The sequence below is a fragment of the Periophthalmus magnuspinnatus genome, chromosome 14, assembly GCF_009829125.3.
Source record: "Periophthalmus magnuspinnatus isolate fPerMag1 chromosome 14, fPerMag1.2.pri, whole genome shotgun sequence".
NCBI lineage: Eukaryota > Metazoa > Chordata > Actinopteri > Gobiiformes > Gobiidae > Periophthalmus > Periophthalmus magnuspinnatus.
This window is the reverse complement of record NC_047139.1, coordinates 996,064-1,140,242: the sequence shown is the minus strand read 5'-3', so window position 1 is coordinate 1,140,242 and position 144,179 is coordinate 996,064. Positions and strand designations below refer to the sequence as shown.

Genomic DNA, 144,179 nt, shown 5'->3' with positions numbered 1-144,179 from the left:
CTCAACAAACAGGTTCTTGAAAGGCAGCACTGGAAAATGACAGCAACGACCTCTGGCGCAACGTCACCCGGGTTCACTGTTGTGGTCTTGGGTGAACAGATGAATAAGATCAACATTTTTGGTCCAAAGCAGTTCCAGTTTGCCATGTGAAAGGAACTTTTAGTATTAAGGCTGGTTTGGAAATGAGTTAAATTGTTGTTGGAGAAGCTGGGCCTAGGCCAGGGGTGGGCAAACATTTTGACACACGGCCCACATTAGGTTCTTTGACAGAGGGGTGGGGCCAAGGGTGGTCTCACATTCCCTCTTTTTCCATGCTCGGATCCTCTACCAGAGGCCTGGGAGCTTGAGCGTTCTGCGTAGTATCTTTGCTGTTCCTGTACTGCACATTTCTAGACTGAGATGTCTGATGTTTTTCCTGGGATCTGCTGTAGCCACTCCTCCAGTTTAGGGGTCACTGCCATGACACATCTGGTGTGGCAGATCTGGGCCTCTATCGCTCTGGTGCTCAAGGCCTGTTCCTGTGCAGCCAGGATGAGTGCCTCTGTGCTGTCCTTCAGTCCAGCTTTCTCAAGCCATTGGTAGTGTGGCAAATGGTCACCCGTCGAGGGGATGTTTTTGGGGGAGGGGTTTAAGGCCCAAAGGTCACAATCAAATTTACAGTGTAAAAGACACACAGGTAAGATCCTGAATTAAAAGATGAGAGAGACGTGAAGAATGATTAAAATTATTTTATCAGAATCAGAAGACTTTTATTGCCATTGTTTGTGAGCACAGTTCACAAACTAGGAACTTACTTTGGTGATAAAGTGCAACATAAAACACACTGAATAAATACAAATACAAATAAGGCCATGCATGAAGTTAAAAAAAGATATGCTTAAAAAAACAAAAAACTTATAGGTAGAAAATATATACAAAAGCAGCATCAGAACAACAGACATGACTTATTAAAGTGACCGGTGTTATAAAGTGTCCAGTTTGTGCAAATATTATAAAGTGTCATGAGACAAACTGCAGAGGGGAACAAACTGTTCTTATGATGAGAAGTTCTGGTCCCAATGGACCGTAGCCTCCTGCCAGAGGGAAGTGGCTCAAATAGTCCATGTCCAGGGTGAGAAGTGTCAGCTGCTCTACGGCCTGCTCCCCCCGAGTCCTGGAGACAGGTCCTGTAGAGATGGAAGGAGCAGCCAATCACCTTCTCAGCAGAGGCACAATGTGCTGCAGTCTCTGTCTATCCCTGACAGTGGCCCCAGCAAACTACACCGTGATGAAGGAGGTGAGGATGGACTCAATGATGACCATGTAAAACTGCACCATCATCTGGACCGGCAGCTTGCGTTTCCTTAGCTGTCACAGGTAAAACATCCTGTGCTGGGCTTTCTTGATGAGGGAGCTGATGGTCGGCTCCCACTTGAGATCCTGGGTGATGCAGGTGCCCAGGAAGCGGAAAGAGTCCACAGTGGTGATGGGGAAGTCCGTCAGGGTGAGGGGAGGCAGGGGGGCTGTGACTTTCCTGAAGTCCACGATCATCTCCACTGTCTTCTGGGCGTTAGGCTCCAGGTTGTTGCTGCTGCACCAGGACACCAGCCGGTCCACCTCCCTCCTGTAGGCAGACTCATCACCGTCCGAGATGAGCCCGATGAGGGTGGTGTCATCCGCAAACATAACCAGTTTGACGAAGTCGTGGCTGGAGGTGCAGCAGTTGGTGTACAGGGAGAAGAGCAGGGGAGAAAGTACACAGCCCTGTGGAGCCCCTGTGCTGATAGTTCGAGTGTCCGAGACATTCTTCCCCAGCCGTACGCGCTGTCTCCTGTCCGTCAGGAAGTCAGTGATCCACCTGCAGGTGGAGTCAGGCACGTTGAGCTGAGCGAGCTTGTCCTGGAGCAGAGCAGGGAGGATGGTGTTGAATGCAGAGCTGAAGTCCACAAACAGGATCCTGGCGTAGGTTCCCAGGGAGTCCAGATGCTGGAGGATGAAGTGAAGGGCCAGGTTAATGGCGTCATCCACAGACCGATTGGCTCTCTGCAGAGGATCCAGGAGGGGGGAGGTGAAGGACTTGAGGTGGTGCAGGACCAGGCGCTCAAATGACTTCATGACTATGGACGTCAGCGCCACAGGTCTGTAGTCATTAAGTCCAGTGATCCTAGGTTTCTTGGGGACGGGCACGATGGTGGACAGCTTGAAGCAGTCTGGGACGTGACATTACTCCAGGGAGGTGTTAAAGATGTCCATGAAGACAGGAGCCAATTCCTCAGCACAGTGTCTGAGGGTGGAAGGAGAGACACCGTCTGGGCCCGCGGCCTTATGGGGATTCTGCTTCCTGAAAAGCTTAGTCACGTCCTGCTCCAAAACTGTGAGGGCAGTGGGGGAGGAGGGGGGTCTGAGGTGGGTTTGGAGGTAATGTCCATGGTAGTGAGGGAGGAGGGGAAGGGGTGTGAGACCTCAAACCTCGTATAAAAGCTATTTAACTTTTCTGCTAGTTGTTTGTTGTCCACGGCGGGAGGGGCTTTGGGCCTGTAGTTGGTGATTTGCCTAAGCCCTCTCCAGACAGAAGCAGAGTCGTTGGTGGAGAAATACTGCTCCAGACGTGTATTGTACTTTGCTTTAGCCTTTTGGTTGGGTTTGTTGGTGCACTGCATTTAAAAGGTTGGTCTGGAGCCCACATTTGTTACTTTTAGTTGACATTAGATGTGACAGGATGAGTAACTCTGCTCTGTTGAACTGGAGTTTGAGTGTTCAGTGAATCTGGATCTAGAAAGTTTAAACTCCCAAAGTTCAAGTTTTAGTGCAAAACAATGATGAAACTCTGAGGGCTGCAGGTCCCTGAAGGCATCATTTAGACTCATGTTGTTATTTACATCAGACACAAAATGGCGGTGAGCAGTGACGTCATTTGTGGCAAAGAGTTTTAAAGCAGTGCATTGTGGGAGCTCAGACGGCCCTACACTGACTCCAGTCTGAGAGATCTGCTGCAGGACTCATGGTAATATAACACTGTGTGTGCTTCTGTGGGAGAGTGAGAGGCTGAGTGTGGCTTTAGAGCTTTACAAATATCACTGTTTTTAATGACGTTTACCATCATTTCAGAGCAGTTTTCTGTATCCAGTGCTTCTCTGTGGGAAATGGCATAGTTCATTGTACTTCAGTGCTGTTGTAGTTGGAGCCTAAACCTAAATTTAAATATGTTGAAATAAGAATAATAATCTTGATTTGATTGTTTATACAAATGTTTTACTTATATGGCCTAAGATTTGTGAGAGAAGTAGCACAATGACTTTAATCACAAATAACTAACACTCAGAAAACTGCTCAGGAAAAAAACATTACAAAAACAACAAAACTTAAAACCACTGATTTACTCCTGGTGATTCTCTAGAATTTGGAAACATCCGTCAACATCAAAACTTCTGTAGCAAAATATAACAATATATATATATATAAAAAAAAGGTTCAACAAGAGGAAATAAGCCTTTAACGAGTATTACAAAAATTAGTAATCCTTATTATTTTTAAGTAATTTATTATGTCACGCCATGTCACTGTTGAAAAAAACAAAACAAAACAACTATAATAAATTATTCAGTTTAGACTTTTTTTTTTTTTCTTATGCTCAAAGTTTTTCAGAAAAGTCACATTTCACAAAAATAAGAATGTGATAATTATTTTGACCTGTAGCTCAAACCCTTAACCACAGACCTCCTCCTGGTGCATTCATGAAATATCAGCTCCTTCTGGTGTCGATGTAACTGTTAAAATATGTGATTATTTTGTGTCACCTCAGGACACCCTTTGGTTTACAGCATAAAACCCATGTTATTTTTCATTGTACATTTAGAGAGGAGGTAAAGGTGTAGTTTTAGTAAAAGAAACGTACTTGACTTTATGCCAACACATTTATTAACTGTCTCTGACACAAGTTTCTTATTCTAAAAATGTGAAAAGTTTTAGTCAGACCACAGGACACTTTTGTGTCTTTTACTCAAATTACAAAATGAAAAACAACTTCAATTTTAAACTGTGTGCGATTTATAGAAAACATTCTATGAACTGTTGAGTTGAACTTTGGAGGAAGAAACATTTTATTTATTTCAACTGAGAATCAAAAACATAACAAACTCATTCAAATAGTTAATGTACTTCATGATTTTACAGACACATATTGTGATTCATGTGGAGGGACCAAACACTTTTAAAATCATTGTCTAACTCAGTGGTGGTACACAGACTGTTTGTAGTTATCCTCTGCAGTTCTGGTATTAATTCAATTTAGGGACACATTTATTCAGGTTAGGTTACATCAGGTCAGTCATGGTTTAGAGCTAGATTATTTATGGTTTTGTTCATGTTTTAGACATGCTTTGGCCCAGTTCAGTCCTGATGTAGACTTAGCCTTTAGTTAAAAAAATAAATACATTTTTGGCCCTTACCACTGATGAAGTGATGGCGAGGGGCATTGTTCTTCCTCGGTTTCTTTTTCTTCTTCTTTTTCTTATTTTTCTTCCAAAACAATCGCAGTTTTCACCTCCTGAACGTCGACGAAAAGTCCCCAATCTGCATACAAAATCGACCGGCTCGGTAAAAAATTTGAGAAAATATGCATCTCAACAATGTCCGACGGACACCGGCTCGACAGCGCCACCTAGAATTTTTGACATTTTCAAATTACTAGGAAGGCCAGACTCAGATTTTGACGAAATTCGCACCAGTGATAGAGCTCATGAAGGGAAGCAAAAAACATAATTATAGAGCTGCCGTATGATGGACAGGAAGTCGGCCATATTGGATCAAAAATTCTCCACTTCATTCGCAGCGTGTTTTCAATACGTATCTAGTCCCAGGTTTTTGGTCCAAATGAGCTCAGATTTCAAATGCCACATTCAGACACATGGGTTTTCATAAAATATCCACATTTTCCATGAATTCCACACGGTTTGCCACCGAACAAATGCCTTTGTTTCCTTTTTTTCGATGTCCTCTCATGACCATGGACATTGCCCTACAGAGCTCACATTCACATCACATATGTGTGATTGGGGCATGAATGGAATACAATACTAAATTTAATCAAAATGAACACTATAGCGCCCCCTGTCATAGATGCGAAACGTCAACATTATCGGATTCAGACAAAATTTGGGGAATAAATTGGGTTGAAAAAGAATATTATGGGCATAGGTCATTTTTCATGCTTGGCCACCAGAAGATTGAAGATTAAAAAAAAAAAAAAAAAATTAAAAAAATTTCTTACATGCACAGCCGTTGGTCTACAAAGCTGAAATTCACATCACACATGTGACATCAGGGCATTAATAGAATGAAATATTAATTCAAATCATAATGAACACTATAGCGCCCCCTACTATAAAGGTGAAACACCAACATTATTCGAAATTTGGGGAATCAGTTAGTGGCATGAGAAGAATCAAAAAACTACATTATGGCCATGGGTCATTTTCCACGGTTGGCCACCGGAGGAGCAAAGACTCCAAAAAAAACCCCATTGAAAAATACGTTACTTGCACAGGCATTGGTCTATCACTGATGTGTGATCTGGGCCTGAATGTAATGGACTAAAAAGTCTGGGTAAAATAAACACTATAGCGCCCCCTGCCATACACATGAAATGTCAAAATTATTGTATCCTCATGAAATTTGGGAAATAAATTGGTATTATGACAGGAAGCAAAAAATGTTATTATAGCCATGGGTCATTTTTCACGGTTTGCCATTGAAAAGAAATTCCCATGGCACTTTTACTTGCATGTCTATGAAACGTATCTAGTCTTAGGTTTTTCATCCGAATGAGCTCAAACTCCACATGTCACATCTATAGAGGCTGTTCATCAATGATTGTCCACATTTTGAGGATATTCTTTATGGGTTATGTGTAGCACACCATCAAAATATGACTTCATTTCCTGTTTCTTTGATTCCCCCTCACGGACACATGGACCAGCCTAAAAAGCTCAGCCATCATCGCCGCTTGCAGCTTTGATTTATTATTATTTTTTACTCAAATGTTGGATCTTGCTCTTATTCTGCCTTTTCTATTTCAGTTGATCCCTGAGGTCTATGTTTGATGGAGTTTCCAAGCTTCTATCAAAACCTCACAGAACAGGCCAGGACAACAATTATCAGCTTTAGGATTATGTTTGTCATGTTGACCAATCTTGCCAGCTTCATGTTCCTGGTCATAAACGGCATCATCATCCACACCCTGTGCAGTCGGCCTGTGTTCAGGGAGACGTCGCGGTACATGCTCCTGCTGAACCTGGTGGTGGGGGACTCCATCGTGCTCTTTATGGGGCAGTTGATGTACTTGCAAAGTATCGCTAACGTGAACCTGTCCTACCCTCTGTGTGGATTCTATGTCATGATCTCTTACCTGACCTCGCAGATCGCTCCTCTCACACTGTCCGTCATGTCCACAGAGCGTTACATCGCTGTTTGTTTCCCGTTTCATTACCCCACCATAGTCACCATGAGGAACACGGCCTTTGCCATCCTCTGTGTTTGGGGGATGGGCTGTGTGGACGTTTTGATTCGGGTTTTGCTCCTTGTTGAATTCCCCTTCCACCTGCTCCCCAGCCTTCAGATGAATTCCTACTGTTTTTCTGTCACTTTGTTGCTCGGACCTCGATCTAAGGTCTACCAGACGATATCCACCATTGTGCTGTTTCTGTTCTCAGGTTTAGTAATCATGTCGTCCTTCATTGGTGTGATGGTGGTTGCGCTCTCTGCCTCCACAGAAAAGGAGTCTGCAAACAAAGCTCGGAACATGCTGCTCATGCACATGTTTCAGTTGAGTCTGACCCTGATGTCCACCATGGGGCCTGTCTTCAGCAGTGTGGCTGCTCTGGCGGACCCAGTTTTGGCTGGGCGGTTCTTTGTGATGGTTTATGTGTTTTTGGTGATGATGCCGCGGTGTCTGACGACTCTGACCTATGGACTCAAGAACTCGAGCCTCAGACCAGTCCTGGTGTCTCGCCTCTGCTGCCACCTGCAGGTCTCTCCAAACTCTGTCACTGCTCACAGACATGATCTGCAGAAAAAGATGTGGCCTCCTCCAACCTCCAGGTGTGCCCAGAACCCCTGTTCATAAACAGGGATGTAGTTTCTATTCTAAACAAAATGAAATACAGGCAAAAAATAAACTACTAATTCATGGATGATAAACGGAAAAAATAAATAAATAAAACTTTAAAATCATAAGCTGGTTTTTTCAAAAAATGTATGTACAAGAGTGACTGATCTGTTCAACAAAATATATATATATATATTTTGTAAAATATAATAAAACATTTTAATAAAATTATCTGTATGTTTACTTTTCTTCTGATTCTTATTACAAAGATTTAGATTTCATCCTGAAATCAGACCATTTTAGGAGAGATGAATGCAAAGATGTGAAGATTGCAGGATCAGATCTTTGTTTTGCCTCAAGCTCTTGAAGGGACAAAGATGAAATGACGGGCAGCTCATGTTGACGCTCACTGATGTAATTGTAAGGCAGGACATTGGCTGGCCTGCTTAAGGACTCAACAAACAGGTTCTTGAAAGGCAGCACTGGAAAAGGACAGCAACGACCTCCGGCGCAACGTCACCCGGGTTCACTGTTGTGGTCTTGGGTGAACAGATGAATAAGATCAACATTTTGGTCCAAAGCAGTTCCAGTTTGCCATGTGAAAGGAACTTTTAGCATTAAGACTGGTTTGGAAATAAGTTGCCATTTGACTTATTTCTCTGCAAACTGTTTCTTCTTTACAACAACCAGTGCAGAGTTCAGGGGGTTATCTACTGACTGACTGTTCATGGACCATGCTTCACGCAGGTCTGGTGCAGGTGGCAGTTGGACAAGTGGCAATCCCCTGGAAACAACAGGCACAGAACAGGCACATATACATATATATAAAATTACATTAAAGATTTGGCCTGTAACTGTTGAAACCAGCAAGACGGAGGGACCAAAAGTGTGCGACTCACGAAGGGTTAAACAATGTCTTTATTCACAGAAGTGTGCACATAGTAATCACAGTTCAATAATCCACAAGGCCGGGGAACGAGGGTGCTTCACAGCGTAGTTCACTGACAGATACAGTTTGTAAATTCGTGGGAGCGTGGGTGCGGATCCATGAGCAGGGGAAAACACAAGTGCACGACGTGGGTAACGTGAGACCATACCAAGGTAGACGTGCAGGTGCAGGGAGGTCCGGAGCTGGGTCTCGGGCAGAGGTCTGTAGAAAAGCCAAAAATTCCAATCAGACATGGGTTTTACAAAAATACCAAGATACAAAGCCGAGCAGAGATATTCACGTGTGACACGCGGACGTTCCGGCGCCGAGTGTCTGGTCCTCACTCCTCTTATCCACAGCAGGTGGTGTTGATCGCGTAGATGGGCTGCAGGTGCGCGCAGGAGGAGCAGGACTCTGCCCAGCTCCAGAGACAGGCAGGTGAGGGAGGGGGAAACACAGCAGAAGGACAGGAAAAACAGACATCATGACAGTAACATATAGCAATGCATGCATAGGATTATTTACCAATTGTTTTCCAAATGCATTTTAAAAACTCGCCTTCAGAGAAAGGCTGGCTAGCTTTTGCTAATTTCAATGCCAGCAATAACTTGCCTTGGTACTTTGAAGGGACTTTCGTGAAAAAATATTTTCTTGTCCACTTGGTATTAAACACTCAGCGCTCACCATCCACATTTCTTTTCTTTGATAAACTCATTTTTGCAGAAGAACAGCTAAAAAAATAAGAGATTAACACACTCAAACAAGGCTGATGCAGCTGAATTTCGCCATCTTTTGGGAAAAAGTTGGCATTACAGTGGAAAATGTCATGAGGCACGTATTATCTGCCTCCCTTGTGTTCCTGCTCTCGCTCATCCCTGCTCCTGCTTCCGCGCTCCAGCCCCGGTACAGTCCTCCTCACTGCCTTCCTCCTGTCCCGTCCTGGTCTCCGGCTTGCTTCCCGTCTCCGGCCCTGTCTCCCGCTCTCTGGACTATCCTGCTGGGTCTTCCCTGGCCCTGTTCCTGGTCCCGTCGTGCTCCGGCCCTGGCTGTCTTCGTGCCCGCCCTGGACATCTCTGCCTGGCATGCTCTGGTCTCACCCTGAACCCGTCCTCGTCTCGGTCCTGGTTTCCCGTCCCTGCTCAACACCACTCCCGTCTGGTTCACCTCCTGCTCCCTGTGTGTGTGTTACATGAACTATTAAGACTGAACCTTTCTGTCATGATGCCCGTTTGTCCCTGTCCTCCCGTGCTCTCTACCCCTCCCCGACCTGTCTGCCCGGAGCTGGGCGGAGTTCGAGACTTCTCCGCACGCACCTGGAGCGCATCAGTGTAATCACCGCCCCCTGCTGCTGAGTACTTGAGGGCTCGGCAGAGTACACTCGGCGCCAGACCGTCCGCGTGTAAACGTGAATGTTCCAGCATAGTTTTGTATTTTGTTACCTGCCTGCTCAGCTCTCACTCTGGATTTTTGCCTCCCTTTCCAGACTCCTGCCTTCGCCCGCTTCTGCACCTGCCTCTACGCTCCGACTCCAGCCTCCGTCCGCTCCTGCACCCGCCTCTACTCTCCGGTACCGTCAACTCCCTCTGCTCTGCCTGTCCTGGTCTCTGGCGTCCCGCCTGCCTCTGACTCTGGGTCCCGCTTCCTGGACTACGCCGGTCCCGCTTGTCCTGGTCTCGTCTCCGTCTCCCTCGTCACTCCGGCCCCGGCTTCCCGCTCCCGACCCGCTCTCCGTCCGTCTCGTCTGCCTCCTGCTTCCCGGATCCTTGTACTTGTTATTAGACTGTTTAAGACTGCTTTTCTAAAGACTTGTATAATAAACACTGTAACCTTGCCCCAAGTCTGCACCTCTTGGTCATTCCCGCACCCGTTACGACACTTTCACTAACTGTAAATAAAACACTGTAAACCTGTCCCGAGTCCTGCACGTCCGCTACACCCACCGTTACGACAAAAAGTAAATTGAAGAAGGTTTACCCTTACCTATTTTAATATAATTTGTTCAGTTTTGGCGGGCCGGATTAATAAACCCAAAGGGCCATATGTGACCCCCGGGCTGTAGTTCGCCCACCCCTGGCCTAGAGTGAGCAAGTAGAAACATCACGTCTTCAAGGACTTCAGCTTAGTCCTTCCTAACTCAAGTTAATTTAAATTGGACCATAAAATTGTAAAGAATATTGCAAAAAGTTATCAATGGGCAACGCTAACTAGACAATATCAAAATGGTGGGAGTGGCTAAGCTAAGTAACTGAAACAAATAGGAGATGCTAAAATACTAAAGCTTACTTATTCCATATATTCATCTGACACATGGCTCGGCCTTTCAGCAGGGATAGTTGGCTCCTGTGTCAGTCAATGCATTTAAATGGGCAACTTGTGATAGTCCATCTCTTGTGTCTGCCGGTTCTTGCAGAGTTGCAATATCAAAGCTAGGTAATTGGCCGTTCAACGTCACGTGACCAAATTGAAGAGCAGTGGGATAAGAGAAAATATTTACAGTTGCACAAAAACTTTTCTCTTACTCATGGTTAGTGTTTTGGTAAAGACATTTATTATCAAACAACTGTGTTTACTTTTTTTTAAATGACAATGACTGGCTCTGAGGACATGGAATGTTACCTCGCTGTGGGGGAAGTAGCCGGAGCTTGTGCGGGAGGTTGAGCGTTACCGGCTAGATATAGTCGGCCTCACCTCCACGCACAGCTTGGGCTCTGGAACCCAACTTCTTGAGAGGGGCTGGACTCTCCATTTCTCTGGCATTGCCTGTGGGGAGCAGTGGCGAGCTGGTGTGGGCTCATTGCCCCACAGCTCAGCCGCTTTGTGTTGGGGTTCACCTCGGTGAACAAGAGGGTCGCGTCCCTGCGCCTTCGGGTTGGGAACAGGTCTAGACAGTGCACTGACCGGGGACTCTGTTGTTCTCCTGGAGGACTTCCACGCCCATGTGGGTAATAATAGTGACAGCTGGAGGGGTGTGATTGGAAAGAACAGCCTCCCTGATCTGAACCCGAGTGGCGTTCTGTTATTGGACTTCTGTGCTAGTCACAGTTTGTCCATAACAAACACCATGTTCGAGCACAAGGGTGTACATCAGTGCACGTGGTACCAGGACACCCTAAGTGGGAGGTCGATGATTGACATTGTCGTCGTGTCATCTGAGCCCTGGCCAAGTGTCTTGGACACTTAGGTGAAGAAAGGGGCTGAGCTGTCAACCAATCACCACCTGGTCGTGAGTTGGATCCGCTGGTGGAAGAGGAAGCCAGACAGACCTGGCAGGCCCAAGCGCATCGTAAGGGTCTGTTGGGAATGCCTTCTGTCAGGAGGGTCTTCAACTCACACCTCCGGGAGAACTTCTCCCTGATCCCGGGGGAGGCTGGAGACATGGACTCCGAGTGGGCCATGTTCTGCCACCTCTATTGTCGATACGGCCGCTCGTAGCTGTGGTCATAAGGTCTGCGGTGCTTGTCGCCATGGCAATCCCCGAACCCAGTGGTGGACACCGGAAGTAAGGGATGCCGTCAAGCTGAAGAAGGAGTCCTATGGAGCCTTGTTGGCTCGTGGGACTCCTGAGGCAGCCAATGAGTACAGGGTCCAGTTCGGGGGCCGGAGAGGAGTCTGGTTCGGGAACCACAGGATCTCATCTCTGCTCTGCTGTTCGTGGATGATGTTGTCCTGATAGCTTCTTCGAGTCAGGACCTGCAGCACTGGGGCGATTTGAGCCGAGTGTGAAGTGGTTGGGATGAGAATCAGCTCCTCCAAATCTGAGGCCATGGTTCTCGACCAGAAAAAGGTGACTTGCCCTCTCCAGGTGGATGGAGAATCTCTGCCTCAAGTGGAGGAGTTCAAGTATCTCGGGGTCTTGTTCACGAGTGAGGGAAGGATGGAGCGTGAGATTGACAGGCGGCTCGGTGCAGGGTCTGCAGTGATGCGGTCGCTGTATCGGTCCATTGTGGTGAACAAGGAGCTGAGCCGGAAGGCGAAGCTCTCACTTTACCCATCAATCTATGTTCCTACCCTCACCTATGGTCATGAGCTCTGGGTAATGACCGAAAGGACAAGGTCGCGGATACAAGCGGCCGAAATGGGTTTCCTCCGCAGGGTGGCTGGGCGCACCCTTAGAGATAGGGTAAGGAGCTCGGTCACATGGGAGGAGCTCAGAATAGAGCCACTGCTCCTACACGTTGAGAGGAGCAGCTGAGGCGTCTGCTTAGGATGCCTCCTGGACGCCTCCCTAGGGAGGTGTTCTGGGCATGTCCCACTGGGAGGAGGCCTCGGGAAAGACCCAGGACACGTTGGAGGGACTAAGTCTCTCGGCTGGCCTGGGAACGCCTTGGGATCCCACCGGAGGAGCTGGAGGATGTGTCTGGGGTGAGGGAAGTCTGGGAGTCCCTGCTTAGACTGCTGCCCCCGCGACCCGGCCCCGGATAAGAGGAAGAAAATGGATCGATGGATGGATGGATGGTCTGGAGCCCACATTTGTTACTTTTAGTTGACATTAGATGTGACAGGATGAGTAACTCTGCTCTGTTGAACTGGAGTTTGGGTGTTCAGTGAATCTGGACGTAGAAAGTTTGAACTCCCAAAGTCAAAGTGTTGGTCAAAAACAATGATGAAACTCTGAGGGCTGCAGGTCCCTGAAGGCATCATTTAGACTCATGTTGTTATTGACATCAGACACAAAATGGCGGCGAGCAGTGAGGTCATTTGTGGCAAAGAGTTTTAAAGCAGTGCATTGTGGGAGCTCAGACGGCCCTACACTGACTCCAGTCTGAGAGATCTGCTGCAGGACTCATGGTAATATAACACTGTGTGTGCTTCTGTGGGAGAGTGAGAGGCTGAGTGTGGCTTTAGAGCTTTACAAATATCACTGTTTTTAATGACGTTTACCATCATTTCAGAGCAGTTTTCTGTATCCAGTGCTTCTCTGTGGGAAATGGCATAGTTCATTGTACTTCAGTGCTGTTGTAGTTGAGCCTAAACCTAAAGTAAAACATTTTGAATAAGAATAATAATCTTGATCTGTTTGTGTATAGAAATGTTTTTACTTATTTGGCCTAAGATTTCTGAGAGAAGTATTGAACAATATAAAATAGATAGTATGTCTATATTACACTTTTAAAAAATACTTTTTTGCTTTTAATATTCAGACATTTATTTTTCTTATGCTCAAAGTTTTTCACCAAAATAAGAATGTGATAATTATTTTGACCTGTAGCTCAAACCCTTAACCACAGACCTCCTCCTGGTGCATTCATGAAATATCAGCTCCTTCTGGTGTCGATGTAACTGTTAAAATATGTGATTATTTTGTGTCACCTCAGGACAACCTTTGGTTTACAGCATAAAACCCATGTTATTTTTCATTGTACATTTAGAGAGGAGGTAAAGGTGTAGTTTTAGTAAAAGAAATGTACTTGACTTTATGCCAACACATTTATTAACTGTCTCTGACACAAGTTTCTTATTCTAAAAATGTTTCAAGAAAAGTATTAGTCAGACCACAGGACACTTTTGTGTCTTTTGCTCAAATTACAAAATGAAAAACAACTTCAATCCAAAACTGTCTGCAATTTACAGAACACATCACTGTGCACTGCTGAGTTGAAGTTTGGTGGAAGAAACACATTATTTAGTTTGTTATTTCAAGTGATAACCACAACAAATTCATTAAAATAGTTCATTAACTTCAAACACTTAGAGTCACATTGTGATTCATGGATGTGGAGGGACAATAAGCTTGTAAATGGTCTAACTCAGTGGTGGTGCACAGACTGTTTGTAGTTATCCTCCAATCCACTTTATTCATAAAGCACATTTCACAAACAAATGCAGTGTCCAAAGTGCTGCACAAATAAATAAAAAAACTGCTCAAGTAAGCAAAATTAAAATAATAAATAAATAAATATGTATATAAAAGCAATAAAACAATTACCAATAAAACAATAAAATCAAATAAAACAAGCAAATAAAAGCAATAGGAACAAATCAATTAAAGACAGAGGACCATGCAACTCACGCAGAGTTAAAAACCAGAGAGTAAAAGTGGGTCTTAAGACGAGACTTAAAACCCTCCACAGTGGAGCTGTTCTGACGTGAGGAGGCAGAACATTCCAGAGCTTTGGAGCAGCCACAGAAAAGGCTCCGTCTCCTCTGGTTTTAAGTCTCGTCTTAGGCACCATGAGCTGGAGCTGGCCCTCGGACCTCAGTGTGCATCGGAGTATACATTTGGATGAGGTCCGAGATGTAATCTGGGGCCAGTCCATTCAAAGCTTTAAAAACAAAGAATAAAATCTTAAAATCAATTCTAAAATGAACAGGGAGCCAGTGCAAAGACGCAAGAATTGGAGCGATGTGTTCACGTTTTTTATTTCCTGTTAAAAGTCGGGCAGCAGCATTTTGGACTAACTGCAAGTTCTGGTATTAATTCATTTTAAGGACACATTTATTTAGGTTAGGTTACTTCAGTCTAGTCATGGTTTAGAACTAGATTATTTATGGTTTCGTTCATCTTTTAGACATGCCCAGTTCAGTCCTGATGTAGACATGTTTTTTTTATGAAAAAAGACAGATTATCTTTAATATGTTATGAAAATTATGCTTGTCTCTCTAGTACATCGCCAACAGCAACAAATGATGTTCTACAAGTTGATTCTTTTTTAGGCCTATTTGGATGAGGCTGGTGTTGCTTGCCATGGGTATTAGGTCACCTTATCTCTCAGAAAAAAAAGCACGACTGACACGACAAACATTCTCAGAGATGACTAGTTATGTTTAGCAAAACAGTAAAGCTTTTTCTTAAGTTCAAAACAGAACTAGACTCTTTTTGTTACTTGCATTAGATATTTTTTGAATTAATATATGGGACACATCTGTAAGTTTAATAGTTCTGCCTCCTCTGTTTCAGCTGATCCCTGAGGTCTATGTGCGATGGAGTTGCAGAGCTTATCTCAGAACCTCACAGAACAGGCCTGGACAAGGATGATCACCTTTAAGTTTGCTTTTGTTGCTCTGACCAACCTTGCCGGCCTCATATTCCTGGTCATAAACGGCATCATCATCCACACCCTGTGCAGTCGGCCTGTGTTCAGGGAGACGTCGCGGTACATGCTCCTGCTGAACCTGGTGGTGGGGGACTCCATCGTGCTCTTCATGGGGCAGTTGTTGTACATGCACAGTACTGCTAACCTGAACCTGTCCTACCCTCTGTGTGGATTTTACATCATGATTTCTTACCTGAGTGTCAAGATCGCTCCTCTTACGCTCACAGTCATGTCCACGGAGCGTTACATCGCTGTTTGTTTCCCGTTTCATTACCCCACCATAGTCACCATGAGGAACACGGCCTTTGCCATCCTCTGTGTTTGGGGGATGGGCTGTGTGGACATTTTGATTTGGGTTTTGCTCCTTGTTGAATTCCCCTTCCACCTGCTCCCCAGTCTTCAGATGAATTCCTACTGCTCCTCCGTCGCCTTGTTGCTCGGACCTCGATCTAAGATCTACCAGACGATATCCACCATTGTGCTGTTTCTGTTCTCAGGTTTAGTAATCATGTCGTCCTTCATTGGTGTGATGGTGGTTGCGCTCTCTGCCTCCACAGAAAAGGAGTCTGCAAACAAAGCTCGGAACATGCTGCTCATGCACATGTTTCAGTTGAGTCTGACCCTGATGTCCACCATGGGGCCTGTCTTCAGCAGTGTGGCTGCTCTGGCGAACCCAGTTTTGGCTGGGCAGCTTTTTGTGGTCATTCACGTGTTTTTGGTGATGATGCCGCGGTGTCTGACGACTCTGACCTATGGACTCAAGGACTCGAGCCTCAGACCAGTCCTGGTGTCTCGCCTCTGCTGCCACCTGCAGGTCTCTCCAAACACTGTCACTGCTCACAGACATGATCTGCAGAAAAAGATGAGGCCTCCTCAAACCTCCGGGTGTGCCCAGACCTCCAGTCCATGAACAGGGATGTGGTTACCATTCTACATAAAATTAAATATAAGGAAAATAATCCACAGATAAAAAAAATGCAAAAACATTTTACAACCATAAGCTGCCTGTTTCAAAAATGTATCGACAATAATGACTGATGTGTTTAACAAAAATATTTTTTTTGAGAATATAATAAAACATTTTAATAAAATTATTTGCATGTCTATTTTTCTTCTTAATTTAGTTTCAAAAATTTAGATTCAATCCAGAAATCAACCTATTTTAGTAGAGGTGAATGCAAAGATGTTGAGATAGATTCAGGGCCGGCCCTACCTTTCAGGGGGCCCGAAGCAGAAATTGTCTCTGGGCCCCTTGGCAGTGGATGTACCTGGGCTCAGCTATTGGTGACTCTTATTTGACAATATTATGACCCTGCTCTCATCTCCTTGCCCAATTGTCTTTCTATTTATATGACCAAAAGACTGAAATGATTTCATCTAACTTGTAAAAAAGCATTTCAAAAGTACCTCGGCTGCCTCAGCGCATATCAGAAAGGTAAACATGTAGCTGCCCAAACTCATGAATGGTTAAAATAATAATGATATTTTGCTACTATATATAAGAAATAAATGTAATCTTTATAGAGGGATAGAGTGGGACAAAAAAGTATTTAGTCATCAACAATTGTGCAAGTTCTCCCACTTAAAAAGATGAGAGAGGCCTGTAATTTTCATCGTAGTTTCAATTCAACTATGAGAGAGAAGAAAAATCCAGAAAACACACTGTCTGATTTTTAAAGAACTAATTAACAAATTATGGTGGTGTCGTAACAGCTAGTGCAGGTGCGGACCAAGGAGGGCAGACTCAGGGCAAGTTGACAGTGTTTATTTACAAAGTGGAGAATTTCAATTTTTAATAGTTCATTTAACACACATGGGGAGCCAGGGAGCGGGAGGCAGACCAGACGGGCGTGGTGCAGAGCGGAGACGGGAAAGCCAGGACCAGAGCGAAGACAGGATCGGGACGAGACCGGGGCAGGCCGGTCCGGCGTAGTCCAGAGAGCAGGAGCCAGGGCAGGAGGCGAGAAGCAGTTCGCTGGTCCGGACCGGTTTGATCTGGGAGACGTGGAAAGTTGGATGGATCCGGAGAGACGGGGGCAACTGGAGTTGTACAGCGGACGGATTTATGATTCTGATAATCTTAAATGTCCGTCCGTCTTCAGCGGGATGGTTTTGGACGAGAGCCAAACCATTTGGCCAGGTTGGTATGCGGGCACCGGGACGCGGTGGTGATCCGCCGCTGCCTTGGTGCACGCCCCGGCTCGAAGGAGGGCCGCCCTGGTCTTGCTCCAAACTCGGCGGCAGTGCTGGAGGTGATGCTGGATGGACGGGACCGCAAGGTCTTTCTCCTTTGTGGGGACTGGTAACCCAGGGACGATTGGAAAGGGGACATACCAGTGGCTGAGCTCACAAGGGAATTATGAACGTATTCAATCCAGGGCCGGTGAGAACTCCAGGTTGCGGGGTTTGCAGAGACCGTACATCGTAGGGCTGATTCTAGATCCTGGTTGGCCCGCTCCATCTTCCCATTTGACTGCGGGTGGAAGCCGGACGTGAGACTGACCGTAGCCCCTAAACCATCGCAGAAGGCGTGCCACACCTGGGACGTGAACTGTGTTCCTCTATCGGAAACGATGTCCACCGGGATGCCGTGTAGGCGGAAGACACGGCGAGTGAGTGGGTCAGTGGTCTTCTTGGCCGTTGGGAGCTTAGGCAGGGCTCTGAAGTGGGCGGCCTTGAAGAGGCGGTCCACCACGGTGAGAATTACTGTGTTCCCCTGGGAGGGAGGTAGTCCCGTAACAAAGTCTACCATGATATGAGACCAAGGCCGCCGGGGAACTGTGAGGGGGCACAAGAGACCAGAGGGGGTGAATGGGAGGCCTTGGCCCGAGCACATACCTGGCAGGCCGATACATAAGCCCGGGTGTCCGTGTCCATAGTGGGCCACCAGAAGTGTCTCTTGAGCAGGGAGAGAGAGCGACTCACACCGACATGAGGGGCAAACCTGGAGGCGTGGACCCACTGGAGCACCTGGGAACGAACAGAATCGGGGACAAACAGTTTACCAGGTGGGCCGTTACCTGGGTCAGGATCGTTGATCTGGGCCTCTAGGATAGTGTCCTCAATTTCCCAATGAACCGCTGCGACAACGCAAGAGGGGGGAATGATGGTCTCCGCGGAACCCCGGCTGTCGTCCAGGGTGAATTGGCAGACAAAGGGCATCCGGTTTGACATTCTGAGATCCGGGACTGGTAGGTCAGGATAAAGTTGAAGCGACTAAAGAACAGGGACCAATGAGCCTGAAGGGAGTTGAGTCGTTTGGCGGACTGAATGTACTCCAAGTTCTTGTGGTCAGTCCAAACCACGAACGGCTGCTCCGCTCCCTCTAGCCAATGACGCCCCTCCTCCAAGGCGAATTTGACTGGCTAGGAGTTCCCGGTCCCCCACGTCGTAGTTGGCCTCGGCCGAGGACAACCAACGGGAGAAGAAGGCACAGGGGCAGAGGCGATTATGGGGTTCGAATCTCTGAGATAGCACAGCCCCCACTCCAGAGTAGGAGGCGTCCACTTCCACAATGATTAGCGCAGGGGATCTGGCTGGTGCAGGAATGGGATCGGAAGTAAACAGCTTCTTGAGTTTATTGAAGGCCGACTGCGCCTCGGGGGACCAGGTGAACTGCAACGAGGGAGAGGTAAGTTTAGTAAGGGGCGAGATAACCCTACTAAAATCCTCTATAAACCGTCTGTAAAAGTTAGCCAAGCCGATAAATCTCTGGAGCTGTTTGCGATTGGCCGGGACGGGTCAATCCATGACGGCCTGGATCTTCTCCAGGTCGGCTTTCACTTGGCCCCGCCCCACTATGAAGCCCAAAAAACTGACCTCCTCTGCGTGGAACTTGCTTTTTTCAGCTTACACAAACAGTTTGTTCTCTAGGAGGCGCTGTAGGACCTGGCGCACATGACGGCGATGCTCCTGAGGGGACTAAGAAAAAATCTAAATGTCATCCAGGTACACAAAGACAAAGCGGTTCAAAAAGTCACGAAGCACGTCATTAATAAGGGCCTGGAACACAGCGAGGGCGTTAGTAAGACCAAAGGGCATAACCAAGTACTCGAAGTGGCCAAGGGGGGTCTTAAAGGCCATCTTCCTCTCGTCCCCCTCCCTTATGCGCACCAGGTGGTATGCGTTCCGTAGATCCAGTTTCGAAAATATGGTGGTTCCATGGAGGGGCGAGAAGGCGGAGTCCAGTAGGGGAGCGGGTATTTATTCTTGACCGTGATGTTATTCAAGCCCCGGTAATCAATGCAAGGCCGCAGAGACTTGTCCTTCTTGGACAAAGAAGAACCCCGCCCCCACCGGGGAAGACGATGGACAGATGATTCCGGCAGCCAGGGACCCATGGATATACTCCCCCATGGACTCTCGTTCGGGCCTCGACAGGTTATACAGCCGACTAGAGGGTAGTAGAGCACCCGGCAGACGGTCAATTGCGCAGTCATACGGGCGGTGCGGGGGTAAGGAAAGCACTTTACTTTTGCTAAACACCTCCCCCAGGTCGTGATACTCCACCAGAACTGAAGACAGGTTGGGGGTATCTGGGGACTGGACCAGGAGGTGTAGGCAGACCTCCCGGCGGGAGGTAGGGCTGGGCCTGGAGACACTTGGCGTGGCACTCGGGACTCCTCCCCGAAACTCTACCCCTGGCCCAATCAAAAATGGGGTTGAGTTTCTTAACCAGGGGTGGCCTAAAACTAGCGGGGAGGCGGAGGAGGACAGAACATAGAACCGCCGGGTCTCACGGTGGTTGCCGGACAAAACCACGGTGATGGGTTCTGTGATGTGCGTCACGCGGGCCAGAAAACGTCCATTGAGCGCCTGGATGTTTAGGGGGCGTTCGAGGGGCTCCAGTCTGACGCCGAGCTGTTCCGTGACTTGGGCGTCGGTAAAGTCTTCCTCAGCCCCGGAATCGACTAGAGCTAAAACAGGTAAAGTCTCTGAGCGTACACACAGGTTGGCACTGAGCCGCAGTCTATTGTTCCTATCCGGGATGCGAGACTCGCCCACCAGTACTCCCAGCACTACTGGTGGGCGCCCCCTTTTGGCCAAGCCGGACAGGTGGCCACAAAATACCCGCGCTCGCCGCAGTAGAGGCAGGCTCCGGCCAGGTGACTTCTCCGCCGACACTCCTCGACCGAAACGAGCGTCCTGTCGACCTGCATGGGCTCCTCCGGAGGCGTCGGGGCAGCGCGTTGCTCCAGTGGAACCGGTGATCGCCGTCTCTCTCTCCAGCGCGCCCGCAGCCGGTTTTCTATCCGGTTGGTGAGGGTGATGAATGCGCATAGATCCGAGGGTTCGTCGCGGGACACCAGCTCGTCCTTCAGATGCTCGTTCAGGCCCCGTATGAAGGCGGTCCGCAGCGTGCTGTCCGTCTAGTCCACCTCAGCGGCGTGTGTCCAGAACTTGATAGTATAGTCCGCTACCATCCTGGAGCCCTGATCAAGCGTCAGTAGGCGGGCAGCCGCGTTGTCCTGATAGTGCGGGTTATCGAAAGCAAGTTTGAAGGCGGAGATGAAGTCGTTAAAATCCAAATTGTCAACTACAATATCTAGTTAAGTGGACAGGACAAACATACAATAATAACACATGGATTTCTTTGGAACAGTCATATTTCAAAAATCTTTCTTTGGCAGACATACCCTCAATGAATACTACTCTCAAAAAACATAACTGCTTCAAGAACACAGTCATTTCAACAACTCTGACAGCCTGGTGGAAAGCCTTAAAATTAACTAATTCTTCCACGGCACCTTGTAAATACACCCCCATCTGTCACAACCCTGACTTTCACATGAATAATACCCCACTTCACTATCGCACATGGGAACAAAAAGGCATCACTCACCTTCACCACTTATTCCACAACAATAAATTCATAACATTTAGACAACTTATGGAACAGTTTGAAATCAACAACAATAATCGCTTTCAATACTTACAAATCAAATCCATTATCCAAAGCAAGATTAATATAACTAATAATACCCTGGATCCCCCTCAACTATTAGAAAACATAAAGAATATCAAGAAACCAAAGAAACTCATTTCCAAACTATACAAACTTATCCATTCAGACAATATAATACATGCACCACAACTCAAATGGAACACAGATATAGATACACCACCTACATACGAACTCTGGACAGAAATTTGCAAAAATACATTCTCAATGACATCCAACACTAATCTACAACTTATCCAATACAAAGTTATCCACAGGACACACATCACCCAATACAAGAAATTCAAAATGGGACTAACAGACACAGACACCTGTTCACAATGCACCATGGGAGTCACAGACACTTATTTACATGCACTCTGGGAATGTTCACCAGTTCAGGGTTTTTGGAACACAGTCACACACAAACTCACAGACATCCTGAGCTGCAGAATTCCTCCCTCCCCATCCCTATGTTTACTTGGCATTATTACAACTTTCACCATACCACCTAAATATAAAAACAGTTTGTTGACATCTCTAACTATCGCCAAGAAAATAATTCTACAAAACTGGAAATCAAAACAGTCAATAAACATCAAACACTGGTCTAACTCGCTCATCCATCACATTTCAACCTCTCAAATGACAGAACACTTTGAGGATGACATACCGTCTTTCATGGAAACCTGGACACCATTCATAAACCACTTCAATATTGTTTTCAATCAGTCATCAATATCAACAACATAAACTCCACCAATAGACTATTATAACACCATTAACATAGTAATTATGAGAATGCCACGCACACTCCTATACACACTCCCATTCCTACAAAGACACACACACACACGACATTATGTAAACTTTATTACAATAATTGCAATCATACCACCACTATTGCTGTATATCACTGTTATTGTTGTGTTATTGTTTTCATTGTATGTACACGTTTCTATTGTTGCTGTCACTACTATTATTGTCATTATTATTGCCTTATTCATTAACTAATTTATTTATTGAATTAATTTGTGGTTCTGATGGAGATAAATAAATGGATGAATATAAACACACATATTAAATATTAAAATAAAGAACATGAATTATTAAATAATAATTTAAATATACACACATATATAATATATATATATATATAAATACACAATAATAACAATTATTAATCATAATAAATTAATTATTAATCAATAATAATAATAATTGACAACAAATACATAAAAAGATTAGGGTTAGCAAGGAATGGGCGCGTTGCTAGGGGGTACTGCCCCTTGAGTGAGTCTCACCAAAACCTTGCCTCTTTTAATGCATTGTACAGGACACACACACACACACACATTTTACATTTAAATCTAAATAACCAATACCACCATTAGGACCACAAAACTAACATAGAGCAATATTGACCAACACTGAGTATGACAGCAATAATAAAACCTGTTATCGTTATCTTTATTTTTATTATTAATATTATTAGTATTACTTCTTTATCTCCGCACACACACTCATACACTCACACACCCCCCCCCCCCCACACACACGCATATTTACAAAGAAAACCAACCAAGACAGAATAATGCAGGTACCGTACTGTACTCCCCCCCCCCCCCCAACACTTTTACACATCAACACAACTTTCTCTGTAAATAGTAAGCTGTAAATATTGTATGTGTTTCTATGTCACTGGGTGTTCTTCAAAATAAAATAAAAAATAAAAAAAAATAAAAAAAAATCCAAATTGTCCACAGGTGTGTTCGTCAATCGTGCCTCAGCCCACTGGAGAGCCTTTCCCTGAAGTAATCCACACACATAACGAATCTTAGCGGCTCCAGAATTAAAGCGAGTAGGGCACTGCTGAAAAAGGAACCTGCACTGGAACAGGAATCCCCGACAGAGGTGAGGCTGACCTGAATAGGGCTCCGGATCCATGCTCCAGAGAATGTGGCGGTGCCCCAGACGCCGCAGGCGGGGCCGCGAGAAGCATGGGCACTTGATTGGTGAGCTGCGCAACTTATTGAGTCAATGTCTGGTTAAAATCCAACAGTGTCTGAATAGATTGTTCGTGTTGTCCTATAATCACCCCATGGTGGGAGCACGCTTGTCGGAGCGACTGGTCCGGGCCCGAGTCCGCTTGGTCCATGCTGGCCAGACCGTTCTGTCGTAATGGCTAGTGCAGGTGCGGACCAAGGAGTGCAGACTCAGGGCAAGTTGACACTGTTTATTTACAAAGTGGAGAATTTCAGTTTTTAATAGTTCATTTAACACACACGGGGAGCCAGGGAGCGGGAGGCAGACCAGACGGGCGTGGTGCAGAGCGGAGACGGGAAAGCCAGGACCAGAGCGAAGACAGGATCGGGACGAGACCGGGGCAGGCCGGGCCGGTGTAGTCCAGAGAGCGGGAGCCAGGGCAGGAGGCGAGAAGCAGCCGGAGACCGAGACGGAACAGGAGGCAAGACAGAGGGGTTACTGTACCGGAGCTGAAGCGCAGAGGCAGGAGCAGGAACGAGCAAGAGCAGGGATCTGGAAGGTGGCAAAAAGGTCCAATGAGTAACAGGCAGACAGGCAACAAAATACAAAAACTAAGCTGGAACATTCATGTTAACATGCGGACGGTCTAGTTCCGAGTGTCTTCTGCTGAGCCCTCATATACTCGGCAGCAGGTGAAGGTAATTGCGCTGATGCGCTCCAGGTGTGTGCGGGAGGAGTCAGGAACTCCGCCCATCTCCGGGCAGACAGGTAGGGGAGGGGGAGAGAACACAGGAGAACAGGAATTGCAGGCATAGTGACAGGTGGAAATAAGTATTTGGTCAATAACAAAATTCATCTCAATACTTTGTTATCTCCCCTTTTTTGGCAATGACAGAGGTCAGATGTTTTCTGTAAGTCTCCAGGTGTTTTCACTGTTGCTGTGGTTTGGTCCATTCCTCCTGCAGATCTCCTCTAGAGCACTGATGTTTTGAGGCAACACAGAATTTCAACTCCCTCCAAATATTTTCTATGGGGTTGAGATGTGGAGACTGGCTAGGCCACCCCAGGACCTTGAACTGCTTCTTACAAAGCCAGCCCTTCGCTGCTGGGTGGTGTGTTTGGGATCATTGTCACGCTAGAAGACCCAGCCCCGTTTCATCTTCAGTGCCTTTGCTGATGGCCCCATTCATTCTCCCAATCCTCTTCTGGATCATCCAACTGCTTCTATCAAACTTCAGATGGGCCTGGACATGTCCTGTCTTAAGCAGGGGACATGTCTCACACTGCAGGATTTGAGTCCCTGGTGGCGTAGTGTGTTACTGATGGTCCCTTTGTTACTTTGGTCTAGGTCGCCCCGTGTGGTTCTGGAGTTTTGCTCATTGTTCTTGTGTCATTTTGACCCCACGGAGTGAGATCTTGTGTGGAGCCCCAGATTGAGGGAAATTATCAGTGGTCTTGTATATTTTCCATTTTCTAATAATTGCTGCCACAGTTGATTTCTTCACACAAGCTGCTTAGCTGTTGTAGACTGAGTGTTCAGGGCCTGGTGCAGATCTACAGTTTTGTTTGTGGTTCCTTTGCTCTTTGGTCTTGTCCATAGTGGATTTTGGAGTCTGACTGTTTGAGGTTGTGGACATGTGTCTTTTATACTGATAATGAGTTCAAACAGGGGCCATTAATACAGGGAACGAGTGGAGGACAGAGGAGCCTCTGAAAGAAGAAGTTACAGGTCTGTGAGAGACACAAATCTTGCTTGTTTGTAGGTGACCAAATACTTATTTTACAGAGGAAATTTACAAATGAATTCATCAAAAATCCTACAATGTGATTTCCTGGATTCTTTCCCCCGTTCTGTCTTTCATAGTTGAAGTGAAACTATGATGAGAATTACAGGCCTCTCTCATCTTTTTAAGTTGGAGAACTTGCACTCATTACTTTTTTACCCCACTGTATTTAGGCCCCTGTAAACACCCAAGCACTGTTTCCTGTATAACTTGGGACCTTGGCTGGCCTGCGTAAGGAGTCAACAAGCAAATTCTTGCAAGGCAGCAATGGCAAATGGCAAGAACCTCTGGCACCACCTCACCCGGGTTCACTGCTGTGGTCTTGGCTGAACAGACTAATGAGATCAGCGTCAGCGGTGTCAACATTTTTGGTCCAAAGCAGTTCCAGTTTGTCTTGTGACAGGATCTTTTAGTTTAAAGGCTGGTTTGGAAATGAGTTTAATCTTTGCCATTTAACTTATTACTCTGCAAACTGTTTCTGCTTTGCAGCTGCCAGGGGAGAGCTCAGGGAGTTATCCACTGACAGACTGGACAGGAGGCCATTCTTCAGGTGGGTATGGGGCAGGTGGTAGTAGGACAGGTGGCACTCCCCTGGAGAAAACAGGCACAGACATCTCATTCATAGTGTCATCAGGGGGCTCTTTGACTGGAGCAAAAGCTGCACCTAGAGTGACCAAGTGGAGTCATTACTTGTGATAATTTATATTTTGATTTGTTCTATTGTGATTTTAGTGTCGTTCTTATTCTGTAAATCCCTTTGAACTACCTTGTGTACGAATTGTGCTTTACAAATAAACTTGCCTTGTCTAAAGACGTCACATCTTTAAGGACTTCAGCCTGGTCCTTCCCAACTCAACTCACCTCAATTCTATTTAGACCATACAGTTGTAAAGAATATTCCAGAAAGTTGGCCCAGGGCAACACTAACCAGGCCAACTTACTAATTCCATATATTCATCTAACAAACAGCTCGTCTGAAGCACTTGAACGGGGATAGTCGGCTCCTGTGGGTGATTATTATTCAATACACAAAACCGAATACAAGAGCAATGGAATAAGAGAAAATATAAAGCTAAAGGCAGTTTTGTCACCCGTGTTACATTAGCACTCCTCTGTCATGGTCAGTCTTTTTGGTTGTGTTTGTTGGTGCACTGCATTTAAAAGTTTGGTCTGGGGCCCACATTTGTTACTTTTAGTTGACATTAGATGTGACAGGATGAGTAACTCTGCTCTGTTGAACTGGAGTTTGGGTGTTCAGTGAATCTGGACGTAGAAAGTTTGAACTCCCAAAGTCAAAGTGTTGCTTCAAAACAATGATGAAACTCTGAGGGCTGCAGGTCCCTGAAGGCATCATTTAGACTCATGTTGTTATTTACATCAGACACAAAATGGCGGTGAGCAGTGAGGTCATTTGTGGCAAAGAGTTTTAAAGCAGTGCATTGTGGGAGCTCAGACGGCCCTACACTGACTCCAGTCTGAGAGATCTGCTGCAGGACTCATGGTAATATAACACTGTGTGTGCTTCTGTGGGAGAGTGAGAGGCTGAGTGTGGCTTTTTTAACTGTCTCTGACACAAGTTTCTCATTCTAAAAATGTGAAAAGTTTCAGTCAGACCACAGGACACTTTTGTGTCTTTTACTCAAATTACAAAATGAAAAACAACTTCAATTTTAAACTATGTGTGATTTATAGAAAACATTCTATGAACTGTTGAGTTGAACTTTGGAAGAAAAAACACATTATTTAGTTTGTCATTTCAACTGAGAACCAAAAATTGGGCATTACATAACAAACTCATTCAAATAGTTAATGAATTTCATGATTTTACAGACACATATTGTGATACATGTGGAGGGACCAAACACTTTTAAAATCATTGTCTAACTCAGTGGTGGTACACAGACTGTTTGTAGTTATCCTCTGCAGTTCTGGTATTAATTCAATTTGCTTCCATGGATTAAAAGTAGATAATTTAGGGTTTAGTCCAGGTTTTAGACATGCTTTGGCCTAGTTCAGTCCTGATGCAGACTTAGTCTTTGTTTACAAAAGAATAGTGAATGTTGATTATGTTAAATATGTGATTAAAATTGTGCTTGTCTCTCTGGAACATTGTGAACAGTAACTCATGATGTTCTACTAGTTGATTCTTTTTTGGGCCTATTTGGATGAGGCTGGGGTCTCTGCAGTTACGACCTAGACTGTAGTTGTTCATTGCATTTAGGTTATCTTTTTAAATGTTCTGTCTTCTCTGTTCCAGCTGATTCCTGAGGTCTATGTTTGATGGAGTTGCAGAGTTTCTATCAGAACCTCACAGAACAGGCCTGGACAACAATTATCGGCTTTAGGATTGTGTTTGTCACGTTGACCAATCTTGCCGCCCTCATATTCCTGGTCATAAATGGCATCATCATCCACACCCTGTGCAGTCGGCCTGTGTTCAGGGAGACGTCGCGGTACATGCTCCTGCTGAACCTGGTGGTGGGGGACTCCATCGTGCTCTTCATGGGGCAGTTGTTGTACATCCATGGTATCGCTAACCTGAACCTGTCCTACCCTCTGTGTGGATTTTACATCATGATCTCTAATCTGAGTGTCAAGATCGCTCCTCTCACACTGTCCGTCATGTCCACAGAGCGTTACATCGCTGTTTGTTTCCCGTTTCATTACCCCACCATAGTCACCATGAGGAACACAGCCTTTGCCATCCTCTGTGTTTGGGGGATGGGCTGTGTGGACATTTTGATTCAGGTTCTGCTCCTTGTTGAATTCCCCTTCCACCTGCTCCCCAGTCTTCAGATGAATTCGTACTGCTCCTTCGTGACCTTGTTGCTCGGACCTCGATCTAAGGTCTACCAGACGATATCCACCATTGTGCTGTTTCTGTTCTCAGGTTTAGTAATCATGTCGTCCTTCATTGGTGTGATGGTGGTTGCGCTCTCTGCCTCCACAGAAAAGGAGTCTGCAAACAAAGCTCGGAACATGCTGCTCGTGCACATGTTTCAGTTGAGTCTAACCCTGATGTCCACCATGGGACCTGTCTTCAACAGGGTGGCGGCTCTGGCGAACCCAGTTTTGGCTGGGCGGCTTCTTGTGATGGTTTATGTGTTTTTGGCAATGATGCCGCGGTGTCTGACGACTCTGACCTATGGACTCAAGGACTCGAGCCTCAGACCAGTCCTGGTGTCTCGCCTCTGCTGCCACCTGCAGGTCTCTCCAAACACTGTCACTGCTCACAGACATGATCTGCAGAAAAAGATGAGGCCTCCTCAAACCTCCGGGTGTGTCCAGACCTCCAGTCCATGAACAGGGATGTGGTTACCATTCTACATAAAATGAAATATAAGCAAAATAATCCACAGATTAAAAAATGCAAAAACATTTTACAATCATAAGCTGCCTGTTTCAAAAATGTATCGACAATAATGACTGATGTGTTTAACAAAAATAATTTTTTGGAGAATATAATAAAACATTTTAATAAAATTATCTGCATGTCTATTTTTCTTCTTAATTTAGTTTCAAAAATTTAGATTCAATCCAGAAATCAACCTATTTTAGTAGAGGTGAATGCAAAGATGTTGAGATAGATTCAGGGCCGGCCCTACCTTTCAGGGGGCCCGAAGCAGAATTTGTCTCTGGGCCCCTTGGCAGTGGATGTACCTGGGCTCAGCTATTGGTGACTCTTATTTGACAATATTATGACCCTGCTCTCATCTCCTTGCCCAATTGTCTTTCTATTTATATGACCAAAAGACTGAAATGATTTCATCTAACTTGTAAAAAAGCATTTCAAAAGTACCTCGGCTGCCTCAGCGCATATCGGAAAGGTAAACATGTAGCTGCCCAAACTCATGAATGGTTAAAATAATAATTATATTTTGCTACTATATATAAGAAATAAATGTAATCTTTATAGAGGGATAGAGTGGGACAAAAAAGTATTTAGTCATCAACAATTGTGCAAGTTCTCCCACTTAAAAAGATGAGAGAGGCCTGTAATTTTCATCGTAGTTTCAATTCAACTATGAGAGAGAAGAAAAATCCAGAAAACACACTGTCTGATTTTTAAAGAACTAATTAACAAATTATGGTGGTGTCGTAACAGCTAGTGCAGGTGCGGACCAAGGAGTGCAGACTCAGGGCAAGTTGACAGTGTTTATTTACAAAGTGGAGAATTTCAATTTTTAATAGTTCATTTAACACACATGGGGAGCCAGGGAGCGGGAGGCAGACCAGACGGGCGTGGTGCAGAGCGGAGACGGGAAAGCCAGGACCAGAGCGAAGACAGGATCGGGACGAGACCGGGGCAGGCCGGTCCGGCGTAGTCCAGAGAGCGGGAGCCAGGGCAGGAGGCGAGAAGCAGTTCGCTGGTCCGGACCAGTTTGATCTGGGAGACGTGGAAAGTTGGATGGATCCGGAGAGACGGGGGCAACTGGAGTTGTACAGCGGACGGATTTATGATTCTGATAATCTTAAATGGCCGTCCGTCTTCAGCGGGATGGTTTTGGACGAGAGCCAAACCATTTGGCCAGGTTGGTAAGCGGGCACCGTGACACGGTGGCGATCCGCCGCTGCCTTGGTGCACGCCCCGGCTCGAAGGAGGGCTGCCCTGGTCTTGCTCCAAACTCGGCGGCAGTGCTGGAGGTGATGCGGGACGGACGGGACCGCGAGGTCTCTCTCCTTTGTGGGGACTGGTAACCCAGGGACGATTGGAAAGGGGACATACCAGTGGCTGAGCTCACAAGGGAATTATGAGCGTATTCAATCCAGGGCCGGTGAGAACTCCAGGTTGCGGGATTTGCGGAGACCGTACATCGTAGGGCTGATTCTAGATCCTGGTTGGCCCGCTCCATCTTCCCATTTGACTGCGGGTGGAAGCCGGACGTGAGACTGACCGTAGCCCCTAAACCATCGCAGAAGGCCCGCCACACCTGGGACGTGAACTGTGTTCCTCTATCGGAAACGATGTCCACCGGGATGCCGTGTAGGCGGAAGACACGGCGAGTGACCTGGTCAGTGGTCTTCTTGGCCGTTGGGAGCTTAGGCAGGGCTCTGAAGTGGGCGGCCTTGAAGAGGCGGTCCACCACGGTGAGAATTACTGTGTTCCCCTGGGAGGGAGGTAGTCCCGTAACAAAGTCTACCATGATATGAGACCAAGGCCGCCGGGGAACTGTGAGGGGGCACAAGAGACCAGAGGGGGTGAATGGGAGGCCTTGGCCCGAGCACATACCTGGCAGGCCGATACATAAGCCCGGGTGTCCGTGTCCATAGTGGGCCACCAGAAGTGTCTCTTGAGCAGGGAGAGAGAGCGACTCACACCGGCATGAGGGGCAAACCTGGAGGCGTGGACCCACTGGAGCACCTGGGAACGAACAGAATCGGGGACAAACAGTTTACCAGGTGGGCCGTTACCTGGGTCAGGATCGTTGATCTGGGCCTCTAGGATAGTGTCCTCAATTTCCCAATGAACCGCTGCGACAACGCAAGAGGGGGGAATGATGGTCTCCGCGAAACCCCGGCTGTCGTCCAGGGTGAATTGGCGACAAAGGGCATCCGGTTTGACATTCTGACATCCGGGATGGTAGGTCAGGATAAAGTTGAAGCGACTAAAGAACAGGGACCAATGAGCCTGAAGGGAGTTGAGTCGTTTGGCGGACTGAATGTACTCCAAGTTCTTGTGGTCAGTCCAAACCACGAACGGCTGCTCCGCTCCCTCTAGCCAATGACGCCCCTCCTCCAAGGCGAATTTGACGGCTAGGAGTTCCCGGTCCCCCACGTCGTAGTTGGCCTCGGCCGAGGACAACCAACGGGAGAAGAAGGCACAGGGGCAGAGGCGATTATGGGGTTCGAATCTCTGAGATAGCACAGCCCCCACTCCAGAGTCGGAGGCGTCCACTTCCACAATGAATTAGCGCAGGGGATCTGGCTGGTGCAGAATGGGATCGGAAGTAAACAGCTTCTTGAGTTTATTGAAGGCCGACTGCGCCTCGGGGGACCAGGTGAACTGCAACGAGGGAGAAGTAAGTTTAGTAAGGGGCGAGATAACCCTACTAAAATCCTGTGTAAACCGTCTGTAAAAGTTAGCAAAGCTGATAAATCTCTGGAGCTGTTTGCGATTGGCCGGGACGGGCCAATCCATGACGGCCTGGATCTTCTCCGGGTCGGCTTTCACTTGGCCCCGCCCCACTATGAAGCCCAAAAAACTGACCTCCTCTGCGTGGAACTTGCATTTTTCAGCTTACACAAACAGTTTGTTCTCTAGGAGGCGCTGTAGGACCTGGCGCACATGACGGCGATGCTCCTGAGGGGACTGAGAAAAATTTAAATGTCATCCAGGTACACAAAGACAAAGCGGTTCAAAAAGTCACGAAGCACGTCATTAATAAGGGTCTGGAACACAGCGAGGGCGTTAGTAATTCAATTCAATTCAGTTTATTGTAGTCATTGTCACAAAAAGAACAACGAAATTGTGTTTGGAGCATCCCATAAAGTGCAATCCATAAGAAAAATAAAATAAATACCCTTAAACCCCAGTGTAACATTGACCCAGTGTGGCTTCAGTACAACATGAGACAGTACAACATGAGTCTTGTAGCGGCATGATGGTGTCAATAAGGTGCATAGAAACAGGGACATACAGACAGGGACTTGAGAATAATGACAAAATGCAACAATGCAACCAGTTCAGTGTTATTGACAGTTGAATGTGGTTTTTGTCCACGACAGGGGGGCAGAGAGGGGCCGAGAGGGGAGAGGGGCAGAGTTCAGGAGCCTCACAGCCTGTGGATACAGACTGTTGGCCAGTCTGGATGTTCTGGCCCGTATGGACCTGTACCTTCTCCCTGAGGGCAGCAGGTGAAAAAGATGGTGCGCAGGGTGATGTTGATCCCGTAGGATGTTGTGCACCCTTCTCAGACAGCGAGTGGAGTAGATGGTGCTGATTTCTGGAAGGGTGGTTCCAATGATTCTGCCGGCTGCTTTCACCACCTGCTGGAGTGCCTGCTGGTCAGCCTTAGTGCAGCTGGAGAACCACACTAAAAATCCATATGTCAGAACACTACTGATGGCACAGTTATAAAAGTTCAACATCAGAGGTCTGGGAATGTGGGCACTCCTCAGTTTCTTCCTTCTAGTAAGACCAAAGGACATAACCAAGTACTCGAAATGGCCAAGGGGGGTCTTAAAGGCCGTCTTCCACTCATCCCCCTCCCTTATGCGCACCAGGTGGTATGCGTTCCGTAGATCCAGTTTCGAAAATATGGTGGCTCCATGGAGGGGCGAGAAGGCGGAGTCCAGTAGGAGGAGCGGGTATTTATTCTTGACCGTGATGTTATTCAAGCCCCGGTAATCAATGCAAGGCCGCAGAGACTTGTCCTTCTTGGACAAAGAAGAACCCCGCCCCCACCGGGGAAGACGATGGACGGATGATTCCGGCAGCCAGGGACCCATGGATATACTCCCCCATGGACTCTCGTTTGGGCCTCGACAGGTTATACAGCCAACTAGAGGGTAGTAGAGCACCCGTCAATTGCGCAGTCATACGGGCGGTGCGGGGGTAAGGAAAGCACTTTACTTTTGCTAAACACCTCCCCCAGGTCGTCATACTCCGCCAGAACTGAAGACAGGTTGGGGGTATCTGGGGATGGACCGGAGGTGTAGGCAGACCTCCCGGCGGGAGGTAGGGTGGACTGGAGACACTTGGCGTGGCACTCGGGACTCCTCCCCGAAACTCTACCCCGGGCCCAATCAAAAATGGGGTTGAGTTTCTTAACCAGGGGTGGCCTAAAACTAGCGGGGAGGCGGAGGAGGACAGAACATAGAACCGCCGGGTCTCACGGTGGTTGCCGGACAAAACCACAGTGATGGGTTCTGTGATGTGCGTCACGCGGGCCAGAAAACGTCCATTGAGCGCCTGGATGTTTAGGGGGCGTTCGAGGGGCTCCAGTCTGACGCCGAGCTGTTCCGTGACTTGGGCGTCGGTAAAGTCTTCCTCAGCCCCGGAATCGACTAGAGCTAAAACAGGTAAAGTCTCTGAGCGTACAGACAGGTTGGCACTGAGCCGCAGTCTATTGTTCATATCCGGGATGCGAGACTCACCCACCAGTACTCCCAGCGCTACTGGTGGGCGCCCCCTTTTAGCTGAGCCGGACAGGTGGCCACAAAATGCCTGAGCTCGCCGCAGTAGAGGCAGGCTCCGGCCAGGCGACGTCTCCGCCGATGCCCCTCGGCCGAAACGAGCATCCTGTTGACCTGCATGGGCTCCTCCGGAGGCGGCGGGGCAGCGCATTGCTCCAGTGGAACCGGAGCAACGTCTCTCTCTCCAGCGCGCCTGCAGCCGGTTGTCTATCCGGTTGGTGAGGGTGATGAGTGCATGTAGATCCGAGGGTTCGTCACGGGACACCAGCTCATCCTTCAGATGCTCGTTCAGACCCCGTATGAAGGCGGCCCGCAGCGCGCTGTCCGTCCAGTCCACCTCAGCGGCGTGGGTCCAGAACTCGATAGTATAGTCCGCTACCGTCCTGGAGCCCTGGTCAAGCGTCAGTAGGCGGACAGCCGCGTTATCCTGATAGTGCAGGTGATCGAACACAAGTTTGAAGGTGGAGATGAAGTCGTTAAAATCCAAATTGTCCACAGGTGTGTTCGTCAATTGTGCCTCAGCCCACTGGAGAGCCTTTCCCTGAAGTAATCCACACACATAATGAATCTTAGCGGCTCCAGAATTAAAGCGAGTAGGGCACTGCTGAAAAAGGAACATGCACTGGAACAGGAATCCCCGACAGAGGTGAGGCTGACCTGAATACGGCTCCGGATCCGTGCCTCTCGGCTCCGGAGGACGTGGTGGCACCCCAAACGCCGCAGGCGGGGCCGCGAGAAGCACAGGCACTTGATTGGTGAGCTGCGCCACTTATTGAGTCAACGTCTGGTTAAAATCCAACAATGTCTGAATAGATTGTTCGCGTTGTCCTATAATCACCCCATGGTGGGACCACGCTTGTTGGAGCGACTGGTCCGGGCCCGAGTCCGCTTGGTCCATGCTGGCCTGACCGTTCTGTCATAATGGCTAGTGCAGGTGCGGACCAAGGAGTGCAGACTCAGGGCAAGTTGACAGTGTTTATTTACAAAGTGGAGAATTTCAGTTTTTAATAGTTCATTTAACACACACGGGGAGCCAGGGAGCGGGAGGCAGACCAGACGGGCGTGGTGCAGAGCGGAGACGGGAAAGCCAGGACCAGAGCGAAGACAGGATCGGGACGAGACCGGGGCAGGCCGGTCCGGCGTAGTCCAGAGAGTGGGAGCCAGGGCAGGAGGCGAGAAGCAGCCGGAGACCGAGACGAAACAGGAGGCAAGACAGAGGGGTGACTGTACCGGAGCTGGAGTGCAGAGACAGGAGCAGAAACGAGGGAGAGCAGGGATCTGGAAGGTGGCAAAAAGGTCCAATGAGTAACAGGCAGACAGGCAACAACACATTCAACATTCACGTTAACACGTGGACGGTCTGGCTCCGAGTGTCTTCTGCCGAGCCCTCATGTACTCGGCAGCAGGTGAAGGTAATTGCGCTGATGAACTCCAGGTGTGTGCGGGAGGAGTCAGGAACTCCGCCCAGCTCTGGGCAGACAGGTAGGGGAGGGGGAGAGAACACAGGAGGAGAGGAATTGCAGGCATCATGACAGGTGGAAAATAAGTATTTGGTGAATAACAAAATTCATCTCAATACTTTGTTATCTCCCCTTTTTTGGCAATGACAGAGGTCAGATGTTTTCTGTAAGTCTCCAGGTGTTTTCACTGTTGCTGTGGTTTGGTCCATGCCTCCTGCAGAACTCCTCTAGAGCACTGATGTTTTGGGGCAACACAGACTTTCAACTCCCTCCAAATATTTTCTATGGGGTTGAGATCTGGAGACTGGCTAGGCCACCCCAGGACCTTGAAATGCTTCTTACGAAGCCACTCCTTCGCTGCTGGGTGGTGTGTTTGGGATCATTGTCACGCTGAAAGACCCAGCCCCATTTCATCTTCAGTGCCTTTGCTGATGGCCCCATTTATTCACCCAATCCTCTTCTGGATCATCCAAATGCTTCTATCAAACTTCAGACGGGCCTGGACATGTCCTGTCTTAAGCAGGGGACACGTCTGGCACTGCAGGATTTGAGTCCCTGGTGGTGTAGTGTGTTACTGATGGGCCCTTTGTTACTTTGGTCTAGGTCGCCCCGTGTGGTTCTGGAGTTTTGCTCATTGTTCTTGTGTCATTTTGACCCCACGGGGTGAGATCTTGTGTGAAGCCCCAGATCGAGGGAAATTATCAGTGGTCTTGTATGTTTTCCATTTTCTAATAATTGCTGCCACAGTTGATTTCTTCACACAAGCTGCTTAGCTGTTGTAGACTGAGTGTTCGGGGCCTGGTTCAGATCTACAGCTTTGTTTGTGGTTCCTTTGCTCTTTGGTCTTGTCCATAGTGGATTTTGGAGTCTGACTGTTTGAGGTTGTGGACATGTTGCTTTTATACTGATAACGAGTTCAAACAGGGGCCATTAATACAGGGGACGAGTGGAGGACAGAGGAGCCTCTTAAAGAAGAAGTTACAGGTCTGTGAGAGACACAAATCTTGCTTGTGTGTAGGTGACCAAATACTTATTTTACAGAGAGAATTTACAAATGAATTCATCAAAAATCCTACAATGTGATTTCCTGGATTATTTCCCCCGTTCTGTCTTTCATAGTTGAAGTGAAACTATGATGAGAATTACAGGCCTCTCTCATCTTTTTAAGTTGGAGAACTTGCACTCATTACTTTTTTGCCCCACTGTATTTAGGCCCCTGTAAACACCCAAGCACTGTTTCCTGTTGAACAGGGGACCTTGGCTGGCCTGCGCAAGGAGTCAACAAGCAAGTTCTTGCAAGGCAGCAATGGCAAATGGCAAGAACCTCTGGCACAACCTCACCCGGGTTCACTGCTGTGGTCTTGGCTGAACAGACTAATGAGATCAGCGTCAGCGGTGTCAACATTTTTGGTCCAAAGCAGTTCCAGTTTGTCTTGTGACAGGATCTTTTAGTTTAAAGGCTGGTTTGGAAATGAGTTTAATCTTTGCCATTTAACTTATTACTCTGCAAACTGTTTCTGCTTTGCAGCTGCCAGGGGAGAGCTCAGGGAGTTATCCACTGACAGACTGGACAGGAGGCCATTCTTCAGGTGGGTATGGGGCAGGTGGTAGTAGGACAGGTGGCACTCCCCTGGAGAAAACAGGCACAGACATCTCATTCATAGTGTCATCAGGGGGCTCTTTGACTGGAGCAAAAGCTGCACCTAGAGTGACCAAGTGGAGTCATTACTTGTGATAATTTATATTTTGATTTGTTCTATTGTGATTTTAGTGTCGTTCTTATTCTGTAAATCCCTTTGAACTACCTTGTGTACGAATTGTGCTTTACAAATAAACTTGCCTTGTCTAAAGACGTCACATCTTTAAGGACTTCAGCCTGGTCCTTCCCAACTCAACTCACCTCAATTCTATTTAGACCATACAGTTGTAAAGAATATTCCAGAAAGTTGGCCCAGGGCAACACTAACCAGGCCAACTTACTAATTCCATATATTCATCTAACAAACAGCTCGTCTGAAGCACTTGAACGGGGATAGTCGGCTCCTGTAGGTGATTATTATTCAATACATTTACTTGGGCCATTTATGAGAGTCCATCTCTTGTGTCTGCTGGTGGTTCCAGGGTCACGATATCAAAGCTACGTAAATGGCCATTCAAAGTCACGAAACCGAATACAATAGCAATGGAATAAGAGAAAATATAAAGCTAAAGGCAGTTTTGTCACCCGTGTTACATTAGCACTCCTCTGTCATGGTCAGTCTTTTTGGTTGGGTTTGTTGGTGCACTGCATTTAAAAGTTTGGTCTGGGGCCCACATTTGTTACTTTTAGTTGACATTAGATGTGACAGGATGAGTAACTCTGCTCTGTTGAACTGGAGTTTGGGTGTTCAGTGAATCTGGACGTAGAAAGTTTGAACTCCCAAAGTCAAAGTGTTGCTTCAAAACAATGATGAAACTCTGAGGGCTGCAGGTCCCTGAAGGCATCATTTAGACTCATGTTGTTATTTACATCAGACACAAAATGGCGGTGAGCAGTGACGTCATTTGTGGCAAAGAGTTTTAAAGCAGTGCATTGTGGGAGCTCAGACGGCCCTACACTGACTCCAGTCTGAGAGATCTGCTGCAGGACTCATGGTAATATAACACTGTGTGTGCTTCTGTGGGAGAGTGAGAGGCTGAGTGTGGCTTTAGAGCTTTACAAATATCACTGTTTTTAATGACGTTTACCATCATTTCAGAGCAGTTTTCTGTATCCAGTGCTTCTCTGTGGGAAATGGCATAGTTCATTGTACTTCAGTGCTGTTGTAGTTGAGCCTAAACCTAAAGTAAAACATTTTGAATAAGAATAATAATCTTGATCTGATTGTTCAAGTGTGTTTACATATTTGGAGTAAGATTTCTGACAGATGTAGTCAAAAAAGATAACTATCAGATGGATAAATGCTGGGGGAATAAAAACTAAAAGCACCTTAAAACCACTGTACTGATTTAGTCCTGGTGATTCTCTGGAATCTTAATTTAACATCTTTCGATATCAAAACCTCAAAAATATTTCTAGAAAGAAAGAGGTTCCATTTTACCAAAATAAGAATGTGATAATTATTTTGACCTGTAGCTCAAACCCTTAACCACAGACCTCCTCCTGGTGCATTCATGAAATATCAGCTCCTTCTGGTGTCGATGTAACTGTTAAAATATGTGATTATTTTGTGTCACCTCAGGACACCCTTTGGTTTACAGCATAAAACCCATGTTATTTTTCATTATACATTTAGAGAGGAGGTAAAGGTGTAGTTTTAGTAAAAGAAACGTTCTTGACTTTATGCCAACACACTTATTAACTGTCTCTGACACAAGTTTCTTATTCTAAAAATGTGAAAAGTTTTAGTCAGACCACAGGACACTTTTGTGTCTTTTACTCAAATTACAAAATGAAAAACAACTTTAATTTTAAACTGTGTGCAATTTATAGAAAACATTACTATGAATTGTTGAGTTGAACTTTGGAGGAAAAAACACATTATTTAGTTTGTCATTTCAACTGAGAACCAAAAATTGGGCATTACATAACAAACTCATTCAAATAGTTAATGAATTTCATGATTTTACAGACACATATTGTGATTGATGTGGAGGGACCAAACACTTTTAAAATCATTGTCTAACTCAGTGGTGGTACACAGACTGTTTGTAGTTATCCTCTGCAGTTATGGTATTAATTCAATTTGCTTCCATGGTTTAAAAGTAGATCATTTAGGGTTTAGTCCAGGTTTTAGACATGCTTTGGCCTAGTTCAGTCCTGATGCAGACTTGGTCTTTGTTTACAAAAGAATAGTGAATGTTGATTATGTTAAATATGTGATTAAAATTGTGCTTCTCTCTCTGGAACGTTGTGAACAGTGACACATGATGTTCTACTAGTTGATTGTTTTTTGGGCCTATTTGGATGAGGCTGGGGTCTCTGCAGTTACGACCTAGACTGTAGTTGTTCATTGCATTTAGGTTATCTTTTTAAATGTTCTGTCTTCTCTGTTCCAGCTGATTCCTGAGGTCTATGTTTGATGGAGTTGCAGAGTTTCTATCAGAACCTCACAGAACAGGCCAGGACAACAATTATCGGCTTTAGGATTGTGTTTGTCACGTTGACCAATCTTGCCGCCCTCATATTCCTGGTCATAAATGGCATCATCATCCACACCCTGTGCAGTCGGCCTGTGTTCAGGGAGACGTCGCGGTACATGCTCCTGCTGAACCTGGTGGTGGGGGACTCCATCGTGCTCTTCATGGGGCAGTTGTTGTACATGCACAGTGTCGCTAATGTGAACCTGTCCTACCCTCTGTGTGGTTTCTATATCATGATTTCTTACCTGAGTGTCAAGATCGCTCCTCTCACATTGTCCATCATGTCCATCGAGCGTTACATCGCTGTTTGTTTCCCGTTTCATTACCCCACCATAGTCACCATGAGGAACACGGCCTTTGCCATCCTCAGTGTTTGGGGGATGGGCTGTGTGGACATTTTGATTCAGGTTCTGCTCCTTGTTGAATTCCCCTTCCACCTGCTCCCCAGTCTTCAGATGAATTCCTACTGCTCCTTCGTCACCTTGATGCTCGGACCTCGATCTAAGGTCTACCAGACGATATCCACCATTGTGCTGTTTCTGTTGTCAGGTTTAGTAATCATGTCGTCCTTCATTGGTGTGATGGTGGTTGCGCTCTCTGCCTCCACAGAAAAGGAGTCTGCAAACAAAGCTCGGAACATGCTGCTCATGCACATGTTTCAGTTGAGTCTGACCCTGATGTCCACCATGGTGCCTGTCTTCAACAGGGTGGCTGCTCTGGCAAACCCAGTTTTGGCTGGGCGGCTTCTTGTGATGGTTCACGTGTTTTTGGCAATGATGCCGCGGTGTCTGACGACTTTGACCTATGGACTCAAGGACTCAAGTCTCAGACCAATCCTAGTATCTCACCTCTGCTGCCACCTGCAGGTCTCTCCAAACACTGTCACTGCTCACAGACATGATCTGCAGAAAAAGATGAGGCCTCCTCCAACCTCCGGGTGTGCCCAGAACCCCTGTCCATAAACAGGGATGTGGTTACCATTCTACATAAAATTAAATATAAGCAAAATAATCCACAGATAAAAAAAATGCAAAAACATTTTACAATCATAAGCTGCCTGTTTCAAAAATGTATCGACAATAATGACTGATGTGTTTAACAAAAATATTTTTTTGAAGAATATAATAAAACATTTTAATAAAATTATCTGCATGTCTATTTTTCTTCTTTAATTTAGTTTCAAAGATTTAGATTCAATCCAGAAATCAACCTATTTTAGTAGAGGTGAATGCAAAGATGTTGAGATAGATTCAGGGCCGGCCCTACCTTTCAGGGGGCCCGAAGCAGAAATTGTCTCTGGGCCCCTTGGCAGTGGATGTACCTGGGCTCAGCTATTGGTGACTCTTATTTGACAATATTATGACCCTGCTCTCATCTCCTTGCCCAATTGTCTTTCTATTTATATGACCAAAAGACTGAAATGATTTCATCTAACTTGTAAAAAAGCATTTCAAAAGTACCTCGGCTGCCTCAGCGCATATCGGAAAGGTAAACATGTAGCTGCCCAAACTCATGAATGGTTAAAATAATAATGATATTTTGCTACTATATATAAGAAATAAATGTAACTTTTATAGAGGGATAGAGTGGGACAAAAAAGTATTTAGTCATCACCAATTGTGCAAGTTCTCCCACTTAAAAAGATGAGAGAGGCCTGTAATTTTCATCATAGTTTCAATTCAACTATGAGAGAGAAGAAAAATCCAGAAAACACACTCTGATTTTTAAAGAACTAATTAACAAATTATGGTGGTGTCGTAACAGCTAGTGCAGGTGCGGACCAAGGAGGGCAGACTCAGGGCAAGTTGACAGTGTTTATTTACAAAGTGGAGAATTTCAATTTTTAATAGTTCATTTAACACACATGGGGAGCCAGGGAGCGGGAGGCAGACCAGACGGGCGTGGTGCAGAGCGGAGACGGGAAAGCCAGGACCAGAGCGAAGACAGGATCGGGACGAGACCGGGGCAGGCCGGTCCGGCGTAGTCCAGAGAGCGGGAGCCAGGGCAGGAGGCGAGAAGCAGTTCGCTGTTCCGGACCGGTTTGATCTGGGAGACGTGGAAAGTTGGATGGATCCGGAGAGACGGGGGCAACTGGAGTTGTGCAGCGGACGGATTTATGATTCTGATAATCTTAAATGGCCGTCCGTCTTCAGCGGGATGGTTTTGGACAAGAGCCAAACCATTTGGCCAGGTTGGTATGCGGGCACCGGGACGCGGTGGTGATCCGCCGCTGCCTTGGTGCACGCCCCGTCTCGAAGGAGGACTGCCCTGGTCTTGCTCCAAACTCGGCGGCAGTGCTGGAGGTGATGCTGGACGGACGGGACCGCAAGGTCTCTCTCCTTTGTGGGGACTGGTAACCCAGGGACGATTGGAAAGGGGACATACCAGTGGCTGAGCTCACAAGGGAATTATGAGCGTATTCAATCCAGGGCCGGTGAGAACTCCAGGTTGCGGGATTTGCGGAGACCGTACATCGTAGGGCTGATTCTAGATCCTGGTTGGCCCGCTCCATCTTCCCATTTGACTGCGGGTGGAAGCCGGACGTGAGACTGACCGTAGCCCCTAAACCATCGCAGAAGGCCTGCCACACCTGGGACGTGAACTGTGTTCCTCTATCGGAAACGATGTCCACCGGGATGCCGTGTAGGCGGAAGACACGGCGAGTGAGCTGGTCAGTGGTCTTCTTGGCCGTTGGGAGCTTAGGCAGGGCTCTGAAGTGGGCGGCCTTGAAGAGGCGGTCCACCACGGTGAGAATTACTGTGTTCCCCTGGGAGGGAGGTAGTCCCGTAACAAAGTCTACCATGATATGAGACCAAGGCCGCCGGGGAACTGTGAGGGGGCACAAGAGACCAGAGGGGGTGAATGGGAGGCCTTGGCCCGAGCACATACCTGGCAGGCCGATACATAAGCCCGGGTGTCCGTGTCCATAGTGGGCCACCAGAAGTGTCTCTTGAGCAGGGAGAGAGAGCGACTCACACCGGCATGACAGGCAAACCTGGAGGCGTGGACCCACTGGAGCACCTGGGAACGAACAGAATCGGGGACAAACAGTTTACCAGGTGGGCCGTTACCTGGGTCAGGATCGTTGATCTGGGCCTCTAGGATAGTGTCCTCAATTTCCCAATGAACCGCTGCGACAACGCAAGAGGGGGGAATGATGGTCTCCGCGGAACCCCGGCTGTCGTCCAGGGTGAATTGGCAAGAAAGGGCATCCGGTTTGACATTCCGAGATCCGGGACGGTAGGTCAGGATAAAGTTGAAGCGGCTAAAGAACAGGGACCAATGAGCCTGAAGGGAGTTGAGTCGTTTGGAGACTGAATGTACTCCAAGTTCTTGTGGTCAGTCCAAACCACGAACGGCTGCTCCGCTCCCTCTAGCCAATGACGCCACTCCTCCAATGCGAATTTGATGGCTAGGAGTTCCCGGTCCCCCACGTCGTAGCTGGCCTCGGCCGAGGACAAACAACGGGAGAAGAAGGTGCAGGGGCAGAGGCGATTATGGGGTTCAAATCTCTGAGATAGCACAGCCCCCACTCCCGAGTAGGAGGCGTCCAGTTCCACAATGATTTGGCGCAGGGGATCTGGCTGGTGCAGGATGGGAGTGGAAGTAAACAGCTTCTTGAGTTTATTGAAGGCCGACTGCGCCTCGGGGGACCAGGTGAACTGCAACGAGGGAGAGGTAAGTTTAGTAAGGGGCGAGATAACCCTACTAAAATCCTCTATAAACCGTCTGTAAAAGTTAGCCAAGCCGATAAATCTCTGGAGCTGTTTGCGATTGGCCGGGACGGGTCAATCCATGACGGCCTGGATCTTCTCCGGGTCGGCTTTCACTTGGCCCCGCCCCACTATGAAGCCCAAAAAACTGATCTCCTCTGCGTGGAACTTGATTTTTTCAGCTTACACAAACAGTTTGTTCTCTAGGAGGCGCTGTAGGACCTGGCGCACATGACGGCGATGCTCCTGAGGGGACTAAGAAAAAATCTAAATGTCATCCAGGTACACAAAGACAAAGCGGTTCAAAAAGTCACGAAGCACGTCATTAATAAGGGCCTGGAACACAGCGAGGGCGTTAGTAAGACCAAAGGGCATAACCAAGTACTCGAAGTGGCCAAGGGGGGTCTTAAAGGGCCATCTTCCACTCGTCCCCCTCCCTTATGCGCACCAGGTGGTATGCGTTCCGTAGATCCAGTTTCGAAAATATGGTGGTTCCATGGAGGGGCGAGAAGGCGGAGTCCAGTAGGGGGAGCGGGTATTTATTCTTGACCGTGATGTTATTCAAGCCCCGGTAATCAATGCAAGGCTGCAGAGACTTGTCCTTCTTGGCCACAAAGAAGAACCCCGCCCCCACCGGGGAAGACGATGGACAGATGATTCCGGCAGCCAGGGACCCATGGATATACTCCCCCATGGACTCTCGTTCGGGCCTCGACAGGTTATACAGCCGACTAGAGGGTAGTAGAGCACCCGGCAGACGGTCAATTGCGCAGTCATACGGGCGGTGCGGGGGTAAGGAAAGCACTTTACTTTTGCTAAACACCTCCCCCAGGTCGTGATACTCCACCAGAACTGAAGACAGGTTGGGGGTATCTGGGGATGGACCGGAGGTGTAGGCAGACCTCCCGGCGGGAGGTAGGGCGGACTGGAGACACTTAGCGTGGCACTCGGGACTCCACCCCGAAACTCTACCCTGGGCCCAATCAAAAATGGGGTTATGGAGGAGGACAGAACATAGAACCGCCGGGTCTCACGGTGGTTGCCGGACAAAACCACGGTGATGGGTTCCGTGACGTGCATCACGCAGGCCAGAAAAAATCCATTGAGCGCCTGGGCGTTTAGGGGGCGTTCGAGGGGCTCCAGTCTGACGCCGAGCTGCTCCATGACTGGGGCGTCGATAAAGTCTTCCTCAGCCCCGGAATCGACTAGAGCTAAAACAGGTAAAGTCTCTGAGCGTACACACAGGTTGGCACTGAGCCGCAGTCTATTGTTCCTATCCGGGATGCGAGACTCGCCGACCAGTACTCCCAGCACTACTGGTGGGCGCCCCCTTTTGGCCAAGCCGGACAGGTGGCCACAAAATACCCGCGCTCGCCGCAGTAGAGGCAGGCTCCGGCCAGGTGACTTCTCCGCCGACACTCCTCGACCGAAACGAGCGTCCTGTCGACCTGCATGGGCTCCTCCGGAGGCGTCGGGGCAGCGCGTTGCTCCAGTGGAACCGGTGATCGCCGTCTCTCTCTCCAGCGTGCCCGCAGCCGGTTTTCTATCCGGTTGGTGAGGGTGATGAATGCGCGTAGATCCGAGGGTTCGTCGCGGGACACCAGCTCGTCCTTCAGATGCTCGTTCAGGCCCCGTATGAAGGCGGTCCGCAGCGTGCTGTCCGTCCAGTCCACCTCAGCGGCATGTGTCCAGAACTCGATAGTATAGTCCGCTACCATCCTGGAGCCCTGATCAAGCGTCAGTAGGCGGGCAGCTGCGTTGTCCTGATAGTGCGGGTTATCGAAAGCAAGTTTGAAGGCGGAGATGAAGTCGTTAAAATCCAAATTGTCAACTACAATATCTAGTTAAGTGGACAGGACAAACATACAATAATAACACATGGATTTCTTTGGAACAGTCATATTTCAAAAATCTTTCTTTGGCAGACATACCCTCAATGAATACTACTCTCAAAAAACATAACTGCTTCAAGAACACAGTCATTTCAACAACTCTGACAGCCTGGTGGAAAGCCTTAAAATTAACTAATTCTTCCACGGCACCTTGTAAATACACCCCCATCTGGCACAACCCTGACTTTCACATGAATAATACCCCACTTCACTATCGCACATGGGAACAAAAAGGCATCACTCACCTTCACCACTTATTCCACAACAATAAATTCATAACATTTAGACAACTTATGGAACAGTTCGAAATCAACAACAATAATCGCTTTCAATACTTACAAATCAAATCCATTATCCAAAGCAAGATTAATATAACTAATAATACCCTGGATCCTCCTCAACTATTAGAAAACATAAAGAGTATCAAGAAACCAAAGAAACTCATTTCCAAACTATACAAACTTATCCATTCAGACAATATAATACATGCACCACAACTCAAATGGAACACAGATATAGATACACCACCTACATACGAACTCTGGACAGAAATTTGCAAAAATACATTCTCAATGACATCCAACACTAATCTACAACTTATCCAATACAAAGTTATCCACAGGACACACATCACCCAATACAAGAAATTCAAAATGGGACTAACAGACACAGACACCTGTTCACAATGCACCATGGGGGTCACAGACACTTATTTACATGCACTCTGGGAATGTTCACCAGTTCAGGGTTTTTGGAACACAGTTACACACAAACTCACAGACATCCTGAGCTGCAGAATTCCTCCCTCCCCATCCCTATGTTTACTTGGCATTATTACAACTTTCACCATACCACCTAAATATAAAAACAGTTTGTTGACATCTCTAACTATCGCCAAGAAAATAATTCTACAAAACTGGAAATCAAAACAGTCAATAAACATCAAACACTTGTCTAACTCGCTCATCCATCACATTTCAACCTCTCAAATGACAGAACACTTTGAGGATGACATACCGTCTTTCATGGAAACCTGGACACCATTCATAAACCACTTCAATATTGTTTTCAATCAGTCATCAATATCAACAACATAAACTCCACCAATAGACTATTATAACACCATTAACATAGTAATTATGAGAACGCCACGCACACTCCTATACACACTCCCATTCCTACAAAGACACACACACACACGACATTATGTAAACTTTATTACAATAATTGCAATCATACCACCACTATTGCTGTATATCACTGTTATTGTTGTGTTATTGTTTTCATTGTATGTACACGTTTCTATTGTTGCTGTCACTACTATTATTGTCATTATTATTGCCTTATTCATTAACTAATTTATTTATTGAATTAATTTGTGGTTCTGATGGAGATAAATAAATGGATGAATATAAACACACATATTAAATATTAAAATAAAGGACATGAATTATTAAATAATAATTTAAATATACACACATATATAATATATATATATATATATATATATATATATATATATATATATATATATATATAAATACACAATAATAACAATTATTAATCATAATAAATTAATTATTAATAATAATAATAATTGACAACAAATACATAAAAAGATTAGGGTTAGCAAGGAATGGGCGCGTTGCTAGGGGCGTTGCTAGGGGGTACTGCCCCTTGAGTGAGTCTCACCAAAACCTCGCCTCTTTAATGCATTGTACAGGACACACACACACACACACACATTTTACATTTAAATCTAAATAACCAATACCACCATTAGGACCACAAAACTAACATAGAGCAATATTGACCCACACTGAGTATGACAGCAATAATAAAACCTGTTATCGTTATCTTTATTTTTATTATTAATATTATTAGTATTACTTCTTTATCTCCGCACACACACTCATACACTCACCCCCCCCCCCCCCCCACACACGCATATTTACAAAGAAAACCAACCAAGACAGAATAATGCAGGTACCGTACTGTACTCCCCCCCCTAACACTTTTACACATCAACACAACTTTCTCTGTAAATAGTAAGCTGTAAATATTGTATGTGTTTCTATGTCACTGGGTGTTCTTCAAAATAAAATAAAAAAAAAAAAAAAAAAAAAAAAATCCAAATTGTCCACAGGTGTGTTCGTCAATCGTGCCTCAGCCCACTGGAGAGCCTTTCCCTGAAGTAATCCACACACATAACGAATCTTAGCGGCTCCAGAATTAAAGCGAGTAGGGCATTGCTGAAAAAGGAACCTGCACTGGAACAGGAATCCCCGACAGAGGTGAGGCTGACCTGAATAGGGCTCCGGATCCATGCTCCAGAGAATGTGGCGGTGCCCCAGACGCCGCAGGCGGGGCCGCGAGAAGCATGGGCACTTGATTGGTGAACTGCGCAACTTATTGAGTCAATGTCTGGTTAAAATCCAACAGTGTCTGAATAGATTGTTCGTGTTGTCCTATAATCACCCCATGGTGGGAGCACGCTTGTTGGAGCGACTGGTCCGGGCCCGAGTCCGCTTGGTCCATGCTGGCCAGACCGTTCTGTCATAATGGCTAGTGCAGGTGCGGACCAAGGAGTGCAGACTCAGGGCAAGTTGACACTGTTTATTTACAAAGTGGAGAATTTCAGTTTTTAATAGTTCATTTAACACACACGGGGAGCCAGGGAGCGGGAGGCAGACCAGACGGGCGTGGTGCAGAGCGGAGACGGGAAAGCCAGGACCAGAGCGAAGACAGGATCGGGACGAGACCGGGGCAGGCCGGGCCGGTGTAGTCCAGAGAGCGGGAGCCAGGGCAGGAGGCGAGAAGCAGCCGGAGACCGAGACGGAACAGGAGGCAAGACAGAGGGGTGACTGTACCGGAGCTGGAGTGCAGAGACAGGAGCAGGAACGAGGGAGAGCAGGGATCTGGAAGGTGGCAAAAAGGTCCAATGAGTAACAGGCAGACAGGCAACAAAATACAAAAACTAAGCTGGAACATTCACGTTAACACGTGGACGGTCTGGCTCCGAGTGTCTTCTGCCGAGCCCTCATATACTCGGCAGCAGGTGAAGGTAATCGCGCTGATGAACTCCAGGTGTGTGCGGGAGGAGTCAGGAACTCCGCCCAGCTCTGGGCAGACAGGTAGGGGAGGGGGAGAGAACACAGGAGAACAGGAATTGCAGGCATCATGACAGGTGGAAAATAAGTATTTGGTGAATAACAAAATTCATCTCAATACTTTGTTATCTCCCCTTTTTTGGCATTGACAGAGGTCAGATGTTTTCTGTAAGTCTCCAGGTCTTTTCACTGTTGCTGTGGTTTGGTCCATGCCTCCTGCAGATCTCCTCTAGAGCAGTGATGTTTTAGGGCAACACAGACTTTCAACTCCCTCCAAATATTTTCTATGGGGTTGAGATCTGGAGACTGGCTAGGCCACCCCAGGACCTTGAAATGCTTCTTACAAAGCCACTCCTTCGCTGCTGGGTGGTGTGTTTGGGATCATTGTCACGCTGAAAGACCCAGCCCCATTTCATCTTCAGTGCCTTTGCTGATGGCCCCATTTATTCACCCAATCCTCTTCTGGATCATCCAAATGCTTCTATCAAACTTCAGACGGGCCTGGACATGTCCTGTCTTAAGCAGGGGACACGTCTGGCACTGCAGGATTTGAGTCCCTGGTGGCGTAGTGTGTTACTGATGGTCCCTTTGTTACTTTGGTCTAGGTCGCCCCGTGTGGTTCTGGAGTTTTGCTCATTATTCTTGTGTCATTTTGACCCCACGGGGTGAGATCTTGTGTGAAGCCCCAAATCGAGGGAAATTATCAGTGGTCTTGTATGTTTTCCATTTTCTAATAATTGCTGCCACAGTTGATTTCTTCACACAAGCTGCTTAGCTGTTGTAGACTGAGTGTTCGGGGCCTGGTTCAGATCTACAGCTTTGTTTGTGGTTCCTTTGCTCTTTGGTCTTATCCATAGTGGAGTTTGGAGTTTTTGGATGTTTGAGGTTGTGGACATGTGTCTTTTATACTGATAACGAGTTCAAACAGGGGCCATTAATACAGAGAACGAGTGGAGGACAGAGGAGCCTCTTAAAGAAGAAGTTACAGGTCTGTGAGAGACACAAATCTTGCTTGTGTGTAGGTGACCAAATACTTATTTTACAGAGGAAATTTACAAATGAATTCATCAAAAATCCTACAATGTGATTTCCTGGATTATTTCCCCCGTTCTGTCTTTCATAGTTGAAGTGAAACTATGATGAGAATTACAGGCCTCTCTCATCTTTTTAAGTTGGAGAACTTGCACTCATTACTTTTTTACCCCACTGTATTTAGGCCCCTGTAAACACCCAAGCACTGTTTCCTGTATAACTTGGGACCTTGGCTGGCCTGCGTAAGGAGTCAACAAGCAAATTCTTGCAAGGCAGCAATGGCAAATGGCAAGAACCTCTGGCACAACCTCACCCGGGTTCACTGCTGTGGTCTTGGCTGAACAGATGAATGAGATCAGCGTCAGCGGTGTCAACATTTTTGGTCCAAAGCAGTTCCAGTTTGTCTTGTGACAGGATCTTTTAGTTTAAAGGCTGGTTTGGAAATGAGTTTAATCTTTGCCATTTAACTTATTACTCTGCAAACTGTTTCTGCTTTGCAGCTGCCAGGGGAGAGCTCAGGGAGTTATCCACTGACAGACTGGACAGGAGGCCATTCTTCAGGTGGGTATGGGGCAGGTGGTAGTAGGACAGGTGGCACTCCCCTGGAGAAAACAGGCACAGACATCTCATTCATAGTGTCATCAGGGGGCTCTTTGACTGGAGCAAAAGCTGCACCTAGAGTGACCAAGTGGAGTCATTACTTGTGATAATTTATATTTTGATTTGTTCTATTGTGATTTTAGTGTCGTTCTTATTCTGTAAATCCCTTTGAACTACCTTGTGTACGAATTGTGCTATACAAATAAACTTGCCTTGTCTAAAGACGTCACATCTTTAAGGACTTCAGCCTGGTCCTTCCCAACTCAACTCACCTCAATTCTATTTAGACCATACAGTTGTAAAGAATATTCCAGAAAGTTGGCCCAGGGCAACACTAACCAGGCCAACTTACTAATTCCATATATTCATCTAACAAACAGCTCGTCTGAAGCACTTGAACGGGGATAGTCGGCTCCTGTGGGTGATTATTATTCAATACATTTACTTGGGCCATTTATGAGAGTCCATCTCTTGTGTCTGCTGGTGGTTCCAGAGTCACGATATCAAAGCTACGTAAATGGCCATTCAAAGTCACGAAACCGAATACAATAGCAATGGAATAAGAGAAAATACAAAGCTAAAGGCAGTTTTATCACCCGTGTTACATTAGCACTCCTCTGTCATGGTCAGTCTTTTTGGTTGTGTTTGTTGGTGCACTGCATTTAAAAGTTTGGTCTGGAGCCCACATTTGTTACTTTTAGTTGACATTAGATGTGACAGGATGAGTAACTCTGCTCTGTTGAACTGGAGTTTGAGTGTTCAGTGAATTTGCACGTAGAAAGTTTGAACTCCCAAAGTTCAAGTTTTAGTGCAAAACAATGATGAAACTCTGAGGGCTGCAGGTCCCTGAAGGCATCATTTAGACTCATGTTGTTATTTACATCAGACACAAAATGGCGGCGAGCAGTGAGGTCATTTGTGGCAAAGAGTTTTAAAGCAGTGCATTGTGGGAGCTCAGACGGCCCTACACTGACTCCAGTCTGAGAGATCTGCTGCAGGACTCATGGTAATATAACACTGTGTGTGCTTCTGTGGGAGAGTGAGAGGCTGAGTGTGGCTTTAGAGCTTTACAAATATCACTGTTTTTAATGACCTTTACCATCATTTCAGAGCAGTTTTCTGTATCCAGTGCTTCTCTGTGGGAAATGGCATAGTTCATTGTACTTCAGTGCTGTTGTAGTTGAGCCTAAACCTAAAGTAAAACATTTTGAATAAGAATAATAATCTTGATCTGATTGTTCAAGTGTGTTTACATATTTGGAGTAAGATTTCTGACAGATGTAGTCAAAAAAGATAACTATCAGATGGATAAATGCTGGGGGAATAAAAACTAAAAGCACCTTAAAACCACTGTACTGATTTAGTCCTCGTGATTCTCTGGAATCTTAATTTAACATATTTCAATATCAAAACCTCTATAGCAAAATACAAAAATATTTCTAGAAAGAAAAAGGTTCCATTTTACGTAAAGAAACGTACTTGACTTTATGCCAACACATTTATTATTATTTTATTTGAATTATTAGTCAGACCACAGGACACTTTTGTGTCTTATTTAAATTACAAAATGAAAAACAACTTCAATCAAAAACTCATTGTGATTTAATAGAAACCTGTGAACTGTTGAGTTGAACTTTGGAGGAAGAAACATTTTATTTATTTCAACTGAGAATCAAAAACATAACAAACTCATTCAAGTAGTTAATGTACTTCATGAACATACAGACACATATTGTGATTCATGTGGAGGGACCAAACACTTTTAAAATCATTGTCTAACTCAGTGGTGGTACACAGACTGTTTGTAGTTATCCTCTGCAGTTCTGGTATTAATTCAATTTAGGGACACATTTATTCAGGTTAGGTTACATCAGGTCAGTCATGGTTTAGAGCTAGATTATTTATGGTTTTGTTCATGTTTTAGACATGCTTTGGCCCAGTTCAGTCCTGATGTAGATTTAGTCTTTTGAAAAAAAGATTATCTTACATTTGTAATTAAAATAGTGCTTGTCTCTCTAGCACTTTGCCAACAGTAACACATAATGTTCTATTAGTTGATTCTCTTTAGGACGTTTTTGGATGGGGCTGGGGTCACTTGCTGCAGATAAGAAAATAATGCACCACAGGCTCTGGGAGAACCTAGACTGTTGTTGTTAATTGCATTTATATATTTATTATTATTTTTTACTCAAATGTTGGCTCTTGCATCTGAAAGTTTAATTGTTCAGCCTTCTTTGTTTCAGTTGATCCCTGAATGAGTGATGGAGTTTCCAAGCTTCTATCAAAACCTCACAGAACAGGCCAGGACAACAATTATCAGCTTTAGGATTGTGTTTGTCACGTTGACCAACCTTGCCGGCCTCATATTCCTGGTCATAAACGGCATCATCATCCACACCCTGTGCAGTCGGCCTGTGTTCAGGGAGACGTCGCGGTACATGCTCCTGCTGAACCTGGTGGTGGGGGACTCCATCGTGCTCTTCATGGGGCAGTTGTTGTACATGCAAAGTATCGCTAACCTGAACCTGTCCTACCCTCTGTGTGGATTTTACATCATGATTTCTTACCTGAGTGTCAAGATTGCTCCTCTTACGCTCACAGTCATGTCCACTGAGCGTTACATCGCTGTTTGTTTCCCGTTTCATTACCCCACCATAGTCACCATGAGGAACACGGCCTTTGCCATCCTCAGTGTTTGGGGGATGGGCTGTGTGGACGTTTTGATTCAGGTTCTGCTCCTTGTTGAATTCCCCTTCCACCTGCTCCCCAGTCTTCAGATGAATTCGTACTGCTCCCCCGTGGCCTTGTTGCTCGGACCTCGATCTAAGGTCTACCAGACGATATCCACCATTGTGCTGTTTCTGTTCGCAGGTTTAGTAATCATGTTGTCGTTCATTGGTGTGATGGTGGTTGCGCTCTCTGCCTCCACAGAAAAGGAGTCTGCAAACAAAGCTCGGAACATGCTGCTCATGCACATGTTTCAGTTGAGTCTGACCCTGATGTCCACCATGGGGCCTGTTTTAAGAGCTGAGGTCGCTATGGTGGACCCAGTTTTGGCTGGGCGGCTTTCTGTGGTGGTTCACGTGTTTTTATTGATGATGCCGCGGTGTCTGACGACTCTGACCTATGGACTCAAGGACTCGAGCCTCAGACCAGTCCTGGTTTCTCGCCTCTGCTGCCACCTGCAGGTCTCTCCAAACACTGTCACTGCTCACAGACATGATCTGCAGAAAAAGATGTGGCCTCCTCTAAACTCTGGATGTACATAACGAAAAAACAGGAACAGACATTGCGACCCTAGCAGAGTGCTACATGCAGCAAACTGGAAAACAATAGATACTTCCTTTCTATACAAGTTAAATGTAGGTAAAATACAAATATAAATATGATGTGCATGTGTTTAAAAAGAATTCTATGGACAATAGCGACTGTTTTCCAAAAAAACAAAAAAACAAACATTTTTTGTAAAAGATAAGAAAAAAAGATATTTGAATAAAATGATCTGTATGTTTACTTTTCTTCATCCCCTCATTCTTGTCACATCTCAAAATCAAACCATTTTAGGAGAGATGAAGGCAAAGATGTTGAGATTTAGATGGTTTGGGCTACAGAGGATACAGAGGAGAGCGTCAGAGGAGCAGAGGATGCAAAGGAGAGGGTCAGAGGAAGCAAAGGAGAGGGTCAGAGGAAGCAAAGGAGAGGGTCAGAGGAGCAGAGGATGCAAAGGAGATGTGCTGATGTCGTAACAGCTAGTGCGGTTGCGGACCAAGGAGTGCAGACTCAGGGCAAGTTGACAGTGTTTATTTACAAACTGGAGAATTTCAGTTTTTAATAGTTCATTTAACACACACGGGGAGCCAGGGAGCGGGAGGCAGACCAGACGGGCATAGTGCAGAGCGGAGACGGGAAAGCCAGGACCAGAGCGAAGACAGGATCGGGACGAGACCGGGGCAGGCCGGGCCGGTGTAGTCCAGAGAGCGGGAGCCAGGGCAGGAGGCGAGAAGCAGCCGGAGACCGAGACAGAACAGGAGGCAAGACAGAGGGGTGACTGTACCGGAGCTGGAGTGCAGAGACAGGAGCAGGAACGAGGGAGAGCAGGGATCTGGAAGGTGGCAAAAAGGTCCAATGAGTAACAGGCAGACAGGCAACAAAATACAAAAACTAAGCTGGAACATTCACGTTAACACTCGGACGGTCTGGCTCCGAGTGTCTTCCGCCGAGCCCTCATATACTTGGCAGCAGGTGAAGGTAATTGCGCTGATGAACTCCAGGTGCGTGCGGGAGGAGTCAGGAACTCCGCCCAGCTCCAGGCAGACAGGTAGGGGAGGGGGAGAGAACACAGGAGGACAGGAATTGCAGGCATCATGACAGGTGATTGTTTGAGGCTGTGGACATGTGTCTTTTATACTGAGAACCAGTTCAAACAGGTGCCATTAATACAGGGAACGAGTGGAGGACAGAGGAGCCTCTTAAAGAAGAAGATACAGGTCTGTGAGAGACACAAATCATCAAAAATCATCAATTCATCAAAAATCCTACAATGTGATTTCCTGGATTATTTCCCCCGTTCTGTCTTTCATAGTTGAAGTGAAACTATGATGAGAATTACAGGCCTCTCTCATCTTTTTAAGTTGGAGAACTTGCACTCATTACTTTTTTGCCCCACTGTATTTAGGCCCCTGTAAACACCCAAGCACTGTTTCCTGTATAACTTGGGACCTTGGCTGGCCTGCGCAAGGAGTCAACAAGCAAGTTCTTGCAAGGCAGCAATGGCAAATGGCAAGAACCTCTGGCACAACCTCACCCGGGTTCACTGCTGTGGTCTTGGCTGAACAGACGAATGAGATCAGCGTCAGCGGTGTCAACATTTTTGGTCCAAAGCAGTTCCAGTTTGTCTTGCGACAGGATCTTTTAGTTTAAAGGCTGGTTTGGAAATGAGTTTAATCTTTGCCATTTAACTTATTACTCTGCAAACTGTTTCTGCTTTGCAGCCGCCAGGGGAGAGCTCAGGGAGTTATTCACTGACAGACTGGACAGGAGGCCATGCTTCAGGTGGGTATGGGGCAGGTGGTAGTAGGACAGGTGGCACTCCCCTGGAGAAAACAGGCACAGACATCTCATTCATAGTGTCATCAGGGGGCTCTTTGACTGGAGCAAAAGCTGCACCTAGAGTGACCAAGTGGAGTCATTACTTGTGATAATTTATATTTTGATTTGTTCTATTGTGATTTTAGTGTTGTTCTTATTCTGTAAATCCCTTTGAATTACCTTATTGATTATTGGAGCGGCGAGGGGCATTGTTCTTCCTGGGTTTCTTATTATTATTATTTCTCTGCTGGAACAATCGCATTTTTCACCCCTTTAACATACACGAAAAATTTCATAAAATTGGTATTGCAACAATGTCCGACGTACACCAGCTCAACGGCGCCATCTAGAAATTCACCCCTATTGGAGAGGAGGTTGGTAAATTTTGGAATACATGCGCAAAAATTGGAACAGTGATCGAGCACAGTGAGTCAAGCATAAAAATGAATTGAAGCACTGCCCTATGACGGACAGGAAGTCGGCCATATTGGATTGAATATTCGCCACTTTTTTCGCTGCGTGTTTTCAAAACGTATCTAGTCCCTGGTTTTTGGTCCAAATGAGCTCAAATTTCAAATGCCACATTCAGACACATGGGTTTTCATAAAACGGCGTTGGCCCGTACGCATGAATGGAATGCACTATTTAAATCAAAATAAATACTATAGCGCCCCCTACCCTAGAGGTGAAACGCCAACATTATCAGATTCCTACGAAGTTTGGGGAATAAAATAAGTGCATGACGTGGACCAAAAAATTACATTACAGACATGAGTCATTTCTCACAGTTGGCGCCACAGGTGCAAAAACAAACAAAAAAAATCATTATAAAATGTTTGACATGCACATACATTGGTCTAGACCCGTTCTTCTCATTTATTTTATATCATGCCCCCCCCGCCGAAACTATAATAGTACAATTTAACAAAACAAAAATAAGAAAGCAATATAGATCAACTTACAACAAAAAATACTTTAATAACTTTTTTTTGTAAAATGTATACATTTCCCTGAAATTCACATATATATATATATATATATATATATATATCCTCATTTGAACTATACACATTTTTTGAACTGAACCATTTGATACTGAAAAATTTAATAAAATAAAATTTAATTAAATATCAAATAAAAAATATATAATTAAATAAACATAAAATGAATAAATAAAAATTTAATAAATATCAAAATAATACATTAAAATTAAATAAAATCAATAAATAATAATAAATTAATTGATCAGCAACATTAACAAGACAAAAATGAATAAAACAATTTGTCCTTTTTTTATCAAAATGAAGAAGTCAGGATTAATGGTGCAATGAGCTCGTTTTGCAGGGCACAGCTTTTCGACCCGGGGTTTGAAGCCTGATACTGTAACTCTCAGCTCTCAGTGTTTAGCTGGACTTTACTTTTCAGGAGACTTTGTGCGTCTCATTACCTCCATCTATCTCCGCCTTTCTTTTCATCCCTGTTTAAACTTTTTTCTATAGTGTCTCTTTAGCAAAAGTGTCTCTTGTTCACTGTCCTGTGTCACAATCTGTTCGCTCTCTTCTGCTCTTTGCTGCGTACGCGGTGGCTGTGTCTCAATTCACCAAAATGGCCTTAGAATCACCATTGGAAGTATGCGTCCAAGGGCAGAACGTAATTTCCAGCGTGACAAGGGCTGTCCCATTTCAATGCACCCGACGAACGAGCAAAACAAAATGTGCCCTGCATTTCCAGCGTTTCCGCGGAGATCGGACGTAACCGAAGCATGCATCCATGCACGCTTCACGCACTGCTATATCCCATCATGCACCGCGCCTACACAAAAAGATACGAAATGGAGAGCGCGTAGGAATACACGCTTAAATGTAAGTACTGGTTCACGTGGATTCAACTGGTTCAACAGTGTGACATGAAACTGTTGCTACATGAAACTGTTAGAATTAAATTCAGATATGTATGAGGTGACTCAACTTAGTGAAGTCCCGTTAAATAGAGTTTACAGTAATCGCTGTGTAACTGACCAAAGAAGGCGCAAATTATCGCTTACACTTCTATATTTGTGTATTAATCGTTATGTTTAATATTGTTTTTGATTTAAGAATATTCTTTTGTCTTTAGGGACCAAGAAGCAGACAGAGGAGTTCATCCGCCTGAGGGGGGAGAATGCGCACCTGTTTACAGGTGCCAAATTCTCCGCTCAGGCGGCTTGGAAGTAAGGGCAAAAACACTGCAATATACTCCCAGATTATCTAAGAAGAACTCTATAAATACATAACAGTTGCCCTTACTGCGAATTTCATACATTTACATTTGTACATATGTGGATAGTAATGACTTAAGCTGCATTTCCCGATTTCATTTGCGTTTTATCCACAACCTATACTTCTGTGAGCAGAAGTACAGAAGAGGCTCACTGATGGATCTGAAGATGCTTATCTGAGTGGAGAACTAAACGTACTTGTTTTTAAGTACACTGTTGATCAGAAAAACGTGGGAATTATACATTTGATCATCAGCACATGTACCTTCTTTACCTAAGAAGACTCTAAAATATATGAAAAAACACATAATGACATACATAAATGGAATGATAGAATGTGCTGCATAGTAATCCAACAAATCCTTCCAATAACTCTAGGACATCTGTAACAGTGTTGTAGAACATTCTGATTGTGTATTAAACGCTGCTGTATTTATAATTGTACTGCAGAAGATGGGCCTGGAGGGGAAGGTCACCCCCCTTCAGGCCAAAAGAAAGTGGAAGAACTTGCAAAAGAAATATAAAGTATGTACATGATCTGAATGTGTACTGTTTCTCATTTGTACTTATAAACCATTGTGTTAATCCTGTTTTCACATGTCTTCTATTAACATTTGTTCTGTCAAAGGACTGCAAGTATCCACAAAGTGGCAAAGGGGTGTCGGGCAAGGCCACAGCTGAAACTTGGCCCTGGTTTGTCCCCATGGATGAGGTGTTGGGGCAGAGGGCCTCCATGAACCCCCCTGTCCTCATTGCCTCTATCCCTGAGGACACACCAGGGCCAAGTAGTGCCTGGCAGCAGCCGCTGGAGGAGGTGGAGGAGGTGCGGCGGCAGCAGCAGGAGCAGCAGCAGGAGCAGCAGCAAGAGGACGAGGAGGAGGAGCAGGAGCAGCAGCAGCAGTAGGCCAAAAAGCGCCCGTCAAAGCGCAAACAAAGACAATCAGAATATAGTGAAATGGTGGAGCTCTACCGTGAGGACCTCAGAATGCAGAGAGAGCGTGACCAAAAGGAAGTGGAGGAGAGGAATTTAATTTACATTAATCATTGTCATGTGAAAGGAAAAAAATATATATTTACAATATATTAACGTAAGAAGTTTAAACACTAAAGTAACAGTCAAAGTGCAAATCAATAAACCTGAGTGTGTCAGTGCCAGGTTTTAATCATGAAGACACACTTCCAGGGACCTTGGCAGTGCTAATCAACCTTCTCTGCCTGGACTGACTCCAGAGTGCTGAGACTGAGGTCTTCCATGTTCTGGCTGGTATGTGGGGCCCTCACACTGGGTGCTAATCCACTGTCAACTGCATCGTTCATGGGCTGGGTTTGCAGGGCTGGCTGGGGCAATAGGTGACTGGCATGTCACTTTAGAGAAATCGGAAAGAATATTGATAGTACTGCTCATGTTACATCATATCTATTTACAGTTGCAGTGATTACAGGTAATCACCATGAAACACTTTCTATAACAATTGCAAACTTGCTATTATGTAAATACCTAGATATAATCATGATCCATGGGCACCTCCTCCAGGGCAAAGACCTCAGCAGACAGCTGGTCCACTGTGCTCCAGCGACGGCCTCGACTTCATTGTCGTCCTCCACTATATTCTCCTGTGGCTCGTCCTCCAGGGCCACAGTGTCTCCTGCCCCAAGGCAGATGTTATGGAGGACGGCACAGGCAGTGATGACCTATGACAAGAAAATATGATTTAGTCTTTCACAATCACATATTTCATAATATTTCACATTTCACTTACATGTGGTGCAAAAGTGTGGTGGACCTCCAGCGCATGAAAAAAGATGGCCCTGAATCTTATTTTCATCATTCCAAAGGCACGCTCAATAATTGAACATGCCTTGGAATGATGAAGTGCTGGGCACACACTCCCACACTTGAAGTGCTGGGCACACACTCCCACACTTTGCACTTAGCACCACACTCCAGCGTCCACTGGGAGTGGACGCTGGAGACAGGGGTACCCTCCATCTCCGAGGATGAAGTGCCCTGGAGGAGGATACAGTCCTCTCTGGTACAGAGGACTGTATCGAAGGACTCTTGCATCATGGACAGAACCAGGCCACCCCACGTAGGTGTCTATGAAGCGGCCCTGACGGTCACAGACAGCCTGAAGGATAATGCTGGGAAACAGTTTCCTGTTTCTGTAGCTCTGACCATCAGGGCCGCTGGGTGGCCTGATTCTTACATGGCAGCCATCTATTGCCCCAGCTGCTGTCCTAAAGTCCCTGTGCCTCGCCAGCCGTGCAAACCCAAGGGTCACTGCCTCAAAGTCATCATTGGTAGGGAGGTGGATGACTTTGTGGCGCAGGGCCACCACCTCCCCAGTGACCCTGTGGACGATGCGGTGGACAGTGGAACGTGGTATCCCAAACACTCAGGAGACCACCCGGTATGACGTTCCACTTGCCAGCCAGAAGAGGAAGACCAACACCTCAAGCTCAGCACCCCATCCATGCCGTCGGTCCAGCTCCAGAAGGCGCATTAGCACTGCCGAGCATTCCCTGCTCAGCCGAAAGTCAGGCCGTGTGTCTTCATGATTAAATAACCTTTCCAGCGCTGGCACACTCAGGTTAATTTTGCAGTATATTCTTCGGGGCTGGTTTGGGGAAACAAACAGTTACATTCAATAAAGGTATGTGCAGTTATTCCCTGACAAAAATCAGAAAAATCATACAGTATTATCATTATAACTTATTATTGCAGTAATAACAACAATAAGATGACATTAACTGGCGCGGCACAGAAGGTAAACAGCGCCCTCTACTGGTATTAAGGTGATTTAGCCATGGATCAAATCAAACCTGCCCCAAATACCGGGGCATCATCAATCTACACAACATCCCACTTTGTACAACTAATAAGTGTTGGTTTATAAACTATGAATGTAAAAATTATATTGGTTACCTCTGTCTCTGTTACAACATTTTAACAAGGTATATTTGGTTGAAGTTATGAAGTAGCTACAATTGGGAAAACAATCACGTGGAACCTTACATTTACCTATTGATATTCCACAGAATACATGATTTACTTCATTCAATCTAAAAAGAACTGAATGCCTGTGACGCCGCCGCCTTAACTCTTCTTCTATTAAATTATGAACAATGAAAAGTAAGAATATCGTTAATTTAGCGTCCATTTTACACCTTTAATCACACATCAACAGCGTATAGCTAATTCATCACCAGCCGTCACCTTTTGTAGGCATTACGTAAGCTACGTATCGTACGCTCAAAGACAGCGTGGAAGTGCGGTCCGTGGTGTGGGCCTGTGCCATTTCAGCAAGATGGCGGCTACACTGCTATGCTGATGCTGATGGCGGCTTTCACTGCTATGCTGATGACACTCAGCTGTACTTATCAATGAAACCAAATCAGACTGATCAAATAGATAAACTCAGTGCCTGTGTGAAGGACATCAAAACCTGGATGACCTTGAATTACCTGCTCTTAAATCCTGAAAAAACAGAGGTCATTGTCGTTGGTCCCAAAGGTCAAAGAGATTCTCTGTCAGACCAGATAATCTCACTCGACAATGTGAGTATAGCTTCTAGCCCTACTGTAAAAAATCTTGGAGTCCTATTTGATCAAAATCTCTCATTCACAGCCCATATAAACCTAGCTTGTAAAACCACATACTTTCACCTGCGAAATATAACTAAAATTAGAAATATTTTACCTAAAAACGATGCTGAAAAACTCATCCATGCATTTGTTACTTCCAGACTTGATTACTGTAATTCCCTGCTTGCCGCCTGCCCCAAAAGTACTATAAAGTACTATAAAGTACTATAAAGTACTATAAGGAGCCTCCAGTTGGTCCAAAATGCAGCGGCCAGAGTCCTAACAGGAACTAAAAGAAGAGACCACATCAGTCCTGTACTAAAATATCTGCACTGGCTTCCTGTCGAGCTTAGAATCAAATTCAAAGTCGTCCTCCTGACATACAAAGCCCTAAACGGTATGGCCCCATCCTATCTGCAAGATGCTATTGCCCCGTACCAGCCAAACAGAGCACTCCGCTCTCAGAATGCAGGACTATTAGTGGTTCCTAGAGTGTCCAAAAGTACAGTGGGAGGGAGAGCATTCAGTTACCAAGCTCCTGTGCTATGGAATCAACTCCCTGCTGATGTTAAACAGGCCCCCACAGTCTCTGTATTTAAGACCAGGCTTAAAACCTTCCTCTTCGGTATAGCGTATGACCAGGTTACATAGTGAGGGAGTTAGGGTTATTAAAACCCGGGATAAGATAAGCTGCAGTAGGAGTAACTAGCTGGGGGAAGTATGGCAACCTGAGCACTATCCTCTACTTTGCCCTATTTTCTCATCAGCAATGCTATTCACATGTTGTCCCCTGTCCCACTCCCCCTGTGGAGTGTATCTCTTTCAGATGCCCCGATGACAGCTGGACCTCCTCCTTGCCTGGCTCTCCTCCTCCTCGCCCGGCTCTCCTCCTCCTCGTCTGGTCTTCCTCCCCCTCGCCTTTTCCTGTTGTGTCTGATTTTTCCTGTTGTGTCTGATTTTTCCTGTTGTGTCTGATTTTCCTGTTGTGTCTGATTCTTCCTGTTGTTTTGTTTTTTGTGTCTTGGCGGCACGGTGACTGAGTGCCATCACTCATGTCTCACAGCAAGAAGGTTGGTTCGATCCCCGGGTCACCAGGCCTTTCTGTGTGGAGTTTTTCATGTTTCTCCCCGTGTCTGGATGGGTTTCCTCCGGGTACTCCGGTTTCCCCCATCAACCAAAACATGAACGCCCTTCGAGACAACTGTTGTTGTGATTTTGGGCGTTACAAAAATAAATGAATTGAATTGAATTGAATTGAATTACACTGAGGATTACCCATTCTCGCCCGGAAGCTTCAAACTACACTTTGAGGAGTACTTCGAAGGGGCCCTTCAAAAGGTGCATTTGGCGAATTGAGACACGGCTGGTGTAGTATTAGCGTTATGGCGTAGGGCCTACGCACACTCTGACAACGAGAGCACAACTGCCCCCTACAGTACTGAACGTGCAATTACACTTTATTCTAGTATGGCAAAAGAAAAGCACGTTCCTGGAGTCATGCGCGCCCCCCTGACACGCCCCACTATTTGAGAACCACTGGTCTAGACAGTTCGAATTCACATCACACATGTGACATCAGGGCATTAATAGAATGAAATATTAATTCAAATCATAATGAACACTATAGCGCCCCCTACCATAGAGGCAAAACCCCAACATTATCCAATTCCTTCAGAATTTGGGGAATCAATTGATGGCATGAGAAAAACAAAAAAATGAATTATGGCCATGGGTCATTTTCCACGGTTGGCCACCAGGGGTGCAAAGACTCCAAAAAAAACCCCAAAAACATTGAAAAATACGTTACACTCATGGGCATTGGTCCACACAGCTCAAATGTACATCACTGATGTGTGATCTGAGCCTGAATGTAATGGGCTGAAAAGTCTGGGTAAAATGAACACTATTGCGCCCCCTACCATACACATGAAATGTCAAACTGATCATATTCTCATTAAATTTGGGAAATAAATTGGATGCATGGCAGGAAGAAAAAAAATATTTTATGGCTATGGGTCATTTTTCAGGGGCGGGTGCAGAGAGATCCGGGTGGCAGTCGAAGGCGGGGACCTCGACGACCGGATCTCCGGACATGGAGACTAGCTCTGGGGACGTGGAATGTCACCTCGCTGGGGGGGAAGGAGCCTGAGCTTGTGCGGGAGGTTGAGCGTTACCGGCTAGATATGGTCGGCCTCACCTCCACGCACAGCTTGGGCTCTGGAACCTAACTCCTTGAGAGGGGCTGGACTCTCCATTTCTCTGGCATTGCCCGCGGGGAGCGGCAGCGAGCTGGTGTGGGCTTGCTCATTGCCCCACAGCTCAGCCGCTGCGTGTCACTTGGAGGGGCGTGATTGGGAGGAACAGCCTCCCCGATCTGAACCCGAGCAGTGTTTTGTTATTGGACTTCTGTACTAGTCACAGTTTGTCCATAACAAACACCATGTTCGAGCACAAGGGTGTCCATCGGTGCACGTGGCACCAGGACACTCTAGGTCGGAGGTCGATGATCGACTTTGTTGTCGTGTCATCTGACCTCCAACCGCGTGTCTTGGACACTCGGGTGAAGAGAGGGGCTGAGCTGTCAACCGATCACCACCTGGTGGTGAGTTGGATCCGCTGGCGGAGGAGGAAGCCGGACAGACCTGGCAGGCCCAAGTGCATTGTGAGGGTCTGCTGGGAACGTCTGGCGGAGCCCTCTGTCAGGGGGGTCTTCAACTCCCACCTCCAGGAGAGCTTCTCACAGATCCTGGGGGAGGTTGAAGACATGGACTCCGAGTGGGCCATGTTCTCCACCTCTATTGTCGATGCGGCTGCTCGTAGTTGTGGTCGTAAGGTCTGTGGTGCTTGTCGCGGCGGCAATCCCCGAACCCGGTGGTGGACACTGGAAGTAAGGGATGCCGTCAAGCTGAAGAAGGAGTCCTATCGAGCCTTGTTGGCTCGTGGGACTCCTGAGGCAGCTGATGAGTACCGGCGGGCCAAGCGTGCCGCGGCTCGGGCAGTCACAGAGGCAAAAACTCGGGGTTGGGAGGAGTTCGGGGAGGCCATGGAGGAGGACTATCGGACGGCCTCAAAGAGATTCTGGCAAACCGTCCGACGCCTCAGGAGGGGGAAGCAGTGCTTCACCAACACTGTTTACAGTGCGGGTGGAGAGCTGCTGACCTCGACTGGGGATGTTGTCGGGCGGTGGAAGGAATACTTTGAGGATCTCCTCAATCCCACTGTCACGTCTTCCGAGGAGGAAGCAGAAACTGGGGACCCAGAGGCGGACTCGTCCATCACCCTGGCTGAAGTCACTGAGGTGGTTGGCAAGCTCCTCGGTGGCAAGGCTCTGGGGGTGGATGAGATCCGTCCTGAGTACCTCAAGTCTCTGGATGTTGTGGGGCTGTCTTGGCTGACACGTCTCTGCAACATCGCGTGGCAGGGGGACCGGAGGGTGTGTTCCAATTACAGGGGAATCACACTCCTCAGCCTTCCCGATAAGGTCTATTCCAGGTGTACTGGAGAGGAGAATCCGACCGATAGTCGAACCTCGGATTCAGGAGGAGCAGTGTGATTTTCGTCCTGGTCGTGGAACACTGGACCAGCTCTATACTCTCCATCGGGTCATCGAGGGTTCATAGGAGTTTGCCCAACCAGTCCACATGTGTTTTGTGGATCTGGAGAAGGCATTCGACCGTGTCCCTCGTGGTGTCCTTTGGGGGGTGCTTTGGGAGTATGGGGTCCGGGGCTCTTTGCTAAGGGCTGTCCGGTCCCTGTATGACCGGAGCAGGAGCTGTGCTCGCATTGCCGGCAGTAAGTCAGACCTGTTCCCGGTGCATGTTGGACTCTGCCAGGGCTGCCCTTTGTCACCGGTTCTGTTCATTATATTTATGGACAGAATTTCTAGGCGCAGCCAGGGGCCGGAGGGGGTCTGGTTTGGGAACCACAGGATTTCATCTCTGCTGTTTGCAGATGATGTTGTCCTGATGGCTTCTTCGAGCCAGGACCTGCAGCAGGCACTGGGGCGGTTTGCAGCCGAGTGTGAAGTGGCTGGGATGAGAATCAGCTCCTCCAAATCCGAGGCCATGGTTCTCAACCGGAAAAAGGTGGTTTGCTCTCTCCGGGTGGGTGGTGAGTCTCTGCCCCAAGTGGAGGAGTTCAAGTATCTCGGGGTCTTGTTCACGAGTGAGGGAAGGATGGAGCGTGAGATTGACAGGCGGATCGGTGCAGCGTCTGCAGTGATGCAGTCGCTGTATCGGTCCGTTGTGGTGAAGAAGGAGCTGAGCCGGAAGGCGAAGCTCTCGATTTACCAGTCAATCTATGTTCCTACCCTCACCTATGGTCATGAGCTCTGGGTAATGACCGAAAGGACAAGATCGCGGATACAAGCGGCTGAAATGGGCTTCCTCTGCAGAGTGGCCGGGCGCACCTTTAGGGATAGGGTGAGGAGCTCGGTCACACGGGAGGAGAGCCGCTGCTCCTACACGTTGAGAGGAACCAGCTGAGATGGCTCGGGCATCTGCTCAGGATGCCTCCTGGACGCCTCCCTAGGGAGGTGTTCTGGGCATGTCCCACTGGGAGGAGGCCCTGGGGAAGACCCAGGACACGCTGGAGGGAGTATGTCTCTCGGCTGGCCTGGGAACGCCTTGGGGTCCCACCGGAGGAGCTGGAGGACGTGTCCGGGTTGAGGGAAGTCTGGGAGTCCCTGCTTAGACTGCTGCCCCCGCGACCCGGCCCCGGATAAGCGGAAGAAAATGGATGGATGGATGGATGTCGCACTGTTGTAGATGAGGTAAACCAGTACGAACATTTGAATGTGTATTGCGCTGACTCCATTTTCTTCTCTTTCTTGCGTAGTCGTGGTGCATGATGGGATATAGCGGTGCTTGAAGTGTGCGTGGATGCACGCTTCGGTTATGTCCGATCTCCATGGAAACGCTGGAAAGGGCAGGGCACGTTTGTCGGGCGCATTCAGTCGGGTGCATTGAACTGGGACAGCTCTTGTCGCGCCGGAAATTCTGTAACTGCCCTTCGACGCATTCTTTCAGTGGTGAATCTAAGGCCATTTTGGTAAATTGTGACATGGCCATGGCAGTGAGGAGTACACATTTTCTTCCGGGTACGTCTGTTTATGGAAAACCATGGCATGTGATACATCATCCTGTTCCGCTACTCATTGGCTGTAAGGGGAAAATGTCACTAAATGCGTGTGATGTAATTGGATGATTCTACAAGGGGAAGAGTGGGGCGTAAACTTTCAGTCATCTGTAGCACTGATTCACTGTCTGCGGCCTCAGTAACCCACAACCCCCACCTTATTGGCCAACACTGGTGTCAATCACAAGCTAACACGTGTGTTTAGCACTGAACAAAGTTGGCACAGTCAGAAGTTTATTATGCCTGAAATCGACAAAAGAAATGCAAAGAAGTGACTGAGCAGATTTGACTTTCCTGCAGCAGATTGGACATGGGGGATCTTATTTTGTGGACATAACTTCTTGACTGGATTATTTTCTCTGGACCTTTACGGAACAAAATATGTTGATGTTTGACAGAACCAGAGCATGAAGTCTAGATTCACACTTTGTGACTTTTCTATAAAAACCTCTTTCCTGTCAACACTGTGGTGATTACAGGTGAAAATGGTTTGCATATCCAAAAAGACGAGCGCCGCAGCTTTAATTTGATGTGTAGATTGTTTGTGCGGGTGACGCAGAAGTGTGTGTACATTGCTGTAAAGTTGTAAATAATAATATTATTGAGATATCGTTAATCACGATTATTTTGGCCACAATAATTGTGAGTCTAAAATTTTTTATCGTCCCATCCCTAGTTTGTTGGTGCACTGCACTTAAAAGTTTGGTCTGGGGCCCACATTTGTTACTTTTAGTTGACATTAGATGTGACAGGATGAGTAACTCTGCTCTGTTGAACTGGAGTTTGAGTGTTCAGTGAATCTGGACGTAGAAAGTTTGAACTCCCAAAGTCAAAGTGTTGGTCAAAAACAATGATGAAACTCTGAGGGCTGCAGGTCCCTGAAGGCATCATTTAGACTCATGTTGTTATTGACATCAGACGCAAAATGGCGGCGAGCAGTGAGGTCATTTGTGGCAAAGAGTTTTAAAGCAGTGCATTGTGGGAGCTCAGACGGCCCTACACTGACTCCAGTCTGAGAGATCTGCTGCAGGACTCATGGTAATATAACACTGTGTGTGCTTCTGTGGGAGAGTGAGAGGCTGAGTGTGGCTTTAGAGCTTTACAAATATCACTGTTTTTAATGACGTTTACCATCATTTCAGAGCAGTTTTCTGTATCCAGTGCTTCTCTGTGGGAAATGGCATAGTTCATTGTACTTCAGTGCTGTTGTAGTTGGAGCCTAAACCTAAAATAAAACATTTTGAATAAGAATAATAATCTTGATCTGATTGTTTATAGAAATGTTTTTACTTATTTGGAGTGAGATTTCTGAGAGAAGTAGTGAACAACATAAAATAGATAGTATGTCTATATTACACTTTAAAAAATTCTTTTTTGCTTTTAATATTCAGATGTTTATTTTTCCAAAATGAATGTGATAATTATTTTGACCTGTAGCTCAAACCCTTAACCACAGACCTCCTTCTAGTGCATTCATGAAATATCAGCTCCTTCTGGTGTCGATGTAAATGTTGAAATATGTGATTATTATTTTCTTTGTTATTTTCAACTTCATGAACTTACAGACACATATTGTGATTCATATGGAGGGACCAAACACTTTTAAAATCATTGTCTAACTCAGTGGTGGTACACAGACTGTTTGTAGTTATCCTCTGCAGTTCTGGTATTAATTCAATTTAGGGACACATTTATTTAGGTTAGGTTACATCAGGTCAGTCATGGTTTAGAACTAGATTATTTATGGTTTAGTTCATGTTATAGACATGCTTTGGTCCAGTTCAGTCTTGATGTAGACCTTAAAAAAAACAAAAAAACAAAACTGTTGATTGTTAAATATGTGATTAAAATTATGCTTGTCTCTGTGGAACGTTGTGAACAGTAACTCATGATGTTCTACTCGTTGATTCTTTTTTGGGCCTATTTGGATGAGGCTGGGGTCGCTGCAGGTAAGAAAATAAAGCACCACTGACTTGTAATACAGACATTCTCAGAGATGACTAGTTATGTTTAGGAAAACAGTACATCTGTTTCTGAAGTTCAGCCTCTAGGGAGAACCTAGACTGTAGTTGTTCATTGCATTTGGGTTATTTTTTTAAACTGTTCTGCCTTCTCTGTTCCAGCTGATTCCTGAGGTCTATGTTTGATGGAGTTGCAGAGTTTCTATCAGAACCTCACAGGACAGGACTGGACAAAGATGATCAGCTTCAGGTTTGCCTTTGCCGTGCTGACCAACCTTGCCGCCCTCATATTCCTGGTCATAAACGGCATCATCATCCACACCCTGTGCAGTCGGCCTGTGTTCAGGGAGACGTCGCGGTACATGCTCCTGCTGAACCTGGTGGTGGGGGACTCCATCGTGCTCTTCATGGGGCAGTTGTTGTACATGCACAGCACTGCTAACGTGAACCTGTCCTACCCTCTGTGTGGATTTTACGTCATGATCACTTACCTGTGTGTCAAGATCGCTCCTCTTACGCTCACAGTCATGTCCACAGAGCGTTACATCTCTGTTTGTTTCCCGTTTCATTACCCCACCATAGTCACCATGAGGAACACGGCCTTTGCCATCCTCTGTGTTTGGGGGATGGGCTGTGTGGACATTTTGATTCAGGTTTTGCTCCTTGTTGAATTCCCCTTCCACCTGCTCCCCAGCCTTCAGATGAATTCCTACTGCTCCTCCGTCGCCTTGTTGCTCGGACCTCGATCTAAGGTCTACCAGACGATATCCACCATTGTGCTGTTTCTGTTGTCAGGTTTAGTAATCATGTCGTCCTTCATTGGTGTGATGGTGGTTGCGCTCTCTGCCTCCACAGAAAAGGAGTCTGCAAACAAAGCTCAGAACATGCTGCTCGTGCACATGTTTCAGTTGAGTTTGAACCTTATGTCCATCACGGAGCAGCCTATCTTCAGAGTTGTGGCTGCTCTGGCGAACCCAGGGCGTCTCTTTGTGATGGTCCACGTGTTTTTGGTGATGATGCCGCGGTGTCTGACGACTCTGACCTATGGACTCAAGGACTCGAGCCTCAGACCAGTCCTGGTGTCTCACCTCTGCTGCCACCTGCAGGTCTCTCCAAACACTGTCACTGCTCACAGACATGATCTGCAGAAAAAGATGAGGCCTCCTCCAACCTCCAGGTGTGCCCAGAACCCCTGTCCATAAACAGGGATGTAGTTTCTATTCTAAACAAAATGATATCACGGCAAAAAGTAATCCACAGATAAAAAAGTAAATAATAATAATAATAATAATAATAATAAAATTAAATTATATGCTACTTGTTTCCAAAAGTGTATGGACAATAGTGACTGAGGTTTTTTTTGTAAAATTTAATAAAACATTTTAATAAAATGATGTGTCTCTATGTTTATTTTTCTTCTCATTCTTCTTACAAATATTTAGATTTGATGCAGAAATCAGACGATCTTAGAAGAAATGAATGCAAAGCTTTTGAGATTGATACAGGGCTGGCTTTAGCTTTCAGGCCGGTCCTTAAAAGAATTTTGTCTCTGGGCCCCTTGGCAGTGGATGGACCTGGGCTCAGCTATTGATGACTTGCATTTGACAATATGATCATGCTCTAATCACCTTGTCCAATTATGTTTTTTTTTAAATTATGATCAAAAGACTGAAATTATTTCATCTAACTTGTAAAACAACCATTCAAAAGTACTTTGGCTGCCTCAGCGCACCTCAGAGATGTAAACACAGAGCTGCCCACACTTATGCCTGGTTCAAAAACAAATGTATGCAGCAGATATTTTGCTACAATAGAAAAAAAAAACAAAAATGTAATCTTTATAGAAAGATATTTAGAAGTGTATGGGCTCTTGGGGGCCCTCTAGCGGCCTGAACAGCTGCTTAGTGTGTTTATAGGCTCGGCCAGCCCAGGATAGATTGCAGGATCAGATCTTTGTTTTGCCTCAAGCTCTTGAAGTGACAAAGATGGAATGGCTTTTAGCCCATGTTCATGCTCATTGTAACTGTGTTGGACGACCTTGGCTGGCCTACTTAAGGAGTCAACAAGCAGGAAAGGCAAAACTGGAAAATGGCAGCAACGACCTCTGGCGCAAACTCACCCGGGTTCACCGCTGTGATCTTGGGTGAACAGATGAATGAGATTAGTGTCAGCACTGTCAACATTTTTGGTCCAAAGCAGTTCCAGTTTGCCATGTGAAAGGAACTTTTAGTTTAATGGTTGGTTTGGAAATGAGTTTATTCTTTGCCATTTGACTTGTTTCTCTGCAAATGGTTTCTTCTTTGCTTGGTTTGTTAACTGACTTACTGTTCCTGAGGCCACGCTTCACGCAGGTCTGGAGCAGGTGGCAGCAGGACAGGTGCCACTCTCCTGTAGACAACAGGCACAGACAACGTCCATGTCCTTATTCGTCAAATGCATCATTCGTAGCACATTTCAAACGGTGCATTTAAGGGCTAACTTCCGGCATGACAAGTGCTGTCCCATTTCAATGCACCTGACAAATGTGGTCGAAAATGTGCCGTTTCCCTTGAAATCGACTGTAGCCGAAGCGTGCATCTGAGCAGACTTCGCACACTGTTATATCCCATCATGCACCGCACCTATGCAAAAAGAGAAGAAAATCGAGTACACTATGCAATACACGTTCAAATATTCGTACTGGTTTACGTCACCTACAACAGTGCGACATGAAACTGTTGCTACATGAAACCGTTAAATCTGATTAAAGATATGTACGGGCCGGGTGTTTGATGATTAAAAAACCTGTGCAGCACTGGCACACTCAGTTTTATTTTGCAAGTACATTCTTACAGCTTATTCTTACAGTGGTTTAGCCACAGATCAAGTTAAACCTAGTCCAAATGCCGAATCGTTAAACTGCAATATGCCACATTATGCACAACTAATAAGTGCTCTCTGGTTCATGGACTATGAATGTAAATATGGCATTAGTCACCTGTGTCTGTGTTATAACGGATTAACAAGGTATATTTTGTTAAAATAATGTAGTAGCTACAATTGGGGAAAAAAATCTCCTGAAAACTTATATTTGTTTGATATTCTAAGCGAAAACATTAATTCCTCACTTCATTCAATCTAAACAGCTGTGACGACAACACCTTGACTCTTCTTCTATTGAATAATAAATCATGAAAAATAAAACTAATTATTTCAGCAATGTAATGTAAACTACCTTACGTAACTGCACAGAAACATCCAATTTCAGCACAAAGCTGGCTACACAGGCACATCAAATGGCATTTTGAGCGGCACTTTGAATGACACTTGGAACAATGCATACTTTGAAAGGTACTTCGAAGGGCACTTTGAAGTGTACATTGAACTGTGCATGTGGCGAATTGAGATGCGGCCATCATATTCATAGTATCTTCATGAGGCTCTTTGACTGGCGTAGAAGCTGGGCCTAGAGTGACCGAGTAGAGACATCATGTGTTTAGGGACTTCAGCGTCCCTTCTGCAGTACTTCCTAACTCAACTCAATTTCATTTGGACCATGAAATTGTAAAGAATATTGCAAAAAGTTGGCAATGGGCAATGCTAACCAGACCAATAGCAGGTCCAGGGGGGCGGGTCCAGGGGGACAGGTCACACTAAGAGCAGTTCAGAGGCCCTTTATATAGAGTGAACAATCAAGGCTAGGTAGGTCGCCCGGACTGGCGTTACCGGGGCCCCACCCTGGAACCAGGCCTTGGGTAGGTGCTCGGCAGCAAGCGCCTGGTGGCCAGGCATTTTCCCATGGGGTTCAGCCCAAGAAGCGACGTGAGGCCGTCCTCACACGGACCGACCACCTGCGGCAGGACCTATAAGGGGCCGGTGCAGAGAAATCTGGGCGGCAGTCGAATGCGGGGGCCTCGACGACCGGATCTCCAGACATAGAGACTGACTCTGGGGACATGGAATGTCACCTTGCTGTGGGGATAAGGAGCCAGGGCTTGTGCAGGAGGTTGAGAGTTATCGACTAGATATAGTCGGTCTCACCTCCACGCATAGCTTGGGCTTAGGACCCAACTCCATGAGAGGGGCTGGACTCTCCATTTCTCTGGTGTTGCCCGCAGGGAGCGGAAGTGAGCTGGTGTGGACTTGCTCATTGCCCCACAGCTCAGCCACCTCGTGTTGGAGTTCACCCCTGTGAACTCCAAAACCAACTCCCCGGGGGGGCTGTTAACCAATCACCACCTGGTCGTGAGCTGGATCTGCTGGCGGAGCAGGAAGCCGGACAGACCCGGCAGACCCGAGCATAAGGGTCTATTTGGAATGCCTGGCGAAGCCCTCTTTCTTCATCTCACACCTTTGGAAGAGCTTCTCCCTGATTCTGAGGGAGGCTGGGGACATGTACTCCAAGTGGACCATGTTCTCCACCTCTATTGTCGATGTGGACACTAGTAGGTGTGGTCGTAAGGCCTGCGGTGCTTGTCGCAGTGGAAATCCCTGAACCGGTGGTGGACACCGGAAGTAAGGGATGCCGTCAGGCTGAAGAAGGAGTACTATCGAGCATAGTTGGCTTGTGGGACTCCTGAGGCAGCTGACGAGTACCGGTGAACCAAGTGTACCCTGTGGTCGCAGTGGCAAAAACTCGGGGTTGGAAAAAGTTTGGGAAGGCCATGGAGAGAATGCTGATCTCGACTGGGGATGTTGTCAGGCAGTGGAAGGAATACTTCTCCTCAAACCCACTGTCATGTCTTCTGAGGAGGAAGCAGAGACTGGGGACCCAGAGGCGGACTCGTCCATCACCCTGGCTGAAGTCACCGACGTGGTTGGCAAACTCCTTGGTGGCAAGGCTCTGGGGATGGATGAGATTCAACCTGAGTACCTCAAGTTTCTGGATGTTGTGGGGCTGTCTTTGCTGACACGTCTCTGCAACATTGCATGGCATTCGGGGATAGTGCCACTGGATTGGCAGACTGGGGTGGAGGGCCCTCTTTTTAAGAAGGAGGAACAGAGGATGTGTTCCAATTACAGGGAAATCACACTCCTCAGCCTTCTCCGTAAGGTCTATTCCAGGGTACTGGAGAGGAGAATCCGACCGATAGTCGAACCTCAGATCCAGGAGCAGTGTGGTTTTCTTCCCATTGTGGAACACCGGACCAGCTCGATACTTTCCAGTGGGTCCTCGAGGGCTCATGGGAGTTCACCAAACCATGTGCTTTTTGGATCTGAAGAAGGCATTTTACCCTGTCCCTTGTGGTGTCCTCTGGGGGGTGCTCTGGGAGTATGGGGTCCAGGGCTCTTTGCTAAGGGCTCTCCAGTCCCTGTATGACTGGAGCAGGAGCTGTATTCATTGCTGGCAGTAAGTCAGACCTGTTCCCGGTGCATGTTGGACTCTGCCAGGGCTGCACTTTGTCATCGGTTCTACTCATTATATTTATGGACAGAATTTCTAGGCACAGCCAAGGACCTGATGGGGTGCGGTTCGGGAACCAGAGGATATCATCTCTGCTTTTTACAGATAATGTTATCCTGATGGCTTCATCGAACCAGGACGTGCAGCACTGGGGCAGTTTGCAGCCGAGTTAGTGGCTGGGATGAGAATCAGTTCCTCCAAACCTGAGGTCACGCTGGAGGGACTATGTCTCTCAGCTGGTCTTGGAATGCCTTGGGGTCCCACTGGAGGAGCTGGAGGACGTGTCCGGGGTGAGGAAAGTCTGGGAGTCCCTGCTTAGACTGCTGCCCCCGCGACCTGGCCCCGGATAAGCGAAAGAAAATGGATGGATGGAAAATGTTAATCACAACAAAAACTACCCAAACGATTCTGGTCAAAATCCCCATACCTTTGTGATGTTACATTAGCACTTCCCTGTTAAGGACAGTCTCCTTTTTGGTTTGTTTATTGGTGCACTGCATTAAAAAAGGTTGGTCTGGAGCCCACACTAGTTGCTTCTGGTTGACAATAGACGAGATGGGATGAGTAACTCTGCTCTGTCAAACTGAAGTTTGGGTGTTTAGTGAATCTGGATGTAGAAAGTTTGAACTCCCAAAGTCAAAGTGTTGCTTCAAAACAATGATGAAACTCTGAGGGCTGCAGGTCCCTGAAGGCATCATTTAGACTCATGTTGTTATTGACATCAGACAAAAAATGGCGGCGAGCAGTGAGGTCATTTTGTGGTGAAATATTTTAAAGCAGGGGTCACCAACACTGTGCCCGCGGGCGCCATGTCGCCCCAAGCCCCAGATGAGTCGCCCGCAGACCGGTTCTAAAAATAGCACAACTCACTAATGAGCTGCATCTAAAATTTAATTTTATTCTGTTGCTATTTTTTTTTATCACCCTTGCATTTATATAGATTTAAAAATGACAATATCTTAAATATATGTTCATTATACATGAAGTTTAGATAAGTTAAGGTGAACTTTGACCTACTCAATTCAAAGGTCAGTATTGTGCGTGTGACAAAACCAGTGCTCCGCTCTGCGCTGTGAGGATGCGCTGAAAGCAGTTTCTTACTCCAAAACATGGTAGAAAATAAAGAGATCACTTTCACAATGATTTAAGACTAAAAGAAACCTGCGCGTCTCTCATCTGCGGAGCGACTGTGGTGACGGCAAAGCGGCACAATGTGGACGGACATTTCACTACGTCTCACAAAACTCCACACTAACTACCCACGGGGACGCGCACTATGGGCAGAACAAGCCCAGAGCTAAACGCAGCTTTGGGTAAACAACAGGCTTTTTTCAAGACACCGGTGAAAAAGTCACACAACGCAACCGAGATTTATTTAAAAATATGTGAGATTATTTTTCTCTAACATTACATAATTGATAACTTTATGAAACATGGGGCAATGTATATTATTTATGTTTTGTTAAAAAGGTTTGTCAATGGATAGTGAAAATGGGACACTATGAGATGTAGTGATGTAACTAAGACTACTAAGATCAGTAAAGTTAAAGTGAAGAATACTGATCTGTTTCCCTTGTTGCTCATTGTTGATAATTATTTTGAGAAATCATTAATGTGATCAGTGTCTTGCAACATGATCAGTGTGTTCACATAGATGATCATCATTTATCATTATTAATAATGTATAACTAAAGGCAAACTGAGAAAATGTGTTATTTCAGAAGAGCGTCTCAAACTGGTCGCCCTTCGTATGACTCAGTGGCAAGGCAAGGCAATTCGTACACAAGGTAATTCAAAGTGCTTTACAGAATAAGAAAGACATTAAAATCACAAATCAAAACATAAATAATCACAAATAATCATCATAAAATTAACATTAAAAGAATAAAAACCTTTCAGTCGTATGCACAGCTAAACAGAACCGTTTTGAGCCTGGATTTGAACATTGTCAAAGTAGAGGCCTGTCTCACATCTTCAGGAAGACTGTTCCAAGTTTTAGCTGCATAAAATTTAAACGCTGATTCCCCATGTTTAGTCCTGACTCTGGGCACCAGCAGGAGGCCGATCCCTGAAGTCCTCAGAGTGTGAGATGGTTCATATGGCACTAACATGTCGGAGATGTACTTTGGACCTCGGCCATGGAGAGACTTATACACAAGCAGAGCTGATTTAAAGTCTATTCTTTGAGCTACAGGAAGCCAGTGCAGAGACCTGAGCACAGGACTTATGTGCTCGTACTTCCTGGTTCTAGTCAGGACCCGAGCGGCAGCGTTCTGGATGTACTGCAGCTGTCTTAAGGCTCGTTTGGAGAGGCCAGTGAGCAGGACGTTACAGTCGTCTAATCTACTGGAGACAAATGCATGGATAAGTGTGTGCCTGGGGTAAGGCCTCCCACTTGGCACCGTCCGGTCTGCTGCATCCGCTCCCTAAGTGTCCTTGGTCCCATGTGGCGGTGGACTTTGTTACAGGCCTCCCGCCATCCCAAGGTAACACGGTCATCCTCACCATTGTCGACCGCTTCTCCAAGGCCGTCCACTTCATCGCCCTGCCAAAACTTCCCACTGCCAAGGAAACCACCGACCAGATCACGAACCACGTGTTCCGGCTGCATGGAATCCCTCTGGACATTGTGTCTGACCGGGGCACTCAATTCACCTCCCAGGTGTGGCGCGCTTTCTGCGAGGGGTTGGGCGCGTCGGTCAGGCTCACATCACATCATTCACGTATTTTGCACCTTTGTAAATAAACACTGTAAACTTTCCCCCAAGTCCTGTATCTTTGGTCCCCCCTTGTGCCGAGCGTTACAACACAGCTCGTCTGAAGCACTTGAACGGGGATAGTCGGCTCCTGTGGGTGATTATTATTCAATACATTTACTTGGGCCACTTATGAGAGTCCATCTCTTGTGTCTGCTGGTGGTTCCAGAGTCACAATATCAAAGCTACGTAAATGGACATTCAAAGTCACGTAACTGAATACAAGAGCAATGGAATAAGAGAAAATATAAAGCTAAAGGCAGTTTTGTCACCCGTGTTACATTAGCACTCCTCTGTCATGGTCAGTCTTTTTGGTTGTGTTTGTTGGTGCACTGCATTTAAAAGTTTGGTCTGGAGCCCACATTTGTTACTTTTAGTTGACATTAGATGTGACAGGATGAGTAACTCTGCTCTGTTGAACTGGAGTTTGAGTGTTCAGTGAATCTGGACGTAGAAAGTTTGAACTCCCAAAGTCAAAGTGTTGGTCAAAAACAATGATGAAACTCTGAGGGCTGCAGGTCCCTGAAGGCATCATTTAGACTCATGTTGTTATTGACATCAGACGCAAAATGGCGGCGAGCAGTGAGGTCATTTGTGGCAAAGAGTTTTAAAGCAGTGCATTGTGGGAGCTCAGACGGCCCTACACTGACTCCAGTCTGAGAGATCTGCTGCAGGACTCATGGTAATATAACACTGTGTGTGCTTCTGTGGGAGAGTGAGAGGCTGAGTGTGGCTTTAGAGCTTTACAAATATCACTGTTTTTAATGACGTTTACCATCATTTCAGAGCAGTTTTCTGTATCCAGTGCTTCTCTGTGGGAAATGGCATAGTTCATTGTACTTCAGTGCTGTTGTAGTTGGAGCCTAAACCTAAAGTAAAACATTTTGAATAAGAATAATAATCTTGATCTGATTGTTCAAGTGTGTTTACATATTTGGAGTAAGATTTCTGACAGATGTAGTCAAAAAAGATAACTAACAGATGGATAACTGCTTGGGGGGAAAATAAAACAAAGCACCTTAAAACCACTGTACTGATTTAGTCCTGGTGATTCTCTGGAATCTTAATTTAACATATTTCAATATCAAAACCTCTATAGCAAAATACAAAAATATTTCTAGAAAGAAACAGGTTCCATTTTACGTAAAGAAACGTACTTGACTTTATGCCAACACATTTATTATTATTTTATTTGAATTATTAGTCAGACCACAGGACACTTTTGTGTCTTATTTAAATTACAAAATGAAAAACAACTTCAATCAAAAACTCATTGTGATTTAATAGAAACCTGTGAACTGTTGAATTGAACTTTGGCGGAAGAAACATTTTATTTATTTCAACTGAGAATCAAAAACATAAACTCATTCAAATAGTTAATGTACTTCATGAACTCACAGACACATATTGTGATTCATGTGGAGGGACCAAACACTTTTAAAATCATTGTCTAACTCAGTGGTGGTACACAGACTGTTTGTAGTTATCCTCTGCAGTTCTGGTATTAATTCAATTTAGGGACACATTTATTTAGGTTAGGTTACATCAGGTCAGTCATGGTTTAGAGCTAGATTATTTATGGTTTTGTTCGTGTTTTAGACATGCTTTGGCCCAGTTCAGTCCTGATGTAGACTTAGTCTTTAGTTAAAAAAAGGTTGATTATATTACATATGTTATTAAAATTGTGCTTGTCTCTAGCAAATCGCTAACAGTAACATATAATGTTCTATTAGTTGATTTTCTTTAGGACCTATTTGGATCAGAATCAGAATCAAGACTTTTATTGCCATCGTTTGTGAACACAGTTCACAAACTAGGAACTTACTTTGGTGATTAAGTGCAACATAAAACAAACTGAATAAATACAAATTCAATTAGAATGATGCTGTCCTCACAGAACTGAATGTATGACGTCACAGTGTCTGTGTCCTCATCCAAACTGTCTGTGGCCTTGAACACATCCCAGTCTGTAGTGTCCAAACACGTGTGAAGCTCCTCCACAGCCTCACTGCTCCACGTCTTAGAAGTCCTCACAGCAGGTTTGAAGAGTTTCAGCCGTTGTTTGTGAGCAGGGATGAGGTGAACCATGACGTGATCAGAGAATCCTAGAGCAGCGCGGGGCACGGCTCTGTAGGCTCTGTAGGCTCTGTAGGCTCTACTGACTGTTGTGTAACAGTGATCCAGCGTCTTCTGCTCTCTCGTCAGGCAATTAATAAACTGTTTGTACTTGGGCAGTTCCTGGCTCAGATTTCCCTTATTAAAATCCCCCAGGATGATCAGTAAAGAGTCCGGGAAGGTTCTCTCCACATTCAAAATCTGCTCCGTGAGCCGCGCACGGAGGGATGTAAACAGCGGCCAGAATGAATGAAGCGATCGCACGTGGAGAATAGAAAGGCCTACAGTTAATGAACAGATATTCCACGGCGGGAGAGCAGTGTTGGGAGATCAGTCACATCCGTACACCAGGCATTGTTGATGTAGAAACAGACACCTCCACCTTTCGTCTTTCCCCCGGAGAGTCCCCGTTGTCTGTCCGCGCGGAAGAGCTGGAATCCCTCCAGGTGAAGCGCACAGTCCGGGATACGCTCGTTGAGCCATGTCTCTGTGAAGCACAAGACGCAAGAGGAAGAAAAGTCCTTGTTTCTCCTCATCAGCAGCGCCAGTTCGTCCGTCTTGTTGCTGAGTGAACGAACGTTAGAGAAGAAAATCCCAGGTAAGGGCATGCGAGCGCCGCGTCTCCAAAGATCCACCAAGGTCCCTGCCTGCTTTCCTCGTCTTTGGCGTCTCACTCTTTTGGTCAAAGAGTGAACAAAATCTAATGCAGGCACTAAAAAAACAAAACTGGCAGTAGATTACTAGGAATCGTTGTTCTAATGGATAAGAGCTCTTCACGAGTGTAAGAGCATGCTGACACAGGACAAACGCACAAAAACAAAAACACATAGCGCACCAATTCACCAGGGCGACCGTACGTGGCGCCATCTTGGCTTGAGGCTGGGGTCACTTGCTGCAGGTAAAAAAAAAAATAATGCACGGGCTCTCTGAGCACCTAGACTGTTGTTGTTCATTGCATTTATTTATTAATTGATATTTTTACTCAAATGTTGGATCTTGCACCTGAAAGTTTAATTGTTCAGCCTTCTTTGTTTCAGTTGATCCCTGAATGAGTGATGGAGTTTCCAAGCTTCTATCAAAACCTCACAGAACAGGCCAGGACAACAATTATCAGCTTTAGGATTGTGTTTGTCACGTTGACCAACCTTGCCGCCCTCATATTCCTGGTCATAAACGGCATCATCATCCACACCCTGTGCAGTCGGCCTGTGTTCAGGGAGACGTCACGGTACATGCTCCTGCTGAACCTGGTGGTGGGGGACTCCATCGTGCTCTTCATGGGGCAGGTGATGTACATGCAAAGTATCGCTAACGTGAACCTGTCCTACCCTCTGTGTGGATTTTACACCATGATCTCTTACCTCTGCGTCAAGATCTCTCCTCTCACACTGTCTGTCATGTCCACAGAGCGTTACATCGCTGTTTGTTTCCCGTTTCATTACCCCACCATAGTCACCATGAGGAACACGGCCTTTGCCATCGTCTGTGTTTGGGGGATGGGCTGTGTGGACGTTTTGATTCGTGTTTTGCTCCTTGTTGAATTCCCCTTCCACCTGCTCCCCAGCCTTCAGATGAATTCTTACTGCTCCTCCGTCGCCCTGTTGCTCGGACCTCGATCTAAGGTCTACCAGACGATATCCACCATTGTGCTGTTTCTGTTCACAGGTTTAGTAATCATGTCATCCTTCATTGGTGTGATGGTGGTTGCGCTCTCTGCCTCCACAGAAAAGGAGTCTGCAAACAAAGCTCGGAACATGCTGCTCATGCACATGTTTCAGTTGAGTCTGACCCTCATGTCCACCATGGGGCCTTTTTTAAGAGCTGAGGTCGCTATGGTAGACCCAGTTTTGGCTGGGCGGCTTTCTGTGGTGGTTAACGTGTTTTTATTGATGATGCCGCGGTGTCTGACAACTCTGACCTATGGACTCAAGGACTCAAGCCTCAGAATGGTCCTGGTGTCTCGCCTCTGCTGCCACCTGCAGGTCTCTCCAAACACTGTCACTGCTCACAGACATGATCTGCAGAAAAAGATGTGGCCTCCTCTAAACTGGATGTACATAACGAAAAAACAGGAACAGACATTGCGACCCTAGCAGAGTGCTACATGCAGCAAACCGGAAAACAATAGATGCTTCCTTTCTACACAAGTTAAATGTAGGTAAAATACAAATATAAATATGATGTGCATGTGTTTAAAAAGAAATCTATGGACAATAGTGACTGATGTTTTCCAAAAAAAAAAAAAAAAAAAAATCAAAACATTTTTTGTAAAAGATAAGAAAAAAAGATTTGAATAAAATGATCTGTATGTTTACTTTTCTTCATCCACTCATTCTTGTCACATCTCGAAATCAAACCATTTTAGGAGAGATGAAGGCAAAGATGTTGAGATTTAGATGGTTTGGGCTACAGAGGATACAGAGGAGAGCGTCAGAGGAGCAGAGGATGCAAAGGAGATGTGCTGATTGGTTCAAACACTTTCTTTCAACCAGAACCCAGGCAGTAGCCACTGGGTTTAAATCTAAATCTCTATCATTAAGTAAAGGAGCACCCCAAGGCTAAATTTTGAGCCTGCTACTTTTTACTATATTAGAATCAGAATCCTTTTATTGCCATCGTTTGTGAACACAGTTCACAAACTAGGAACTTATTTTGGTGAAAAAGTGCAACATAAAACACACTGAATAAATACAAATACAAATAAGGGCATGTGCAGCAGGTGGTGTACAGGGAGAAGAGCAGGGGAGAAAGTACACAGCCCTGTGGAGCCCCTGTGCTGATAGTCCCAGTGTCAGAGACATTATTCCCCAGCCATACGCGCCGTCTCCTGTCTGTAAGGAAGTCAATGATCCACCTGCAGGTGGAGTCAGGCACATTGAGCTGAGCGAGCTTGTCCTGGAGCAGAGCAGGGAGGATGGTGTTGAATGCAGAGCTGAAGTCCACAAACAGGATCCTGGCGTAGGTTCCCGGGGAGTCCAGATGCTGGAGGATGAAGTGAAGGGCCAGGTTAATGGCGTCATCTACAGACCGTTTTGCTCTGTGAGCAAACTGCAGAGGGTCCAGGACTTGAGGTGGTGCAGGACCAGGTGCTCAAATAACTTCATGACTACAGACGTCAGCACCACAGGTCTGTAGTCATTAAGTCCAGTGATCCTGGGCTTCTTGGGGACGGGCACGATGGTGGACAGCTTGAAGCAGGTTGGGACGTGACATGACTCCAGGGAGGTGTTAAAAATGTCCATGAAGACAGGAGCCAGTTCCTCAGCACAGTGTCTAAGGAGAGACACCATCTGGGCCCGCGGCCTTACGGGGATTCTGCTTCCTGAAAAGCTTAGTCACGTCCTGCTCCAAAACTGTGAGGGCAGTGGGGGAGGAGGGGGGTCCGAGGTGGGTTTGGAGGTAATGTCCATGATGGTGGGGGAGGAGGGGGAGGGGTGTGAGACCTCAAACCTCGTATAAAAGCCGTTTAACTTTTCTGCTAGTTGTTTGTTGTCCACGGCGGGAGGGGCTTTGGGCCTGTAGTTGGTGATTTGCCTAAGCCCTCTCCAGACAGAAGCAGAGTCGTTGGTGGGGAAATGCTGCTCCAGAAGTGTATTGTACTTCGCTTTAGCCTTTTCCACCTCTTTGCTAAAAGCATACTTGCTACGCCTGTAGCCTTCACGAAAGCCGTCTCCTTTTCCCTCCTCAGATGTCTCAGTGTGGGTGTGAACCAGGGTTTGTCGTTGTTAAAAGTCACCCTGGTGCATGATGGAATGATGCTGTCCTCACAGAACTGAATGTATGACGTCACAGTGTCTGTGTCCTCATCCAAACTGTCTGTGGCCTTGAACACATCCCAGTCTGTAGTGTCCAAACACGTGTGAAGCTCCTCCACAGCCTCACTGGTCCACTTCTTAGAAGTCCTCACAGCAGGTTTGGAGAGTCTCAGCCGTTGTTTGTAAGCAGGGATGAGGTGAACCATGACGTGATCAGAGAATCCTAGAGCAGCGCGGGGCACGGCTCTGTAGGCTCCACTGACCGTTGTGTAACAGTGATCTAGGGTCTTCTACTCTCTCGGGCATTTCTTAACTCATTCCATTGGTTGCTGTTTTGAATGCAAGCTCCCTTTGCTGGTCAGGTATTTTAAAAACTGCAGCAAGATTTTAATGATGTTCAAAATCCCCTCATAAATCTTACATTGTCCCTGAATGGAAATAACTTTAAATATGATTTTTTTCTCAAAATGATTTAAGTGATGTACAAGATACAAATCTTTATATGCTAAATTGATTGAAAGAGTCAGCACTTACAATGGGGCAAGAAAGTATGTAGTCCGCCACCAATTGTGCAAGTTCTCCCACTTAAAAAGATGAGAGAGGCCATAGTTTCACTTCAACTATGAGACAGAATGAGAGAAAAAAATCCAGAAAACACACATTGTCTGATTTTTAAACAATTAATTTGCAAATTATGGTAGAAAATAAGTATTTGGCCAATAACTATACGCTATAGTTATTGGCTATACTTTTTTATATAGCCTTTCTTGGCAATGACAGAGGTCAAATGTTTTCTGTGAGTCTCCAGAGGTTTTCCCTGTTGCTGTAGTTTGGTCCATTCCTCCTGCAGATCTCCTCTAGAGCAGTGATGTTTTGGGGCAACACAGACTTTCAACTCCCTCCAAAGATTTACTATGGGGTTGAGATCTGGAGACTGGGCCACTCCAGGACCTTGAAATGCTTCTTACAAAGCCACTCCATCGCCCGGAGGGCGTGTTTGGGATCATTGTCACGCTGAAAGACCCAGCCCCGTTTCACCTTCAGTGCCTTTGCTGATGGCCCCATTCATTCTTTCCTTTACACGGATCAATCGTCCTGGTCCCTTTGCAGAAAAACAGCCCCAAAGCATGATGTTTCCACCCTCATGATTCACAGTAGGTCTGGTGTTCTTTGGATCCAACTCAGCATTCTCTCTCCTCCAAACACGACAAGTTGAGTTTTTACCAAAAAGTTGTATTTTGGTTTGATCTGACCATATGACATTCTCCCAATCCTCCTCTGGATCATCCAAATGCTTCTATCGAACTTCAGACGGGCCTGGACATGTCCTGTTTTAAGCAGAGGACACGTCTGACACTGCAGGATTTGAGTCCCTGGTGGTGTAGTGTGTTACTGATGGTCCCTTTTGTAGCATGTATTTGCGTGCTAACTTATATTTATTAATAAAAGGGAAAGTTACTGTGTGAATTGGGCTGAGTTTGACTGAGATCAGAAGATTGGGATTCGACTGCTGGAGCTGGTGTAGTAAGTAAGAAATGCAGCAGGAGGCAAGAATTATGTTGGGTACTGGCACCGTATATTGAAGTGAATAGTACAACATAATATTTACAGAAACAAAAATAGCAAAACACAAAATAGTAATATAATAATAATGAAAACAATAATGAAACCCCCAAATATTTACAGTCTGCAGATTCGATAGGTAAGTGCACTTTAAGTTCTAGTTGGTCGAGATGAGTTAGAAGCAACAAAAGGAAGAAAATGAAAGGAAGTTAATCCGTACGGGTGGCGTCCACTTATTACTTACTTTTCAATAGTGCTCCCTAAAAACTGTCCTGCGGAACTTCTTCCAATACGTGACGTGTCCAACTAGACGCAATAAATCATTGGACTTGTGTTACGGCTCAATCGAGGGAGCGTACAAGTCTTACCCTCTTCCACCATTGGGGAGCGCCGACCACAACTGTGTGCAGTTGATCCCAACATATCGCACTGTCCTGAGGCGAGGAAGCGTCCAGACCAGACAGTCCAAACAGTGGACTGAGGACGCAGTGACGTGCCTACAAGGCTGTTTCGAATGTACGGACTGGGATACGTTTTATGAGTCTTCTTCTGGCATTGATGAGTTGACTGATGTTGTCAGTAGTTACGTTCTCTTTTGTGAGGATCACGTGATCCCCCAAAAGACCGTTAAATTATACCCAAATAATAAACCATGGGTTACGAAAACCTTGAAGATCTTACTGGGTAAAAAGAGAAGGGCTTTTCGCGAGGGTAACCTGTTAGAACTAAAGCAAGTAACAAGAGAGATCAAATGTGAAATTAGGAGAGCTAAAATAAATTATAAATCAAGGCTTGAGAATCAGTTGGGACAAAATAGAATGGGCTCGGCCTGCGATGGCCTAAACACTATTCTAGGTTCCACCAGGCAGAAACAGTCTAAGATTAACTTGAATGATATTAAATCTGATAAACAATTAGCTCAAGTTTTTAATTCCTTTTACCTTAGATTTGAAACAATGGATTTTACTAATGAAATTCTTAAACGGAAAAATGATTTGCTTTGCCCTGGCTCACCGCCTTTCAATGAACGGTTAGTGGGCTCTTGCTTTAGACAAACTAATGCGAAGAAAAGTCCAGGCCCAGATAATATTTGTGGCCGCCTGTTGTCCTCCTGTGCGGAACAATTAGGTCCAGTTTTCTTTTATATATTTCAGATGTCGATCCACCAGCAGAGGGTGCCAAAGACATGGAAACAAAGCACAATAATTCCTGTGGCCAAAACAAAACACCCCAAGGTTTTAAATGATTTTAGACCAGTGGCTTTGACCTCACTAGTTATGAAATCCTTCGAGAGGCTTATGAAAAATGAACTTGTTCCTTTAGTGGAGCACTTGCTTGACCCCCTGCAATTCGCACACAGGGCGGGCCGGGGGGTGGAGGATGCCACAGCAACTCTTTTAAATATGGTCCTTAAACACCTAGAGAGCTCGAAAACTCATGCAAGGCTCCTATTCTTGGACTTCTCAGCTTTTAATACCATCCAGCCACACCTTTTAATTGATAAACTTGTTTCAAATTTTAATTTGGATTTTAACATGGTGGGCTGGATTTTGGACTTCTTCATTGGGAGATCACAGAGGGTAAAGGTGAATGGGTGCCTCTCTGATGTCTTAAATTCTTCTACAGGATCTCCTCAGGGTTGTGTGCTCTCACCACTTTTATATATTTTGTATACAAATGACTGTCGCAGTAATTATGTAAATCGACATATATTGAAATTTGCAGACGACTGTCATCATCAGTCTTTTACATGGCGATGAAAAGGACCATGGCCCAGTTGTTGAGGACATGGTACAGTGGTGTGACAACTCTTTTTTAAAACTAAATGTCAGTAAGACTAAAGATATGTCTATTGACTTTAGCAGACAGGTCACAACTCCCAGAGCGACTGTTATCAAAGGTCAAGAGGTAGAGCTAGGGGAAAATTGATTGACCTTGATTGACCACAAACTGAACTTTAATGATAACACAGACATGCTGTGCACGAGAGGTCAGAGCATCTGTTCTGCCTCAGAAAACTGTCGTACTTCCAGGTGGACAGGACTTTGATGACTTTGTTCTATAAATCTTGCGTTGAGTCTGTTTTAACTTTTTCTATGTTGTGTTGGTATGGGAATCTGAATATCAAAGCTAAAAAATCTCTCAGTAGAATTGTACATTTGAGTGAGAAAATCTTGGGGGTCCAGCAGACTTCTCTGTCTGAGCTGTTCTCCAGACAGGTGAGAAGGAAGGAGCATCTTGTCTGATGATGCTCATCCTCTTCATGATGAGTTTAGTTTTCTTCCTTCTGGCTCTAGGCTCAGGTTTCCTTCAGTGAGAAGTAATAGGTACAAGAACTCTTTTATTCCTGCGGCCATTTTGCTTTTAAATGCTGTTCAGGGTAGAAACCCATTTTAATCTTACTTACCGCTGGGTATTTTTCCTGTTCTGTAGATAGACAAATATGTACTGGTTTTTCTTGTGTCCTTTCAATGTTTTTATATGTGTTTGTCTTTTTTGTTTTTCTCTCCATTGTAAAACTAATTGCCCCATGGGGGACACAAATAAAGTGAAGTTGATATTTGAGAGTGTGAGTTCTTTGCGTAGTATCCGTTTGTATTGTTCATTGGAATAGTGTCCGTTGGCTTTGATTACAGTTACAAAAGTCAGCAAAAGATTGAAAGAGTGGAGCTGTGTCAGCCTCCTACCAGACCCGTAGGGTGAGATGATGAAGATGTAGGCTCCGGTCTTAGCTCGCCATCCTAATCAAGAACACCTGGCCTGCATTTGAATAAACAGGATTACTTTAGTGACTTGAATAAAAATCAAATGTCTAAAGTAATTAACCTGAACTAAGTTACATTGCTCAGTTCCATTGTGTACACGAATTAATTTACCATTCAAAATACAATTGTTCAATTGCAATTAAATAATCTCTGAACAAGGTGCAGTGTTAACCTCGCAGGTTTTCACATGAATACATTTAAAACAATCATTTAGCAATAATTGGGTCTTAAATTACAGCATAAACATTGAATAATCAATTCACAACAAAGTGCTAAATGCTCCAAAAAGGCATTACATAAGTTTTACAATAAGCACAAACAAGAAACCAACGTTAGCCCGAGCATGCTAATGCTAAGCTAGTTAGCTTAGCGTCGGATGCTAACAGCGCGTTACATTCATTCAAAACTCACCAATTCCTCAGTTTAACATCGCGTGATGACGTCACGGACTCCCCACGGACCGGAGGTTTAGCTCTTTTCACAGCTGCCTCGGGAGCTTCCCCCACAGATCTGACTGGGAAGCTGCCGTCACAGATTGAAAAGGTGCTCTGTGTGCTGTGATTGGCGGACGCGGGTCACGTGATTAGGGGTGCGGTTACGTAAGGCACGTATGAGACACGGAGGACAGGAATAAATATATAAATGTTGCTTTTATATAAACAAGATTTAACGGCAGGTCAAAGCAGGAGTTTAATCAAACATTGTTTTAATATGACAGAATTTCAACCTGGGTTACACTTTGTTACTTTGGCCCCAGCTCTCTGCAGGTCATTCACTCGGTCGCCCCGTGTGGTTCTGGGGGTTTTGCTCATTGTTCTTGTGTCATTTTGACCCCACGGGGTGAGATCTTTGTGGACCCCAGATCGAGGGACATTATCAGTGTCTTGTCTTTCATTTTCTAATAGTTGCTCCACAGTTGATTTCCTTCTTCCCTGTTGCAGACTGAGTGTTCGGGGCCTGGTGTCTACAGTTTTGTTTGTGGTTCCTTTGCTCTTTGGTCTTGTCCATAGTGGAGTTTGAGTCTGACTGTTTGAGGTTGTGGACATGTGTCTTTTATACTGAGAACGAGTTCAAACAGGGGCCATTAATACAGGGAACGAGTGGAGGACAGAGGAGCCTCTGAAAGAAGAAGGTACAGGTCTCCACATGTTTCAGTCCTCCACATGTCTCCCGTCTTGCCATGAGTGGGTCCCTCTGTCCCTCTGTTTGCAAATGAGTGTCCTGGACACATCTACAGCCTGACCGTCCTGGTTTAGTCCTGGTTTAGTCCTGGTTTAGTCCTGGTTTAGTCCTGGTTTAGTCCTGGTTTAGTCCTGGTTTAGTCCTGGTTTAGACTAAACCAGGTTTAAGTCAGAACTAAACCATGTCTTAATACTTCTTATAAATGCTTATACCAGGTCTAAATTAGGACTAAACCAGGTGTATCTTAAGTTAGGAAAGGGGTTAAGGTTAACGTTAAGGGTTAAAGGTTAAGGGTTAAAGGTTAGGGGTTAAAGGTTAGGGGTTAAAGGTTAGAACAATGTTTTAGGGCAGTGAACATTTTAGCAGAAGTGACTTTAATATCTACAGTTGTGAACAAGGTAAAAAGTTTTGTCTGCATTTGTGTGTGTGTGTTTTGTGTGTGTGTCTGTGTATGTTGGGGTGTGTTTGTGTGTCTCTGTGTGTGTATGTGTGTGTGTATGTCTGTGGGGGTGTGTCGGGGTGTGTATGTCTGTGTGTGTATGTCTGTGTGTGTATGTCTGTGTGTTTGTGTGTCTCTGTGTGTCTGTTTGTGTGTCTGTTTGTGTGTGTATGTGTCTGTTTGTGTGTGTGTATGTGTCTGTTTGTGTGTCTGTTTGTGTGTGTGTATGTGTCTGTTTGTGTGTGTATGTGTCTGTGTGTGTTTGTGTGTTTGTGTGTCTCTGTGTGTCTGTTTGTGTGTGTATGTGTCTGTTTGTGTGTCTGTTTGTGTGTGTGTATGTGTCTGTTTGTGTGTGTGTATGTGTCTGTGTGTGTTTGTGTGTTTGTGCTCAGGTGTAAAGTGAGTGCAGAGCTCAGCCTGTCCTCTGGCGCCCCCTGTGTGGCTCAGTGTGAGAAGTGCAGCTGTGACATCAGGGCGACCTTCACCCCGTCCCTCCTCCACCCGTACAGCACCGTCCTGGGACACCTCCAGCTCCACAACACCACCGCCCTCGACCTCCTGCTCAACCGCTGCCTCTTCACTGTCGGCTGTTTGACCTGCTCCCACGACTCAGCTGCAGAGGTCAGACGCGAGGGGTCAGAACACGAGGGGTCAGTAAACCCCTCAGGGTCGTTACATTGACTTTCATTTCATAGAGACTGATCCTAAACATTAAAAGTCTCATATTCCTCTTTTCTCTGTTTTAATGTCGTTTCCTCGTCACACACAGACCTGGAGTTGTGTTTTGTTTCGTTCACATGTTTAACACACAGACCTGCAGATTTAGGCTGAAAACACTCTGTTCCACCTTGTGATGTCATCGTGTGGTGATACAGGAAGTGCTCCACTGTGTTTTTAAACTCCACACACCTTCATTTATAGAATCATTTGGATCATTTCAGTCCTGGAGTTGTCTCTTATCTCGACTGAACTAAAGGTAAAAGGAGGAAGAACTTGGAAACTTCCACTTGATGACATCACAAGGTGGAACGTCGCATTTTGAGCTTTGGAGATGTTACAGACTAATAATAAAGTGTGACTCAAACATGTGAGAATGAAACAAAACACAAGTCCAGGTCTGTTTCAATGAGGACACAGTGTGGACATGGATTAAACCTCATATGGGTCAGTTTTGCTGTAGTTTAAACCATATTTACTTTTGTCAGAACCTTAATATTAATCCAAACTTATTTTAATCTTTGCTGTAGCTCTAATAATCGCCTCCTCGAGGCAGGTCCTCACGTTTGTGTGTTTATATTTACAGATTTTATTCCCTCAGACTGTGACCCATTTGCCCCAAACATCTTAAACATCCACACAAATATAAACATGTGTTTCCCTCAGAATCTGTCCTACGGCCAAACCAAAGAGTTAAACTGTGAGCACTGCCACGACAAACTCAGCCTCCAGGTCCAAAGTGCACGATTCCTGCTGATTCAGCCCCGCAGCAGCAAAACAGGTGAGCGCCCCCTACATGTGAATCCTGGGACCGCAGCCTCACAGCCTCTTCTGTGTCTGCAGGTCCGAGCGACAGCACCGTCCACCTGAGAGCACCCCGAGACCCCCCGTGCAGAAGGGCAAGCCCCTCCCCCAGAAAGGAGCCTGTAAACACTACAGACAGAGCCACCGCTGGCTCAGGTACTCACTCCAATGGGGTACTCTCTCCACTCTAACGGGGTACTCTCTCCACTCTAACGGGGTACTCTCTCCACTCTAACGGGGTACTCTCTCCACTCTAACGGGGTACTCTCTCCACTCTAACGGGGTACTCTCTCCACTCTAACAGGGTACTCTCTAAGGGCCTCTGCAGTGTATTCCAGTGGTTCTTAACGTGGTTCGATCGAACCCTCGGGGTTCAGACTCATATGACTCGTGGACTGTGAGCGTCTCCAGACTCGGGCCGTGTCCTGATTCGACAAATGCACCTTTCCTGTGCCGAACACTGCTCCCTCCAAGCTGCGCGCGTGCGCACTGCTGACACGGTCTCCGCGCACAGAAAATCTGTGCTGCGCACAAAAAAAATCAAACCGGAGTTGAAAATAAAATAAACACACAACAATTCATTCTGCGCTATTTTTCAGTGTGAGTCAGTGAGTGTGACCGGGACGAGCTGCTCCAGACAATTATGTGATTCACAGACGGATTTGCGCAGATTATCGACGCCATTGACAGGCTCCTCATGTCCCGCTCCCAGAGTTTTAGCCGATGTGGCCGATGTGGAGTGAAAACTCACTAATGATTCTAAGTGTTTAACTCCTTAATGTTCCCACGGCCCGCCCTCGGGCAAAGATCCGCGCGTAAAATTACGCGCGCGTAATTGCGTAACTTTACGCACTGTTTTGCAACAGTTTTGCGTTTTAAACATGACGAAACGGATAAAACAAAGGACGACTTTGTGGATCAAATGTGTATTATGTGTAATACACATAATACACACAGACTTTGCTGTGAAAATGACTTTGCTGTGAAAATGACATTAGAGTGGCCAAGGGGAAGCCCTGCATTTCTGACCTGGTCTCTCAAAGGAAACAGCAGAAGTCACTGATCTGCAGTAAATATTCATTATTATTGTGGCCTGATGGAAATGAGGTGATGTGTGTGTGTTAAAATGTTAAAAATAATAAATAGCATAAATAAAGTATGTTCATTATTGGAATACATAATACAATAGAAAATTAAAATAATTTCAGTGTGGTAGTGTTAAAAAAGGTCATGTCTTTGTTAAAATGTGTGTGTGTAATGTGTTGTGAGTTCATACATTGTGTTGGTTTTATTCTTTGAACACAGTGATGTTAATACACGGTTTATTTTGTGCACAAGTAAAAACAAACATATGTCTTGAATTTGAAAAAAATTATATTTTATTTTTCAATAAAGAAGGGTTGAATGTGCATATGGAACCGGTGGGGTTCAGTACCTCCAACAAGGTTAAGAACCACTGCTGTATTCATACTTTGAGGTGACATCATGCTGGGGGGGGTTCTACGTGTATATCTATGGTGTAATGTTCAGCAGTTACTGTGGAGACACAATGCACACGTTGGCAAACACTGTCAAAAAAGTTGTAAGTATGAAAACTCGAGAAAAAATACAAAATGGATTTAAAGAGTACAAATAGGTGAGAGCGACTTAGTGAAAAACTGTTGGCTAATGCTAATGCTAATGCTAATGCTAATGCTAGCTTGTGACTGTCATTTTATGTGTTAAAGTCCAACGACTCGCACGAACCGGCCCCAGTTTGTGAGAGCCAACAACTGCGTGTCTGACCTCATGACCTGCAGTGTGGGGGCGCCCCAGTGTGGGGGCGCCCCAGTGTGGGGGCGCCCCAGGACACTGTCCTCGTGTCCTTTCTTTTCACCCTTTACACTGCAGACTTCAGACACAACACGGACACGTCCTGCAGAAGTCTCTGATGACTCTGTGGAGCACAGATTAACACAGGACTTTGTGGACTGGTGTCAGCAGAACCACCTCATCATCAATGCAGAGAAGACCAAGGAGATGGTGGTGGACGTCCACAGACGCGACTCTACTGCCCCCTCAGTGAACATCCAGAGAAGGGACATTGAGAGAGTGGACTCATACAAGTACCTGGGTGTTCATCTGAACAACAAACTGGACTGGACTCACAGGACACACTGTACAGGAAGGACCAGAGCAGGATCCATCTCCTGAGGACACTCAGGTCTTTGGAGTGAGAGGGACACTCCTGAAGACCTGAATGACTCTGTGGTGACATCAGCCTGTACGGTGTGGTCTGCAGGAGCATCACAGAGAGGGAGAGGAAGAAGCTGGACAAGGTCATCAAGAAGTCCAGCTCCGTCCTGGGCTGTCCTCTGGACTCAGTGCAGGAGGTGGGGGACAGGAGGGTCCTGGGCTGTCCTCTGGACTCAGTGCAGGAGGTGGGGGACAGGAGGGTCCTGGGCTGTCCTCTGGACTCAGTGCAGGAGGTGGGGGACAGGAGGGTCCTGGGCTGTCCTCTGGACTCAGTGCAGGAGGTGGGGGACAGGAGGGTCCTGGGCTGTCCTCTGGACTCAGTGCAGGAGGTGGGGGACAGGAGGGTCCTGGCTAAGGTCATTTCTATGCTGGTCCATGAGTCTCGCCCCCTGCAGGACGCTCTGTCCTGGAGAGCAGCTTCAGTGTCAGACTGAACAATGAACACAGTGAACACTGAACATGTGTCATTCACACGTACAAGTCACTTTACAGAGATGTTACATTAGAGTCTATTTTTAGTTTATTTTTAAACTATTTATCTATTATCTTGTTTTATTGAATGTTCCATTTTCCTTCTGTTCTTTAACTGTGCGGTGCAACACTGGAATTTCCCCCCTGTGGGACTAATAAAGACAGATCTGAGTCACAGAGCTTCAGACAGAGCAGTGCATACAGTTAGCATCACAGACGTTGATGACATCAGCTGCAAAGTATGAGCGCTGTATTACACTGTTAGACTCTGCTGGACCGTGCTGGACCGTGCTGGACCGTGCTGGACTCTGCTGGACGTTGCTGACGTGTGTTTTTCTGCTCTCAGGTTCCCCTGCTGTGGTCGGGCTTATCCCTGTGATGTTTGTCATGACGAGGACCAGGACCATCCGATGGAACTGGCCACGAGAATGATCTGTGGGTTCTGCGCCAAAGAACAGGTCAGAACTGAACGCCGTTCTCCACGAAGAACAGGTCAGAACTGAACGCCGTTCTCCACGAAGAACAGGTCAGAACTGAACGCCGTTCTCCACGAAGAACAGGTCAGAACTGAACGCCGTTCTCCACAAAGAACAGGTCAGAACTGAACGCCGTTCTCCACGAAGAACAGGTCAGAACAGAACGCCGTTCTCCACGAAGAACAGGTCAGAACTGAACGCCGTTCTCCACGTCACTGGAAACGTGAAGTGCATTTGACAGGTTCTTTTTTTATCATCAATTTGACAATAAACAGACAAATGCTCAGGTTAAGTTTTTCTTTTTTTTAAGTAAGCTCCCACCATCCTCACCTCTTCCCCTCCTCCCTCGCTTCTCTCCGCCCGCCTGAAGTTTTACCTTAAAGTAGAATTACACCTGATCTGAACAGAACACTTTTAATATCGTCTGCGTTGAGTTTTGTCGACTGCAGCTCAAGTTCAACATGTGAAATAAAAAGCACCGAGCCCATGACACAGGGAGGCGTCCAGCTATTTTTGTTTTTTTAAAACACATTTTTAAGCCTCGCTATCCACGTTTTTCCAATAACAGGTTTTCAGATTTGTACTAATTATTATTTAATTTGATGGGAAAGTAAATGTGGAAATATCAGTTTTACTCGAGTCCAGTTTGTTTATTTTGATAAATATAGATGGATTATTAAAGCCACAGACTCAGACACATGTCCAGTGCACATTATCACAACATTCAACAAAACAGGACAGTGTGTGAGTGTGTGTGTGTGAGTGTGTGTGTGTGTGTGTGTCTCATATTTGTGTGTTTTTCAGAGTTTTTGTAATGCAAAGCCGTGTGTGAGCTGTGGGAGCCTGATGACCAGAGACTCTTACAGTCGTCACTGGGAGGGAGGTCAGGGCTGTCACACCTCACAACGCACTCACACAACACTTAAACATGTAAAACGTCCTGACAAGAATTATTTCTGTTTTTAGAAATGATCGTCAAAAATACACCAATAGTAACAAGACGATCTCACGGAAAGAAGCGAGTGAGAAGAAATAATGAGTCACACGTCACACGTCATTCAATCAAACACAAGTGACCAGTGTTTACATGATTATTCTCAAATACTTAAACCAAACCAACTTTATCACACTTGGGTCATGGGACTTTATCAATTCAGATTCACATGAACCTGATTCAGATGTGGAGTTTTATTTGGAACAGAGACATTTAAATCTGATGAAGCTTCTTAAAATCTCAGTTTTTATCATGAATTTGAAGAATCCTGTTTTCTGACGTCTCCAAAATGATCAAAAGTCATAGATATTTCATTAAAATGAGTCTTTGACATGAAGCATTTTCTGATCATCATCATCCGCTTTTTATGAAAAATAAAAGTTTCAAAATTTTCCCCTGAGGTTTTTGTTTCTGTGGTGTCACTTTTACTCAGCTCTTTGTAGTTTCACTTAATCTACTTTAAGAATCAGCCACAAAACACTGAACATGAGCTCAGCACAGGCCAGACTCTGTGAGGCAGCAGCCCGTGTCCAGACTGTGTCCAGCCTGTGTCCAGCCTGTGTCCAGCCCGTGTCCAGACTGTGTCCAGACTGTGTCCAGTGTCCAGACTGTGTCCAGACTGTCCAGTGTCCAGTGTCCAGCCAGTGTCCAGACTGTGTCCAGACTGTCCAGTGTCCAGCCCGTGTCCAGACTGTGTCCAGTGTCCAGCCCGTGTCCAGTGTCCAGCCCGTGTCCAGACTGTGTCCAGTGTCCAGACTGTGTCCAGACTGTGTCCAGACTGTGTCCAGACTGTGTCCAGTGTCCAGCCCATGTCCAGACTGTGTCCAGCCCGTGTCCAGTCTGTGTCCAGTGTCCAGACTGTGTCCAGTGTCCAGACTGTGTCCAGTGTCCAGACTGTGTCCAGACTGTGTCCAGACTGTGTCTAGTGTCCAGCCCGTGTCCAGACTGTGTCCAGCCCGTGTCCAGACTGTGTCCAGACTGTGTCCAGTGTCCAGCCCGTGTCCAGCTTGTCTCCTGTGTCCAGCCCATGTCCAGTGTCCAGCCTGTGTCCAGTGTCCAGCCCGTGTCCAGCCTGTGTCCAGTGTCCAGTCCGTGTCCAGACTGTCTCCAGTGTCCAGCCTGTGTCCAGCCTGTCTCCAGTGTCCAGCCCGTGTCCAGTGTCCAGTCCGTGTCCAGACTGTCTCCAGTGTCCAGCCTGTGTCCAGCCTGTGTCCAGTGTCCAGTCCGTGTCCAGACTGTCTCCAGTGTCCAGCCTGTGTCCAGCCTGTCTCCAGTGTCCAGCCCGTGTCCAGTGTCCAGCCCGTGTCCAGCCTGTGTCCAGCCCGTGTCCAGCCCGTGTCCAGCCCGTGTCCAGTGTCCAGCCTGTGTCCAGCCTGTGTCCAGTGTCCAGCCCGTGTCCAGCCTGTGTCCAGCCCGTGTCCAGTGTCCAGCCTGTCTCCAGTGTCCAGCCCGTGTCCAGCATGTTAAACAGCAGCAGCCCGTGGTGCGGTCAGTCCTCACAGACCCCGCTCCAGCAGCTCTGGGACCACCTCCTGCTCCACCACCGGCCGCTCGTCTCTTCTCCGTTCTTCCCTCTGCTCTTGGCGTTCTCCAGTTACGTTTTCTTCAGCGTTCCGTTTGCGGTGATGGACGTCGTGGGGGACAGGCTGCCTTATTTCTACCAGTTCAAGATCCAGCCGAGCAGAAAGCCCACGTTAAAGATGATGTGTAAGAGCTTCATGACGGCGCTGTTTAACCATGTGTTTTTTGTTTTGCCGGCCGTGGTCGTCGGAGCTTTCGTCCTCCCGTCGCCCGTGCTGCCTCAGGACGCCCCGACGCTCTATGACGTGTGCGTGGACGGACTCGCCTCTCTCCTCCTCTTTGACACGCAGTATTATCTTTGGCATTTCATACGCCACAAGAACCCACAGCTGTACAAATGGATCCACGCCGTTCACCACGAGTACATGTCTCCTTTCTCCTGGTCAACAGAACAGCTCAGCGTCCCCGAGCTCATGACCGTAGGATTCTGGAGTAACCTGGACCCGATAGTGCTGCGCTGCCACCCGCTGACCACATGGGCCGTGACCGTGGTCAGTATCTGGATGAGCGTGGAGGATCACATCGGCTACGACCTGCACCACCAAAAACCAAACAGGAACTACGCCCCGTTCTTCAGCCACTGGGACAGACTGTTTGGGACCGAGGAGAAGCTCACGAGGAAAGAGTGAGAGGGAGGACGAGTGAGACAGGGGACGAGTGAGAGGGAGGACGAGTGAGAGGGGGGGCGAGTGAGAGGGAGAACGAGTGAGAGGGGGGACGAGTGAGAGGGGGGACGAGTGAGAGGGGGGACGAGTGAGAGGGAGGACGAGTGAGAGGGGGGACGAGTGAGAGTGGGGACGAGTGAGAGGGGGGACGAGTGAGAGGGGGGATGAGTGAGAGTGGGGACGAGTGAGAGGGAGGACGAGTGAGAGGGGGGACGAGTGAGAGGGAGGACGAGTGAGGAGGGGGACGAAAACGCCGGCGCTAAGGCCTCGAATCTGAGCTACTAGAAGTTGTGGTGAGTTGTCTTGTTTCAAGGGGGCTGTCTCGCTTGGGGGAAAAGAAAAAAAAAAAAAAAAAAAAAGGGGAAACTAAGATACTGAAACACTAATACTAACACTTTAAATTGAAAACCTTGCCATTACTTGCTGTGCCCTGGTGTGACCTCCACTCTGGTATGTAGCTGTTATTGTGAGCGCTGGCTGGGATTGAAGGCTCACCGTTTGGTTCAATTCTGTCATTCTGAAGGTAGAAGACGTCGGACGACATTTATTCTAATAAATTTAGTCCTTGATGCGCCTCGCATGAATGAGGACTTGTCAATAGGAGGGTTGAGCAAAGCCTACTGTATTCCTAAATTGTGTGTTCTGGGCTGAAATTGTCGCAGTAACGTGGGTTTTTATGAATACAGAGAGGAGACGAAAATAACGTCTAGTAAAAAATTCACCCTACGGACGCGTAGAGGTTGGTATTCAGCGCGCTGACCATTTTAGAGAAAATGGGAAAGAACCAATCCAGGAGCGAGGCTCAGCGGACCCCAGAGTCTGCAGTCACTGCAGCCATGCGCAGCAAGTATGGTCAAGGTTGTCTTCATTATTTGCATATTTGGTCAAAAGAACATGGGTTTCCTGAGAGTGGGTCTTTTAGCTTGAACCAACTGAACAAACTTAAAGCAAGTCTTGAAAAGGAAAGAGAGAAACTAATGCAGGCTAAGAGGGTTCCTACTGCAAAATTACGAATGATAAATGATCAGGAGAAATGTCTGAGTGTGTGGATGAGGCAGAAAGGCGTGATCGTAAGAAAATGTGCAAACAGGCAGCACATGCCAACGCTGAGATAAAGAATGAATGTGAGAAAGGGAGTAAATGGGAAGGTCCCAAGTGGGAAAACAAGAATATGTGTGAGAGTAAGACGGGGCCGGATGGTCCGTCAATTTATTCACCCAGAAATCCTTTTACTCAAACATATACACCTGCAAACAACACTGGATCCAGCACACTCACACAAGTACACAATGTTAAAGAACGAGTTACTGCTGTTGGTTCTCGTCTCTATCCAGATCTGAGCGCCCTTTCTGCTGTGCACATCGACCCTGACCTCGACCTCTGCCCGCCTGTCAGCCGAGCCCAGCAGCCTAAATCAGAAGATGACGAGGAAGACGCACCACCACCACCACCTAAAGCTAAACCCAGACTGACCAGGACGACACCAGTGGCTCTGCGCAGCACCGCAAAAACAGCCGGCACATCCAGCACATTTCCTATGGTGGAGGCTGTCGGTCCGGATGGTCCTGTGTTTGTGTATCGACCTTGGGGCACGGACGAGGTGGAAAATAACGCACGTACCCTGCCCGATCCTGCAATGAGTGGAACCAGATTTGCAACTGAGTTTCGTGCCTTTTATGAGGAGTTCCGTCCATCTGGACGAAAATGCAGAAAGATATAAAAATCAACAGAGAAGTTGTCTTGAATCAAAGGTCTGATTTATTGAATCAATTGTGCACAATTGTCAAAGATCTGTGTCCCTAACGGTGTCGTCTCACCCTCAGCTGACAAATGTAAATAATACAGAGTATTTATACCACCAAAACAATCTTGCCAGTTTGGTCTAATCGAAGCGGCTTTGACGCCAGACACAAAAGACATAACAACATAACAGATAGTATTATGAAGGTTAGGTCAGAATGATCCATAATAATACAAATAAAGATTTATGCTAAAGAAAGACATAACAGTGTTTAATACAAATATGTGACCAGAGCGACAGACGACACGAAGATAAACACTGACATTATGTGAAGAATCGTTAGAACGAAACAGCGAAAACAAACGGAACAACATCATTATATGTAAAAGTACACAAAGTACACACACGGGAGCAAAAAATACTCAAGTATCACATGAAAAAATCTACTAAAAGTGCCTGTTTTAAAGAGTAAAAAGTAAAAGTATTTCTCACAGATTTTGAGTCTTATAAAACTTCAAATGTGGTGATTTTGATAAAGATTTGAGCTGAATTTTGTTCAACAGAAACAAATGAATCAGTCGTTTTTTTCTGTTTTTATTCGTTTATTTTTGTTTTGTTTAAATTCTACGTGTTAAAAATAAACCCTCAGCAGGTCTCACACAATAAGAAAAATACTTTTACTTTTCAGTCCTGTTCAAAAATGTAGTGGAAGTACAGATACTGCTCTCAGATGTACTCAAGTAAAAGTAAAAGTACACACTGTAAACTATACTCGAGTATAAATTTGAGGTGTGTGTACTTTACTGCTTTGTTCGTGTATAAACAGATGATTGGCTGATTCTCTGTTTATTTGACGTTTGTGAATTATAAAATATAGAACATTTTCACAAGAATTTTCTCTGAAAAGTCACAAACGCTGAATGAGTCACAGTCTCATCTCATTGAATTTATTTATTTATTCATTTATTTTGAGCTCATGTATCAGGTTCACTTAAACACATTTAAGCTGAAAAAGGAGCAGGAAGAAGAAAACGTATTAAATCCCAGCCCTGTCTTCCATTAGGACATTAAATGTTTAGTTTAAGTGGACGAGGCTCCAGAGACGGCACCTGCTCAAGAACATTTCTCTAAAAATTAAATAAATAAAAGTCTGAAAGCTCAGGTTTAATCAGCTCTGTGGATCTAACGACCACAAAACCAAAACTTTAATTTAAAATCTATTTCTGAAACTTTATAACCTGCTAAATTATTAAAACATTTAGCAGAATCTTGTGTTTTAAATGTTTTTTTGGACTGAAAACCACCATGTTATAAACATGAGTTCGCACGGAGCCGTTTAGCCTCTGAACTCTTGGTATTTGAGTTTTTGGTCTATGGAGCGGACTGTCCCATGTCAGAGTCAGGACAGGACTGTGTTTTGTGTGCGTCATGTTTAATGTGCTGAAAAAGTTTAAAATGTTATAGTAAAAAAAAGCACAAATGGGCAGCGTTTTGATGGAGTGTGGAGAGTTTCAGCTTTAGTCAAACGACGCTGTATGTTCACGTAAAAAGACACGGACATTTCTGTTTGTATAAATAAAAACGTACCATCAGCACGTCCTGAGTGACCCTGTCCAGCTCGTACAGGAAGTTCGCTGACGACAGCGGTTGCTGAGAATGAAACACATGTCAGTTTGTTCTGCTCTGCCACGTCAGCTGATTCAGTGTTACCTACACTTTGCGTGGACTGGTTTGGAGGCGGAGCTTTTCGCTTCAAAAGTGCGTCAGAAATGGCCTCAAAGGGGAGCGTGTCGTCCGGCTGCACAGTAAACAGCGGACTGTCCCAGCGATTTCTGGAGTCGGGCTCTTCAAATCTCAGGATCAAAGCATCAAATCTATAAACAAAACAAGAAACAAACTTATGCAACATGAGCCCGGGGCCTCTGGGTGTTTCAGATGTTTCTCCTCACATGTCTTGGTTATAACGCTCGTAAACGTCTCTTTGGGAGTTCCATTTGGAGCTGAGTTCAGGCGACGTCAAACAGTAAACCTTCAACAGAGAATGAACGTCAGCGGAATAAAAGACACAAGTCTGTAACATGCACTTTATATGAAGGGACACGGCGAAACTGCAGCCGCCGCGTTACATTAAAAATCTGTCCCCTCTCTGTCCCCTCTGTGTCCCCTCTGTGTCCTCTGTCCTCTCTCTGTCTCTGCGTCTGTCAGACTCATTTTGGTTAACATTAACCCAGTCAAACAGCTCTTGAACTCAGGTGAGACGCTATCAGGCTAAGCTAAAGTCCTCAGACATCGAGGCGACCCAGGTTGGTAAACACAAGACTAACAGTGTAGCAACAACCTGACCTGTTAGAGACTCTTAAAATATGCTAATGTAGCCCATGTGGTCTTTGTTTGTTTTATTTCACCAAAATCTTGTTTTGTTTACTATTGAAATTGTACTTTAAGTTTATTGAGCTGTTTTGTCGGAGGCTTTTATTTTGGCGGTGCCTGCATTTCCCGCGGGGCCGCGCGGCTCCCCTCAGTTGCTGCAAGGAGAGCAGAGGGGAGGTAAGGAGTGGACTTGTTCCCGTGTCTACAGTTAAAATAGTTCATAGAAAGTTCGTGACAGTACCGTTTGTGTTTTGTTCCTGATTTGTAAGGCCTTCGCCATTATTCCTGTTATAAAGGTCTGTGTGAACAGTGTTTTATATGTAAATACAGCACTTAGGAGAAGTAAGGCTAGCGAGTGAATTTGGGTTAGCAAGTGCGATCTCACATGTGTCTGATACTTTGTCTTTCTGTAGACGTGCGGGATTGGCAGACCTGGACTGTGCTGTATTTTGATTTTTATTTGTTTCACACAGGTATGTGAATGTTATTTTTGTATGTCAACTTACAATGTAATTTAATTGTTATAAGCTTCAATTTGTAATTAGTTAATTATAAAAAAAATGTTCAGTTGCTGCAAGGAGAGCAGAGGGGAGACGTGCGGGATTGGCAGACCTGGACTGTGCTGTATTTTGATTTTTATTTGTTTCACAGAGAGAGAGAGATAATAAATCCTCCCCTGAATGGCCGACCCCTGTGTGTGGCTCAGTTTGTCTGTACAACACAACGCAGAAGGTGTTAGCCGGACAGCCTAAACCGCCCGGCTACACTAACCATTTTCTGTCTGTACTTCACCACAGCTACAACATTCATTCTTTGGGGGGAGATTTTAATACTATATATATACTTATATACTACAACAGAGCAAAGCCGTTGTGGTGGACATTGCAGTACCAAGTGAGAAATACCAGAGGCTCAAAGAATAACTGGAGAAGTTGTTGGTATTTACTGTCCGTTACCATTGTTGGTATTAATAACTTTCCTTACCATTGTTGGCACCTTATCCAATATGATGTAACACATAAGTTGCATGAGTTTAACTCATAGTCCCCAATGTAATCATGTAATACAATCATGAAAAGGAAGTAAAGTATGCTAAAATTAAGAAATAATAGCAGAGGGGGTGGGATTAAATAAGTTTTCTTCTTCCCACTCCTTTTTGGGCAATCGGAGATACTCTTTTTTTGGTGTGTGTTTTGCTGTCTGTTTTTGTTTATTTTTCCTTGTCTCTTGTATCATGTTGATTGACATCGATTGTGGCTGCCCAGGCTATGCAAGAGAAAAGATGTCTATTTGCCCAAGACAAATAATAAAAAAAAAAAAAAAAAAAAGAAGGCCTGGAAGGTGACAGCATCAATGGTGTCCGTGGTCATCGGAGCACTCGGGTCACGTCAATAACCAACAAGTTTATGATTTTGTATTTTTGTATTTTTTATTGCCAATTTTAATTAGAACAATTTGTAGAGAAGATGGGATCACACTTGACTAGCTACCACCTACTAGCTACTCCTGGACGAATGGGGGATTACAGCGGCTCACTTTACTTCAATAACAGTGTAATAAACATATTACCCTGCTATTCCTGTGCTGTAAAGTGGCCTGTGTAATCAAATATGGTTGTGTCTGAACCTTCTTCTCATCTTCTTAAATACTCACTCATTATATTTTCCTGAGTTCTTAAGTTTCTTTCAGCTGAAGGAAACGTAAGAACCCGAAGGAAACCTAAGAACTCAGGTTCTTAAGTTTCTTTCAGATGAACCATTTTAATTAGAACAATTAAAATTGTTCATCTGAAGTTTAATTAAGTTTCCTTCAGATGTAGGAAACTTAAGAACCCGAAGGAAACCTAAGAACTCAGGTTCTTAAGTTTCTTTCAGATGAACCATTTTAATTAGAACAATTAAAATTGTTCATCTGAAGTTTAATTAAGTTTCCTTCAGATGTAGGAAACTTAAGAACCTGAAGGAAACGTAAGAACCTGAAGGAAACCTAAGAACTCAGGTTCTTAAGTTTCTTTCAGATGAAGGATTTTATATTCTTTTACTCTATGTGGAAACTGTCTCTAAAGGCTAAGATGTTTTAGTCGGTGAAGAATCGGCATCAGCTCGTTTTCAGGAGCACGTTCACCGATCACTGTTGGGCCCCTATATGCCAAACAGAGATTAACCTTATTTTTTCTGCGTTTAAACAGTTGTTTCCACCACGATGTCTTTGGTGGTGGCTCTTCTCCACCTTCTGACCTATTGTTGTGTGGAAAGCAGACATTTTCCCTACACATTTTCTCGCACTGATGTTTTAAGATGTGGCAGCACATGTCTTCAGGAGCTTGGTCCTCCTGTGCTCTTTGGGCCCCAGTTGCCTCTGGATGAAACTTATTCTTTTTAAATCTAAACACTCGTCTCCACCATGTTGTTGGTCGACGTTTTTCACCCTGTGACTGATTGCAGGTTTCAGTCATTTTTGCGGATGGTTTACTTTTAATTTTGAGCCACGATCCAATTTTCGTCTTTTGAGTCGGAGGTTCACAATGTATTATAAATTTATCTTTTGCCTCACTCTCTGTGGGATAAGTATGCGAGGGGCTTGGGATCATTTCGTCTTCATCTGGACTTTCTAACGTCTCCTCAAACAAACTGATGTCGCAACTAGAACCTTGAATGTCGGTTTTTAGTGGAAGAGGCTCAATAGGTGTTGTAGGTAGAGCGACATGTCCTTGTGTTTCTTGTGTTGTGTGAGCACGTGAGAAAGTATAATCTAAATGCTTCGTTTTCCTCTGTGCTTTCTTAGGGCGGTCAGATGAAACAGAGCTAAGTCCTTCTTCTTCGTGGATGTCAGTCGTCATAAACAATTGATCTTCAAGGTCCAAATTGAAAAACCCATTGACGACCTTGACAGGTTGCATGTTTTCCTCGTTGTCCATTGGAGTCTCTAGAATACCCTGGTTGAAACACTTTGTGTTGTCTATGTGCTCCAGTGTTTGGGTGGGTCTTATTGCTTCCTCCTCATCTCGGAGCGGCTCTGGTACATGTTGTGGGACGTGTGGACTGGGCTGTTCAGGAGGGCTCAAATCAGACACAGTGGTGGACCCTTTAAGAGCTAAGGCCATGAGGCCACGAGCGTTCTCACTGTATTCACTGTCATCACCGATCAGATGTTCCATCGTCACAAAGGGGTGATGGAGTGCCTCCTTGGGAGTGATTCTCATCTCATCGTCCAGGTCCAGAAGTCTCTTTATGAAATCAGCAAAGGCCAATCTGTCTCTGTGCTCTGGGTCTCCCGTTCTTGTATGAGACCCCTGAAAAACACTGTCTAAAGAGCTGAATTTTCCAGCTAGACCACCTGGGACCTTGGGCATGTCTTCTCTCTGACTGCCATAGTACTCATCTAAGGTTTTAAGTCTCCACTGTGTGAAGTCACCAGAAGGGCTTACAAAGTAATCTAAAGACAGATGTGCTTTTTGGAGCACTTTTTCGCTTGGAAGTCCTACCAGTTCGACGATGGTCCTGAGATTGTCGTAGGCTGAGTGTACACTGAAAAGACGGGATCCTGTGAAACACTCTGCCAGAGTGCAGCCTAGAGACCACATGTCCACAGCCTCAGTGACTTTGCAGCCTAGAGTGGCCTCTGGAGCTCGGTATGGAAAAGGCTGCCATATGTCCTCACCGTGCATCGTGTCTGCATAACCAGCAAGGCCAAAGTCAATGAGTTTGACTTTAAAAGGCTGCTTACTGTGGTTCACCAGCATGATGTTGTCTGGCTTTAGGTCTGCATGAATGATCCCAGCCGTCTTGAGACCGTCAAAGGCCACCAGGAGCTGCTGTACCACTGGACGGAGCTCACACAAAGACAATACCTTTCTTCTCATGTTCACAAAGTCGAGCAGGCTCCTGTCTAATGTTTCAAATACCATGCATTCGGAGTCCTGTTCCACAAAGTATTCAATGAACCTGACAATATTGTACTTGTCTGGTTGTAAGAGGCGCAAATCCTCCAAGATCTGAACTTCGTCTTCGAGAAAGCCATCGTCGTTCTTCAGGGTTTTAACTGCCACGACCTTTAAAGTTTGAGGGTGAAAGCATCTAGTGACTGCACCATAAGTCCCTTCCCCAAGTACATCCAAGACGATGTACTCCCCTAACTTCAACGGGGTTTGATCTGGTCTGGAGGAATATCCTGAAGCCATTTCAGTATGTATTTAGGTTGGTCAAAAAATTAGATATCTAAGCAACAGAAGAGCAATACACGAACAATACACGAGCAATACAAGAGCAATACAAGAGCAATACAAGAGCACTTGAAAATTGAATTGAATTGAAAAATTGAATTGACTTTGTTGTGACTGTTGAGTTTGATCTAACAAGTACTACAAATCGATTGCTTTGTGTCAAAGAATCACTTCGTGTCAAAGAATCGCTTTGTCAAAGGATTTCTTTGTCACGGTTGCCATGGTGACGAGAACTGTTACTGGTTGCTAGGTGAGTGTCCTAGAGCTGGTCACATGACTTCATGACAACATTATAGAATGCCTCATTTAAATGTGAGCTGGAGAACAGTCAGGATTCTATGGTAGAATTTGCTGTTTAAAGTGACTGTACCTAGTTTTCATATAATTGAGCTAAATCTGTCTTGCTCATTACAGATATATTGTAAACCACAACATCACAAGGGGAGACTGAGCATTTTGAGCATTGGATATGTAGACAGACTAATAAACCAGTTTTTTTTTTTGTTTTTTTTATTTTTTTTATGAAGTAACAACATTATAACATGGCTTAAAGCTCACAAGAATAGAATCAATTTTGTGTAGTACAGGATCTTTTTTTTTTCTTATTTTATTTTGAAGAACACCCAGTGACATAGAAACACATACAATATTTACAGCTTATTATTTACAGAGAAAGTTGTGTTGATGTGTAAAAGTGTTGGGGGGGGGGGGGGTATCTGCATTATTCTGTCTTGGTTTTCTTTGTAAATATGTGTGTGTGTGTGTGTGTGTGTGTGTGTGTGTGTGAGTGTGTGTGAGTGTGTGTGCGGAGATAAAGTAATACTAATAATAATAATAAAAGTAAAGATAACGATAACAGGTTTTATTATTGCTGTCATACTCAGTGTGGGTCAATATTGCTCTATGTTAGTTTTGTGGTCCTAATGGTGGTATTGGTTATTTAGATTTAAATGTAAAATGTGTGTGTGTGTGTGTCCTGTACAATGCATTAAAAGAGGCGAGGTTTTGGTGAGACTCACTCAAGGGGCAGTACCCCCTAGCAACGCCCCTAGCAACGCGCCCATTCCTTGCTAACCCTAATCTTTTTATGTATTTGTTGTCAATTATTATTATTAATAATACTTCCGGTGTCATGGCGACAGCATAGACGGTCACACGCGGCCTCCCTCCTCAAACTTAATCGTAAATCAGATTCTATTACTGATTTACGTCTAAACACCGGAGAGCGTGTTATAAAACGATGCACGAGGCTCGCGTCAAAGGATTTGATGCGTTTCTTCTTTATCCGGCCACTATTAAACTTCAGCGAGGGTATGACAGTCACCTTTTCACTGAGCCTGGGCAAGCCGAACAGTTCCTGGCTTCACTTGATAAAGATTGACCTGGGGAAGGGCTGAATGACTCTCCCTTGCACTGGATACGCGGCTGCCAGGGTAAGAGACTACGCTTAAACTGACTGTTCCAATCGGCCCAAACTATAGAGTTAGACTCACTGCAGACTCTATCCTGGTCAACCTTTCTTTAAATCATTATGGTTAGTTATGGACAAAATGACATCAGGATTTGGTCAGACGCAGAATGTGTAGAGGCAGCAGCAATTTTATGTTAAAATATTATGCTTAATTAGAAATCTCTGCTGCCTGTGTGGTTTGTTTGGTTTTCTGTCTAAATTAGTCTATCACAATTATAAATGGAGGGGGGAGGGGACTAAGCTTGGCCTTTGACAGCTGGTATAAATATTTGGGTGGGTTTGATGCGGCATGGGTCTGTTATTATTTACTTATTTGGGTTAGTGGGTTTCTGGTCTGTATGAGGGTTTTTTTTCTCTGTGGGGTGGGAGGTATGGAGGTCCTGGTTTATATTATTTATCTATTTCTTCTGTACAAAGACTATGGTATGAAAGACTCCACTTCACATGGATAGAATTAATGTACTCTCTTTAAATGCCGTGGCCTGAATTCCCCTCCAAAATGCCAAAGCATTATAGATTTTTTGCATAGGAAAAATATTCACTTTGCATTTATTCAAGAAACCCATTATTTAGAAGCAGATGTAAACAGATTTCAGCATAAAATCTTTCATATTGTAAATGCATTCAATTCAATTCAATTCATTTATTTTTGTAACGCCCAAAATCACAACAACAGTTGTCTCGAAGGGCGTTCATGTTTTGGTTGATGGGGGAAACCGGAGTACCCGGAGGAAACCCATCCAGACACGAGGAGAAACATGAAAAACTCCACACAGAAAGGCCTGGGCGACCCAGGGATCAACCAAACCTTCTGCTGTGAGACATGAGCCACTCAGCCACTGTGATATACACACAAAAACACAACAACACACAAAAACACACAAAAACACAACAACACACAAAAACAAACAACACACAAAAACAAACAACACACAAAAACAAAACAACACACAAAACAAAATAACAGGAAAAATCAGACACAACAGGAAAAATCAGACACAACAGGAAAAATCAGACACAACAGGAAAAGGCGAGGGGGAGGAAGACCAGACGAGGAGGAGGAGGGCCAGGCGGGGAGGAGGAGAGGGTCCAGCTGTCATCGGGGCATCTGAAAGAGATACACTCCACAGGGGGAGTGGGACAGGGGACAACATGTGAATAGCATTGCTGATGAGAAAATAGGACAAAGTAGAGGATAGTGCTCAGGTTGCCATACTTCCCCCAGCTAGTTACTCCTACTGCAGCTTATCTTATCCCGGGTTTGTCCCTAACTCCCTCACTATGTAACCTGGTCTATACCGAAGAGGAAGGTTTTAAGCCTGGTCTTAAATACAGAGACTGTGGGGGCCTGTTTAACATCAGCAGGGAGTTGATTCCATAGCACAGGAGCTTGGTAACTGAATGCTCTCCCTCCCACTGTACTTTTGGACACTCTAGGAACCACTAAAAAAAGTGGCGATCTTAAATAGTCTTTATAACGAAACCTCAGAGCGTCCCACAGCGGCTGAAGCACAGAACCATCCGGAAAGAAGTCGATCCAAATGAGACGAGTCGAGAGGTCCATGGTACAAAAGGATGAAGTTTGTGAAAGAGAAGGAGAGTGTGAAAGAGAAGGAGAGTGTGAAAGAGAAGGAGAGTGTGAAAGAGAAGGAGAGTGTGAAAGAGAAGGAGAGTGTGAAAGAGAAGGAGAGTGTGAAAGAGAAGGAGAGTGTGAAAGAGAAGGAGTGTGTGAAAGAGAAGGAGAGTGTGAAAGAGAAGGAGTGTGTGAAGGAGAAGGAGAGTGTGAAAGAGAAGGAGAGTGTGAAAGAGAAGGAGAGTGTGAAAGAGAAGGAGTGTGTGAAAGAGAAGGAGAGTGTGAAGGAGTGTGTGAAAGAGAAGGAGAGTGTGAAAGAGAAGGAGTGTGTGAAAGAGAAGGAGAGTGTGAAAGAGAAGGAGAGTGTGAAAGAGAAGGAGTGTGTGAAAGAGAAGGAGAGTGTGAAAGAGAAGGAGAGTGTGAAAGAGAAGGAGAGTGTGAAAGAGAAGGAGTGTGTGAAAGAGGAGTGTGAAAGAGAAGGAGTGTGTGAAAGAGAAGGAGAGTGTGAAAGAGAAGGAGTGTGTGAAAGAGAAGGAGAGTGTGAAAGAGAAGGAGAGTGTGAAAGAGAAGGAGTGTGTGAAAGAGGAGTGTGAAAGAGAAGGAGTGTGTGAAAGAGAAGGAGAGTGTGAAAGAGAAGGAGAGTGTGAAAGAGAAGGAGAGTGTGAAAGAGAAGGAGAGTGTGAAAGAAGTTGGAGCTGAAGTTGAAGCTGAAGCTGAAGCTGAAGCTGAAGTTGAAGCTGAAGTTGGAACTGAAGCTGAAGCTGAAGCTGAAGTTGAAGCTGAAGCTGAAGCTGAAGTTGAAGCTGAAGCTGACTCTGACCTGTGTGCGCTGGTTCTGCTGCTCCTGTTTTGTATTTCAAACCGATCGAGTTCACACAACCGAATTATTTATACGCCCGGCTGCAGGTAACAGATTTCAACAGGAGCAGGTGACGCGTTTCGTCCAGTTCATCCTGATGTTTAAACTCCTTTAACATGTTTATCTTTTATTTAAACTTTAATATAAGTTTATAAAACGTCTGTCATTGGGGCCACAGCTTTACTGTTTTCGCTACAGAATGTTGAATAAGGAAATCGATTCATAAACTCGTGCAAATAGAAACTAATTTATGCAACAAATCTTTAAAACTGTAAAAATGATCCTAGTGTTTCATAATTAGGACAGGGCAGTTTAATAATGTGTCAGGGACAGACGCAAAGAGACTCAGTTTGCACAAAACAGAATCTCTGAAATGTAGTATGCCATAAATAGAATACTGGAGGAATATTTGGGAATGGTCTCAGAGTTAGAAACGCGGATCCGCTCATTGGAGGCTCTGACCCCGAGTTACAGTCAGGTAGCAGCAGTAGGGACCGCGGACCGCAGTAGCTTTAGCGTAACTAGTGAGACTAGCCCCCCAGCGCAACCCGTGCAGCCGGGATCAGACCAGGACAGGTTTGTGACGGTTAGAAGAAAGCGTAGGACAGGCCAGGGACACAGGGTTGAGAGTAGAGAGCTCCCCGTCCAGAACAGGTTTGCTCCCCTGAACTGGACCCGGGACACTTTAGTCATAGGGAGCTCCATAGTCAGGGACGTGGAACTGCCTGCAGCTTCCACGCGGTGTTACCCTGGAGCCAGACTGGGTGACATCGAGGGGAATCTTAGGCTTTTAAAGAAAAGTAAGAATAGGTACCGCCGGATCGTTATACACGCGGGGGGTAACGATACTCGGCGCGGTCAGTCAGAGGTGGTTAAGTTACAGATAGCTGCAGTCTGTCAATTGGCTAAGTCGATGTCGGAGTCCGTGTACTTCTCTGGCCCCTCCCAACCTACACCAACTGTGAAATGTACAGCCGCTTTTCAGCAGTCAACCAGTGGTTGACCAACTGGTGCCCGCAGAATGGTGTCGTCTTCATAGATAATTGGAGGGCATTTGAGGGGAAGCCTAGGCTTATACGTAGAGACGGCATCCATCCCACGCAGGCTGGCTCCGCCCTGTTAGCTCAGAATATGATTGCTAGTCTAGATTGACCAGGTAAGACTAGCACGCAGAATAGCTCAGGGAAGCACAGTGATAGTGACGTTAGGGAGCAGTTTAGACCAGTGAAGCACAACTCAGTCAGAGGGAACAGCTCCAAACAGACAGAGACTGTGTGTGCCCCACGTGCCCCACGTACAAAAAGCACAAATAAAACACCCCTAAACTCTGACAAGGAAGCTGTCAGATCTCATAACTTAACAAAAATAAATAAATGTGCCGCAAATAAACAAAATGATAAGTGTGTAAAATGTGGACTGCTAAACATCAGGTCTCTTTCCTCCAAATCTCTTTTAATAAATGAACTAATTGGCGACCTTAATATTGATCTGTTAGCCCTAACTGAAACATGGCTTCGGGAAAATGACTATGTTAGACTAAATGAATCTACACCATCAAGTCACATGAACTTTCAGAGTGCCCGGAGCACAGGTGGAGGTGGTGGTGTGGCCCTCATCTCTCATTCTAGTCTAATTCTCAGCCCCAAACCCAACTATACTTACCTCTCCTTTGAAAGCCTCACACTCTCCATTACGTGCCCCAATTGGAAAAAGCTGTTATATTTATAATAATTTATCGACCTCCTGGTCCATATGCCGACTTCCTGACAGAGTTTTCTGATTTCATCTCAAGTTTAGTCTTGAACTGGGAAAGGATTGTTATAGTTGGAGATTTCAACATACATGTAGATAACGGCAGTGATTGCCTCAGTGATGCTTTTGGCTCCTGGATGGGATCGGTTTCACCCAGAGTGTGAATAAGCCGACTCACTGTCACAATCACACTCTAGATCTCGTTCTAACCTACGGTATTGAGATTAATGATCTAATTGTCCTTCCTCAAAACCCTATACTCTCTGACCATTTCTTAATTACCTTTCAATTTATACTAAAAGACTATCCAGCCCCACAGAAAAAAACTATAATGAAAAGAACATTATCAGATAAATCGGTTACAGAGTTTAAAGAAATTATTGAGCCATTACTGAAAGATATGTCATGTGACAATGAAAATAATTTTAATCCAATTGTCACTGATCAATTGTTTGACAGAACAATGCTCACCTTAAAATCTGCTCTCGATGTTGTAGCTCCGCTAAAACAGAAAAGCATTAAACCAAGACCTCCGGCTCCATGGTACACGTTACAGCTCAGGACACTCAAACAACATGTAAGACGCACAGAGAAGCTTTGGCGCCGCTCGCGCTCTGAGCAGTCTCTGAAGGCATGGAAGCTCTGCCTGCTCACTTATAAGGCCGCTCTGCGGAAAGCCCGAACTAGATACTATTCAAATCTAATAGAAGTAAACAAAAATAACCCCAGATTTCTGTTCAGCACTGTAGCCAGGCTGACAAACTCCCACACTGCTAATGAGTCTCTTATCCCCTCCAACATTAGTTGTGATGACTTTCTTCACTTCTTTGATTACAAAATTACAACCATTAGAGACAAAATCAACAAAGCTACTCCAAAAATCAGCTCTGAGCAAATCCAGTCTGTAATGTCCCACATGGATCCTCTAATAATATTAGATAAATTTACTCCTGTTGATGAGGTGGAGATTACCTCAGTCATCATGTCGTCAAAACCATCAACCTGTTTGCTCGACCCTATTCCAATCAGACTCCTCAAAGAAGCCCTCCCCCTAATAATAGATTCCATCATAACATAATAAATATGTCGTTAGAAAATGGCTACATTCCTCAGTCCTTTAAGTTTGCTGTGATTAAACCCCTTTTGAAAAAACCTAACCTAAATCCTGATGAACTAGTCAACTATAGACCTATCTCTAATCTTCCCTTCCTCTCAAAAATTCTAGAACGAGTTGTGGTGAAACAGCTCTGCCGCCACCTGCAGGACAATAATATATTTGAAAAATTTCAATCTGGATTCAGAGCTCACCACAGCACAGAGACTGCACTGCTTAAAGTAACAAATGATTTACTACTAGCTGCTGATAACGGGCTGGCTTCAGTCCTGGTCCTACTGGACCTCAGTGCAGCGTTTGACACCATTGATCACAACATTCTACTGCAGAGGTTAGAATGTGACATTGGAATCAGAGGGACCGCCCTCAAATGGTTTAAATCCTATCTATCAGATAGGTACCAGTTTGTTAGTATAAACCAGAGCACCTCTCCCTGTTCTAAAGTAGCCTGTGGTGTTCCACAAGGATCTGTGCTTGGTCCAATCCTATTTACTCTGTATATGTTGCCATTGGGGAACATTATCAGAAAACATGGCATTAATTTTCACTGCTACGCTGATGACACTCAGCTGTACTTATCAATGAAACCAAATCAGACTGATCAAATAGATAAACTCAGTGCCTGTGTGAAGGACATCAAAACCTGGATGACCTTGAATTACCTGCTCTTAAATCCTGAAAAAACAGAGGTCATTGTCGTTGGTCCCAAAGGTCAAAGAGATTCTCTGTCAGACCAGATAATCTCACTCGACAATGTGAGTTTAGCTTCTAGCCCTACTGTAAAAAATCTTGGAGTCCAATTTGATCAAAATCTCTCATTCACAGCCCATGTAAACCTAGCTTGTAAAACCGCATACTTTCACCTGCGAAATATAACTAAAATTAGAAATATTTTACCTAAAAACGATACTGAAAAACTCATCCATGCATTTGTTACTTCCAGACTTGATTACTGTAATTCTCTGCTCGCCGCCTGCCCCAAAAGTACTATAAAGTACTATAAAGTACTATAAAGTACTATAAAGTACTATAAAGTACTATAAAGTACTATAAGGAGCCTCCAGTTGGTCCAAAATGCAGCGGCCAGAGTCCTAACAGGAACTAAAAGAAGAGACCACATCAGTCCTGTACTAAAATATCTGCACTGGCTTCCTGTCGAGCTTAGAATCAAATTCAAAGTCGTCCTCCTGACATACAAAGCCCTAAACGGTTTGGCCCCATCCTATCTGCAAGATGCTATTGTCCCGTACCAGCCAAACAGAGCACTCCGCTCTCAGAATGCAGGACTATTAGTGGTTCCTAGAGTGTCCAAAAGTACAGTGGGAGGGAGAGCATTCAGTTACCAAGCTCCTGTGCTATGGAATCAACTCCCTGCTGATGTTAAACAGGCCCCCACAGTCTCTGTATTTAAGACCAGGCTTAAAACCTTCCTCTTCGGTATAGACCAGGTTACATAGTGAGGGAGTTAGGGACAAACCCGGGATAAGACAGGCTGCAGTAGGAGTAACTAGCTGGGGGAAGTATGGCAACCTGAGCACTATCCTCTGCTTTGTCCTATTTTCTCATCAGCAATGCTATTCACATGTTGTCCCCTGTCCCACTCCCCCTGTGGAGTGTATCTCTTTCAGATGCCCCGATGACAGCTGGACCCTCTCCTCCTCCTCGCCTGGCCCTCCTCCTCCTCGTCTGGTCTTCCTCCCCCTCGCCTTTTCATGTTGTGTCTGATTTTTCCTGTTGTGTCTGATTTTTCCTGTTGTTTTGTTTTTTGTGTCTTGGCAGCACGGTGACTGAGTGGCATCACTCATGTCTCACAGCAGAAGGTTTGGTTGATCCCCGGGTCACCAGGCCTTTCTGTGTGGAGTTTTTCATGTTTCTCCTCGTGTCTGGATGGGTTTCCTCCGGGTACTCCGGTTTCCCCCATCAACCAAAACATGAACGCCCTTCGAGACAACTGTTGTTGTGATTTTGGGCGTTACAAAAATAAATGAATTGAATTGAATTGAATGCATTTACAATATGAAAGATTTTATGCTGAAATCTGTTTACATCTGCTTCTAAATAATGGGTTTCTTGAATAAATGCAAAGTGAATATTTTTCCTATGCAAAAAATCTATAATGCTTTGGCATTTTGGAGGGGAATTCAGGCCACGGCATTTAAAGAGAGTACATTAATTCTATCCATGTGAAGTGGAGTCTTTCATACCATAGTCTTTGTACAGAAGAAATAGATAAATAATATAAACCAGGACCTCCATACCTCCCACCCCACAGAGAAAAAAAACCCTCATACAGACCAGAAACCCACTAACCCAAATAAGTAAATAATAACAGACCCATGCCGCATCAAACCCACCCAAATATTTATACCAGCTGTCAAAGGCCAAGCTTAGTCCCCTCCCCCCTCCATTTATAATTGTGATAGACTAATTTAGACAGAAAACCAAACAAACCACACAGGCAGCAGAGATTTCTAATTAAGCATAATATTTTAACATAAAATTGCTGCTGCCTCTACACATTCTGCGTCTGACCAAATCCTGATGTCATTTTGTCCATAACTAACCATAATGATTTAAAGAAAGGTTGACCAGGATAGAGTCTGCAGTGAGTCTAACTCTATAGTTTGGGCCGATTGGAACAGTCAGTTTAAGCGTAGTCTCTTACCCTGGCAGCCGCGTATCCAGTGCAAGGGAGAGTCATTCAGCCCTTCCCCAGGTCAATCTTTATCAAGTGAAGCCAGGAACTGTTCGGCTTGCCCAGGCTCAGTGAAAAGGTGACTGTCATACCCTCGCTGAAGTTTAATAGTGGCCGGATAAAGAAGAAACGCATCAAATCCTTTGACGCGAGCCTCGTGCATCGTTTTATAACACGCTCTCCGGTGTTTAGACGTAAATCAGTAATAGAATCTGATTTACGATTAAGTTTGAGGAGGGAGGCCGCGTGTGACCGTCTATGCTGTCGCCATGACACCGGAAGTATTATTAATAATAATAATTGACAACAAATACATAAAAAGATTAGGGTTAGCAAGGAATGGGCGCGTTGCTAGGGGCGTTGCTAGGGGGTACTGCCCCTTGAGTGAGTCTCACCAAAACCTCGCCTCTTTTAATGCATTGTACAGGACACACACACACACACATTTTACATTTAAATCTAAATAACCAATACCACCATTAGGACCACAAAACTAACATAGAGCAATATTGACCCACACTGAGTATGACAGCAATAATAAAACCTGTTATCGTTATCTTTACTTTTATTATTATTATTAGTATTACTTTATCTCCGCACACACACTCACACACACTCACACACACACACACACACACACACACACACATATTTACAAAGAAAACCAAGACAGAATAATGCATATACCCCCCCCCCCCCCAACACTTTTACACATCAACACAACTTTCTCTGTAAATAATAAGCTGTAAATATTGTATGTGTTTCTATGTCACTGGGTGTTCTTCAAAATAAAATAAGAAAAAAAAAAGATCCTGTACTACACAAAATTGATTCTATTCTTGTGAGCTTTAAGCCATGTTATAATGTTGTTACTTCATAAAAAAAATAAAAAAAACAAAAAAAAAACTGGTTTATTAGTCTGTCTACATATCCAATGCTCAAAATGCTCAGTCTCCCCTTGTGATGTTGTGGTTTACAATATATCTGTAATGAGCAAGACAGATTTAGCTCAATTATATGAAAACTAGGTACAGTCACTTTAAACAGCAAATTCTACCATAGAATCCTGACTGTTCTCCAGCTCACATTTAAATGAGGCATTCTATAATGTTGTCATGAAGTCATGTGACCAGCTCTAGGACACTCACCTAGCAACCAGTAACAGTTCTCGTCACCATGGCAACCGTGACAAAGAAATCCTTTGACAAAGCGATTCTTTGACACGAAGTGATTCTTTGACACAAAGCAATCGATTTGTAGTACTTGTTAGATCAAACTCAACAGTCACAACAAAGTCAATTCAATTTTTCAATTCAATTCAATTTTCAAGTGCTCTTGTATTGCTCTTGTATTGTTCGTGTATTGTTCGTGTATTGCTCTTCTGTTGCTTAGATATCTAATTTTTTGACCAACCTAAATACATACTGAAATGGCTTCAGGATATTCCTCCAGACCAGATCAAACCCCGTTGAAGTTAGGGGAGTACATCGTCTTGGATGTACTTGGGGAAGGGACTTATGGTGCAGTCACTAGATGCTTTCACCCTCAAACTTTAAAGGTCGTGGCAGTTAAAACCCTGAAGAACGACGATGGCTTTCTCGAAGACGAAGTTCAGATCTTGGAGGATTTGCGCCTCTTACAACCAGACAAGTACAATATTGTCAGGTTCATTGAATACTTTGTGGAACAGGACTCCGAATGCATGGTATTTGAAACATTAGACAGGAGCCTGCTCGACTTTGTGAACATGAGAAGAAAGGTATTGTCTTTGTGTGAGCTCCGTCCAGTGGCACAGCAGCTCCTGGTGGCCTTTGACGGTCTCAAGACGGCTGGGATCATTCATGCAGACCTAAAGCCAGACAACATCATGCTGGTGAACCACAGTAAGCAGCCTTTTAAAGTCAAACTCATTGACTTTGGCCTTGCTGGTTATGCAGACACGATGCACGGTGAGGACATATGGCAGCCTTTTCCATACCGAGCTCCAGAGGCCACTCTAGGCTGCAAAGTCACTGAGGCTGTGGACATGTGGTCTCTAGGCTGCACTCTGGCAGAGTGTTTCACAGGATCCCGTCTTTTCAGTGTACACTCAGCCTACGACAATCTCAGGACCATCGTCGAACTGGTAGGACTTCCAAGCGAAAAAGTGCTCCAAAAAGCACATCTGTCTTTAGATTACTTTGTAAGCCCTTCTGGTGACTTCACACAGTGGAGACTTAAAACCTTAGATGAGTACTATGGCAGTCAGAGAGAAGACATGCCCAAGGTCCCAGATGGTCTAGCTGGAAAATTCAGCTCTTTAGACAGTGTTTTTCAGGGGTCTCATACAAGAACGGGAGACCCAGAGCACAGAGACAGATTGGCCTTTGCTGATTTCATAAAGAGACTTCTGGACCTGGACGATGAGATGAGAATCACTCCCAAGGAGGCACTCCATCACCCCTTTGTGACGATGGAACATCTGATCGGTGATGACAGTGAATACAGTGAGAACGCTCGTGGCCTCATGGCCTTAGCTCTTAAAGGGTCCACCACTGTGTCTGATTTGAGCCCTCCTGAACAGCCCAGTCCACACGTCCCACAACATGTACCAGAGCCGCTCCGAGATGAGGAGGAAGCAATAAGACCCACCCAAACACTGGAGCACATAGACAACACAAAGTGTTTCAACCAGGGTATTCTAGAGACTCCAATGGACAACGAGGAAAACATGCAACCTGTCAAGTACGTCAATGGGTTTTTCAATTTGGACCTTGAAGATCAATTGTTTATGACGACTGACATCCACGAAGAAGAAGGACTTAGCTCTGTTTCATCTGACCGCCCTAAGAAAGCACAGAGGAAAACGGAGCATTTAGATTATACTTTCTCATGTGCTCACACAACACAAGAAACACAAGGACATGTCGCTCTACCTACAACACCTATTGAGCCTCTTCCACTAAAAACCGACATTCAAGGTTCTAGTTGCGACATCAGTTTGTTTGAGGAGACGTTAGAAAGTCCAGATGAAGACGAAATGATCCCAAGCCCCTCGCATACTTATCCCACAGAGAGTGAGGCAAAAGATAAATTTATAATACATTGTGAACCTCCGACTCAAAAGACGAAAATTGGATCGTGGCTCAAAATTAAAAGTAAACCATCCGCAAAAATGACTGAAACCTGCAATCAGTCACAGGGTGAAAAACGTCGACCAACAACATGGTGGAGACGAGTGTTTAGATTTAAAAAGAATAAGTTTCATCCAGAGGCAACTGGGGCCCAAAGAGCACAGGAGGACCAAGCTCCTGAAGACATGTGCTGCCACATCTTAAAACATCAGTGCGAGAAAATGTGTAGGGAAAATGTCTGCTTTCCACACAACAATAGGTCAGAAGGTGGAGAAGAGCCACCACCAAAGACATCGTGGTGGAAACAACTGTTTAAACGCAGAAAAAATAAGGTTAATCTCTGTTTGGCATATAGGGGCCCAACAGTGATCGGTGAACGTGCTCCTGAAAACGAGCTGATGCCGATTCTTCACCGACTAAAACATCTTAGCCTTTAGAGACAGTTTCCACATAGAGTAAAAGAATATAAAATCCTTCATCTGAAAGAAACTTAAGAACCTGAGTTCTTAAATTTCCTTCAGGTTCTTACGTTTCCTTCAGGTTCTTAAGTTTCCTACATCTGAAGGAAACTTAATTAAACTTCAGATGAACAATTTTAATTGTTCTAATTAAAATGGTTCATCTGAAAGAAACTTAAGAACCTGAGTTCTTAGGTTTCCTTCAGGTTCTTACGTTTCCTTCAGCTGAAAGAAACTTAAGAACTCAGGAAAATATAATGAGTGAGTATTTAAGAAGATGAGAAGAAGGTTCAGACACAACCATATTTGATTACACAGGCCACTTTACAGCACAGGAATAGCAGGGTAATATGTTTATTACACTGTTATTGAAGTAAAGTGAGCCGCTGTAATCCCCCATTCGTCCAGGAGTAGCTAGTAGGTGGTAGCTAGTCAAGTGTGATCCCATCTTCTCTACAAATTGTTCTAATTAAAATTGGCAATAAAAAATACAAAAATACAAAATCATAAACTTGTTGGTTATTGACGTGACCCGAGTGCTCCGATGACCACGGACACCATTGATGCTGTCACCTTCCAGGCCTTCTTTTTTTTTATTTTTTTTTTTATTATTTGTCTTGGGCAAATAGACATCTTTTCTCTTGCATAGCCTGGGCAGCCACAATCGATGTCAATCAACATGATACAAGAGACAAGGAAAAATAAACAAAAACAGACAGCAAAACACACACCAAAAAAAGAGTATCTCCGACTGCCCAAAAAGGAGTGGGAAGAAGAAAACTTATTTAATCCCACCCCCTCTGCTATTATTTCTTAATTTTAGCATACTTTACTTCCTTTTCATGATTGTATTACATGATTACATTGGGGACTATGAGTTAAACTCACGCAACTTATGTGTCACATCATATTGGATAAGGTGCCAACAATGGTAAGGAAAGTTATTAATACCAACAATGGTAACGGACAGTAAATACCAACAACTTCTCCAGTTATTCTTTGAGCCTCTGGTATTTCTCACTTGGTACTGCAATGTCCACCACAACGGCTTTGCTCTGTTGTAGTATATAAGTATATATATAGTATTAAAATCTCCCCCCAAAGAATGAATGTTGTAGCTGTGGTGAAGTACAGACAGAAAATGGTTAGCATATTTTAAGAGTCTCTAACAGGTCAGGTTGTTGCTACACTGTTAGTCTTGTGTTTACCAACCTGGGTCGCCTCGATGTCTGAGGACTTTAGCTTAGCCTGATAGCGTCTCACCTGAGTTCAAGAGCTGTTTGACTGGGTTAATGTTAACCAAAATGAGTCTGACAGACGCAGAGACAGAGAGAGGACAGAGGACACAGAGGGGACACAGAGGGGACACAGGGGGGACACAGAGAGGACACAGAGGGGACACAGAGAGGACAGAGAGGGGACAGATTTTTAATGTAACGCGGCGGCTGCAGTTTCGCCGTGTCCCTTCATATAAAGTGCATGTTACAGACTTGTGTCTTTTATTCCGCTGACGTTCATTCTCTGTTGAAGGTTTACTGTTTGACGTCGCCTGAACTCAGCTCCAAATGGAACTCCCAAAGAGACGTTTACGAGCGTTATAACCAAGACATGTGAGGAGAAACATCTGAAACACCCAGAGGCCCCGGGCTCATGTTGCATAAGTTTGTTTCTTGTTTTGTTTATAGATTTGATGCTTTGATCCTGAGATTTGAAGAGCCCGACTCCAGAAATCGCTGGGACAGTCCGCTGTTTACTGTGCAGCCGGACGACACGCTCCCCTTTGAGGCCATTTCTGACGCACTTTTGAAGCGAAAAGCTCCGCCTCCAAACCAGTCCACGCAAAGTGTAGGTAACACTGAATCAGCTGACGTGGCAGAGCAGAACAAACTGACATGTGTTTCATTCTCAGCAACCGCTGTCGTCAGCGAACTTCCTGTACGAGCTGGACAGGGTCACTCAGGACGTGCTGATGGTACGTTTTTATTTATACAAACAGAAATGTCCGTGTCTTTTTACGTGAACATACAGCGTCGTTTGACTAAAGCTGAAACTCTCCACACTCCATCAAAACGCTGCCCATTTGTGCTTTTTTTTACTATAACATTTTAAACTTTTTCAGCACATTAAACATGACGCACACAAAACACAGTCCTGTCCTGACTCTGACATGGGACAGTCCGCTCCATAGACCAAAAACTCAAATACCAAGAGTTCAGAGGCTAAACGGCTCCGTGCGAACTCATGTTTATAACATGGTGGTTTTCAGTCCAAAAAAACATTTAAAACACAAGATTCTGCTAAATGTTTTAATAATTTAGCAGGTTATAAAGTTTCAGAAATAGATTTTAAATTAAAGTTTTGGTTTTGTGGTCGTTAGATCCACAGAGCTGATTAAACCTGAGCTTTCAGACTTTTATTTATTTAATTTTTAATTTTTTCTTAGTCTGTGGGAAAAATGAAAGAGAAATGTTCTTGAGCAGGTGCCGTCTCTGGAGCCTCGTCCACTTAAACTAAACATTTAATGTCCTAATGGAAGACAGGGCTGGGATTTAATACGTTTTCTTCTTCCTGCTCCTTTTTCAGCTTAAATGTGTTTAAGTGAACCTGATACATGAGCTCAAAATAAATGAATAAATAAATAAATTCAATGAGATGAGACTGTGACTCATTCAGCGTTTGTGACTTTTCAGAGAAAATTCTTGTGAAAATGTTCTATATTTTATAATTCACAAACGTCAAATAAACAGAGAATCAGCCAATCATCTGTTTATACACGAACAAAGCAGTAAAGTACACACACCTCAAATTTATACTCGAGTATAGTTTACAGTGTGTACTTTTACTTTTACTTGAGTACATCTGAGAGCAGTATCTGTACTTCCACTACATTTTTGAACAGGACTGAAAAGTAAAAGTATTTTTCTTATTGTGTGAGACCTGCTGAGGGTTTATTTTTAACACGTAGAATTTAAACAAAACAAAAATAAACGAATAAAAACAGAAAAAAACGACTGATTCATTTGTTTCTGTTGAACAAAATTCAGCTCAAATCTTTATCAAAATCACCACATTTGAAGTTTTATAAGACTCAAAATCTGTGAGAAATACTTTTACTTTTTACTCTTTAAAACAGGCACTTTTAGTAGATTTTTTCATGTGATACTTGAGTATTTTTTGCTCCCGTGTGTGTACTTTGTGTACTTTTACATATAATGATGTTGTTCCGTTTGTTTTCGCTGTTTCGTTCTAACGATTCTTCACATAATGTCAGTGTTTATCTTCGTGTCGTCTGTCGCTCTGGTCACATATTTGTATTAAACACCTTTGAACGTGTCGTTTACTCGCGGCTGACGTCAGGTGAACGACTCTATTGACGCTTCGTGTTCTTTAAAGCTCCGGCCTCTGTAATTATTCAAAGTTTAAACGTTCAGGTTCGATTTGTTTATTCTCGCCTGATTGGCTCTTTCTGGTTCATCTGATTGGTTTTTCTCCCTCTGTATTTACGGGTCATTTTCAACGCACAAAAGACCAGCGTTTCGGGCGATTCTATAACGATCCCAGGAGCAACTGATAAAATATCCTTTGACCTTTGACCTTTTGTTTTTAATGGTCCCATATCACACAAAACTGACTCTTGTAGCTTTAATCCATGTTCTACTGTTCCCTCCTCAAAAACAGACCTGGAGTTGTGTTTTGTTTCATTCTCACATGTTTGAGTCACTTTATTATTTGTCTGTTACATCTCCAAAGATCAAAATGCGACGTTCCACCTTGTGATGTCATCAAGTGGTAGTTTTCAAGTGAACTCCTCCTTTTACCTTTAGTTCAGTCGAGATAAGAGACGACTCCAGGACTGAAATGATTCAATTCAATTCATTTATTTTTGTAACGCCCAAAATCACAACAACAGTTGTCTGAAGGGCGTTCATGTTTTGGTTGATGGGGGAAACCGGAGTACCCGGAGGAAACCCATCCAGACACGAGGAGAAACATGAAAAACTCCACACAGAAAGGCCTGGGCGACCCGGGGATCAACCAAACCTTCTGAGACATGAGCCACTCAGCCACCGAGATATACACACAAAAACACAACAACACACAAAAACAAACAGCAGGAAAAATCAGACACAACAGGAAAAATCGGCCAGACGAGGAGGAGGAAGACCAGACGAGGAGGATGAGAGCCGGGCGAGGAGGAGGGCCAGGCGGGGAGGAGGAGAGGGTCCAGCTGTCATCGGGGCATCTGAAAGAGATACACTCCACAGGGGGAGTGGGACAGGGGACAACATGTGAATAGCATTGCTGATGAGAAAATAGGACAAAGTAGAGGACAGTGCTCAGGTTGCCATACTTCCCCCAGCTAGTTACTCCTACTGCAGCCTGTCTTATCCCGGGTTTGTCCCTAACTCCCTCACTATGTAACCTGGTCTATACCGAAGAGGAAGGTTTTAAGCCTGGTCTTAAATACAGAGACTGTGGGGGCCTGTTTAACATCAGCAGGGAGTTGATTCCATAGCACAGGAGCTTGGTAACTGAATGCTCTCCCTCCCACTGTACTTTTGGACACTCTAGGAACCACTAAAAAAAGTGGCGATCTTAAATAGTCTTTATAACGAAACCTCAGAGCGTCCCACAGCGGCTGAAGCACAGAACCATCCGGAAAGAAGTCGATCCAAATGAGACGAGTCGAGAGGTCCATGGTACAAAAGGATGAAGTTTGTGAAAGAGAAGGAGAGTGTGAAAGAGAAGGAGTGTGTGAAAGAGAAGGAGAGTGTGAAAGAGAAGGAGAGTGTGAAAGAGAAGGAGAGTGTGAAAGAGAAGGAGAGTGTGAAAGAGAAGGAGAGTGTGAAAGAGAAGAAGTGTGTGAAAGAGAAGGAGAGTGTGAAGGAGTGTGTGAAAGAGAAGGAGTGTGTGAAAGAGAAGGAGAGTGTGAAAGAGAAGGAGTGTGTGAAAGAGAAGGAGAGTGTGAAGGAGTGTGTGAAAGAGAAGGAGAGTGTGAAAGAGAAGGAGAGTGTGAAAGAGAAGGAGAGTGTGAAAGAGAAGGAGTGTGTGAAAGAGAAGGAGAGTGTGAAAGAGAAGGAGAGTGTGAAAGAGAAGGAGAGTGTGAAAGAGAAGGAGTGTGTGAAAGAGAAGGAGAGTGTGAAAGAGAAGGAGAGTGTGAAAGAGAAGGAGAGTGTGAAAGAGAAGGAGAGTGTGAAAGAGAAGGAGTGTGTGAAAGAGAAGGAGAGTGTGAAAGAGAAGGAGAGTGTGAAAGAGAGTGTGAAAGAGAAGGAGAGTGTGAAAGAGAAGGAGTGTGTGAAAGAGAAGGAGTGTGTGAAAGAGAAGGAGAGTGTGAAAGAGAAGGAGTGTGTGAAAGAGAAGGAGTGTGTGAAAGAGAAGGAGTGTGTGAAAGAGAAGGAGAGTGTGAAAGAGAAGGAGTGTGTGAAAGAGAAGGAGAGTGTGAAAGAGAAGGAGTGTGTGAAAGAGAAGGAAGTGTGAAGCTGAAGTTGAAGCTGAAGCTGAGTGTGAAGCTGAAGCTGAAGCTGAAGTTGAAGCTGAAGCTGAAGTTGAAGCTGAAGCTGAAGCTGAAGTTGAAGCTGAAGCTGAAGCTGAAGCTGAAGCTGAAGCTGAAGCTGAAGCTGACTCTGACCTGTGTGCGCTGGTTCTGCTGCTCCTGTTTTGTATTTCAAACCGATCGAGTTCACACAACCGAATTATTTATACGCCCGGCTGCAGGTAACAGATTTCAACAGGAGCAGGTGACGCGTTTCGTCCAGTTCATCCTGATGTTTAAACTCCTTTAACATGTTTATCTTTTATTTAAACTTTAATATAAGTTTATAATACGTCTGTCATTGGGGCCACAGCTTTACTGTTTTCGCTACAGAATGTTGAATAAGGAAATCGATTCATAAACTCGTGCAAATAGAAACTAATTTATGCAACAAATCTTTAAAACTGTAAAAATGATCCTAGTGTTTCATAATTAGGACAGGGCAGTTTAATAATGTGTCAGGGACAGACGCAAAGAGACTCAGTTTGCACAAAACAGAATCTCTGAAATGTAGTATGCCATAAATAGAATACTGGAGGAATATTTGGGAATGGTCTCAGAGTTAGAAACGCGGATCCGCTCATTGGAGGCTCTGACCCCGAGTTACAGTCAGGTAGCAGCAGTAGGGACCGCGGACCGCAGTAGCTTTAGCGTAACTAGTGAGACTAGCCCCCCAGCGCAACCCGTGCAGCCGGGATCAGACCAGGACAGGTTTGTGACGGTTAGAAAGGTAGACAGGCAGGACAGGCTGAGAATAGGACTAGCAGCCAGGGACACAGGGTTGAGAGTAGAGAGCTCCCCGTCCAGAACAGGTTTGCTCCCCTGAACTGGACCCGGGACACTTTAGTCATAGGGAGCTCCATAGTCAGGGACGTGGAACTGCCTGCAGCTTCCACGCGGTGTTACCCTGGAGCCAGACTGGGTGACATCGAGGGGAATCTTAGGCTTTTAAAGAAAAGTAAGAATAGGTACCGCCGGATCGTTATACACGCGGGGGGTAACGATACTCGGCGCGGTCAGTCAGAGGTGGTTAAGTTACAGATAGCTGCAGTCTGTCAATTGGCTAAGTCGATGTCGGAGTCCGTGTACGGCCGAGAAGGACTGTCAACATGGACCAAAGGAGAAGTAAGGTTGGATACACACAGTTGTGGACGTAAAACACATTAAATAGTTATATGGAAATTAATATTGACACAAATGAGGAAGATAAAATCTATGATATTGAATCTGATGTCGCACATAAGTTATTAACACCTGGAGAAAGTCATTATTTTACAGTTCAACAGTTTAACACCAGAACAGACAAGGTCTCAGATAAAGCACTTTCCATCATTCACCTCAATAGTCAAAGTTTGAAAAATAAGTTGGATAAAATTAAAGAGCTGTTCAGTGATTTTAAACACGCCTTCAAAGTAATTGCTATCACTGAAAGTTGGTTAAAGGACACACATATTGATAAAGTACAGATTGATGGTTATAACATGTTCTATATAAACAGGGTTAATAAAAAAGGAGGAGGTGTTGCCCTCTATGTGGATGTAAATCTAAAATGTAAACTGGTTGAACAAAAAACGATAACTGGGAGTGACTTGATGGAATTGATTACCATAGAAATCATTAATGATAATGGGAAAAACGTATTAATTAGTTGTGTGTATAGACCGCCTGGGGCTGGTGTTGACTTATTTACAGATCAGATCCTTGAAATGTTTGAGAACGTTAACAAATCAGTTATTTTGTGTGGTGACTTTAACATAGACCTGGGAAATCAAGCAGCAGCAAATATCTTTCGGAATTATATGGAAACAGTTGGTCTATGCCCGATGATAACTAAACCAACTCGTATTACTGGTCATAGTGCGACTATCATAGACAATATATATACAAATATACATGGTGATATTATCAGTGGTATCTTTATGGCAGATGTGAGCGATCACCTTCCTGTATTTATTATCTGTGAAAAATTGTGTTTTGATGAGCTTGCGCAGGATGTAACAGCAATGCTAATAAGAGATAAATCTAGTAAGGCTCTGGAGGCCTTCAGAGAAGACCTTGAAAAACAAAATTGGAATCATGTATATACAAATAATTTAAATAGTGCTTATAACGCTTTCATGACAACGTTTCTCAATTTATATGACAAAAACTGCAAAATTACAAAAATATGTGCACACGATAAGAAAAATACTCTTAATCCATGGATGACAAACGGATTGAAAAACGCATGTAGGAAGAAAAATTGTCTTTACAGAAGGTTTCTCAAATTGAGAACAAAAGATTCAGAAGTTAGGTATAAAAAATATAAAAACAAGCTTGTATCAATTATGAGAAGACAAAAAAAAAGATTACTACACCAAATTATTGGATGCGAACAAAAACAATATAAAAAATACATGGGGTATAATAAACACGGTCTTGCAAAAAGGTAAGGTAACTTCAAATATTCCAAACTATTTTACAAAAAATAATGTAGATATTTTTGGGAAAGAAGAAATTGTAAATGAATTTAATCATTACTTTTCTAACATTGGCCCAAATTTATCAAACAATATCCCAAAAGAAAGCAACAATGATGGAGCAATAGCTGATAATGTAAACAGTATGTTTTTGGAGAGTGTGCAGGCAAATGAAGTCTTGACAATTGTTCAAAATTGTCCAAATAAAAAATCTAATGATTACACTGATATTAATATGTTATTGATCAAGAAAGTGATAAACGTTGTTATTGAGCCTTTCACATATATATGTAATCTTTCATTCAGCACAGGAATATTTCCAGATCACATGAAAGTGGCCAGAGTCATTCCACTTTTTAAAAAAGGAAATAAAAATGATTTCTCAAATTATAGACCTGTATCACTGCTTTCGCAGTTCTCAAAAATTTTAGAGAAACTATTTGTTAGCAGATTAAATAAATTTATTGGAAAATACAAAATTTTAAGTAAGAACCAACATGGATTTCGTTCCAATCATTCAACCGCCACAGCATTAATGGACCTGGCTGAAGAAATCACTAATGCCATGGACAAGAAACAATATTTAGTTAGTATCTTTGTCGATCTTCAAAAAGCATTTGATACTCTAGATCATGAAATATTATTACAGAAGTTATACAAGTATGGTATACGAGGTGTACCACACAAATGGGTCACAAGTTACTTAACGAACCGTTATCAATTTGTGGAAATTAACAACATAAAATCAGAACATCGTCAAGTAACGTGTGGGGTACCTCAAGGTTCGGTCTTGGGGCCAGTACTTTTTCTCCTTTATGTGAATGATCTTATGTCTGTATCAAAATTACTAAATTGCATCTTGTTTGCTGATGATACCACATTATTTTACTCAGGAAAAAACATAAATGAGGTTATAAAAAATGTAGAAGATGAGTTTCAAAAAATATTAAAATGGTTCAATGCTAACAAGCTATCTATAAACATTAGCAAAACTAAATTTATGGTCTTTAGTTGTAAGAAGAAAGATTTAGAGGTAAGATTATTCACACAAGGATTAGAGATAGAAAGAACAAGTACATTTCGTTTTTTAGGAGTTATGATTGATGAACAGCTGACGTGGAAGTCCCACATAGAGCAAGTAAGATCAAAAGTATCACAAACCATAGCCGTATTACACAAGGTGAAAGAGTCTCTCAACAGAGATGCATTGTTCTTATTGTATAACACATTGATCGTTCCATATTTGACATATTGCATTGACGTGTGGGGAAGTGCTTGTAAAACCTACATTGAACCAGTTTTTCTGTTACAGAAGCTATTAGAGTTATCAATGGAAGTGGATATAGAGAACATACAAATCCAATTTTTATTCAGTTAGAAACGTTGAAATTTAACGAATTGGTGGAATATGGCATTCTTAAAACCATGTACAAAGCTCATCAAAAAGTGTTACCAGAGAAGTTGCAAAATAGATTTCGAAAGAGAGAAAATAGATATCAATTAAGAGGAACTGATGTAGCCTAGAAAGTAATATTAAAGAATCCAAATCCATTTATATGTTTAAGAAAAGTTTGAAATTATCATTATTAAGAAGATATATAACTGATATGTGACAGGATGATTTTGTGTTTTTTTTGTTTGTTTTTTGTTGTTGTTTTTTTTTTTCGTAAAGTAGCTGTACATTTATGTTTGACTTTGTATAATGTAGTGAATAAGAGTCAGAGTTGATGGGGGGCAGATATTATAAGCTTTTGCTTCCTTCTGTGCCCTTTCATTCACTTAACAAAAATTGTACAAAAGCCGTAATACTGTATGAAGTTATAAGGATTGTTTTGTTTTAATGAATGAAATAAAATAGTAAATTGAAAATTGAAAAAAAAAAGAATAGGTACCGCCGGATCGTTATACACGCGGGGGGTAACGATACTCGGCGCGGTCAGTCAGAGGTGGTTAAGTTACAGATAGCTGCAGTCTGTCAATTGGCTAAGTCGATGTCGGAGTCCGTGTACTTCTCTGGCCCCTCCCAACCTACACCAACTGTGAAATGTACAGCCGCTTTTCAGCAGTCAACCAGTGGTTGACCAATTGGTGCCCGCAGAATGGTGTCGTCTTCATAGATAATTGGAGGGCATTTGAGGGGAAGCCTAGGCTTATACGTAGAGACGGCATCCATCCCACGCAGGCTGGCTCCGCCCTGTTAGCTCAGAATATGATTGCTAGTCTAGATTGACCAGGTAAGACTAGCACGCAGAATAGCTCAGGGAAGCACAGTGACAGTGATAGTGACGTTAGGGAGCAGTTTAGACCAGTGAAGCACAACTCAGTCAGAGGGAACAGCTCCAAACAGACAGAGACTGTGTGTGCCCCACGTACAAAAAGCACAAATAAAACACCCCTAAACTCTGACAAGGAAGCTGTCAGATCTCATAACTTAATAAAAATAAATAAATGTGCCGCAAATAAACAAAATGATAAGTGTGTAAAATGTGGACTGCTAAACATCAGGTCTCTTTCCTCCAAATCTCTTTTAATAAATGAACTAATTGGCGACCTTAATATTGATCTGTTAGCCCTAACTGAAACATGGCTTCAGGAAAATGATTATGTTAGACTAAACGAATCTACACCATCAAGTCACATGAACTTTCAGAGTGCCCGGAGCACAGGTGGAGGTGGTGGTGTGGCCCTCATCTCTCATTCTAGTCTAATTCTCAGCCCCAAACCCAACTATACTTACCTCTCCTTTGAAAGCCTCGCACTCTCCATTACGTGCCCCAATTGGAAAAAACAAAAAGCTGTTATATTTATAATAATTTATCGACCTCCTGGTCCATATGCCGACTTCCTGACAGAGTTTTCTGATTTCATTTCAAGTTTAGTCTTGAATTGGGAAAGGATTGTTATAGTTGGAGATTTCAACATTCATGTAGATAACGGCAGTGATTGCCTCAGTGATGCTTTTGGCTCCTGGATGGGATCGGTTTCACCCAGAGTGTGAATAAGCCGACTCACTGTCACAATCACACTCTAGATCTCGTTCTAACCTATGGTATTGAGATTAATGATCTAATTGTCCTTCCTCAAAACCCTATACTCTCTGACCATTTCTTAATTACCTTTCAATTTATACTAAAAGACTATCCAGCCCCACAGAAAAAAACTATAATGAAAAGAACATTATCAGATAAATCGGTTACAGAGTTTAAAGAAATTATTGAGCCATTACTGAAAGATATGTCATGTGACAATGACAATAATTTTTATCCAATTGTCACTGATCAATTGGTTGACAGAACAATGCTCACCTTAAAATCTGCTCTCGATGTTGTAGCTCCGCTAAAACAGAAAAGCATTAAACCAAGACCTCCAGCTCCATGGTACACGTTACAGCTCAGGACACTCAAACAACATGTAAGACGCACAGAGAAGCTTTGGCGCCGCTCGCGCTCTGAGCAGTCTCTGAAGGCATGGAAGCTCTGCCTGCTCACTTATAAGGCCGCTCTGCGGAAAGCCCGAACTAGATACTATTCAAATCTAATAGAAGTAAACAAAAATAACCCCAGATTTCTGTTCAGCACTGTAGCCAGGCTGACAAACTCCCACACTGCTAATGAGTCTCTTATCCCCTCCAACATTAGTTGTGACTTTCTTCACTTCTTTGATTACAAAATTACAACCATTAGAGACAAAATCAACAAAGCTACTCCAAAAATCAGCTCTGAGCTAATCCAGTCTGTAATGTCCCACATGGATCCTCTAATAATATTAGATAAATTTACTCCTGTTGATGAGGTGGAGATTACCTCAGTCATCATGTTGTCCAAACCATCAACCTGTTTGCTCGACCCTATTCCAATCAGACTCCTCAAAGAAGCCCTCCCCCTAATAATAGATTCCATCCATAACATAATAAATATGTCGTTAGAAAATGGCTACATTCCTCAGTCCTTTAAGTATGCTGTGATTAAACCCCTTTTGAAAAAACCTAACCTAAATCCTGATGAACTAGTCAACTATAGACCTATCTCTAATCTTCCCTTCCTCTCAAAAATTCTAGAACGAGTTGTGGTGAAACAGCTCTGCCGCCACCTGCAGGACAATAATATATTTGAAAAATTTCAATCTGGATTCAGAGCTCCCCACAGCACAGAGACTGCACTGCTTAAAGTAACAAATGATTTACTACTAGCTGCTGATAACGGGCTGGCTTCAGTCCTGGTCCTACTGGACCTCAGTGCAGCGTTTGACACCATTGATCACAACATTCTACTGCAGAGGTTAGAATGTGACAATGGAATCAGAGGGACCGCCCTCAAATGGTTTAAATCCTATCTATCAGATAGGTACCAGTTTGTTAGTATAAACCAGAGCACCTCTCCCTGTTCTAAAGTAGCCTGTGGTGTTCCACAAGGATCTGTGCTTGGTCCAATCCTATTTACTCTGTATATGTTGCCATTGGGTAACATTATCAGAAAACATGGCATTAATTTTCACTGCTACGCTGATGACACTCAGCTGTACTTATCAATGAAACCAAATCAGACTGATCAAATAGATAAACTCAGTGCCTGTGTGAAGGACATCAAAACCTGGATGACCTTGAATTACCTGCTCTTAAATCCTGAAAAAACAGAGGTCATTGTCGTTGGTCCCAAAGGTCAAAGAGATTCTCTGTCAGACCAGATAATCTCACTCGACAATGTGAGTTTAGCTTCTAGCCCTACTGTAAAAAATCTTGGAGTCCTATTTGATCAAAATCTCTCATTCACAGCCCATATAAACCTAGCTTGTAAAACCGCATACTTTCACCTGCGAAATATAACTAAAATAGAAATATTTTACCTAAAAACGATGCTGAAAAACTCATCCATGCATTTGTTACTTCCAGACTTGATTACTGTAATTCTCTGCTTGCCGCCTGCCCCAAAAGTACTATAAAGTACTATAAAGTACTATAAGGAGCCTCCAGTTGGTCCAAAATGCAGCGGCCAGAGTCCTAACAGGAACTAAAAGAAGAGACCACATCAGTCCTGTACTAAAATATCTGCACTGGCTTCCTGTTGAGCTTAGAATCAAATTCAAAGTCGTCCTCCTGACATACAAAGCCCTAAACGGTATGGCCCCATCCTATCTGCAAGATGCTATTGTCCCGTACCAGCCAAACAGAGCACTCCGCTCTGAGAATGCAGGACTATTAGTGGTTCCTAGAGTGTCCAAAAGTACAGTGGGAGGGAGAGCATTCAGTTACCAAGCTCCTGTGCTATGGAATCAACTCCCTGCTGATGTTAAACAGGCCCCACAGTCTCTGTATTTAAGACCAGGCTTAAAACCTTCCTCTTCGGTATAGACCAGGTTACATAGTGAGGGAGATAGGGACAAACCCGGGATAAGACAGGCTGCAGTAGGAGTAACTAGCTGGGGGAAGTATGGCAACCTGAGCACTATCCTCTGCTTTGTCCTATTTTCTCCTCAGCAATGCTATTCACATGTTGTCCCCTGTCCCACTCCCCCTGTGGAGTGTATCTCTTTCAGATGCCCCGATGACAGATGGACCCTCTCCTCCACCCCGCCTGGCTCTCCTCCTCCTCGTCTGGTCTTCCTCCCCCTCGCCTTTTCCTGTTGTGTCTGATTTTTCCTGTTGTGTCTGATTTTTCCTGTTGTGTCTGATTTTTCCTGTTGTGTCTGATTTTTCCTGTTGTTTTGTTTTTGTGTGTTGTGTGTTTTTGTGTGTTGTGTGTTTTTGTGTGTTGTGTGTTTTTGTGTGTTGTGTGTTTTTGTGTGTTGTGTGTTTTTGTGTGTTGTTGTGTTTTTGTGTGTATATCTCGGTGGCTGAGTGGCTCATGTCTCACAGCAGAAGGTTTGGTTGATCCCTGGGTCACCAGGCCTTTCTGTGTGGAGTTTTTCATGTTTCTCCTCGTGTCTGGATGGGTTTCCTCCGGGTACTCCGGTTTCCCCCATCAACCAAAACATGAACGCCCTTCGAGACAACTGTTGTTGTGATTTTGGGCGTTACAAAAATAAATGAATTGAATTGAATTGAATGCATTTACAATATGAAAGAATTTATGCTGAAATCTGTTTACATCTGCTTCTAAATAATGGGTTTCTTGAATAAATGCAAAGTGAATATTTTTCCTATGCAAAAAATCTATAATGCTTTGGCATTTTGGAGGGGAATTCAGGCCACGGCATTTAAAGAGAGTACATTAATTCTATCCATGTGAAGTGGAGTCTTTCATACCATAGTCTTTGTACAGAAGAAATAGATAAATAATATAAACCAGGACCTCCATACCTCCCACCCCACAGAGAAAAAAAACCCTCATACAGACCAGAAACCCACTAACCCAAATAAGTAAATAATAACAGACCCATGCCGCATCAAACCCACCCAAATATTTATACCAGCTGTCAAAGGCCAAGCTTAGTCCCCTCCCCCCTCCATTTATAATTGTGATAGACTAATTTAGACAGAAAACCAAACAAACCACACAGGCAGCAGAGATTTCTAATTAAGCATAATATTTTAACATAAAATTGCTGCTGCCTCTACACATTCTGCGTCTGACCAAATCCTGATGTCATTTTGTCCATAACTAACCATAATGATTTAAAGAAAGGTTGACCAGGATAGAGTCTGCAGTGAGTCTAACTCTATAGTTTGGGCCGATTGGAACAGTCAGTTTAAGCGTAGTCTCTTACCCTGGCAGCCGCGTATCCAGTGCAAGGGAGAGTCATTCAGCCCTTCCCCAGGTCAATCTTTATCAAGTGAAGCCAGGAACTGTTCGGCTTGCCCAGGCTCAGTGAAAAGGTGACTGTCATACCCTCGCTGAAGTTTAATAGTGGCCGGATAAAGAAGAAACGCATCAAATCCTTTGACGCGAGCCTCGTGCATCGTTTTATAACACGCTCTCCGGTGTTTAGACGTAAATCAGTAATAGAATCTGATTTACGATTAAGTTTGAGGAGGGAGGCCGCGTGTGACCGTCTATGCTGTCGCCATGACACCGGAAGTATTATTAATAATAATAATTGACAACAAATACATAAAAAGATTAGGGTTAGCAAGGAATGGGCGCGTTGCTAGGGGCGTTGCTAGGGGGTACTGCCCCTTGAGTGAGTCTCACCAAAACCTCGCCTCTTTTAATGCATTGTACAGGACACACACACACACACACATTTTACATTTAAATCTAAATAACCAATACCACCATTAGGACCACAAAACTAACATAGAGCAATATTGACCCACACTGAGTATGACAGCAATAATAAAACCTGTTATCGTTATCTTTACTTTTATTATTATTATTAGTATTACTTTATCTCCGCACACACACTCATACACTCACACACACACACACCTACGTGTTTATATTGCATGGTGGGGACGCAAGACAAATACTATCGTGGTGGGGACCACCCTTTCTGAAGGTTCTGCAGCATTGAAAAAAATCAGGCTACATATTGAAACCTCCGGGAAAACAGACGTCACTTCAAATTATCAATTAGTCAAAGTAATGTTCCTTCACCTGACAAATACTAACTCCGTGGGGATTTCAGGTTTTTATGCCGCAGTGAGGTCACGTAAACACTCTGTCTGACTTTTATATCTCTCTTGGGACCACTTTACCCAAATTCAAGGGTAACTTACTCGGTGGGGACAGAATATAATATTAAGTTCTCAATTGCAATGCAAGTTCACTTAAAGGATGTTAATGGCATAAATCCTTTGATTATGCAATTTAATAAGGTTTAAAACAAAAAAATTGCCAATAACAATTAAGGTATACTGTATGCCAAGCCATGTTAAAAATCAACACAAGTCTGCAAGAATATAGGCAACAAGGTTACAACTTTTTAATAACTTAGCAGAACAGCTATAATACAAAACCATCAACATTTTTTGCCATTCACAGCAGACGTACAAAATAAAATTTGAGGAATAAAATTTCCCTTCATACAAACTTAAACTACGAGTTTGACTTCAAACTTGAACAACTTAACAAATCTGTTTTGAATTAGTTGAAATATTAACATTTGTGACAGCCAATATTGCAAAATGCTGAGCAGGTTAAATTTTCCTTTTCAGGGCTGTAATTCGATTCTTAACATAAAACTTAAGTGCTAGCCAATCTCTTCTTTTAAGAGCATTTTTTTCCATTTTGATACAGTTCTCACAATCATGCTTTCCTGGTACCTTACAGGTTGTGATGAAGAACATCATGTGTCTTTCCACAGCAGCAACCTCGTCCTCATCCCATTTCTTTCTCTTACTAAGTGTTTGCCCTATAGAGGAACATAAAGAAATTACATTTTGTATTTACATTGCTTTGTCAAACTAAGACCATGAACACTAAGCAGATTTACCTTTAGTGCTTTTCAGCTGTCTAGACCCTTTGTGTGCATTTGTAACCTGGGTAGTAGTCACAGTGTCCTCCTGTGGAGGGTGCACCGTCCCGCAAGTCTCACTTGCTCCCGTGACTAGATCTACAAGAGAAAAAGAAAAGCAATTGAGCTACATAAAAAGTACATAACAGTCTAGTAGTCATGTTGTCTACTGGATAGTATTACAGGTGGGTTCACTTTTGTCTGTAGTTCATATCAGAGTGGGAATATTTAAATCATAAATAGAAAGACGTGCATATCTCAATCTAAACCAGTGTCTCTGTGGTGCAACCAATTAACTGGTGACCTTTACAGTTTGTGCACATCTTTTATCATTTTTTGTAATGTTTTAACCAAGAATAGTAGCATATTTTGTAATCATAAATAGTGATTAGTCCAGTTACATGTTTTGAAATAACTGAATGACTTGGTAATGAGTGATTAAAGTTGATTACTGAGGTTTTGCTCAAGCTTTAGATATTTTACACTCTTAAATCACAAGTGATATATGTTAGGGGTACATTAATGAATTATCTTCAAATGCATCTTATTTCTAACATTTAACAGTCTATTTATGTTTATGAAGACACAGATATGAGAATGGAAAGTTGGCGAGAGCTTACCTGGTGAGTCTGACTTATAGCCTGATTCCTGGTCTTGCTCAGTTTCATTTGAGTCTAGAGGATCTTCATCTTGGTCACTGTCGAAGTGCACATTCTCTGTGGAGAGATGAATATGAGTAAACACACTGCCCAAAGAACTGTATGAAACATTTAAAACTCTCAAAAGGAAAAAGTCAATTTGATTAAAGGTATTATTAAGTAAAGGCAAGTATTAAGGACAAGAAAAAAGTGCATTGCTTAAGACTTTAAAAAAACAACAACATTCATAATGAGTGTATTCAGGCATATGGATGCCTCACACATTTGAGACTCAACACTTGGACATGCTTTTGAGGAGTCAGTCACATGAAATCTATGAATTTTAGAGGAAACATATGCAAACATAAGTGACTATAATTTGCAAATACAATAAAAAAATGTATGCATGCTACTGTTGATTGGAGAGAGCCAAAATAGAAATGACAAAGACAAATGTTTGATACCTTCTGGATTAATGTTGATCTCATCAAGGGACATTCCTTTGAAGGCTGCTACACGCCCCTGCTCCAGAGCCAAGAGTACTTTGCTGATTTTAGCAAGTTGGAGAGTTCCTTCGGGAAGTCTATAAAACTGCCTGTGCACCCTAATGTCATGCCCTAAAAAGTCAGCAAGCTGATCTAACTCAGTATTACTTAGGTTTAAGACCTGAGACAGGGTTGCAGTTTGTTTCCGTAGTTTTGTTGAAGTCAGACTGTCAGGGCTTTTCGCACCACAAGCCTTGGCAAAGTACCGAAGACTATCAGAGCCACGGTAGCAAGTCAAACTGGATGGTCTTGCAAATAGGTATATGTTCTCTGTGAGAATCCCACATTCCTGTCGTTTGCTGACAAGCAAATCCAATGTTTGTTGCATTGCCGGACTCAAAAGCACAGGGACCTTTCTTCCACGTTTGCCTCTAATCTCCAGTCTTCGGAAATGCTGACAGAGTCTCTTCTCTAGATCTGAAAGGGCAAGATTCACATCCTCCTGTGAATCCGACACATTTTGGGATATATAGGCAGAGAGGGGAATTTTTGATACTTCTCCAGATCTGCGTCGGTTAAACAAAATAACTTGTGTCAAAATAACCTTTGTCAGCTGTGTGTATGTCTGAAGCGATGTGACTGAGGACAGCTTGTGGAAAAGATCTTCTTGCTCAGCATCCAAAAAAGAGTGAAGTGTTTGGACGTCTTTTGTAAAAGGGAGCAACTGTGGCCTGTTCCACTTTGACTCATTAAGAGTTCTAAGGGACGCGGATGATATTAGTTCATTCCACCTGGCTTCGTAAACTCTGCGAAATGTTTGAGCTTCCTTTGCTGCATTTTCGTCACCATTCACATTGGCACGGCTTTCAACAAGCAAGGAGACTTTTTGCAAGCTATATCCAATCTTCAAAGCTAGACTTGGGCAACTGTAGGAATGCTTTTCAGAATTGTACCCTGCCACTTCTTTTACAGCTTGAACGACATGCATAAAATTTGCAGGTTGTACGTGCTCTTTAATAGTCTTCAGGTGAGTGGTTTTTCTCGAGCACAACAGCAGTCTTCCAAGCTCCCTCAATTTCTGACGTATATACTCATGTTTGCTGGGATCATATCCAAGCTTATTGTACAGATGTTCACCATATTCCATTATACAGGCATCAGATTTGATTGCATGGAACACATCATCTTGCAACATGTTGTTGATTAGCTTCCACAGCTGAGCCGTTGTTCCCGTTGGTGGAGGAGTTCCATAGCCACAGAGGGCCTGGATACGTGTTCTGCCAGGTTTCACTGGAATACAAGGTTTGAATTTGCACAGTTTCATGTGCCTCCAAAGGACTTTCCTCAGGAAAAGACCCTGACAATATGAACAATGTAGATAGTCCTCAGCTTGAACAGGTTGACTGGGCTGCTGTCGTGCTACAAGAATTCCAACACCAGAGTCCAGAACTTGCACATTGTGTGAAAAATTGCCCTTGTTTCTTAAATGTTCCAGCTGCAGTAGTCTTTCCTTAGAGTTTTTCGGGAAGGAAAAAGCCCTTGCAACTTCTGCCTCATCTCGATGAGCACGTTCCAAATGCCTTGCCATCTTAACAAATCCCTTTTTACAGTACAAACAGTATTGCTTTTTGCTGTACATTCTAGATCCATCATCTTTTTTAAAAACAGCAGGTATGAAAAGTGAACTGTTGTTTGTTTTACTTATAGAAGAATCTGTACAGGGTAGGTTTTGCTCTGAATTTGATGCAGAGTTTTCTATTATTGGTTCAGTCACTTGCTTGCTTGAGCATCTCTTATGACTCCTGTTTTGTTTCCTTACACGTGATCTCCCTCTCTCACTTTTCTGATTTTTTGTATTGTCCAGTTCAGCAAGTGATTGTGACTCCTTTCCAGTGTGCACTATCATGCTTGGAAATCTGAGCTTATTAATTTTCTCATCAGCTATGAGCATCTCACTGGTGTCTGTATCTTCAGAAGAGTCTTCTCCACTTTTAGGGATGTACTTTTCTCCACTGTCATCCGAGGTGGAATCAAATAGCTCATCTGAATCAGGATCAAATAGCTCATCTGAATCATAATCAAGGGGCGCTCTCATCTTAAGGAAAGAGAAATAAAATGAATAATGCAGGTAAACGCCGTAAACAATATTGTGCACATTTAATACATGGAAACAACCATCAAGTGTTTATTTAAAGTGCACACCTCTATGCTTTTTGTTCTCCTCAGCTTTGGAATAGATGTGTCAGTGATGGTCAAGTCACATTCAGAGGATGGACCTGATGCCTGAGGTGTAAATAAACCTGCTTAATTATATAGCACTAATACACAAAATGAACAATGACAGTGTAAAGACCTTACCTCACAGCTTTCGGTAGGTGCTTCATTAGAATTTGTAATATTTACAACAGGAGAGCTTCCAGCTCTTATTCTTGTAAGTCCTTCATCCTTTGCCTGTGGAAGGAAAAAGAAAATATTTTAAGTGATTTAAAATATAAGCTAATTAAATTAAAAAGCTTTAAACTAAAAAAAAGCATCAACATTGAAGTGACAGGTGTTATACTTACAAGTAACAAAATCAATGTGCGTGCAATTTGGAATCTACAGTAAAGAATGATTGTGCCCGCAGGAAAAAAAATGTGCTTGGAAACAAAACTTGCACCAAATTCAAAACCATATTATTACTGAGAAACATTGGCCCCCACAAATAATGTGCGCAAGACACAAACTACAGTAGATTACAGAATGCGTGTCCCTACAAAGTCAGAAACCCGGAGTGTGTTTGGAGTCCCCACCAGGTCGGAAAAAACATTGTGTTTGGAGTCCCCACAAAGTCAGAAAACCGGAGTGTGCTTAGAGTCCCCACGAGTAATGTGTTTACGACAATATCCAGATTCAAGTATGCAGTCCCAATGCAGAGTGAAGTTGGGGTCCCCACCAAGTCAGAAAACCGGAGTGTGCTTAGAGTCCCCACGAGTCAAAAAAAACAGTGTGCTTGGATCCATGTCCCATTATACAGTTCAACTAGTCTGGACTAAAATAGCACAAGAACTAAACAGTGCTGTTCACACTGACTCTTACTTGTACAACGAGTACTGGAGGTGACTCTGGAGTCATCTCTACAGGTCTGGACAGGTGAGGATCAGATGACTTGGCTGCTGGAGGTTGTTCCTCAGTCTGCAAAAAAACATTTTATATTCATATATACAGCATAAATCTGTAAATATAAATCTAAATATAATATGTAATACAAGTATGATACACACACACACATATATATATATATATATATATATATATATATATATATATAAAAAGCTCCACACAAACCAGGCTTGCTAGATGCAACAAGTTATCAAGCCTTTAAAAAAGTCACAAACAAGTTATCTGAGCACTTCAATTAAAAGTTATTGTTTTGTCCATTGATTAAAAAGCCCGTGTTACTGCAGAACAAATGCCATATTTTAAATAATAGCCTAATTTAACTTTAACAACTTTAAATGGGGCAAGAATGGAGGATGACATTTTTGTACATTTTGGGTTTAAAGTTTTTGCATAACATAGTATTTAAACTATACAAAAAACTCATACTATACAAAAAACTCATGAAAAAGTGGGGCTTATCAAAACAGCATGTTCCAATAGGAAATAATCTTCTGAATTTCTACTACTAAGTTATTTTAATACAATTTTAGTCCAAAACAAAAAATGTTGCATTGCACCTGTGTGGCAAGTTTCCTACACATTGACCACATGGCATCCCCATATACAATTAATCATCCATGGTTAGGTGAAGACAAGTCCTTTGTCTGTTTTTGGTTAGAAGACACCTCTTCTCCTATAAATACTGCTGACTGGTGTGACCGATTGACCCAAGAGACAACTTACGTGGGGTGAAGGTGACACTTCAAAAGTTTTCCTATAGGTCTGCTGAAGCTCCACCCCCTGCGGGGCTTGCCTACATCCTACAAGCAACTTTATAAAAACTGTATGTTGCTCCTGTTATCTCTATCTCTCTCTATACTTAGACATACTGGACATATGGATTAGACATATGTATTTTATATCACAAGAGACAGCCGAAACTCTGGCTGGTATCATGATACCATGCATAATATTAAACTTTATTCTTTTATATAAGAAACCTTTGGCCTCCATCATTTTTATTCTGCAACCAGAAAATCATGCTTCCAGTGACATTTCCTTAAACTGATTACTTGATCCATTTAAGGAAAAAAGTCCAAGGGGGAAAAAAAATGACCATCAGTAAATACATACCTGTGTTCTCCATGGACAATCACTTCCACCATAGTCATATGTTACTTCTTCTCCTGGCTGAATGTCCCTTGAAGCAAACAGACAGAGGTGTGGTTTGGCCTCATGCATAATCCTCTTCATTTTGCAATTCGGATGACGGTGGTCATCGTTGACAAGTCGTCCCAGGCTGCCATCTTCTTGTGCTGCGTCAATGCTTAAAAGAAAGATTAAAGCTGTCATATTACCGGTAGTGCATTAATTGCAATTAATTTATTAACTACCGTCATAGTTAAAGTGTTATACTTTTTAATCGCATTATTATTATTTTTAATCTCTGACTTCTGTTTCCATTTTCAAGTTGCATGTGAAGCCTAATTGGCTGTCATGGATCTGGTTGGGGACTAACTATGTTTTCTTTTGCCTATTTGAAGTATTTTCTTGATGGTATTCAGCATTTTTTTCAGTTGTAGAAGTTCACTCAGTGCTTAGTAATTGTATAACTCAGAACATGTTGATAGTATTTTATGTGCACCTGATGTTTCAGCACTTTATTTCAGTTGTACACATTCAGTCAGTGCTTAGTAACTGTATAGCTCTATATGTTGAGAGCATTTGAGCATTTTTGTATTTAGAAATATTTAGAGATCGACAAAAGTACAGTGATATCTCCTGGTGATCAAAACTAGTCTCAAATACAGAGGGATGTAAACAGCTCAGAAAGCATCGGTTCATATGTGAAAAACAATAATGGGTTCATAAAGCCATAATTCTTTTGTTGTATATCAACCTTTTGCATCCGCTACAATAATATAATTGATTTAAATGAAAAACAAAACAGAAAACTCATGTTGAGGGTTTTCCTCATGAATTTTTGGTCAGATTAAAAATAGATTAATTAGATTAATAAATTACATAACATAAATAATTAATTTCATACTTTTTTTTAATCTATTAACAGCACTGAGATTTTATATATATATATATATATATATATATATATATATATATATATATATATATATATATATATATATATATATGTATATATATATATATATATATATATATATATAAAGCTTCTGTGTCAAAACTTTTAAGTTCCAGCCTTGCATTTTAAATGTTTTAATTCACTATGCCCATGTCCTTATAAACGCTTTATAAGCATGTAAATAGAATAGTGCCATGGAACGAGTACCTTCTTTCTGTTCCTGTTGAGTTTCATTTTGCACATGAGACAAAGAATACCCTCTCCATCTAATTAGAAATGAAAAATGGGCAGTGTAGCATTCAGAATTTACCACCACATCTTCTCTCTCCAATAGAAGTCAAACATGAAAACGGTACATCTTTGGTGATAGGTCCTCTTCCTCCTTTCTGCCTCCTCAAAATTTATCAACGTCCCTCTGTATTCCACCACAAAATCTCCTTTTGAGAAATGTGACTTTGCAAAGACCCCTCGCCCTGTGCAAACAAATAATACAAATTGTTAAAACCTATGAATTGAAATACAACCTATTAAATACATACATAACATAACATAACCATGTCATCATAACTCATGATAAACAGATGTTTTATAATCTACACAAGTGATGTCATGGACTAACATTTGGCATGTAAAAAAAACAACAGACAATACCTTTATAGGAGTTGATGTACATAATTTCAAGTTCTTCTGTTTTATCAACTGCTTTCTCAATGTGGTCTGTCGCATCTTGGAGGGGAGTCCTCCGCCTTCGTCTTCCAGCCATCAGAACTGTATAATATAATTAAAACACAAGACCAATTAAGGAGCAGTCCTTGATTTTGCACATGAACAGGGTCTCACAAAATTGAAAATTGTAATACATGGTTCAAATGCATCCAAACTTTTCTTCATGCACTTATAACACCCCAAATTTTTCTCAAGTCCATTTCAAATGATGTTACACAACTTATCTGACTGTCACAATAACGTCAAAAACTGCAACTTGCCTCTGATTATAAAAAATGTAAAGGTTTTCAAGAAGTACGTTTGGGGGGAAATTTACATTTTGAAATAGACTAAAAGGACAAAACACTTTATTTCCCCTGGAACACTGAAAAAAATCAAGGATAGCTCCAACTATTTGTTTGTTTTACATTACAAAAATATTACTGCATTGCAAATTAATGAAATACATTGTCAAATTGAAAATATATTCAAATAGTATTACAAAACGCATTTTCAATTTGCAAAATACATGTGAATTTAATAATTAAAATAATTAATCTTCCATAGACGAAGCTCATGTAAAAGTGGGAAAAACACAAGTGGTACCGGTGAAAACTACCGAGCCACGGGACACAGCGCTCAGAACCAGGGCTGTCACGGGTAAAACGGGACAGGTGGTCTAATCTACCGGACACGTGCGTGCACGCATGTCCCGCATGCACGGGCTATACAACTAGCCTCAATGCTAAGATAGGATAGCTAACCTCATGTTAGCACATATATATCACATATATAGCACATCCACAAGTACAGAATTCACTCTATTAACGCTAACACATCAATCACGCGCTAGTTGCATTTCTCATAATAGTAGCTGGCATGCTTTTAACTAGACAAAGTTAACATAACTCACCTGTCGTGATCACAACAACTCCCCACACCTCCGCGCTGACACTTCCTCCTTCTCTTCCGCCAATCATGTCACGTGGCTTTGCGAATAGCAACTAAAACTACCTTACAAACGTGTCCGATCGATATGTTTTTATTTGACCTTTTTTATCCTAATATATGTCTGGCGAAAAGAAAGTATTTACACTCTGCGATAGAGAAAAAAAAAAAAAAAAAAAATGAACGTGACCCCGATTGTTGCCTTCTTCCGGGAAGAACGTCCTATCAGAGCACGTGAATGATTAGATTGACTGTGTAAACAGCCTATAGGAAACAGTGCTGCGCTGTAGTTGACGGACTGTCAGAGAGAGTTGTTCATCATGTATAACACGGGTTTAATGGACAATTTGTTGACTTTTTGTGATGGGAATATAAAATACAGCGAACGCGAGAGTGGCACGTGTGTCTGGGCTGTACAGAGCTGTCACAAAGATGACCACGATGTTGAACAGAGCTCCGCTCCACGTCACTGTAAGTCTACTGCTGATTGAACACGTCAATCATTTTTAACTTTATGAAAAGCTTTATCATGTTGAATACAAATAGGTATTCCCGTGATTTACTGTTGGTAAATGTTAGCTATTAGTTGTGAAATATGGCGGAAAAAATTGCTAATTCCTATTAATTCCTAGTAATGGTGCATTAAGGAAATTTTCTTTCTTGATAATTTAATTTGTCTGTTAACTTAGTGCTTTTAATTCCTATTGATAGTATATTTATAAATAGTAATATTTATTATTTATAACACTCATCAAGGGTCAGGGGGACTTAAAACAGCCTAAATCCTTCATTGTGTGTTTGAGCATGCGCAGTAAGCCAAGTGTGTAACTTACATGCAGTACCATGTCTGACGATTGGGGGCGATACTGAGGTAAACACACTTAAGCACATTTTTCCGGTTTTTATGACATGGTGGGGTTAACCTTAAAAATCGGCCTACGCCATTGCTGTGACCTTCTTATCATTGAATTCAATGGTCAACTTGGTGGGGTCCAGCATTTTGGTCCCCACCAAGATTTTGGTCCCCACGTCGTTGGTGGGCTGTCAGGTGCCGGTCCCCATCATGTAATAAAAACAAACACACTCACACACACACACACACACACACACACACACATATTTACAAAGAAAACCAAGACAGAATAATGCAGATACCCCCCCCCCCCCCCCCCCCAACACTTTTACACATCAACACAACTTTCTCTGTAAATAATAAGCTGTAAATATTGTATGTGTTTCTATGTCACTGGGTGTTCTTCAAAATAAAATAAGAAAAAAAAAAAGATCCTGTACTACACAAAATTGATTCTATTCTTGTGAGCTTTAAGCCATGTTATAATGTTGTTACTTCATAAAAAAAATAAAAAAACAAAAACAAAAAACTGGTTTATTAGTCTGTCTACATATCCAATGCTCAAAATGCTCAGTCTCCCCTTGTGATGTTGTGGTTTACAATATATCTGTAATGAGCAAGACAGATTTAGCTCAATTATATGAAAACTAGGTACAGTCACTTTAAACAGCAAATTCTACCATAGAATCCTGACTGTTCTCCAGCTCACATTTAAATGAGGCATTCTATAATGTTGTCATGAAGTCATGTGACCAGCTCTAGGACACTCACCTAGCAACCAGTAACAGTTCTCGTCACCATGGCAACGGTGACAAAGAAATCCTTTGACAAAGCGATTCTTTGACACGAAGTGATTCTTTGACACAAAGCAATCGATTTGTAGTACTTGTTAGATCAAACTCAACAGTCACAACAAAGTCAATTCAATTTTTCAATTCAATTCAATTTTCAAGTGCTCTTGTATTGCTCTTGTATTGTTCGTGTATTGTTCGTGTATTGCTCTTCTGTTGCTTAGATATCTAATTTTTTGACCAACCTAAATACATACTGAAATGGCTTCAGGATATTCCTCCAGACCAGATCAAACCCCGTTGAAGTTAGGGGAGTACATCGTCTTGGATGTACTTGGGGAAGGGACTTATGGTGCAGTCACTAGATGCTTTCACCCTCAAACTTTAAAGGTCGTGGCAGTTAAAACCCTGAAGAACGACGATGGCTTTCTCGAAGACGAAGTTCAGATCTTGGAGGATTTGCGCCTCTTACAACCAGACAAGTACAATATTGTCAGGTTCATTGAATACTTTGTGGAACAGGACTCCGAATGCATGGTATTTGAAACATTAGACAGGAGCCTGCTCGACTTTGTGAACATGAGAAGAAAGGTATTGTCTTTGTGTGAGCTCCGTCCAGTGGCACAGCAGCTCCTGGTGGCCTTTGACGGTCTCAAGACGGCTGGGATCATTCATGCAGACCTAAAGCCAGACAACATCATGCTGGTGAACCACAGTAAGCAGCCTTTTAAAGTCAAACTCATTGACTTTGGCCTTGCTGGTTATGCAGACACGATGCACGGTGAGGACATATGGCAGCCTTTTCCATACCGAGCTCCAGAGGCCACTCTAGGCTGCAAAGTCACTGAGGCTGTGGACATGTGGTCTCTAGGCTGCACTCTGGCAGAGTGTTTCACAGGATCCCGTCTTTTCAGTGTACACTCAGCCTACGACAATCTCAGGACCATCGTCGAACTGGTAGGACTTCCAAGCGAAAAAGTGCTCCAAAAAGCACATCTGTCTTTAGATTACTTTGTAAGCCCTTCTGGTGACTTCACACAGTGGAGACTTAAAACCTTAGATGAGTACTATGGCAGTCAGAGAGAAGACATGCCCAAGGTCCCAGGTGGTCTAGCTGGAAAATTCAGCTCTTTAGACAGTGTTTTTCAGGGGTCTCATACAAGAACGGGAGACCCAGAGCACAGAGACAGATTGGCCTTTGCTGATTTCATAAAGAGACTTCTGGACCTGGACGATGAGATGAGAATCACTCCCAAGGAGGCACTCCATCACCCCTTTGTGACGATGGAACATCTGATCGGTGATGACAGTGAATACAGTGAGAACGCTCGTGGCCTCATGGCCTTAGCTCTTAAAGGGTCCACCACTGTGTCTGATTTGAGCCCTCCTGAACAGCCCAGTCCACACGTCCCACAACATGTACCAGAGCCGCTCCGAGATGAGGAGGAAGCAATAAGACCCACCCAAACACTGGAGCACATAGACAACACAAAGTGTTTCAACCAGGGTATTCTAGAGACTCCAATGGACAACGAGGAAAACATGCAACCTGTCAAGTACGTCAATGGGTTTTTCAATTTGGACCTTGAAGATCAATTGTTTATGACGACTGACATCCACGAAGAAGAAGGACTTAGCTCTGTTTCATCTGACCGCCCTAAGAAAGCACAGAGGAAAACGGAAGCATTTAGATTATACTTTCTCATGTGCTCACACAACACAAGAAACACAAGGACATGTCGCTCTACCTACAACACCTATTGAGCCTCTTCCACTAAAAACCGACATTCAAGGTTCTAGTTGCGACATCAGTTTGTTTGAGGAGACGTTAGAAAGTCCAGATGAAGACGAAATGATCCCAAGCCCCTCGCATACTTATCCCACAGAGAGTGAGGCAAAAGATAAATTTATAATACATTGTGAACCTCCGACTCAAAAGACGAAAATTGGATCGTGGCTCAAAATTAAAAGTAAACCATCCGCAAAAATGACTGAAACCTGCAATCAGTCACAGGG

General features: G+C 44.2%; 5 protein-coding genes across 5 annotated transcripts; all 5 read left to right on the top strand.

Annotated features, from left to right (window-relative positions):
* The first annotated feature begins 27,037 nt into the window (after positions 1-27,037).
* On the top strand, positions 27,038-28,060 carry LOC117381535 (odorant receptor 131-2-like). The gene has a single exon (XM_033978517.1). It carries the CDS (start codon positions 27,038-27,040, stop codon positions 28,058-28,060), a length of 1,023 nt encoding a protein of 340 aa, XP_033834408.1.
* Positions 28,061-38,414: 10,354 nt separating this feature from the next.
* Positions 38,415-39,437, top strand: LOC117381534 (odorant receptor 131-2-like). The gene has a single exon (XM_033978516.1). The coding sequence runs from the start codon at positions 38,415-38,417 to the stop codon at positions 39,435-39,437; it is 1,023 nt and encodes a 340-aa protein (XP_033834407.1).
* An 11,646-nt stretch (positions 39,438-51,083) lies between these two features.
* On the top strand, positions 51,084-56,123 carry LOC117381533 (odorant receptor 131-2-like). The gene is made up of 2 exons (XM_033978515.1): positions 51,084-52,083; positions 56,026-56,123. The coding sequence occupies exons 1-2, from the start codon at positions 51,084-51,086 to the stop codon at positions 56,121-56,123; spliced, it is 1,098 nt and encodes a 365-aa protein (XP_033834406.1).
* A 10,962-nt stretch (positions 56,124-67,085) lies between these two features.
* On the top strand, positions 67,086-68,051 carry LOC117381531 (odorant receptor 131-2-like). Its single transcript, XM_033978512.1, has one exon. The coding sequence runs from the start codon at positions 67,086-67,088 to the stop codon at positions 68,049-68,051; it is 966 nt and encodes a 321-aa protein (XP_033834403.1).
* Positions 68,052-84,189: 16,138 nt separating this feature from the next.
* On the top strand, positions 84,190-92,385 carry LOC129456796 (uncharacterized). The gene is made up of 6 exons (XM_055226671.1): positions 84,190-84,212; positions 87,200-87,428; positions 88,191-88,305; positions 88,368-88,484; positions 91,381-91,492; positions 92,315-92,385. The coding sequence occupies exons 1-5, from the start codon at positions 84,190-84,192 to the stop codon at positions 91,464-91,466; spliced, it is 570 nt and encodes a 189-aa protein (XP_055082646.1). The 3' UTR covers positions 91,467-91,492; positions 92,315-92,385.
* Positions 92,386-144,179: the final 51,794 nt, after the last annotated feature.

What these genes read in the sequence shown, in the direction of transcription:
- LOC117381535 (XM_033978517.1), top strand. Translation starts at nt 27,038, where the DNA reads ATGGAGTTGCAGAGTTTCTATCAGAACCTCACAGAACAGGCCTGGACA.
- LOC117381534 (XM_033978516.1), top strand. Translation starts at nt 38,415, where the DNA reads ATGGAGTTGCAGAGTTTCTATCAGAACCTCACAGAACAGGCCAGGACA.
- LOC117381533 (XM_033978515.1), top strand. Translation starts at nt 51,084, where the DNA reads ATGGAGTTTCCAAGCTTCTATCAAAACCTCACAGAACAGGCCAGGACA. An exon ending in GCCTCCTCTAAACTCTGGAT is followed by an intron (nt 52,084 to 56,025) that starts GTACATAACGAA and finishes TTTTGTCTTTAG; the next exon opens with GGACCAAGAAGCAGACAGAG.
- LOC117381531 (XM_033978512.1), top strand. Translation starts at nt 67,086, where the DNA reads ATGATCAGCTTCAGGTTTGCCTTTGCCGTGCTGACCAACCTTGCCGCC.
- LOC129456796 (XM_055226671.1), top strand. Translation starts at nt 84,190, where the DNA reads ATGGCCCAGTTGTTGAGGACATG. An exon ending in CCCACGACTCAGCTGCAGAG is followed by an intron (nt 87,429 to 88,190) that starts GTCAGACGCGAG and finishes TGTTTCCCTCAG; the next exon opens with AATCTGTCCTACGGCCAAAC. An exon ending in GCCCCGCAGCAGCAAAACAG is followed by an intron (nt 88,306 to 88,367) that starts GTGAGCGCCCCC and finishes CTGTGTCTGCAG; the next exon opens with GTCCGAGCGACAGCACCGTC.